The 144,179-nt window shown below is 37.2% G+C and overlaps 1 protein-coding gene across 1 annotated transcript in view; it reads right to left on the reverse strand.

Moving 5' to 3' along the window:
• Positions 1–143,841: 143,841 nt before the first annotated feature.
• DDX53 (DEAD-box helicase 53) overlaps positions 143,842–144,179 on the reverse strand; it is a 2,049-nt gene continuing 1,711 nt past the window's right edge. The window contains exon 2 of the mRNA XM_044235512.1: positions 143,842–144,179. This exon is cut by the window's right edge and continues 1,461 nt beyond it. Within this exon, the coding sequence (XP_044091447.1) occupies positions 143,842–144,179 (338 nt within the window).

Below are 144,179 nucleotides of genomic sequence, written 5' to 3' on the forward strand. Positions count from 1 at the left end.
ACAAAGATCAACTCAAAATGGATAAAAGACCTCAACGTGAGACAGGAATCTATCAGAATCTTAGAGGAGAACATAGGCAGTAATTTCTTTGATATCAGCCACAGCAACTTCTTTCAAGATACGTCTCCAAAGGCAAAGGAAACAAAAGCGAAAATCAACTTCTGGGACTTCATCAAAATCAAAAGCTTCTGCACAGCAAAGGAAACAGTCAAAAAAACAAAGAGGCAACCCACGGAATGGGAGAAGATATTTGCAAATGACAGTACAGACAAAAGGTTGATATCCAGGATCTATAATGAACTCCTCAAACTCAACCCACACGAAACAGACAAACACATCAAAAAATGGGCAGAAGATATGAACAGACACTTCTCCAATCAAGACATACAAATGGCTATCAGACACATGAAAAAATGCTCATCATCATTAGCCCTCAGGGAGATTCAAATTAAAACCACATTGAGATATCACCTTACACCAGTTAGAATGGCCAAAATTAACAAAACAGGAAACAACATGTGTTGGAGAGGATGTGGAGAAAGGGGAACCCTCTTACACTGTTGGTGGGAATGCAAGTTGGTGCAGCCTCTTTGGAGAACAGTGTGGAGATTCCTCAAGAAATTAAAAATAGAGCTTCCCTACGACCCTGCAATTGCACTCCTGGGTATTTACCCCAAAGATACAGATGTCGTGAAAAGAAGGGCCATCTGTACCCCAATGTTTATAGCAGCAATGGCCACAGTCGCCAAACTATGGAAAGAACCAAGATGCCCTTCAACGGATGAATGGATAAGGAAGATGTGGTCCATATACACTATGGAGTATTATGCCTCCATCAGAAAGGACGAATATCCAACTTTTGTAGCAACATGGACGGGACTGGAAGAGATTATGCTGAGTGAAATCAGTCAAGCAGAGAGAGTCAATTATCATATGGTTTCACTCATTTGTGGAGCATAACCAATAGCATGGAGGACAAGGGGCATTAGAGAGGAGTAGGGAATTTGGGTAAATTGGAAGGGGAGGTGAACCATGAGAGACTATGGACTCTGAAAAACAGTCTGAGGGGTATGAAGTGGCGGGGGGGTGGGAGGTTTGGGTACCAGGTGGTGGGTATTATAGAGGGCACAGCTTGCATGGAGCACTGGGTGTGGTGAAAAAATAATGAATACTGTTTTCTGAAAATAAATAAATTGGGAAAAAAATAGAAACCTATAGTAGGTGCTCTTTTGTGTCTGGCTTATTTTGTGCAATATGATGTATGTAAAATTCATCCATATGTTTGCATGTGTGGCTTGTGGCTTTACTCACTCTATTCTGAAATATCCCTGTCTTTTCTCTAGCTCTATGCAGGGAAAAACCAACTTGAACCACTCAACTGACAGCCAAAAGCCAAGGCATTAATAGTATTCTAGGAACCCCCCCCCCTTTTTAAGATCCATTTATATTAGAGCGGGGAGAGAAGGAGCACAAGCGGGAGGGTCAGAGGGAGAATGAGAGAGAATCTCAACAGACTCTGTGCTGAGCGTGGAGTCCAATGTAGGGCTCCATTTCATGACCCTGAAATCATGACCCGAACTGAAACCAGGAGTTGAACGCTTAACTGACTGAGCCACAGATGCCCCCTTCAGGAAACTTTTATGCAGGGAGTTGTGGGTAGAGGGAAGGAGATTAGAGAGTAGGGACTCCAGGCTACCTCCATTAAGATGGGCTGTGTGTGTGCTGATAGCTAAATAAATGGGAAAATTGAGAACTGTCTTGTGTTATCATCTCCAGTTGTATGAATGACTATATAGTATGGTTTTACTTCTGATGATGGGCAACGCCTCATTCCCACCCTTTGTGCCAAATGTAATAGACATAGGAAAAAGAAAATATGTTTGTGTTGCATTTGTCAATGAGGGAGGAAAGGTAAGTAAGGAGCATGGACAGAAGTAGAAAGGCATTCCTCTTGCTGTGGATTACCTTTTGGACCTTAGACAAGAACTGCTTGGAGACATTGCACTAATCTCTCAGGGATTCCAGAGATACTGCTCCCTTGTGAATTCCTTGTACTATCCATGGCTTTATTTTCTTTCATTCTCCTAAAGATGGGTACCCAAGAGTTTAGCACGTTGTTAGTCTTGAAGGAAGATAGTATAACTTTCAGAATAATTCCTGTGGTATTATCATTTTTTTCCTTCGTGTAATTCTGCCCCATTGTTCTCTTTCCATCTTCTCTTGGGACCAAAAACAAAACAAAACCAAAAAAAGAAAAAAAAAACCCAAAACTCAACCACATTCCTAGAAGAATTTGCCTCAAATTTGTCTCAATTGCATTTTAGTTAAATGGAAGTAAAACCAATTTATTCAGCTAGTTCCTTCCCTGTGCTCTAGCTTTGCCCCATTATTCAACAGGAAGGAGTGTTACTTAAATTGTGACAGGAATGAATTTTTCTGAAAAGTCAACGTTGGGTTCCCATGTTCATTTTTGAACTCTCAGTTGCCTTTAAGATCTTTGTGTTTTAGCCATTGTCTCCTCTTAAAGTGGTTCCTGATCTTAACATATGAAGGTACATTTGGAGGGCTGTGAAGACCTTCAATTTACCTACTGAACGTTCACAATATATTGAGCACCTATTATGTAAGAGGACCTATGCTGAATGATAGAAAAACTATTATTCCTGATACTCATATTAAGACTATCTTTGAGGGTAAAGCTGGAAGGGCAAGAAAAATGGGTCAAGAGTTTTTGTTAGCTTTGCCTATTGCTTCTTGCTTCAACCAGACAAAAGGTTGGGAAGGTCTCTTCCTCACTTATAGTGAATGACCACCAATACCTCAGGGTCTGCAGGCCCAGAAATTACAGGCTTTTCACAGCAGGAATTTCCTTCTTATTGGGACTGATGTAAGAGGGAGATTCTGATACTGAGTGAGAAAAAGAGTTATAAGACCCAAACGTCCCCCCAAATTTAGAATATAGTGATACTGTACATGCCAGTTGTCCAAGGGGACAGGCAGCTAATTATAAGCTGGGTAGAGTTGTGTAGTAATTCATTACGTACACAGAACTCCTATCAACATTTGGTCCTTCAGGAAATCTAGGAGAAGCACATAAAATGATCTCCTTTTTTACAACTGACAGAAGGTAAGTCTGCCATGTATTCATTAACTGCAGGTCTTAGGATTTTAACCACCACTAGTATGCCTGTAATTCCCAGGTGCTGTTTCTTACTACTCAGCTGCCATGGCCCAGAGAAGAAATTAAAACACCATAAGTCTCATAACAGTCCTTTATGTTAAAGTACTAGAGGAAGCCGGCAAAGTAGTAGTGTAAAAAGTTGCTGAGGGTTTTTTAAAATTTATTTTCGAAGGATTTTTAAAATTTTTTGTTTATTTTTTTTAAAAAAGTGGAATCCCTGCCCAATATGGGGCTTGAACTCAAGACCCTGAAATCGAGAGTCACATGCTCTACTAACAGAGCCAGCCAAGCGCTCCAAGTTTCTGTGTTTGTAGATAAAAAATAAGCTCTATCCTATGGGAGAATTCCTTGTACCTCAGAGGTCTTAGGAACAGTTCTGGATCATGTGCATCTGAAAGAGATTTTAGTACTTTTGATTCTGCCTCGTATGACACTGAACAGTATCTGTGGCCCAGTAGAGAGCAAGTTCTTAGATTGACAAAGGATTCATTTTGTATACCTCCAATGTTCTAGGAGGTTCAATGCTCAATTAACAGTTCTTGAAATTACTTGGATATGTAGAAGTACTGTTTTTTTATCACTGCTATTACACAGTTAAGTGGACCAGAATTCACCTAGTGAAATCTCTTCTCTAAAACTCAACCTGTAACTAGATTTTGCTGAAATCCATTGGCATTTTCAAATGATAAATTTTATTGATTGATACTTTGTCTCAAAATGGAAAAGTGAGCCAGAAACCAGTTTTAAGGCACATTTTATTAAGCAAATATATTTAAGAAAAATACCAGCTGGGTCTTAAATTAATCATGGGTGAAATAGACAAATGTCAAAGGTTGAAAGATGGAGTTGAAGCAGAGATCTTACTTCAGTAAATAAATTTTATCAAAGGAAATCCAATTAGGTTAAGTATATACACTAAGACAGATGCAATGGCATGTTTTACAAAGAAAATCACATTGACAGATTGAAGGGTTTGGTAGAGTTGGTGTTTCATACCTTTAGAGCTGATGGTCTTACAGTTACTCTTTGATAACAACAGTACTGGGTTCATAACGTAACAGAACTTTAGGGAAGTAGAGATTGATTTTTAACATGTGCCAATTACTTTAGCAGATCTTCATATGAATGTGCTGCCATGGATTTAATGTTATGGGTAATATTTTTAGGACATAACAATTTTGAAATAGCCTTTCCATTTTATTTTAGTAGTGAGGATTATATTTTGGATAAGATTCTGTGTTTCATCTTTATAGACGAATTTTTAGTAATTTTCTCTGAAGATAAGTGTATTGAGTGGAAATTCCTAAAGAAAATACATTGTTTCCATGTCTATACCTGTATGTTAACAACATTAATTCTGAACTCTGCACTGGACGGAAATTTAGATGAATCACTATTTGCTTTTTTATTTTTTTATCTGCAATTTGTTGAAAATGTGCCTAGTTTTTACGGCTCAGCTGAGAATACTCTGATGAAAAGCAAAACATTAAAGCCTATAATTAGCTATTTATATTTTTCTCCTCCTTAGCAGTAATGTCCTTTAAGTTTTCTCCTGGTTTGAAACTGGCAAAAGTACCCCCAAATAATGGGTAAGACTTCGAATGTGAAGTTAAGAACAGTGGAAGTAATTGAAGCACAATCACTTGGGATTGTTTCATATTTATGCTTAGTATCTATTACAGAACAAGAACTGAGCGGGAATGTGATGCCTTCTTGGATCCTCTTTCAGACACATTGGGGCCCCTTTATTTAAGAGACCAAACAGTAACCTGACTGAATCTGTAGGTAATGGACTATAGTGGACATGGCATGGGCAGTTTGAGTCCACATTTACTGTCTGCCGTTGACTAGTTGAATGACTTGGAAACTTTCTTAGTTTGGTTTGCTCCCAAAGCCGACCCTGACACAGAAGTTAGAGTATGTTCTAGTTCTCTATTACTGAATAACAAACCACTACAAGACTCAGTGTCTTAAAACAATGACAACATTTATTGTGATCACAAGCCTGTAATTTAGGCATGACTCATGGGAACATCCCCTCTTTGCTCCCCTTGGCTTCTAGCTCAGCGCCACAATCACTTGAAGACTCAGTCATATGTCTGGAATGGATGTTGGCTGCTGGCTGGGAACTTAACTGGTGCTGTTGACTGGGGCACCTAATAGGGCCTTTGAACATTGCTTGTTGGCTTCCTCACAGCTCAGTGGCTGCCTCCCAAGAGCGAGCCTTTCAAAAAGGCCAGGTAGAAGCTGCATTGCCTTTCATGACCTGGTTTCCGTGGTTGTATTGGGTCTCCTGCGCCATAATCACAGGCCCTTCCGGACTGGAAAGGAAGGGACATATATTCTGCTTCTTGATGGAGGAGTGTCAGTGTTACCTTTTGAGAAAAGTGTGTAGCAGGGGATATACTGAAGTAGCTGTCTTGGGAAAATACACTCTCCTCCAGGGTACAGGGCATTTATCTGGGAGATGGTCCCAGGAAGGCGCTGCAAGGCGTGGGGAAGTGAGATAGGGAGGGAGAAAAGCCACGATATATGGGCGAGCAGGCAGGACTGCAGCTCAGTCCCCAATCAGAACCTTAAAAAGACCATGGAACACACACTGGAATTGTCTTGCTTATTAATGGTAAGAAGGGGGGTTATTTATCCACCAACTTCTGTCCCTCATTGGTGAGGGGTTGTTCTTGGGGTATGAACTCCTTAGGTCTTCAAGTCCACCTTGCAGCGTGTTAAGCATACTCCTGTAGCCAGAAAAATTCCTTGGATTGAGTGACACAAGTGCTCATTGTAAGAATATCCACAGAACTCTAGGTGATTTCTGCTAGCAGGCCCAAGGGTGGTAGGTGAGGCATGAACAGCTTCACCTACTGAAACCCTCCCTGATCCCCTGGAAAATAGCATTGCACTGTGAAGGTTATATTGTGACATGCATCATAAAATAGATGATAAACTATTGCTTTTTCTACTGAAAAATTCCCATAGTGAGCTTTATAGTTCACTATGGTGTTATCAGACCATATCAGACCATACTAACACTATGAGAGGCCCTATGGTAAGTAGTGGGTCTTCTTTATGGTCATAAAATTATCTAAATTTGTTAAAAACTGTTTTTCCCTGTTCTGTGAATAATAGGAATCTTTGGTAGTTATGAGGAATAAATCCCTAACTAGAACTGAGCTGAAGTTGGGCACATTAAAAAGACAGTAAGTGCGAGATAGCCCCACACTACTGGTTACTACTTGAGAATACGTGTATAACTTTCTATAAGTTCTTTATTCTCTTGGAGCTTGTGTTTCCTCGTCTGGCAAATGGATAAAATGATGCCTACCTAATTCATAGGGCTGTTGTGAGCAATGCATCAGGTGGAATGGTATTGCCCCTGTTAGGGTACGGAGTCGACCACCCCTCAGTTAGACAGAGAACACTCTCGATAATGCAAGTCACACAGCGGAGGTTTATTTCCAGCTAACTGGGGTCCAAGTATCCGCCTGGCGCAGCGGGTTTCAGCAAGGACCCTGAGCACTCAAAGCCAAGTGTTTATATAGCATTTTCAAGGCACTTTCCCATAGCTACATACATATCTTGCGGCCCACTTTGACAGTTTAACTTTGCTTAACCTTTTGCCACCCCGGCGTCACCGTGGTGCCATCCTGGCGGTTAAGTGAGATTTAGGTTTAGAAGAAATTTAACTTTATTTACATTTCGTTCTGCCTCAGCCTCCCTCAGTTTTACGGTGGGGAGGGCGACCTTCGGCCTTGCGGAACTGAGCCCTTTGTCTCTGGAAATTGGGCCATTGAAGAGATAGCCCTTTTTGTTGTAAATCACCAGGACATTTGCAAACCAAGTGAGTCTCCAGTCTTGCAGGATTGTGATCTCTGCAAGTTAACTATTTGTTTTCTTTAACATCTGGTCCCTGTGGCGCCATCCCCTAACCGGGGTATATGATTAAGTGGTTTCTTAAGTTTTAGCTACTTTCTCTTATCTCAAGTTACCTGGGCCGTGTGGGCTGGTTAGGGACGCTCAGTAAAATGGCTTCCCGGCCTTCAGGATGGCCATTCTTATGCTAACCCACTCTTAACAGTGCAAGGTGCCAGCTTTTGCTTTGCCAAGATGGCTGCACTTATGTCAGGGCTAGACTCGAGGTGGGTACAGCCTTTTTCTTGGCCTCCACACCTGGAGCTGGTTTCTGGGACTTGTTTTTAAGTTTCCTGGGGGAGGAGAGCAGGGACAGTAAAATAGGTCCTTACACCCCCGTAGGGCAACATGAAAATATACACTCAGTAAATGTCAGATGGATAAATAACTAGATAATTTATCTAGTGAGTAACATTTATAGAATGTGGTCTGTTGTGTTCATGTTCAATTTCATGGTTGCTGTCCTTGATTTTCATATTTCAGTGGGCCACAGTTGTCTTAAATGCATGTGACATCTTACAGCTAACGGCTTTATTTAAGAGACTTGGCCTTTAATAATCTAAATGCTTAGTGGTTTAAGATTTTGATGGAGTGTCTGATGGTTTTAACAGTAGAAGCAGGTCTGAAAGGATGATCCTGCCTCTTTTGCTGCTGTAGTTACTGCTTTGCACACCTGTGTCTTTGTGTGTGTGGCGGGAAGGGGAGTATAGAGACGTGCACACATGTGTGATATCTATACTACTGTGTATTAGAGGAAGAGAGGATAAGATCAGGCAGAGGAAGAAAAAAGATCTTGGAGGTAGAATAGGGGTGAGATATGTGCTATTGGGACATAGAACGTCAGGACTGATGTCAAATTCTTTGTCCATAATTGAAGAAGTTCATGGGGGGTTAGGCATGATAGAGACATAGAGGCTTATTAGCCCCAGGCAGTACCCACAACTCCTATTCAGTGAGATAGAGACACATTTTCATTTTGAGAAACTTAGCAGTGTAGATGCGGTTAATATTAACATAGCTGTACCAATGTAAATGTGTTTTGGTGTAATTTAAACCACCCACATGGTTTTCTCTTGAAAACAAAAACATGTGACCCTCTCAAAATTCTCACCCACGATCATTGCTTGTGCTTTGGACTCTTGTAAATTTATTTTGCAATCTGTGAAGTAACCTCTCTGAACTCTTGGCCCTTTGAATGCCCTTAACTTTTAAGTCAAGATCACATCATTTATTGAACACAGTTTTTCACTTTCACTCGTTATTAAAAAACATACACACACAAAATTTAACCCCCTGTTTGCTTTATTTTCTCATTTTTCCTGGTAGCATAATATTTACACCAGGGATTCCCTTTGCTTGACTCAGGTACACTGTGGGGGAATGGGAGGTATTCTCTCTTTTTTCATGATTTTGTAGGTCAGGAATTTAAGCAGTTTTCTACTTGATTATTCTTCTCAATGTGTTGTTGATGGAGGTCAGCTAAGGGTATTCAGCTGGTAGCTAGTCTGGTCTGGAGGGCTCAAGACAATTCTCACTTGCCTGTCATCTTGGCAAGGAAATCTGGAAACATGGGCTCAGCTGGATCACTTTGCCTTTCCATACTAAGTGCCTTTTCCAATGGTCTCTCCATCACTGTAGTTCAGCTTCTTCCAAGGTGGCTCAGAGCACCATAAGACACAAGTGGGAGCTGCCAGGCCTCTTGAAGGCTAGGCCAAGAAGTAGCACAGTGTTATGTCCACCTCATTTGTTATTTGAGAAATAGAAAGAGGCCTGCTCAGAATCAAAATTTGGGGAAGTGGCTCCCATCTCTCAATGGGAGAAATGTAAAACACGATTTTCATCCATCTTGAATCCGCTAGTTGAGGATTTTAGCAAACCTCACTTCCAGAATCTTTGTCCTTAATTCTAAGTGTATAGTGTAAGTCTCAAAGATCCTGGAGAGATAGAGAATTACAGAAGTGAACCATATCATGCCTTAGGAAACAGAATCTGAAGCCACTGTGTTAGGTCTTAAATCTTGGTTCTGCCACATGTTAGCTGTGGAACTTGGAGCAAGTTGCATAATCTTCTCATTCCTGAATTTCTTCATTTGGAAAATGGAACGGTAGTACTGACTTTATAGAGTTGAGAGAATTACATAAAGTAACACATGGCAAGAAATGAGGGATCGTACCTAGAACATGAGGGCAAGGAACGGGTTCAGGAACTAGTCTGCAATTCACTTCTCTTGTTACCAGGGAAACATTCAAAGGAAAGCAAGGAGGCAAGTGACCTGGCTTAATCTCCTTATAAACTTGCTAATAAATGATCTGGCAAATAGAGTAATGGTGTTTGCAAGGAGGAGTTGTGTCTATGGACTGCTTTTGGCAGGGTGTCTCTGGTTTAGGATTCCTTGTGGTAAACACATCTAGGATCTGTGGATTTATGGGGCATGGCTCTCTGGAAAATGTCATGGGAGCAATGTAACAATCTGGCTGTAAATGGAGATGTTTCATAACCCAAAATATTCCCTGCTGTGTGAGGTGACTGCGTACCCAACTTGGAGAACTCATCTTTGAACGCAGGTCAGAGAGTGCATCTCTTATGGGGGAAGGAAGTGTCTGGGAAGCCTGTGTTCCCTATCCTGAACATTTCCCTGCTTAACCTATGCCTCTAGGTGCTTGTATCCTGGAAATTATTATGAATCATGTTATGGATAGTATCTCTGACTCATAGGAGTCTGAATTGGTTATCTGATTCTTTGTTTTTAACTCATGTTCTATAGATGTTTAGTAAAATAATTATTAAAATGACATACAATTTTAATTTTTGTTTTTTTTTCCCCCATGGAAAATGAGGGAGGAGGAGTAGTCTTAAATATTTTCTGCTTTTACTAATTTTATTTTAATGAAGTTATTGGAGGCCCCACTAGAATGTATTTACTTGAGGGCAGAGTATGTTATTTGGTGGGTACCCATGGTGTGGTGGACCATACAGTCATTGTTTGGCTGATGTGCTTTCATTTGATCTGGGGTCTGGTTGGCATATTTCAAATGACTCAGACCAGTTGTGGTATTAAGGGATTCATCGTTGTAATTTTCTCCATCATATTATTGTCAATTACTTCAGTTAAAATTATGAACTAAGGCTTTTAATGTAGAATATGCATAAATACAACTCCTGTGTTTGCCACCTTGTTGATAATTCCAAATGGTTTTTAATCCAGAAACAAGTTTTTGTTTGGTTTAGGAACTGGCATTAACATTTGCATATGGCTATGCTAGGGTTCCAAAACCCTCCACATGTCAAAGACCTATCGATTAAATGCAACCCAAGAAGAAATACCCAGCTGGTCTAGATATGCAGTTTATAATTTTATAGTCATTTATAAAAAGAGTCTTGTGTGGGAACGAGGGAACCCACCTAGGTTCTCTGCCCCATTTCTCCCCTTTCTTGCTGATGATCTTGAATTACTGATGCTGAGGGCCTCTGCAGAAGATGTATGGGATGTCTTTACTTTGTCTCTGAGCTTATGTGGTACCTAAGTAAGAGATAATGATATAAGAAGGAAGCCTATATTCCTTTCTTCCATTGGAAGGCCAGTACTGGGCAAGTGACCATGGCTTAGCCTGCGTGGAAGTGACAGAGTGGCAGTGCTGCCAAGTAGTACTGTGTTGGATGGTATAATTTCCCAGAGTCACTGGGGCCAATAAAAGGGAAAGCTAATACTGTCACAGAGGCATACATAACAAGAATATCTTACAAAAGGTATTTTAGAGATTTACCTCATTTGACCCACCAGTGACACCAAGAGATGGCTTGGACAAAAAAAAAAAAAAAAGTTGAGGTTTTTTTTGATGAGAAAGCAAGGCTTAGAGAGATTCATAAATCCCAGGTCTCATGGTAGTGAGTGGCAGAATTGAGGTTTTTTAATACCCTGAAACCATGTCAGTCTCTCACATAAAATTCAGCTCATAAATTTGCTGAATGAGTGAATAAAAATGAACCAACTTTGACTGAACGTATGTACAAGACAGAGTGGTAGATGCTTTGGGGGATGAACAGATGATTACCATGCTCTTTCTGTATTTAAAGATCTTGTAAACTTGAAGAGAAAGAAGGGGATTTAGTTAGAGAAAGAAGGGGATTTAGATTTAGATAATCTCAACCAAAGGCAGAATAGAGAGACATTATGCAAGTGACTTGATTTGTCTAATTTTTAAATGATATAAATTAGAAACTCTATGTATGTAATGCTATCCCTTTGGATATGGGGGGGGGAGGAATAATTTGTATTCTGTTTGCACGGATGCCGGCTCATCATCATAGCAATGATGCTCTTATGTCTGAAAATGAGTGGGACCATCGCTTAGTTCCCTGGTGCGTTTAAACTCATTCTAGTCCAGTATGATGAGTAGCTTCCCATTGAAATCTGGCATAAATATTTAGAGAAGGAATTGGACTAGCTGCTACTAGATATTGTTATCACTGTATGAAGACTGGGTGCTTGAACTAAGTGTGGCTTTGAAATGCGAGTTTGTCCTTATTATGTAAATCAGGACTCTGAGTTCTCAGCTCTTTCTCCTGAGTACACATAAAGCTTGACTGCAAGCTCCAACGAGCTTTCACAGTCTTCTCCAGCTGTCTTGGCAACATGAATTCCTGTAGAAGCCAATAGACTGTATTCTGACTTTGCCCAGAATATTAAAGAAAAAAATAGAAAAACAAAATTGCACTTAGCGATGTTGATTAAGATAATGGGACAGAATTTGATGTGAAGCAGAGTTGGTTGTGAAGATGTTCTTTCTTATTAGACCCCAATTTAGTTTTATAGAGTAGAACCTTATTAGTGAACTTTAAACCTTTATTATATATCCAAGCTTGGATAGTATAGTATCAATATAATAAGAGAGAAAATGGAATCTTGGAGGTTGCAGTCCAGGACAGGCGTACTTGTGGTCCCATGACATATCCTGTCATGTGCCTTGACACTTTAGTGTTTGGCTTCCATCTGCAGAAGATGACTGCCGCAAGTTTGGTCTTCACAGCCACATTTCAGACAGCTTAAAGAAGAAAGGTATGTGACATCACTTGAATCATTCCCTTCTAAAGAGATCTTAGAAGCCACACCTAAAGACTTCTGTCGTATCTCATTGACTACTACTCTCTTTCCGAGGCTGAGAATTGAAGCCGCCTTCTTTTTTTTTTTTTTTTTAAGTTCCACTGTGATTTATTCAGGACACATTGCAGGTCTTAAAAAGTTAAGAGCTTTAACCTTAACATATTTTCCATTTATTTATTTATTTATTTGACAGAGAGAGAAATCACAAGTAGGCAGAGAGGCAGGCAGAGAGAGAGAGAGGGAAGGAAGCAGGCTCCCTGCTGATCAGAGAGCCCGATGTGGGGCTAGATCCAGGACCCTGAGATCATGACCTGAGCCGAAGGCAGAGGTTTTAACCCACTGAGTCACCCAGGGGCCCCAAGCCTTAACATATTTTCAACAAACAATTTTTACCTCATAGATAAAATCTTTTTAATTTAATTTTTATTGTGTTGTGTTAGTCACCATACAGTACATCATTAGTTTTTGATGCAGTGTTCCAATGTTCATTGTTTATGCACCACACCCAGTGCTCGATGTCATATGTGCCCTCCTTAATACCCACCACCAGGATCACCCAACCTCCCACCCCCCTTCTCTCCAAAGCCATCAGTTCCTCAGAGTCCATAGTCTCTCATGGTTCCTCTCCCCCTCCAATTTCCCCCAATTCACTTTTCCTCTCCTTTTCCTAATGTCCACTGTGCTATTCTTTATGTTCCACAAGTAAGTGAAGCCTTCTTCATTCTGTTATTTTTCCCTCCCTCCATCTCTCCATACCTTTCTCTCTTTCTTCCTTCCTGTGTTGCTGCCATCCATAATACAAGGTTATGTGGTAGGACAACAGTATATAGGCAGTAGGCAGTGACATTCTTTGCTACAGATAGACTTACGTTGAATAAACCATAGCTTTTTATAAACATTAGTGGGTTAAAAAAAAGCTTACAAGTGATAAGAGAAAATGATTTCATATATATATGCTTGCCATACATCTTGGGGTGAAGGTGATTAGGAATCTTGTTTTTCTCTTTTTAAAGTCTATCTTTCTTTCCCCTACCAGTATGGTCACATGTTCTTACTACTACACCTCAGGGATTTTTTTTTTGCTGTTCTATGACCAATGTCCTCCAGGAAATGAATTGCTTAGTATTACAGAGTTGTTAGTCACAAAGTACGTTCACATTTATGGTCTAATTTTTCCTACAGCAACCCTGTTATTGTGAATCTAGCTGGACAGAATTTACCCCAATTTTACATCTGAGGAAACTGACTCTCGCAGTTTTTGTGGTCTGCTCAAGAGAAATGTAGCAGACCTGGGGTTTGGAATGAGTTACTCCATCTTTAAGACCACCCTTCTTTCCATGACCTCAATTTATTTTATATTTGACAGGGTTTCTAGGTGGCCTGTTCCAACTGCTTTCTTTGAACTTCCTTGGTTGTACCTATTAATTACTAAGGTCCCTCTTCTTCCCAAGAGTCTACGTTGTCTCCTAGACTATTTCATATCCTTCTGTGACTCAACTAAAGAGTGTGGTCAGCTATCACTGAACATGGATTTTTGAGGTAGACTTGGAGGGTTGGTATTCCCTTAAGAACTCTAATCTTTCAACTATTTATATATTTTGAGACATTATAGGAACAGAACCAAATAACAAGTCATGACTAAAAATTTTACTTGGACAAAAATGCCTGAAATTTGGGTGGACTGATGACCTATGTCAATTTCCCTTGGCATGTACTGTGAAGATGACCATGTTTCAGAGGCTTTTAGTAGGTTAATAGAATATGTTTCTTGCTGAGAAGAATAGGAAACTACTGGATTGATATCCTACCAGAGGGTAGAAATAAATCTTGCCAAGACTACTTGGAACTATCTTCCAGCTTTTTGACTCTTGCTTGTGATTAAAATACTGGCTTTAAATGACGATTCAGAATCTAGAAGGAATACGTGGGTTGAACGTTGTTTTTCATCTGTGCCTATGTTCCTCTCACTATCACTCAGAAGTTGACTTTCACAAGGGGGCAGGGACTGAGAGATTAGAGAACACTATTCGTCATGGAAAAAGCTAATAAAAAAATAATCTTCCTGAAACTCACTTGAAGTATGTTTATAGCATACTTTATATCCTTTTCCTAGGAGTTGATGGCGCATACTCATTTGTTTTCCTGGAATATGAATGTATGACGGACATCTTCCTCTTCATCATACTGCACATTGGGTTGTTATCTTCCCTCCAAGCTTGAAGTAGAATATGGCTATAAATACAGCTGTCTGTTTTAATGGAACAGTAATAGATCCAACGTCTCAAATCATACTAAAGTTAAACAAGGCATACCATTTGAGTCACATGCCTCTTTTCACACCCTGCTTTTTATGATGTAATGGCTGGAGGGTAGGAAAGAGAAGTACTGAGAGGTTTCAAGTAAGGGACTGCCATTTGAAGAGCAGCAGGTTATGGTGGTAGTACTCAACAAAATGAAAATAATGCCATTTAATGATGCTCTTTTAGACATATGCATACAAATAATACAGTGGTCAAGCATTCTGTTAGACAACCTATTCCTGTTTGAGTCCAAGTTACCTCTGTGAAGTTGAGCAGCTTTCAGGAGTGCAGAAATACATGATTCCGAATGCTTCCCATTCATACTGTAGACTATGTGGGTGCTGTTCTCTACATTGGTGTATGTCATGACCCTGTATACTCATGTTTTATAAGTCCTTTAAAATACTCTGTAACTTTAGGGATTGAAGATCCTTTACACTGTTGTAAGGGCAATGATTAACTATGCTTTTTTCTTGGAAATGTAACAAAAAATAGTGTCGTTTTTTTCCCTTTTGTTTGTTTTATTAGAAGTAGAATTGACTTATAACATTAGTTTCAGGTGTACAGCATAGTGATTTGACAATTATATACATTACTCCCTGCTCACCATGGTAAATGTAGTCACCATCTGTCACCATACGAAGTTAATACAGCATTATTGACTATATTCCCTATGTTGCTGTTTTCATCCTCATGAGTTCATTATTTTATAACTGACAGTGTGTACCTCCTTAAATCCTTTCACCTTCACTTTGTATATACAAAACAATAGGAATAGGAAAAAAGAGAAAGATCTATAGTAATTTGAAGTTTTTTTTTCCTCTTCATGTTTTTGCAGAGAAGATTTTAAATGGAAATCATTTAAGTATTAGCTGTACGGTTAGATGGGAGGCACTGAAAAGCAGGTAATACCACATTCAGCACAGTTTATAAAACACAGCCAGGAGCCAAATGCTTTTTAATATTGCTCTTCAGTGTGTTCTTAAATATTTTTCATCAGCAATAGTTCAATAATCTCATTCAAGATAAAAATACTCATTTTTGTAACTCCCCCATGCCTAGCACAATGCCTCTTAAGGTTAAACACTAAATAAATTATTTTTTTTGTTTAAGCAGTAAGTGAAAATATATAAATCCACATACTGGAATTCTCTAGGTCATGTCACATTGCCAAAAATTCATCAAACTGTAGGGTATACTATTACTCCCACTCATACTATTTTTTTCCCTGGCACCTTACTATATTATTGATAAAATTGGATGTTGTAGAATAGCTTGATAGTGTGCGTTCTTAAAAATATATGTATAATTTCATTTGGAAATTTCATTTGTAATAACATTCTTTCAGTTGTGTGTCCATCACTTCACTGAAAAAATAACACAAAATCTGAATCAAGAAGGATTTTATTCCCTAGTGTTCATTATACTATTGATTGAGAAAAGAGGGCCTTAGTTATTATTTTCAATCTCTCTTTTTTTAAAAAGGTTATTTATTTATTTATTTGACAGAGAGAGAGAGATCACAAGTAGGCAGAGAGAGAGGGAGAGAGAGAGGAGGAGGAAGCAGGCTCTCAGAGAGCCCGATGCGGGACTCAGTCCCAGGACTCTGAGATCATGACGAGCCGAGGCTTAACCCACTGAGCCATCCAGGCGCCCTATTTTCAATCTCTTAATGGCTCCATTGAATTATTTTTGTTAAGGTGCTAAGGACCTCTTTATTCTTTAGATTGCATGCCCTAGAATCAGAAATTCCTGTTATTTGTTCATTCTATAAATATGATTAAGAATAAAACATGAATTGAAGAAGACACCTCTGCAGTTTTGGAATCTGAGGCAGGAGGGAAAGTGGACTGAAACAAACTTGCGGATTGTGGTTTAGTCAGTTGTAGGAAGCTTGCAAATTGTCCTCTAAGTTTCCTTTCCTCTTCTCCCAAACTCTTTGTCATTGGTAGTCTAGAGTGTGATAATAGCTCATTTCTGTTGGCTGTGCTCTATGGATCACTGCTGAGATCACTAATGATGGAGAAGGATGGCCTCCATCAAAGCAAGTCAAAGGAACTCCCACGAGAAAAGTCTAGGTGTCATTTCCTAGGACCAGATGGTCAGTATTGTCTTATTTACTCTTCCCCAGCAGACTGCTCTATAGGTCACCTGGCAAATGCACTTTCCTTTCTCAGGTCCTGTCTGAGTGTACTCACAACTGAGACTCTAAAAATGGCATGCCACACATAATTGCCTGTGTCAGTTGCCAATTGATTCTGTGGGTGACCAGTCAGTTTCTTTGATTAGGGTGCAGAGTAAATGTGACCAGGATTAGTGGTTGACTTCTTCTTTGTGGTTACAGATTGGCCATCAAGCCTGAATTGTCAGACCCAAGGAAAAGTGCCATTACAATACCATATTGCTGTGTTAAAAAACAAAATTCAACCAAGTAAAACTGAGGATCTGATTGGCTTTATTAAATGACTAAGAAATGGGGGCAGTATCCTGTCTAGTAAGTAGAGAGATGCTCTGAGGAGTTGTACAAAATCAAAGGTTTTTATAGATAGGGAGGTACGGCAGGGAAGTTATTACCAAAAGAAAAGAGGATTGTTTCTGGCCTGGACATCTTTTTTTGAGGGAAAGGAATGGCATGGTTGTTATTACGAAGATCACCTGACTAGTGCTGATCCGGAAATTTCATATTGATTATTAAGAGGTCACATTTCTGGTATAAGTTGAAGCTGTAACTAATCTTAGTTTGCTGTTGTGGGGGCAAATGATTCTACTTTGTGGTAGAGAATCTGAAAGACAGCTAAAACCAATCAGGGTACTGGTTTCTAATCAATGTGATGAATTTTGTGCCAGGAATAACCAAATCTAGTGGGATAGACACTAGTAACACAGCCTCTTGGAGGTCTTGGAGTATTTGTAGTATTATCAAAACAGAGATGAAGACAGATGTCCAGTTATCATACATGGAATAATAATATGGGGACTGAGACAAGGTGAATCTCTAAGAACTCTGGACTTGATTTCAATTTCACAGTTGAACTGTCTGCCATACTTTTTGAACCTAGGACCCGGGGGGGAGGGCTTGTTCTACAGATGGGAATCAGTGGCCCTTACCTGAAGGTGGTGGTGAAGGTGCTGGAGGGTTGCAGCTGTTGGGCTGTATGACCTGCATACCAGGACATATGACACTGAAAATTGGTGTCCTTGCCCAGGAGATGGATGTGCATGTGTTTACTTCAAAGATTCTCAAACATGAACAAGCAACAGGTCATCTAAAGGTCTTGTTAAAACTCAGAGTGCTGGGCCCAACCTTCATAGTTTTTGATTTAGTAGGCCTGGTGTCAGGTAATTTGCATTTCTAACCTGTTTCTAACAGGTGATGCTGATAACCATGTTCAAGGGATTGTACTTTAACAATCACTGGTGTAGATAAATGCTATTTCACTGGAAGAACAAGAGAACATTCCTTTCCATTTCTGCTTCATGAAGGCAGACTAGGCCCTTGTGTTTTTCTTTGCCTCTTCATGAGAGGGTAATGAAATGATGGTAAAGGAATAAACCCCAGATACAGAAGAGAATAAAGAAATGTATGCTGTATATAAAGAAATGTATGCTAAAATAAAGAAATGTATGCTGTCCAAGAAAGAATGAAATAGGATACAGCAGGCTAGGAAATGAGAAAGGATCTGTGTCATTTTTCTCAGATGATCTTTGGAGAGCTCCAGGCTTAAAGCCAACAGCAACAAAGGAAAGTGGAAGCTGGAAGGGTAATTTAAAAAGGGGGAGGAAAAAATAATGAAAAAAAAGGGGGAGAGGAGTGTGCAGGAGGTGATTACATGAAACATGACCTACAGAATGATTGTGCAAATTGGTTCCCCACAATCTAATATCTCATCCCCACAATGCTTAGCAGGCAGAAGGCAGGTCACCAAGCATTTCACTCTCAGACAGCAATGAAAATAAGCCACAAAGACTTGAAAGACTCTGAAGGAAAATGAACAAATTATCTGGGAAGTCATAGGACTATTGTGATGGATGTTGCTATCATCATTATTGAATCTGGGGACCTTCGCAAATGAAGTTTTCCAGTAAATAAGCTCCAACTATGTAAAGGCATTGTTGATCTATGGAGAAGTCTAACAGTGTAAGATTTCCATGTAGACCAGCAAGTGGTTTTAAATACGAAAGTATAACCAAAGACTACCAGGCATGTGGCTTCTAGGCTGTTGACCCTAGAAGAAACAGAGATAGTTGTAGAAACAGAGTACCAGGAATTTCTAGTTGGTATCTTCAGAGTGATGAAAAGATGCTGACTATAGCACAAGAGCAGAAAAATATGGAAAAGAAAATTAAAGAACAGGAAAGAGCTCTTGGGGCTTAAATATATGATTGCCAGCATGTAATTTTAAATAGAAGATTTAGAACATCAAGTTAAGGAGAGCTCTCAGAATAGAGAGAAAACACATAAAAAAAAATAAGAGCAAATAGATAAGCAACACAAAGGATCCATCTGGGAGGACTAACATCTGGCTCATAAGAGTTCTAGAAAGATAATGGAAAATAAAAGGTAAGAAATAATCCAAGACCTATAACAGGTACATTTCCTAAAGCTGAAAAAAATGCTTATCATATTGAAGGAATCCAATGAATATGGAGTAAAAGAATAGAGAAAGACAAAGATAGGCCTGTTATAAAATTTAAGGACACACCTGATAAAAGAAGATCCAAAAAGCTTTGGCAAGGAAGGACAAGAGTTTACCTGCAAAAAAGAGAATCAGGTTTGCATCTGATTTATTTTTAGTGATCCGGAAGATAAGAAACAATGGAGAGAGGGATAAAAGGGAAAAAAAAATTTAAACTTAGAATGGTATGCCTTGACAAGGTGACTAAAATTAATACTATCCAAAATTGGAAGAAGGTTAGAGCGAAATAAGTTCTATAAAGATTTGGGAAGATAACTACCAGAAAAAATTAAATTCTATCACAAATAGTTTGCTTCTGGAGAGGGGGACAGACATATGTGTGTGGCAGAGGGTAAGAGGGATTGTTGTTTTTCATAATAAATTCTTTAGATTGATTGATTGATTGATTGATTACCAAGTACATGTATCAGTTTTCCAAAACTATAAGGGAGTAACAAAATCCAAAAGGTCTTGGTCACTGAAAGGGGACTGCAGCTTTAAGATAACATGCATGATGTACACACGATTTTTATTATGAATTCTTCCATTAAGGAAACATTGGTTGAAATAGCTGCCTGTTGTAGAAAAATGTCTTAAGAATTACAGTGCATAACTAGCTGTTCATATCAGCACCAACAGTCCTTCCGCCACTTCTTTAAAGCATATCTGCTTAGCAATAAAGGAATCAAGGAGTCAAATAAAAAGGGATAATTTCTTTTCTTCCTATAATAAGTAGGCTGAAAACTTAGACTTTTGAGAACTCATGAAATGTGCAAATGTAGTTGAAAAATATTCCAGTGTAAAGTACTAGTAGTTAAAATGAAAGCGTGAATCAAATTAGCTTTTTTATATGCCAAACTCAGGGTGTGTCTCACCAAGCGATCAAATTGTATGTACCCTGATACAGAGTATATTGGTCAGTAACTAGTGTGGCTTCAGAAAAAGTAAGCACTCTTAGATCTTATTACTTTATGTGACAGGGAGATGGGCTTGGCAAATGAATGGCAAAACAGTGGTAACAACTGACTACAGGAAAACTCACAGATATGGAGGGGAATGCTGTGTATGCTAGATGTCTCTGAACTGGTACCCATGTTCCTAAAAAATGCAATTCAAATAGGGGCATATTAATGTACCACCATTCCCTAGAGGAATTGTTAAGTGGGATTTTTTCATTGTAAGTGTGGAGATAAGTTGTCTGATTTCTTCATCTGTGATTTATGACAGAGTAGGGGGACATTTCTTAAAGGGGTAATGAAAAATAAGCTGAGGAGGGTGAAAATGAGCAGAAACCTTTGACAAGTCTATAGGTAATTGTATACATTGGTCAGTTCTGTCCTGAACTAATTTTCACTAATTTGACTGTATTTATATATTTACACATTTTATGTAATAAAAGTTATTACACATTATATTAATATTTATATATATTAATATTTACATATTAAATAATTACTTAAATATTAAATGAATGGCCATAATACTGGTTGAGATGGCACATGTAGGCATAAAGGTCAAAATTTATAGTAAAATAGTTGGAGGGGAGGAAGACCACTGAAGAAATGAAATAGACCCAGAGTGAGAGAGCAGGGAACTTCCCTCTAGATACAAGGAAATCCAGAGTTGGCATCTGGGTTTTAACAACTAACAAACCGACCCCAATATTGGGAGACAGTCTTCAGTTTAAGTATAGTTACTTGAGTGCTATGCAGTTCATTACTTTTAAAACATAAATGGTGGGAGAACACAGGTGGGGTTCATATTTTAAAAAAATTAAGACCTATGAGGAAAGGATGAAGAAAGTGAAATTGATGAGAATAAAGGAACAAATACCTGAGGAAGATTTCATAATGGCCTTTGGAAATATGATGAAATTTCCATGGAGCATGGGCCTTATTTTATACTGAGGACAAAACAGTAGGAAATACTCAGGTGAGATTTAGGAAGAAGCTCTCTTATTAGTGCATAGATTGGAAGCAATTGAACTTTTGAGGTTTAAACAACATGGCAGACATCATTCCTCAGAGTAACTCAATTAATGTAGCATTGCTTGGGAGTAAATTGGTAATTTTTAGTTTATGATTGTATAAGCTTTCTCCAGAGAACAGAGTAAAATATATACATAGGAAGCAGGGAGGAAAGGATTGATTGATTGTAAGGAAGGAATTGAAGATATGGTTATGGAGGTTGACAAGTCCCAAGATGTGGTTTGGTAAACTGAAGACCCAGAAATGTTGATAATGTAGTTCATTCTGAATGCTGCCCCACTGAAAACCCACAAAGAGATGTCTCAATTTGAGTCTGTCTGGAAGGAAGAATTTCCTGTCCCCTTCATGGTCCTTCTAGCTGCACTAAGAATCAAAGAAATTGACATGAGATGGGTTAACAGAAGAAAGTCAAATTTAATAGCATACACATGGGAAATCCACACAGACATGGAAATTCCAAAGACAGGGGAAATGAGATATCCCTGTCAATTCTGAACTAAGTGTTCTGGGACCTCAGAAGGAAGGAATTCAATTCACAGGAAGATGAAAAAGGATAAATGTTTGATAAATAAATGGACCATTTAGAAAGAATGGGTCACAAAACAGGTCTTTCTAGGTTCTTCCTTGTCTACTATACCTAATTCATAGTATAATTTAGTTTTATCTATGGTGCTTGCTTTCTTCCTGGAGCAGTCCTTTAAATTCATTTTAGGCAGTTGAAGACAGAGGTAAAGAGCTTGTCTTAAATCTGTTGGGTTTTGATTGCTTGTAACTCAAAATAATAATCATGCCAAAGTGGCCCATCTTAGGGCAGCCTGTCTCTGGCCCTTACAAATTCAAAGGCAAGAGAGGAGCACTGTTTAGCTCCAGGCAATCAAGCAGGAGCTCCCTCTAACTCAGTGTTTTTGTTCTATTCAGGTCTCCAATTGACTAGAAGAAGACCCATCCACATTATTGATATTTCCTGGTTACTCAGATGCAAAGTTAAGACAAGAATAGCAATTGATATTTCTATTAGGGAATATTGGAAATAATTGAATTAACATGCTCATAATGCTCCATAAAAAACATTTTATGAAATATAAAGCTTCAGACAAATGTTAGTGGATATTATGATGGAAAACTAGATCAAATTATCTTTTGGCTCAGCCTAAAGATTTTGAAGTCCTTTACAGAAACAGATTAATACAAAGAGCAAGTCAATTAAAACATTAAAAATGAGCACAGAGTGATAGAGAATGATATAAAGATCGTAACATTAAATGTGAACAAGAAAGGTCAATAGCTATATTAAAATAGCAAATCAAAACAAGACATAGAAAAGTAATGCGTGTTTATAGATAAAAATAATTGGATCATGTAAGGTCTATTTTGGTAATGCAAAATATGAGATGAGTTGTTGTTCTGGTATCAGAGAAAGTAAATTCTAAAAGCAGATTATCAAAAGAAAGGACAAATTAAGGAACCCAAACCCAAATGTCAAATTCATGTACAACAACTATGATAACACAAATATCTAAAGCAATCAAAACCCAACAGATTTAAGACAAAAAGAAAACCTGGCTCTTACAGGGACAGAATTCGGGTTGTCATCAGAGAGTTAGATCCTGTTCACGTTTCATTTTCCTCTTTGACTTTTTATTTGTTGGACACTGTCCTGTCACTTGACACTATATCCACCAGTCCACCTCAGTGTGATATTATACCTTCAGTCTAATCCTGGGCCTCAGGAACACAGCCCACAGTAGTTTCTAAGTTGATTATCAGAGCAGGACTAAGAAAATCAAGATTGAAACTAGAAATTACATGATTGAAAAACTCAAAAAAGAAAAGTTGATCTTAGGAATGGAAACATGTATTTTAAGTTTACCTTTTTTTGTGGAAAATAATCACACATGGACACAAAGATGTTGAGATAATCTACCACATTTTAAGACAAGGAAAATTTTTAAAAATTTATAAAATAGTGCATGGCACCCACATAGAAATAGAGTATTCTGTAAATAATTCCTGAATCAGGAAGGAAATGTAGTACAATAACAGCATTAAAAAAGTGAAAGTGTAACAACAATATTAATGTTTCTGCCAAAACAGTAAATAAATTCCTTACTCACAATATGCTTATTAATAAAAAAAATAGAAAAACTAAGACTTAAAAAGAAAGATAAACATGAGTACAAGGGACAGTTATGCTGAAATAAAAGAGGAGAAAGCAACAACATGATTGACAAGCAGGAATTTATGATGAAAATTGACAATTTTTTAATCATTAGCTCAATTAATTGAAAATAGAAACTAATGGAGTGCCTGGGTAGCTCAGTTGGTTAGGCATCTGCCTTTGGCTCAGGTCATGATCCCAGGATCCTGGGATCGAGAGTCCTGCATTGGTCTCCCTGCTTAGTGGGAAGCCTACTTCTCTCTCTCCTCCCCACTCTTATTCTGTCTCACCATCTCTGTCTGTCTCTCATAAATAAAATAAAAATCTAAAAAAAAGAAACTAATAAAATCACAAAAAGTTGAAAAGTAGTATACTAGTTTAATGCCATGGAAAATAACTGAAGAATTTCTCGAATATTGACCCTTAAGATAGCCACTAACTCCATAGGGTTTACATATAAACTCTACCAAATTATTGAGGATTAATTTCCCTATTGTAGCAACTGTTTCAGCATACATCAATTAAGATAAAAGTAGTAACACCATTCTCTGAGATTTGAAGTAAAACTAAAGAGCAGAGAGTTGGGAGTGCAAGATGATGAATTCAGTTTTTAATTCACTGAGCTTGCCAAGCTTGATGGCCTTTTATTTGGTAAAGTATGGTGGGATATTGGCTACTGACACATTCATTTATACATGAACTTCATTTTGAAAGCTTATTTGTTTCAAGGAATGAATATAAAATGGCTTGTATCCTCAAAATTATTATAGTATAATAAAGGAGACAAAAAATTAACAGATAAAAACAATGCAAGGCTAAAAATGCTGCTGGGTTATACTGGTCTGCAACTCATAGTGAGTACTGGGGGAACCTTGCAGAGTGGAATCAGGCAGGTAAGAATTCTTCTAGTTTCCGAAACTGGATTCATCTCTTGGTGGGTATCAAGCCAAAAGACAAAACCATGCTGAAGAAAAGGAAAAGTAAATGTTTTACCTGCAACAAGTAAAGGAGAATACCAGGAATATTTCCCAAAGCAGTGTCTCCTTAAAAAACAAACCTGGGGAAGTTTTCAGCAAAGGGTACATGCATACTGATAAAGGGGTTTGTAGAATGGGAGATTCAGCATGGAATTGGGACGAAAGTCATCCCAAGGTGATAGAGTCCACATCTTGATCTAAGTCATGAGGGCTGGCAAGGGTCAGCATTATTAATTCTCTGGCTTTAGTTGGTCCAGCATTTGAGTGCCCAAAGAGGTTTAAATCCTGCAGTGATAACTCAAGAAGGTTTAGCAGGTCATTGTACTTTTGAACAAGCACTAGGGGGTTACACCACTGATTTATGGTCCCTGATATGTTTAAGCTGTCTCCTGGATTGACAATGGCTATATGTTCTTAGGTTTCTTTTATTCCTTTGAAATTGTCATACTCTGATATCTGTTCTTTTGCATTTTCAGCATATCCCAGGAAGTTCTGCAAGAAATGTGCTTTGGGCAAGTTGTGCCTGGCAGGCATAGGTGGTTGGGGGGCCTGCAAAGATTTTTTTTTTATGTCAAGAAAGCTATGTCTTGCCTTTTTCTGGGGACCCATAATTCTTTCTGCTTACAATCTGGCTTTAGAAATGGTTTTGACATCAGTTAATTGTGAGTCTAATGTAAGTGCATGACAAAGCTATCGAACACAAGTCTGATCTAAATATTCCAGTTAGACAGTCTACTGAGGACAACATGGGAGATTACATCTGGTCTCTTTGTCCTCACTTGAGCAAATCTGGCTGTTGGAAAAGAAGTGTGGGATAGGGTTTCACCCTGGAGAGAAATGATGGTCATAGCTAACAAAATTGCCAAAATTCCCATTGTCTTAGCTTAGATTCTTCCAGAACAGACCCTTAGACAAGGCTACATGTGCAAGCAGTTTGCATGTGAGGAGAACCTAAGAAATATGGTGAGAGAACTAGGATATGGAGGGCAGCGCATAAAATAAAAGCTTGTGATCATCTGGGCTCAGACTCTGGGGTGGGGTTTGTTGAAAGACTAGGCAGGGGAAACATGCTTGGGAGTTGTTGGTTCCCATGAGGGGTAGGGAAGGCTGGAGTAGTTATGCAGGGACTCTCAGCTCTCATTGGTTGAGGTTGATGGCGTGCTCTTCATTATGCCACACTTCGGGGTTGCCCTGAGGGGGAGCAGTCCCAGCAGGCTCATCCAGCTAGAAAATGCCCACAGGCAGCAGTTTGTAGGGGAAGTCCCTGTCGGAGAACTCGAGGCCAGACCCTGGGGCTATCGGTTGGGCCCTGACAGCTTCTGTGAGAAGTTTAAAATATCTTCAGTTATGGGTAAGGCTATTGTTCCATTTAAGAAGAGATTCCAGAAACAGGAATCATGGCAGAATCTCTGTTCTTTGAATGGTAAAGATGGTGGTGGTGGTGGGATTGATTTGGGCCACAGGCATTCATTTTAGGAACACCTCATCCCAGACTTGTGTCAGCAAGACCACTTTCATTCTGCAGATTTCAAGGGCCTGAGTCTTCTGACACTGTGGACCAAGGACAGAAACATTGATTTGCTTTTGTTTTCAGTGCCAAGCCAGTGCCTGACACTGGCCCAGACACTTAGATGTTAGTTGAACTGAATTAGTTACCGTTGTCTGGGTTAGGAGCCAGGTGGGGCTAGATCCACACAGAGGAGTTGGAAAGACCCAGGATGACACGTTTTACTCCCCACTACAGGGCTAACTTGTCAACCAGATTCATAAAAGATAGAAATCTTACTTGGCACTGTGTCTTGCCAGCAATTAGCAAAATGCGTGAAAGGAGCCTTAGCAAACACCACGTGGATATCTGGAACGCTCACATCCACCAACTGCAGCTTCCTAATCCCTTCTCCACATCAGCATGTTTTCCTGGTAGGACTAAGAAGGACTAACTGGGAGTGGTAAAAGCCCAAGAAATCCACTGAGTTTGGAAGTCTCTCATTTTCAGACCTCACTAGCCCTATTGCCAGAAGGCCTAGGTAACACACTTCCCTTTCTCCAATCAGCTCACTTATCTTTAAACTGCAGAGTTGCTTAAAATAAGCAACATCTGTACAAACAGATCAGGTATACACTGAGAAAAGGACTCCTTAGAAAAGTCCTAGAAGAGTTTAGTTTAAGTTCTAGCTAGGAACTTGCATCGGTATGTTTATACAGAGGTCTGACTGAGATTAAAATGGATTCAGGTATCCCCAAAGGAGGAAGGAATCAAATTATAGACCCGTTGTCAACCCTCATCTTCCCTACCATCCAAAATTCTTCAATACAATGTTAACAGACAGAATATATGTTACTACATTAGTATAGTCTTACATTTGGATGAAGAAGTTACCATCCCAGTGAAAATTAAGCTTGGCCAGAACAAAGACTTCATTTACTGGGTTCAGCAGGGCACATCTACCAGTGTTGACAACAGAACTGAACAAATAGTTATTGAATGAGTACATAAACGAACCCAGGAATTTCTGTGGCTGATAGTCCTACTTGAGGATGTACTAAAAGGTTAAAAAAAAAAAAAAGGTCCCATTTCAGTTGACACTTAAAGACGGGTTTGAACTTCACAGGTCCATTTACAGATTTATTATTTCTTTAAAATAGACCCAGTGTAGTACCATAAATGTATCTCTGTGATTTTCTTAACATTTTCTTGAGCTTGCATTATTGTAAGAATACAGTAAAACATATAACATGAATTATGTGTTAATCAACTATTATTAGTAAGACCTCTAGTCAGTAGTATGCAATTAGTAGTGAGGTTTTTTTTTAGGGATTTTGCAGATTTTGGACTGCGGGGTCAGTGTCCCAACCCCCTCATTGTTCAAGTGTCACCTGTATTTCAGTAGATCCCCATAGAAGAAAATACTAATTTAAACTTAAAAATATGCACAGATCATACTTAAAACTAACAACATAGAAAACAAGGGACTTACCACTTGTAGAGAAAATTGCAGGGTTGCTACTTGAAAGAACCCGCAGAGTTGATTAGATTATTACAGTGTTAGAAATGCTGGCCATAGCTCCTTTTAAGCAAAAGAAGAGTTAAAGGTATACATATAGGAGGGATGACAACTCACTTTTTAAAAAAAGCCAGTTGTCTGCTAACACTGCTCTAGGGTATTAACCAAAGGAATCGTGAGGAATAAACTGGTAGAGGAAAGTTGCAGGCCATAAAATGAATTCACAAGAACTTGCTTCACATTCATATATTAATGAAAGACAGCCTGAAGATGCAGAGAATAAAGAATCTTTTCACAATATCTTCAAAATGATCTGGTATTAATCTAATTCAGGACACATGGAATTTATTACAGAATAGAAGAAATTATGGGAGAATGAAAAAAAATGTACAAATAAGGTGATACATCTTAACTACAGTAGAGTGTTGCATGGCTGATTATGTTAATACACAGTAATAACTACATGGCTAATAATACTAATATACATTAAAAAAATAAAAATGTAATGATGTATGGTCTCCATCAGATTTAACAACATATCCAAACTTCAAAATGTATTCTAAATAGGTAAAACAACTGTCTGTTTCTGAGTTAGAAAACCGCTGAAGAACAGCATGGACTAGAGCTTCCTGAAACATACTCAAATCACTATGTTTATCAGGGTGGGGTAATGGAAAGATTGTGAATCAGGACAGGAATCATAATTCTTAATATATCTCTGTCATAGGTTGATGGTATAACTTCGGGCATTTGAAGTAATCTTTCTGAATTATTTCGGTTTCTTCATTTGCAGAATGGGGTATTTTTGCCTTATCACAAAGAGATACTGATAATATTGAGATTATGACATATGAGTAGAGCATATCACAGAAAAATACTGGTTTGGGAACAATAAAATCTGGGGTATATTAACACAAAGAATGATGCAAAAACATTGAAATGACGAACATATAGATAATGTTGATCCATGGAAATGTGTTCATTAATCATACAGACTAAAAAAGCATCAAAAGTTACATAAACATCAGTTAAAACTAGTAAAAGTAATTTATGTGTATATCCTAGGAAGTAACTTAGAAATTGTAGGAATAAAATGTAATCATCATAAGACTTTTTTTCTGTTAAGTCAATTGAGTTTATAAAAATGCATTTTTACCAGATAGCTCGAGGGAAACAAGGCTATTTCTTTTAATATATCCATGAAGCAATTTAAATACATATTTTTTTTAATCTAGAGAAAAGCAGTACTTAAATTTTCCTGTATTTCTCTGGAGGCCAACTATTCAATTTAGAAACTCTAATATAGAAACAAATTTGAAAACTTTAAAGGTTTTGCAAAATGCTGTGTTCTAGTGGTAAAACTTGTCTTTTTTCCTTTGCTTCAGATAAGGAAGAAATCTTAATATTGCTTTGATTAAACAGTTAAAGTGAACGTTTTCTTTTCCCTCCCACAACATAGGCAGGGCTAAAAAAAAAAAACCTGCTTAAAATGTCCCTAAACTATTTTTAGATGTGAGGCAAATGGCAGAATTTACCTTTTTTTTTTTTTTCTTCTCGGTACCATGATAACTACTTCAGAGCCCTAATGGATTCTCCACAATCATCTCAGTGATCATTTCCATGTCTGAAGTACCATGTGTCAAAGATAATTTGGCTGGAGCTAGTCTGAAAAATTTTGATAACAAACACTATTTACTACAATAATATAATTTATTTAGTAGCCTATTGTTGACTTGGGCCTATTATCTGTAGATCATGTAATGTGAATTTTGTACCCACATGAGGTACATAGTTCTCAGAAGTTAGATTTTCAAATAATAGTGTCATTAAAACAAGAGAGCCCTAATGGATATAATTATGTTTTGCTTAACAATGCTCATTTGCTTCTAATGCATTTGTGTATGTGTATGTGTATCTGTATATAGAGAAGCACCTCAGAGAACTTGGGAATACTCATTATGGGTAAAAAGGCATGTAGGTCTGGCTCTCTGATGGAATCAGAGCTCTCTGAAATTCGGAATGTACTAACGGTGTAGCCATCCCTGTGGCAGGGTTAGAACACGCTGAAGAATTTTTTGTGTTTACTTGGTGCCTTGTACTGCTCTGACTTGAGGGAGGAAAATGCCTTTGGCTGGCTACGAATGTTTGCCATCCATCTATCTGTTCCTTCCCATCAAGGAACATTTGCTGAGTCTTTTCTTTTTCTGGGCACTGAGCAAAGTACCAGGGATAACTCTAAGTATGAACGAGGAAGTAGTCCCTGCCATTGAGGAATTCCCAGGTAAGTGGTGGGGCAAACCGATGATGTAAGCGTAGGATGATAGGAAGTGTTCGTGGAGGCAAGAACCAAGGGTAGAGGATACACAGAGGAGGGAGCAAGGATGTACTGTCTCTAATTGGATCCCCTTGTACATACACACTTGGGGACAACACCATTTTTTGTGGAGATGTGCTCTCCTTGTTCTTCGACCGATTTCACCTCCTGGGACTTCCTTGTCCCTTTGAAATACTGTCCTCACTTTGCCGTCTACCTAGACTCAGAGTTCAAAGCCCAGGTTTGATTAGATCTCTTCCTGAAGTTTCCTGTGTGCGTGAGGCTCTTGCGGTTGCGTTGCCCCTGTCAGAGAGGGCCAGGATTCTCTGTTGGTATTTCCTGTGCTGGAAACTTAACTGACAAAACTAATATTCACTGATTATTGAAGTCCGGTGGGGCCCAGATATCTATTTCTACCGGAAATGAGATACTTTATTTCCATATTGCATGCATTTGGTATTGTGTGGGGATCATGAATACTGTCAATATATTTTCTCATTTGAAAACAGAAATATTATTTGACACAGTCTGTCTTTGAGTCAGAATATCAACAGTATGATCTGCTTTGTAAAATTTAGTTTTTGCCTAGGGTTCACTCCCAAGAATTTTGTAGCTCTCATCTTTTCTCAGTAAATTGGCTGAACAGCTGGAGGCAACGGTTTACATGTCACTTCTGATGAAGTATTTTCTAGTTCCTAATTGCTTAATGAATATTTTGTGGACTGAGTGGCTGAGTTTTATACCACGTGAGAGGAAGAAATGAAAATATCGTAAGGAATATGTATTCGCTTCCCAGTGAATCTGTTACCTTAGCCATCCGTACTCATTTCAGGAAGTTAGTACAGCATTTATTCTCTCCTGAAGCACGGACCTGCTGGTGTGTCTGACGTGGAGGACAAATGACCCACACTGAGTATCCTTCTTTGGTGCAGAATTCCCTTTACTCCTTGGAAGCCAGCCCAAGAAAAGCTTTCTGTTGCTCTGGCATTGCCCAACAATGTGAGTCTCCGGCAGTTTCATTCTTGGGAAGACTGTGACCCTGGCCACTCAGTAATGAGAGATGCCTCTGCCTTCAAATAATGATGCCAAGTGTGGTGTATTAAGGTGATGCCAGCTGCTGGAAGAGAAACCTCCAACTCTCAGCCCCTTCACACAGTCAAAATGTATTTCACATTCACAGTAGTCCTGCTCATTAGCAGGCGCTTGAACTGTGATGACTTGGATACCTGCAGTCCTTCCATCTTGGGGTTCCATCGTCTTCTGTTCTTAACTTCCAAGACCACATAGGGAAGGGGACAGGACATGGAGCATCGTGCGGGATGCTTTTGATGGGCCAAGCTTGGAAGTGGCATGTGTCTCTCGTCACATTTTATTGGGTATAAATTATAGGATGGCTGTACCTACCTGCCTGTAAATAGGTAAAAGAACTAGGCAAATATAGTCTAGTCGGGTGTCTAGGAAGAAGAAATAAGTGGTCAGCTAACAGCTCCTTTTAGACATAGAGACAGTTTTCTAATTCAAGCCCAGGAAAAATCATAGACACTTTAGCTTTTACCAAGAAAACCCAAATTTAGATCTGGAGTTCTCAATCAAACAGATTGCGTTCTCATGATCTCATGACAAAGATTAAAGTTTGTCACCTGCTGGAAAGTAGCAGAAGAGGCAATCCAAACTATTTTGAAAGTCAGGCTTCCAGGAAACAGACCTTGGTTGAAAGATGCAAAAGGATATCCCTATCTCAGAACAGCAGTCTTGACAATCGATTCTTCACATCTTGGATCAAAAGGGAGGCTCTCAGTTAATCAGTATTCAGTCAGAGCCTCTTTTGTACTGTGGTTACTTTTAGCTTACTGCCTCACTATCTTTGAATCATGTCGTTGCCCTCTGAGACCCTTGTAAATTTTAGTATACTGTGGTAAGTTTTTTAATTGACTATTACCAATTTGTATTTTCTTAGTCTTGTAAACATGGTTGCTTAGTTCTGTGCATCACATATATGGAAAAAAATCAACAGAGCATATGTTAGGCAAAGAAGAAGCCATCAGTAGATTTTTTAAAGGCTCTAAAGTAAATACAAATGCATTTTAAAGTTGGAGGATGTTAAATGAGGGGGAAATTGCTTTATAGGCCATTGGCCAGAGCTTTCCAATTTGATTAATACCTCACATTATTATTGTAGAACAATCATTACATGGAGGCTTGATATAATGGAATTTCACTTTCTAGAAGAATGACCATGTAATTCCTGTGTTCAACACAAAGTTTTATGAAACCAGGATCATTGTGTAATGTCTGGTATCAAAGCCTCTTTTCATTTTTGCTTTTAGCATTTGGAATTTGTTTTACTTTCTCAGTACTAAGATAGAAATGATTCTTCTTTGATATAAAACAAAGTCAATGTAGAAGGCACACAGGAGTTGAAGTATTTTTTTAACAAAACAGAACAAATTAAAATTTTAGATAACCAGATTGCAAGTTCCCCACTTAAGTCCCTAAACTCTGATGAAAACATAACTAGGAAGAAATGGTATATAGAAAGAATATGAATAAATTATATATACATATAGACATGCCCACACATATATATGCATTCATGTGTGCATGCGTGTGTGTGTGTGTGCATGTGTGTGTGTGTATGAAGAGGGAGAACACTTAAGACTAGTCATGGCTTCATTTCTTCTTCCCAAATGTCTTGGAAAAAGTGACTATTTCTTCAGAACCTGGGGCCAAGAAAGAAGGGGACATAATGGCCCTAACCATTTTCCTTACTGAGAATATTTTTTTAGAGTAAACAAGAAGTTTCAGAAAACCCCCTGCTCAAAAATAGCCCAAGCCCTTTGGTTGGAAGATCTAGTGGATAGGCTACTTAATCACAATGTCTCTGATTCAAGCATATCTCTGATTTTAGACTTCCTAAATCACATGATCTGTGGGAATTTTGATATGCTGGTTTCTTTCTTTTAGGATGGCACATATCTCACCAGTGATATTGGTCTAAAATTCTCCTTTTTGGTAGGGTCTTTGCCTGGTTTGGGGATCAGGGTAATGCTGGCTTCATAGAAAGGGTCTGGAAGTTTTCCTTCTGCTTCAGTTTTTTGAAACAGCTTCAGGAGAACAGGTGTTATTTCTTCTTTGAAGGTTTGGTAAAATTCCCCGGGGAATCTGTCAGGTCCTGGGCTCTTGTTTTTTGGGAGGTTTTTGATCACAGCTTCAATCTCGTTATTAGATAGCGGTCTATTCAGGTTGTCGATTTCTTCCTCATTCAATTTTGGTACTTTATATTTTTCCAGGAATGCATCCATTTCATATAGGTTGCTAAGCTTATTGACATATAACTGTTGATAATAACTTCTGATGATTGTTTCTACTTCCTTGGTGTTAGTTGTGATCTCTCCCTTTTCATTCATAATTTTATGAATTTGGGCTTTCTCTCTTTTCTTTTGGATTAGTGTGGCCAATGGTTTATCGATCTTATTGATTCTTTCAAAAAACCAGCTTCTAGTTTCATTGATACGTTCTACTGTATCTCTGGTTTCTACCTCATTGATCTCAGCTCTAATCTTGATGATGGAAAGTCCTAGGTAGGAGGGAGGAAAACACAGTAAAATGTAAGGATAAAAGGAGAAAGTCAAAGCACAGAATATCTGAAAATTATTTTGCTATCTCTCCTGATAATTACCTTTCCTGTGGGTTGGGAAGACAAGGGGGAGCTGCCAAGTTGCATTTGTTTGTAACTAACTAATAGCCAAGAGATGGTTGCTAGTATGTAGGGAATGGGGAATTCGAGGGAACTGATTTGAACATGGTATCTAGAAAACTATCAGCACGGTTGGACAAGGAAAGGTGATTCCCAAAAAGCAAAGAAGAAACACATGCAACTCATAAAGAAACTTGAAGAAAGAATATTGACAGAGGGGTTGGGAAACACTGAAAAATGATTTTCCAATTTTGTGATTGTGAGTAATTCCTTCAGGGAGGAAAAGGGGGGGCATTTTCAGACGCTCACGTGGATTCCCTTAAATTTTGTCTGAGTACACTTTAAAAAATTGGGGTCATTAATACATTTTCATTCTGAAATGATCCCAAACTTTTGGAGATTTTGTGAGCTTCATGCATAGAACCTTCTCTCCGGAACCCATCAGGAGTACATTGCCAGTGTGATGCTCCATATTTCTAAACACTTACTGTGTATTCCCTAAAAACAAGGACATTCTATGTATCTCCTATCAACCATCAAAATGATTAGATTAACACTACTAACACTGAGAGGTTACTGCCATCTAATCCTAAGATCCCATTCAAGTTTCACCAATTGTCCCAGCAGTATCTTTATATCCAAAAGATCCAGTTGAGAAACATGGAGTACATTTAATGGTCTCATTTCTCTCTTTAGTCTAATGAGCTTGGATTTAAAAGGACATTTTCTAAAAGGTAAAAGACTACATGAGCAAGGACAAATTCGTAAGATTGATTTACTCTCAAAAGGATTGTGTCAGTGCAAATAATAATCCAGATATGCAAGTACCAAAATGATTTTTAAAAACACTTTCTTTTTAAAGCAGTTTTATGTTTACAGAAAATTGTGAAGAAGACACCGTGATTTCCGATAAATACCCTATCCCCACATATGCATATCCTCTGCCATTATTGACTTCTTAATCAGCAGGGTGATACATATTTTTACCAAGGATGGACCTACATTGACACATCATAATTATCTCACGTCCATAGTTTACCTAATAGCTCGCTCTTGGTGTTGAATATTCAGTGGATTTTTGCAAACAAAATGACATGTATTTATCATTGTAATATACAGAGTATTTTCACTGCCCTCAAAGACCTTTGTGTTCTGCTTATTCATCTCTTTCCCTACCACCCACAGACTTTTTTTAAAAAATAGTTTTGCCTTTTTTAGAATGCTACATAGTTGGAATCATGCAGCATATAGTCTTCTCAGATGGCTTCTTTCAATTACTAAATATGCATTGAAAATACCTTCATGTCTTTTAATAACTTGATAGTTCATTTATTTTTAGTACTGAATAGTATTCCATTGTCTAGATGTACCATGCTTTGTCCATTCACCTACTAAAAGACCTCTTGGTTGCTTTAAAGATTTGGCAATTATGAATAAAGCTGCTGTAAACATTTGGGTGCAGGTTTCTATGTGGACATAAATTTTCAGCTCCTTTGGATAAATACCAAATGTTGGGTTATATAAGAATATGTTTAGGTTTGTAAGAGCCATCTTCCAGATTGGCTGTACCATTTTGCTTTCCTACCAGCAATGTATGACAGTTCCTATTGTTCCACACCCTTGCCAGCATTTGGTGGTGAGGGTGTTCCAAATTTTGGCCATTCTCATAGGTCTGTAGTAGTATCTCTTTGTTGTTCTATTTTGTGTTTCCCTTAGAGTCCTTTATAAGATGTGTCTTTGGAAGATATTTTCTCCCAGCCTGTGGCTTGTCTTCTACTTCTCTAAATACTGTTTTTTTCACAGAGCACAAGTTTTTAATATTAATGAAGTCTGTGCTTATCAGTTATTTCTTTCATTAGTTGTGCCTTTGGTGTTATATCTGAAAACTGATGGCCATACTCAATGTAATTTAGGTTTCTTTCTCTCTCATCTTTTAGGAATTTTATAGTTTAACATTTTATATTTAAGTCTATGATACGTTTTGAATTTTTGTGAAGATTGAAAGGTCTGGTCAAGATTGATGTTTTTGCATGGGGATGTCCAGTTGTTCCACCACCATTTGTTGAAGAGACCATCTTTGCTCCATTGTATTGCCTCTTGCCTTTTGTCAAAGATCAGTTGATCATATTTATGTGAGTTTTTTGCAGACTCTTTATTCTTTGCCATTGATCTATTTGTCCACAAAATACTTTTAGTTATCTTCTGTGCAACATGAAACAAAAAAGGACTTTGGGAAGATGATATAATGATAATCCATGATATGAAGGAAAAAGAGCTACATATCATTGCAAATTAGGGTAACATAAACTCCATTGAGGGCATACTGAAACCTCAGATACAGGAGAAGATAATTGAAGAGTATTTGCCAATTCCAAATGAATTCATCCTGATGAATTACCTCTGGGAAACTGTCAAAATCTGCATATGCATGTATACCATTACTGTTTGCATATTTTAAGGAATTATGGAGAATAGTAGAAAAGCCAAATAAAAGTCGCAATGCTTTTTTTAGGGGGTCTGGATGTTTTAATTTTTTATGCAGTTATAACTGGCATACAGTATTCTATTAGTTGGAGATGTAAAATCATATTGATTTGATATTTTTATATGTTTTGAAATGATTCCCATGATAAGGCAGGTTACCATTTGTTACCATGTAAAGTTATTAAAATACTGCTGACTATAATCCCTGTGATGTACATTACATCCCTGTGACTTACTAGGTTTGTAACTGGAAGCTCGTACCTCTTAATCTCATTCACCTATTTTGTCCCTAACCTTTCCCCTCTCTGGTAGCTAGTAGCTTGTTTCCTGTATCTTTAAGTCAGTTTCTGTTTTGTTTGTTTATTCATTTGTTTTGGTTTTTTTTTGGAATTTACATATAAGTAAAATTATATGGTATTTATCTTTCTAATTGTTTCACTTAACACAATACCTCTACTCTAACAATTCATACTCTAACCAATGGCAAGATTTCATTTTGGGGGGGCTGAGTAATATTCTGTTATGTACATATGTACCACATTTTTATTCACTTACCTATTGATGGACACTTGGGTTGCTTCCATATCTTGGCTATTATAAATAATGCTGTAGTGAATAAAGGGGTATATATACTCATTCAGTTGAGTGTGGAGTTTTTGGGGGGAGGGTATACATTATAAATGCTTGATCATATGGTATTTCTATTTTTAATTTTTGAGAAATCTCCATACTATTTTCAGTAGTAACACCAATTTACAGTCCCACCATCAGTGCACAAGGGTTCCCTTCTCTCCATATCCTCACAGACACTTGTTATTTTTTCTCCTTTTGATAGCAGCCAATCTGACAAGTTTGAGGTGATGTCTTATTGCGGTTTTGGTATGTTTCCCTCATATTTAGTGATGTCGAGCATCATCCCATGTGCCTATTGGCCATCTGTATGTTTTCTTGGGAAAAATTTCTATTCAGGTCTACTCTTGATCTTTGGTTGTTTGTTTTTGATAGTGAGTTGTATGAGTTCTTTATATATTTTGGTTATTAACCCCTTACTAAATGTATGATGTGCAAGTATCTTCTCCCATTCATAGGTTTCCTTTTTGTTTTGTTGATGGTTTTCTTTGCTATGCAAAAGTTATTAGCTTGATGTAATCTCATCTGTTTATTTTAGCTTTTGTTGCACTTGACTAAGGGGGCTTGTCTAAAAAACTATTTCCAAGATCAGTGTGAAAGAGCTTACTGTCTATGTTTTCTCCTAAGAGTTTTACAGTTTTGGTTTTACATTTAAGTCTTCAATCCATTTTGGGGGGTATAGCTCAGTGGTAGAGCATTTGACTGCAATCCATTTTGAATGTATTTTTGTGTATAGAGTATGATAGTGATCCAGTTTCATTCTTTGGCATAGAGCTGTCCAGTTTCGTCAGCACCATTTACTAAAGAGACTGTCTTACCCATTGAATGTTGTTGCTTCCTTTGTCATACATTAATTTATCATATATGTGTGGATTTATTTCTGAACTCTCTATTCCATTGACTGTGTCAGTATCATACTGTTGTGATTATTGTAGTTTTGAGTATGGTTTAAAATCAGGAACCATGATACCTTTAGCTTTGTTCTTTGTCAGGGTTGCTTTGGCTATTCAGGGTCTTTTACAGTTCCATACAAATTCTAGGATTCACTGTTGCAGTTTTGTGAAAAATGCCATTGGTATTTTCATGGGGACTGCATTGACTCTGCAGATGGCTTTGGGCAGGATGAACATTTTAGCAATATTCTTGCAATCCATGACTGTTTTTTATCTTTCCATTTATTTGCATTGTCTTCAATTTCTTTGATCTGTGTCTTAGCGTTTACAGAGCATAGGTCTTTTACGTCTTTGGGTAAGTGTATTCCTGGAATTTAATTCTTTTGATGCAGTCACAAATGGGATTATTTTCCTAATTTTTCATTCTGACAGCTAGTTTTTGGTGTATAGAAACACAGCTGATTTCTGTGTACTTTTTATCCTATGACTTTACTGAATTCTTTATTCTAATAGTTTCTTGGTAGTCTTTTGGGGGTTTTCTATAGATAGTAACACATCATGTGCAAATAGCGATTGTTTTACTTCTTCTGTTCCAATTTGAATTACTTTATTTCTTTTACTTGAGTAATTGCTGAAGATAGGACTTCCAAAACTATGTTAAGTGAAAGTGGTGAGAGTGTGCATGCTTGTCTTATTCTTGATAATAGAAGAAGAAAAGCTTTCAGCTTTTTGCCATTGAGTATGATGTTAGCTGTGGGCTTGTTACATATGGTCTTGATTGTGTTGAGGTGTGTCCCTTTTATACCCACTTTGTTGAAGGTTTTTATCATTAATGGATGTTGAATTTTGTCAAATGCGTTTTCTGCATCTGTTGAAGTGATCATATGATCTTTATGCTTCATTTTGTTAATGTGGTATGTCATGTTGATTAATTTGTGGATGTTGACCATCCTAGCAATCCTGGAATAAATCCCAGTTGATCATAATGCATGATCCTTCTAATGGATTGTTGAATTCAGTTTGCTAATATCTTCTTGAGAACTTCTGCATCTATGTTCATCAGAGGTAATGACCTGTAGTTCTCTTTTTTTTGAAGTGTCTTTATCTAGTTTTGGTATCAGGGTAACGTGGGCCTCGTAAAAGGATTTTGGAACTATTTCTTCTTTTCAATTTTTTTTGGAATAATTTGAGAAGGATAAGTATTAATTCTTTACATGTTGGTTAGAATTCACCTGTGAAGCTGTCTGGTACAGGACTTCTGGTTTTCTGAGAGTTTTTTTTTTAATTACTAATTCAGTTTCATTGTTTGTAATCTGTCTCTTCAGATTATCCATTTCTCCAAGATTCAGTCTTGTAAGTTTGTGTGTTTCCGGGACTTTATCCATTTCTTATAGATTTTGCAATTTGTTGGCATCTCTTATTCCTGGTGCTGTTCTATGATCCTTTGTATTTCTGTAATGTCAGTTGTAACTTCTTTTTCATTTATGATTTTATTTGGGCCCTCTCTCTTTTTTACTTGATGTGTCTTGCTAGAAGTTTATTGACGTTTATCTTTCCACAGAACCAGTTTTTAGTTTCCTTAATCTTTTATATTTTTTAGGTTCTATTTTATTTATTTCCACTCTGATCTTTAGTATTTTATTCCTTCTACCACCTTCAGGCTTTCCCCCCTCTTTTTCTAGTTATTTTAGGAGTATAAAACTAGATTGTTTATTGGGGATTTTTCTTGTTCCTTGAGATAGGCCTGTTTTGCTCTGAACTTCCCTCTTTGAAATGCTGTTCCTGATCCCATTGATTTTGAAAAGTTGTGTTTCCGTTTTCATTTATCTCAGGGTATTTTTTTATTTCCTCTTTTATCACTGAGCTATTTGTTGTTCAGTAACATGTTGCTTAGTCTCCACCTGTTGGATTTTTTTTAAGTTTTCATCTTGTAATTTAATTGTTTCATTATATTGTGGTCAGAAAAGTTGCTTGATATGATTTCAGTCTTCCTTAATTTATTGAAACTTGTTTTGTGGCTTAACATGCCATCTGTTGTGGAAAATGTTCCATGTGTGCTTGAGAAGAATGTTTATTCTGCAGTGTGGGGGTGAAATGTTCTGCATTTATCTGTTAAGTCCCTCTGGTCTAATGTGTCATTTAGCCAATGTTTCCTGATTTTCTGTATGGATGATCTATCCAGTATGAAAGTGGGTGAAAGCCTCAATTCTTGAATCAGCATTTACCTGAAGGAAGTTTCTGATGGAATGCTTCAGGGCTCTGTCCACATAACTCAGCTGTTTAACATGCTTGTCAAGTGTTTGTTGGACAATACACTGATTAAACTATTGTTGATTCTGGGATAAAAGATACAGTGGCTGACAAAACAAAGAACTAAAACTATTTTGACCAGATGAAATGATGGGTCAAAATAAAAAAAAAATAAAAGGCATAGTCGTCTGGTTTTTTTTTTTACTGAAGTGCAAATGTTACTGACACACAAGTGGTGAAAACTGAAATGATCTACAATGGTAATGGATCACATTTGGAGACATCAGTGTGAACTCACATTTAGATTAATATGGATACAAAGAGATGTATTTGAAATATCTATAGATATGTATATCCACCCAGGTTATTATACACACAAAACAGTTGGCCTTTCTATTAGCTGAGCTGGCATAGAAGCTTTAATATTCTGATAGAAATGAGCATATGTGATGCCCAACTCTTGGTTGTTTAAAGTAACATTTTCCAGGACACATGGGTGGCTTAGTTGGTTAAGCAACTGCTTTTGGCTCAGGTCATGATCCTGGAGTCCCAGGATCAAGTCCCACATCGGGCCCTCTGCTCAGCAGGGAGCTGGCTTCTCCCTCTGCCCCTCGCCCCTCTCATGCTCTCTCTCTCTCAAATAAATACAATCTTTTTTTTAAAAAATAAAATAAAATAACATTTTCCAGTAAAAGGAACTCTGGCTTTTTGGGGGAAGTGACTGATTTTAGGGCTGGAGTATGGAATATAAAGATGAACCTAGAGTATCTTATAGTACTAGAAAGTAAAGAAGAACTAGAAAAATACCTCCCGAAAAGCACAAACAAATAAAAACAACAATAGCAGCAAGAGTGATGGAGGATATGTCAGAAAGACACAGGGGTCACCTGAAAGAGCTCCCAATGGCCAAAGCCAAAACAATTTGAGCAACAAAATAAAAAACATTATGTTGCATTATAACCCAAACTATAAAATAAATATCCTTGAGTCCAAACTGATAGAAATAAGTGGTTGAATGAATAAATGAAGGAGGAGAGACAAATTTCAGGCATAAGAATTCCAAATTTTTGTGACAGTATTACCCTGTCAAGGAGATAGAGTTTAAATCTCTACCCCTTAAGTGTGGTTTGTACATTATGACTACTTTCCAAAGAAGAATGTATGAGAAGTGGGGAGAAGATCAACTTTATAATGGGTGATCCTGACAAACAGTACCTCAGCCAGCTAATCAAGGTTAACATCCCAACTGATAAGTCATATTGAAAACATGTACTCTTGACACGCCAGAATGAGAATAGCACTTTACTTCTGTGGTCCTCCTCCCAAAAACCCATCACTCAAGTTTAATCATGAGTAGAACATCAGATAAGTAAAACTGCAGATTTTCAATTGAGGGAATCATACAAAAGACCTGAATAGTATTCTTGAAAACTATAAAAATGATTTTAAAAAAGAGAGAGAATGGGGAAATTTTGTGAAACTGTCACAGTCTAGAGGAACCTAAGGAGACATGACAGCTAAATGTAAATTACTCCCCTGGATGGAATTATGGAACAGAAAAAGATAGTAAGGAAAAACTAAAGAAATTTGAAGGGAGTATGAACTTCAGTTAATACTTATGTACCGATATTGTTTCATTAGTTGTAACAAAAGTACCCTGCAAATGTAAGTTGTTAATTGGGGGAACTGGGTTTAGGGTATATGAGATCTCTCTTTATTATCTTTGCAACTTGAAATCTGGATCCATTTTAAAATAAATAACTTTAATTAAAACTCAGCTGGTTAAGCTGGTTAAGCATCTGACTCTTGATTTTGGCTCAGGTCAGGATCTCACGGTTGAGAGATTGAGCCCCATCTGGGGCTCTGCGCTGAGCTCGTAGACTGCTTAAAATTCTTTCTCTCCCTCTCCCCCCGCTCCATTTTTGCAGGTGCATGCTCTATTTCTCTGAAAAAATGATAAACGAAGCAATAAAACTTAAATTGAGATGAATGAAAAACCTGTATACTTGGGCTAAGACCCTATCAAAATGTTCATCCTTTCTCCCTGGTCTACTGTGGAAGTCTTCCTCTTCCCACTCTTATCTCCTTTACAAGGAGTAACCAGAGAAATTTTTTTGTCTAAATGTAAATCAGAAATCACATCATTCTGGGAAAAACCCTACAGTGGTTTTCCATAATAACTGGGATAAAAATGAAATTGATAATAGTGTTATACAAAACCTTACAGGATCTGGTTGCTCATTTTGTACCACTCATCTCCTACCATCCTTTCCCTAAGACTCTCTTTGCTGGCTACATTGGCCTCTTGATTTTCAAATATTCCAGTTTTTCATCATAGCAGGTTTTTTTTTTTTGTTGTTGTTGTTGTTGCCTATGAAGCTCTTTCTCAGATTTTTGCATGGCTTGTCACTTTATATATGTCATATGTTTGTTCACATACCATCTCCTGAGAGAGGTCTTCCTGGACACCTTGATTTATCTTGCCCTCTTTCTCATCCCCAACCCCCTTTTATTTCTGAAGTAAACTCTGCACCCAGCAAGGGACTTGAACCCACAATCCTGAGATCAAGGGTTACCTGTTATGCAAAACCTTACGGGATCTGGTTGCTCATTTCATACCACTCATCTCCTACCATCCTTCCCCTAAATCTCTCTTTGTGGCTACAGTGGCTTCTTGTTTTTCAACTGACTGAGCCAGCCAGGCACCTCATTTCTCATCCTTTTTTAACTCTTTACCTTACTTTATTTCTTGATAGTTCTTATTACTGATCATTATAATATTTATGTAATACTTATGTACTTATTCATTGTCCTCTTTTCTTCATTAGTATGGTCTTCTTTTAAGCATTCTGATTTTTTTTTTTTAAGATTTTATTTATTTGACAGACAGAGACCACAAGTAGGCAGAGAGGCAGGCAGAGAGAGAGGAAGGGAAGCAGGCTCGGTGCTGAGCAGAGAGCCCAATGGGGCAGCAGGGGTCGATCCCAGGACCCTGGGGTCATGACCTGCGCTGAAGGCAGAGGCTTTAACCCACTGAGCCATCCAGGTGCTCTATGGTTTCCTTTTAAAATAGGATCAACCCTTCAATAAAACTTGTATATTCATAATGTCAGGTCTTTGGCTTGTCTCCTTTGTTCTATACCTCCACTGTCTACAATAGTCTGGGTAATAAGTTAGTGAATGAATAGATTAAAAATCTTCCTTTAATTAAGTGCAAGTTCTGTGAGAGACGGTGGTGAGGTTGTCAGACATACTAACACACACTTAAATTCCATTAATACAAGAAGAATACCTAAAAAAAAAAAAGAAAGAACAGACCCATTTTGCCATTGTTTTATCAACCTATTTCTGGGGCTATTTGTTCAACCCCGATGATCACATTTTTAGATGGTCATGTATAAATTGAATTTGTCCAAATGAGTTCCATCAATTACAATGTGTTTAGAAACCATCAATTAAAGGTTAAGAGAATTGGGCATAATTGCCCTAAGGACCTAGAGACATACTGATATACTATAGGTGTCTCAAAATGTTTTATTCATTGAAATCCTTTGGTAACTTTGATAGCCTGTTCTGTGCCAGGTGCTGTGTTCAGTCCTGGAAATGAAATGAGTAAACACATGGAGGAGAGAAAGATTGCTTAGATACACACCACACCTTTTGCTTCCTAAGAGGGTTATTGACTCCAGCTGCTGGATGTTTTATGAGAAGATTTTGATGGAAGCAATTTTTAAATAATAAATGCACTGTTAATTGAATATTTAAAAGCTCATGTGAAGTTCCCTGACACACTAGAAATACCTAAGCGGTGACTGCCTGGTTATCTTTTCTGGATCTTAGAGGGAAAATTCTTCATTAGAAAAAGGAAATACTGAACAAGTTGGGATTGTTGGTTTCATGCATGTGATAACAAACTACAAAGTAGAGTAATCCTGAGATCTTACTTAGAAAATGCCCCATTTTTCCTACTTCCGCAGTCAAATGCTTAAACAGTATTTTCTCTGTGTAGCCTTCTGACTGCCTCAGATGCATGCAGTATTTCAGGAGAGAAAAGATTTAGATGAACTAATGTTAAAATTCTTTATAAGGAGGTGGAGGAGGGCTGAGACTTGATATATAGTCTGGGCCCCTTGGTATGGAAATAATGAAAGATGGGGAAGAAAAAGAAAGGCCTTAAAAATACTCTGTTCCTGGTCCAATTAGAGCTACAATCTCTCCTTCAAGTGGGAAAGATAACTGAAAAAGATAAAAATTAAAATAAAAAAAATTAAAAATAAGTATCCAGTCCCTTCAAACTCCACTCTCATAAAAGATGCCCCTTAGTAGAAAATACTAAGTTATTTTTAAAAACTATTTTACAGAGTTACTTCTGAAAGATTTTTTGGGTAGTCAGGGAAGGAGATAGGGTGCACAGCTGAGCGATCTCTATGGTTAGGGGAATATGGGAGTGGAAAGAGTGCTTTTGGTGCTTTTTGTCACTATATCATTCAGGATCTCAGTGGGGGAACAGGTGACCTGTCCCAAAGAGTATCTGAAGAGTTTGGATGGCTGGGTGGGTGTGGTTCTGTTTGAAATGAAGTGACTGCGTACGGAGCAGGGTGGGCAGAGTTCAGGGAAACAACAGGAGATGGTTAAGTACTTAGTGTTGGTTAAGAGCAATGATCACTTTGGACCACTAGGCCTGAAGGGGAAAGGTGGGGAAGTTGTTAGAACCAAGTGAAAAGTGTGCCTCCAACCCGTGGGCCCCACTGAAAGGGTCTGTGCTCATGGGTAGATGAATTTAGCTCCTACTGCACTACAACTAAGCAGGCAGAAAGTTGGGGAATAATGATTCCACATTCTCTCTTCTCTTCTTTGCTTGCTTGTTAGTGCTTCCCACTGGCCAAACTTAGCAGGAAGCCAGAGGGCAAGGGGGCCTGGTTGATACACTCCACAAAGGTCAGCATCCTGGGACACAAAGCGGTGGGAAGATGGACAGAGTGTGGATTTAGAGGGTCAAATGGAAAAGAATGAGCACGCCATTTGTCACCCTGAGAATGGCCCCCATGGAAATCATAAAGCAAATCCTAGCACCTTTGTAGACAAATGAAGGTTCTAGTCATTGTACTGTGTCATCATTTCCTAGAGTGCTGTTCTTATTTGGATATATATAAGGGTCTTACCAGTCCTAGGTCCTTGTTTCAGCCCATCAGAAGGGTAAAGAGAGACAAGGCAAATGGTTTGTGTATAACGGAATGATCAGCATGTTTTACACATCATTTCTGTTCATTCTTTTGCCATGAAATTGTTCACATTCATTTAACACATATTTATTGCATGCCAGGATTTCTAGGCACTTGAGATATTAGGGAACAAAACAAAGATCTCTGTCTTTGTGGAGTGTGCCTTTTAGTGGAGGCAGACAAACACTAAAAAATAATAAATCATTAATTATAGACTATGCAAGGAGGTGTGATAAATGATATGAAAAGAATTACAACTTGAACAGGGGAAGGCATAGTGGGAATGCTTGGGGAGGAAGGGTTACAATTTTAGATAAGGTTCTCAGGCCTTGTTGAGATAATGACTTTTGAGCAAAGCCTTGGTAGAGGCGGCAGGGTGTTAGCCATGCAGTTACGTGGGAGCTGGGCAATCTAGGCAAAGGGAAGACCTATGACACAGGACAGAAGGGCATGCCCTCAGCACACTCAAGGAACAGGAAGGAGGTACGTGTGACCGGAATGCAGTGAGTGCACAGAGGTAAGGGGAGCCCAGATCAAATGAGATTTTGTAGGGCATGGTGAGCATTTTACCTCTTACTATGAAATTTTTTTAAAGATTTTATTTATTTATTTGATAGACAGAGATTACAAGTAGGCAGAGAGGCAGGCAGAGAGATAGAGGAAGAAGCAGGCTCCCTGAGGAGCAGAGAGCCCGATGCGGAACTTGATCCCAGGACCCTGAGATCATGACCTGAGCTAAAGGCAGAGGCTTAACCCACTGAGCCACCCAGGTGCCCCTGAAATGTTTCAATTACATGTTTTGATCAAGGGAGTGAATGATTGGACCTGTTCTTATAAAATTTTGTGAGCTACTCTATTGAGAATAGACTAGGGGAGTCAAGGAGAAGCAGAGAGTCATGTTAGAGGCTTCCGAAGTAATCCAAGTGAGAGATGATGGTAGCTGGAACCATACCTCTTGGGGTCTCATACCACTTTCAGAAGCCCACACTGGCTTTGCATTTCACTCAAAGTAAAAAGTAACATATGGAGCAGTCTGGTATGATTCTAGTTAGTGGAATCAGAGTCCAAGTAGAATTATAATGTTGTAAAATAGTAATGTTTTGGAGGAGTGTGTTTGGAGTTGGAGCACTTAGAGTCTTTGTAGTGCATAGAGGGAAGGTAAGAGATTATAGTAATCATTTCACAGTGTATATGTATATAAAATCATCACATTGTATCCCAGAACCAATTTTTGTCAATGTCTCAATAAAGCCGGAAAGTAGTTTTAAAAAGATTAAACTTTTGAAGAATTCATGTTTGCTCTATTTTCCAGAAAGACCACTGAATGGACAGAGACCCTATTTTTTGAAGAAGTAGAAAGAAAAAAATAATTGAAGAAAAATACCCCACCATAATCAGTTTTTCAGAAAAGGGGTAAAGGAGGTAGGGTGGGGAGGAATTAAGCCAAAAGCAGGAAAAATAGTAAGGGCAACAGAAAGTTGTGAAATCCAAATGTGTCTCTATGTGTGTATCACCTTTTATGTAAAATGGACTACGCCTTCCAGTTAAAAGTCAGAGTAAGATCGAATTTAACAAAAAAGAACCAGATAGATTATTTTAAGAGAATCCTGTCTAACTGAAAATCCAAAACCAAACCAAAGCAAAGCAAAATCTGAAACACCTAATCTTGAAAGTAAAACGATGGAAAACCATAGACCATCCAACCACAAGGAAACCTATACCTTTATAAATATGGGCCAAACTAGATTTTTAAGGTAAAAAGTATTACTAAATAAGCATAAGTTCCTGATATAGTAATAGAATGGTAGGCTCAACAGGAAAATAGAGCTTATTTTTACTTGTATGTTGCTAATAGCATAGCTTCAAAAATATACAGTTATGGGTCAACAATTAACGTTCTTTTAAAGGTTTATCAATTAAGCAAAAATGGTCTACTCCAAACTGAAGAATGTATGTTGCTTTCTCCAAAACCATATGTGTATTGGCCTCCTATTAGATTATTAAAAACATATCACCAAATATCATGAATTGATATCTTGTAGACCACCTTCTCCTATCACAGTGCAATTAAGTTGCAAAACAGATTTTTATATTAAAAGCATCTCAAATTGCTTGTGCATTAAAATAAATAATGGACATAAAATAGTACTAAATATATCAAAATTTGTGTTATGCAGCTAAAGCAGTGAGAGGGACACTTACAATCTTAAATGGGTATAATACATGTGAAAAAGTGAAATAAATAACTTAATCATCTAATTTAAGATGTTAGTGGAAGAATAGATTAAGCTCAAAGAAGGAAGAAAATAAATATAAAAACAAAATTAAATAGAAAGATACAGTGGCCAAAACCACTTACTGTGCCTTTGAAAAGAATAATAAAATTTACAAACCTCTGGCAAGACTGATGAAGAAAGAGAAGACGGTACAAATAACCATTAAATCAGAGATATAGAACTGCAAAAGCCAGCAAGTTCGAAAACTCAGTTGAAATGGACACACTGCTAGAAAAATACTACCAAAAGTGGGTCAAGAAACACAATGGTCCTCTAACTGCTTAAAAAAAAAAAGTTGATTCATTAAATGTAAAAACTCTTCCTGCAAAAAAACCCACAAGGCCGAGATGATTTCCACACACTGCAGGAACTGATTAATCTTTCACAAATTCCGCCTGAGTTCCCCGACTCATTTAGTGTGGCAGAACTAGCTAGGATCCCTGAACTAAATAAGGACTATATAAGGGGAGGATTGCAGGGCAGTGTCATTCATGAATATGGACGTGAAAACCATAAGCAAGTTATTAGCAAACGAAGCCAATAATGTATAATACTCATAATACGTCATGACTAAGTTGGGTTATTTTAGGAACACCAGGTTTTTCCAACATTAGAAACATCTAATAATGTAATTCACTGCATTAACACATAAAAGATATAAAACGTAATCATCTCAGTACATGCAGAAGGAGATTTAATAAAATTCAATTCAGGATAGAAATCTCTGAGCAAAATAAGTATCAAAGGGAATTTCCCAACCCCATAAACGGTGCTACAAAGTGTCCGGGGCTTACTTAGTCATGATGTGTAGTCGGTACAAGACTCCCTACTCACATTCCAGGTAGTGGTGGGGTGGGGGGCAGGTCTTAGGCAATCCATTTCAGGCAGGAGGTAAAAGATAGTAGAAAGATTGTAACTGGACAAGCACAGTTACCATTCTCAGGTGATTTGATTTCTGCATAGAGCATAAAAGAAACTACAGATGTATTTCAAAGTAAACAAGGCCATTTAGCAGGGTGACAACTGCACATAAATATACAGCAACAATAAGAAAATAAAGTAGGGACGCCTGGGTGGCGCAGTTGGTTGGACGACTGCCTTCGGCTCAGGGCGTGATCCTGGAGTCCCGGGATCGAGTCCCGCATCGGGCTCCCAGCTCCATGGGGAGTCTGCTTCGCTCTCTGACCTTCTCCTCGCTCATGCTCTCTCTCACTGTCTCTCTCTCTCAAATAAATAAATAAAATCTTTAAAAAAAAAAAAAAGATTAAAAAAAAAAAAAGAAAATAAAGTAATGTGAAAGAAATATAGCAAATTTGAAGTTTCCAGACTTCGTGAAGGAGCACAGGTGGTTACCCTTCCCCCACACTCCCCAAATTCAGTTCTGTAGAAATCACGGAAGAGGGAGCAAGCATGGGGTAGAGTTAACTAACATAAAATCCACGGGCAAATCGTGGTGAGACTGAAGGCTGTTGGTTAGGTGACGGTAGGCTGGAGTCAGGGTCAGTAGGTGCAGTAGTGGAATGAAGGTTTGGAAAGAAAGCTTTGAGGTGGCTTTACTGTCTCTCCCCTCCTTTGCCTAGAGAAGCCAGTGGCTTGTCCCATCTCCCCCCACCAGCAGTCATGCATCAGGCTTGGCCTTTGTACAGAAGTATTATGGTAACATCGTAGCAGTGCTAGGGGGTAAAGAACTAGTGAAAATAATTGTAACTCCCCCAGCATCTCTTGGGGGAACATCTCCACTGCTCCCTTGCCAACCCACAGGACTATAGGATTGTTCCTTCAATGTGCTGGTAGGAGAATCCTTAAGCCTGATGGAGATGCAGCTGGAGGTAGGCAGAGGGAGTATGGGGGCTGGGAGGCAGTCAGTTAACTCCCTCTCCCTTGGAATCACTTTTATTGGACATATGTTAGATCTTTAAATTATAATTTGCCTGTCTTTTAATCCCTAATAGTGTCCATTCTATCACCTTGTCCCTTATTTTTTCTATTTTCTCTTTTAATTTTTAATGTTTATTTAAAAATTCTTCAGTTTTAATATTCTGTATGCCTGCTACCTCTCACCTGCGGTGATTGTTTGCTATTATGTTTTATAATTTTGGATTATAAACTAATAATTAGTGGACTTGGTCTCCCCATTTCCCCCATGAGAGTCTGTGATGGGTCATGGAAGCATTCTTCCAAAATAGTTTTAATAGTTTTGCCTTTGCCTTTTCTCGGAATCCTGGAATATCACCATCCTAGGACCAATGTTTATTGCTGATTTCTCACTTTGAAGATTTCTAGCTTCTGTGGGCTGCGAAGACTTGAACTTAAACCTTCATGAGATTTGCAGAGCAGGAGGAACATCCTTCTTAATCTTTAGTACTGGTGGTCAGACTTTTCCTTGGAGATCCTTTCAGTGATGGTGTAGTTCTTCCAGGTTCCTGGATTTCTGAGAGTCCTTTTCTTTTCTCTTTTCTATTCTTTTCTTTTCTTTCCTTTCCTTTCCTCTCCTTTCCTTTTCTTTTTTTTTTTTTTAAAGATTTTATTTATTTGACAGACAGAGATCACAAGTAGGCAGAGAGGCAGGCAGAGAGAGAGGGGGAAGCAGGCTCCCCGCTGAGCAGAGAGCCCGATGCAGGGCTCAATCCCAGGACCCCGGGACCACGACCTGAGCTGAAGGCAGAGGCTTCAACCCACTGAGCCACCCAGGCACCCCTCTGAATCTCCTTTTCATCTTGCTCTTCATAAATAACGTCTTACTTCCTTTTTTTTTTTTAACAAGGACATTATAATTTAATCCCGTTAATTACTAGAGCTAGCAACTACCACTACTTCTCTTTGTTTCTGTTTTTGATACTCAGCAAATATTTATCAAATGGTGAGTGAATTACAGTTGATACAGGTCAGGATGGGAGGCAAATGAAGCTATTTTGGGAATAAAAGTTCTCTTGGGAATAAAAATTCAACCAAGTGTTCAATGTTAGTTTCTCATTCACTAAACATACGATTATCTCTGCAGTGCATTTCTTTTTGGGAGGGAGAGGTCTTGAGACAGTATCCTCAACTATATACTGGGAGTTTGAGTACCACATAGGCGTACTAAATAGAATACTCACTATGAGTTCACTAAGCAGGAAAATGGATTTTTTTCTTGATAAATTCGGGGCACCTAAGCTCTTCTCAAAGAGAAAAAAATTTTTGAGTAATGAGAGATGACATATTTGAATTTGTCCAAGGTATAATTCAAATATAATCAACAACAATGACAGTTAAATCCAAGCGGGGTGTGTGTATGCAGGTGATGCAGCCCAGCTTTGAATACCTTAGAATTTTGAATGCCCACCTGATAAACACACAGCTTTATACAATTTAATACAAATAATACAGGTGAAATTTTTAATTGGTGCATTTTATTTTTCAGATATAATCTACACATTTAATAGTATCATTATGATTAAAACTCATAGTATTTTATTCTTACTAAATATTGTATATATGTTACTTAAATGATGTTTCTCTAGACCAACATTGCATATTATTTTAGAACTAAAGTCTCTGTACTACATTTTAATGGTAAAAAATGTGGGCTTAATCTCGATCTAAGCAGTTCTTTTCTTTTCAGCTGTTTTTTTTTTTTTACTGTTTTTCTTGAGTCCCTGTCTTTATATTATGATTCTGTTTATAAACAAATTTTACGTCACCTAAAGTTAGACCATGGAACATAGATTGTGATGCTGCAGTTACACTAAGATTAGGACTACACATGAAAAAAGTATTTATATCAATTTAAAATGGCATTTATTTGTAAAATTTTGTGCTTTATTAAATCACTAAAATTTTCAAATTTGTTTTAATTGCTAGTAACACTCACAGGCATATCACAGTCTTCATGATTTATAAGGTATTTATGTCTCTAGGAAAGCAACCGTGCTAAAGTAATGTAACTCCAGCTTGTGGTGAGTCATAGATTAAATGATGTCTGGATTGGTGCCAATATATAGATTTTATCAAATTTATATCCTCCTTTCTGTTCATTTCTCAGATGAGATGGTATTAAGTCAGTAAGCAGGCTTTGCATGGCTCTAGTTGTGATTCTAAATCCTATCACTAAAACTGTCCAGAATTGGTTGGAATTAACTAAACAGGGCTAGGGTAAGAACATGACTACCTAGCTACCATGGACATAGATACCTGGGTTTCATTAGTGTTCAATGAAAGGGATAAAGCTCTAGAAACCAGAAAAAATATTTAAGATGGCCTCTGGGGGGGGCGGTGAATGCAAATGGGAGGTGGAGCTGAGTGTGGGGGCAGGGAGTATGCCCAATGGCTGGGAATCATTTATTTAGTAGATCAGTGGTGTGATGACTTCAAGACTATGTATTTGCAATGTCAGAATTGGAATGGCTTGTTGATAAAGTTATTTTAGCACTTGAAACTTCTTCATGGGCTTTGCTCATGAGTCTCTAAGTGATGTAAGATCTTTAAATTAGGTGGCTAGTTGTAATGGCAACTGCTGACTTTCTTCCTAAATGGTGAATAATTTTATGGGGGAGTAGTTTGCTGAGAATGTTGGTCAAGTGACATGGACTTTACTCTGTTTTCCAAGTGAGACCCCCCCCCCACCTTTTTTGCCACCACTAAAAAAGAAAAAAAAAATCTTAAAAAATGGCTGCCTTAATAATGGCTTCAGTTTGTTTCTCTGTGAACTGACGATTTTGTGTTGGATGTTAGTTGGTTGGTTGTTGGAGAAAAGAGCAGGACGAGCATTCCCTGCTCTTTGCTGATAGTGTGACCCTAAAAGCGAGCACAAGTAGGCCATCACCCTCACAGTAAGCGTATTTATACCCTGTTAAAGAACTATTATAGACCACAAACTAGGAGTCGGATAACAACTTGTTGCTAAGGATCCTGGGTGCATTTCTTTCCTTTTACTGAATCAAACCTTTGGTGCTCATGAGTGAAAGGCATAATGTAGGGATAACTACTTTGAAGTAGTTAAGTCCTGCATTTCAGGGAAGGGGTCCACAATTATCTAGCTTATTCAACCACTGGTGCCTATAAACAGGATTTATTTAACCCATTTGATGTCACTGACCTATGATAGAGTCTTTCACACCTGCCAGTATTTGTGACTTCTATAGATGGTCTTGCATCTCATATTCATTCTCTAAGGAAGCAAATTAGAACTTCTTTTTTTTTTTGAAATTCTTAAGAATTACCTAGACAATATAGAAGCGAAGGTAAGAAAAAGTTAAGAAAAACTTAAGATAATCCTATAGAATAAGAACCAGAAGTCATGTGATTCTTGTTTGCAATAAGCTGCTTATAACAATGCAGTTTTTTGTAAAATTTCACACGGAGTAGATTATTTCCCTCATGAAAAATGCACTATACTTTAAAAGAGACTTTAGACAAATTTGGTATATTTTTAAAAATCTAGATGCTGACTCATTTTCTTTTAAAACTTCAAACGTTTCATCTTAGAAAACATGCTGCTCAAAGGAAATTTCGTATTTGCTCTAGCAGTTTCATAGCAGCTTTGTGTAGGTAAGAGACAAAATTGAACTGCAATAAACATATGGCATTTAGCAGGTAATTGGCTTTTTACCTTTAACTGTGGCACTCTCTTCCGTATATGGTATTATATGTTATTAACCTAATTTAAAGTAGGGGTGTTCTGGGTTATCATTTACATGGATTAAAGTCCCATCTAATGTACAAGTAACTAAGAGCACATTGACTTACAGGATAGCTATTAGTCACAGTCTTTCTGGTGGTCTTTCAGCCAGAAAATAACGCTGCAGCTCTTAAAAGAAAACACACATATGGGTATTACTTGAGGAATCACTGGGCTGGTATTTAGATTTCCGTTCACTCAGTGTGTGTGTGGGGGGGAGCAGGGTCGGGGGGTCTAGATTCTCTGCTCACAGAGCCTTGAAGGTGGGTTGCCCTTCTCCCAGGGACCATCAGCAGCCTGCCCTTGCCCCCAGTCAGCTCCTTCAGATCGCAAGCAATTGATAGTTTGTTTTCAGAGAGGAAAGTGTTTTAACAGAAAAATTTGCAATCAAAACTGTTCCTCATGTTGAGCAAAAACAGCATTTTAAGAGTGCACAGTCATTCAAATTGAGGACTACATCCTGTAACCTTTTTCTGCTGGACTAAATTAAATATGTAACATCCCCAGGAGCAATTTCTGAGAACAGCATTCGACTTTACCTTGACTACTGAATCATTAAAACACATGTGGAAACATTCCATATTACTTTGATCTGACCCTTTGGCAGTAAATGGCCACCTCCTTGCAACTTATATTGAAGTCTATTTCTGAAAAATAATTTACTGCCACCTGGTCTGCCTTGAGGCATTTTCTTATGTGTTCAAAAACATTGACACGTGTCCCTGGATTAACATAAGATCCGTAGTTTCTTCTTTTGAATCTGCGGCTGCCAATTTCTTATTCTTTTATCTGCATGTTATTTAAGTGCTAGTGACTTAAAAATTTGAGTCTGTGGGTTTAAAGAGGGGAATATAGGCTGTTTGCCCTTTAATTAGTGAACTTTTAAATATCCCTCCTTTATCTGCTTCCTAAATCAGCAGAGTATAAAAATGGCACAGTTTTCATCAGTCCTGGCTTAAAAGAAAACTAATTGCTGATATTCTTTTCTTCCTGGAAATCTTCCTTATTGCTTAGAGACTAGTCTAAATTCCATAATTAATAAGTATTTCTAAATACACACTCCTCAAAATGAACAAAACATTCACGGATGAACTAGATCAATTATTAGAGCAATGTAATGCCATGAATGAAGTACATCTAGATTTCAGCAGAGCCTTTGGTAGAGCCTCTGATTATATCCAATATGGCCCCTCACCAAGGATTACAAAATGCTTTGGACTTCTTGTTGTCAGTGAACAATCTCTTGTGCCCCATCTGCATTATTGAGAGTTTCATCCTCTAAGAATCTCTTGTCTCCTCCCCAATTCCTCCTTGTTCTTCTTTTCACTAGATTCTTACTGTTGTCAATTATTACAAATAAAAATAAAAACATGTATTACAAAATAAAATAAGGAGTGGTGTTGAACTATTGGATGGCTCAGGAGAAGACAGGCAGACTAAAGTACAGAGGGCAAAAAAAGGAAGATGAAGATAAAAGTATAAGAGATATATAGGACATGGTGAAAACTTCTCACGGAGATAGATTTGGAGTCAGAAGAGGTACAATTTTATGTATTTAAAAAAATATGTTATTAAAAATACATTACATGAAACAAAAGCAGCTCTTTTAATATACTATTTATATTTTTAATACTTTAAGATTTTAATTTCATTTAAGAAGTGAAATTTAATTTCATTAAATTTCATTTAAGAATGAAATTTAATTTCACTAAATTTCATTTAAGAATGAAATTTAATTTCATTTAAGGGATTTTTAAAAAAATCTTTAATCAGTTTTCTAAACATCACTTATTATATATTATTCCCACAAAATATGAAATGCTACCTTTATCATATATAAAATACTATATGTTTTGGTGTTTCTGCATCTTCCGTTTCCTTGATCCTTGGGTATAATACAGCAATGGTTGGATTTTTAGTGGGGTTTTATGTTATAATCATTGTAATAGGACAAGTCCATCCTTGTTCTTCCCTATCAAGAAATTCTTGACTTTTACTGTGCATTTCTTCTCTGAACTGATTTTTTTTTTCTTGAAAGAGAGTACACAAGACCAGGGTAGAGGGAGGGACAGAGAGAGAGGGAGTGGGGAGAGAGAGAATCTTAAGCAGGCTCCACACTCAGCATGGAGCCTGATGCAGGGCTCGATATCATGACCCCGAGATCATGACCTGAGCTGCAATCAGAAGTTGGACACTTAACTGACTGAGCCACCCTGGCATCCCTGAACTGATGTTCAAAGTCATACAGTCAGTGTAAACATACTCTGTTGAAAATTTTATTGTAGTTGACCTTACAATTTGAGGAAAAGTGCAATTTTGAAACTGAATATTCCCATAGAGAAACATGGTGTAACTTGCTATTTACTCAATATACATTTGTATTCCTAAGTAAACTGTTATCATTCATTTCTTACCTCTTTTACGTGTTTTTGTTACGTCTCTTCCTAAGTATTGTATGTATTTTATTTGTAGGTAGAATTTAATATTCATTATATTTTTAACTGGTTATTTCTGGTATATAGGAGAGGTTGTTTTTAATAACTTGTAACTTGCCACCTTACTGAATCTCTTATTTTAATTGTTTTTAGATGATTCTTTTGGAATATCTAGAAAGATAATATCATTTACAACTAATTACTATTTTGTCGTTTTGCAGTATTTAAATCTCTTTGTCCTTTTACTTATCATATGTCATTTTCTAGAACATATGAGACAATGTTGAATAGAAATGGGAATTGCTAGCCCTGAATTTTTCATAAATTCTGTCATTCATTTATTCAAAATATGTATTAAGTGCCTACTATATTCTAGTCTATAAGGTTAATGCAATGCCAGTAAAAACTCCTACAATAGTTTTCATATTGACCAAATGACTTTAGAGGTCATTTCAAAGAATAAATGCACAGGCCATGAGGGAAACTCACTGATCAAAACACAGAAAAATCTTTACATTTACACATGCATTACCTTAAGAGAAACTTAGATTCTAGCAAAGGGAGACAGACAACAGAATTGAAAACAATGAATATAGTTTTATATATTAATAAGTGACAAGGTTATGATGAAAACAGAATTGACTAATGCAGTAGAGTGTGGGGGCTGAAGGTTCTATTTTATACCGGGAAAAGACCTTTTGGAGGAGGTGTCATTTGAGATAACATTTATGAAATGAAGAGGCAATCGTATGAATATCTGGCGGAAGAGCACTGTTGGAATGAGACAGAACAAGTATTTCATGTTGAGGAAGGTTCATGTACCCAGAGTGTGGTTGGTGGGTATAAAAAAGGCAGACTTTGAGGTCAAAGGGTTAGAGTACAGGTACTTGGTGCTCTTTTATCTACAAAGGGAAGCCACTGGAGAAATTTAAGCAAGGGAAAGGTACAATTTGGTCTCTGACACTGCATCAAAAACTAATGATGTATTTTATGGTGACTAACATAACATAATAAATTAAAAAAAAGAATGCTCTGGCTGCTGGATGGAATAGACAATAGAGGACTGAGACCGGAAACAGGGAGGCTAATGGGAAGGGTTTGTAATGATCCCACTGAGAAGAGTGGATCTTTTGAGTCAGGTTGTAAGCAGTGCTCATAGGGAAAAGTGGTCGGTCTCAGTGTACATTTTGGCATTAATGCCAATGGGACTTTCTGGTAGATGGCTAGTTACAATTAATAGGTTGCAAGAAGATGCTGAAAGCCAACAGCAACTGAGAGTATCAGGCACTGTTACTAGGCACTAGGAATACAGTGCTGGACAAAACCAGCATGGCTTCTATTGTCATAGTGTTTATGGTCTAGTTTAGTCTAATTCTGTTTCCAGGGATGCTGTTGCTGCTGCTAATTTTTTACCATTTAACATAGTGATGGGGGTGGCTGTTGGTTTTGAGAGAGAGATTTTTAATGTTAAGCAAGTACTCTCCAATTCCTAATGTACAGTTTTATTTTGAAATCAGGAATGCTTGTTGAATTTTATTAGATGCCTTGTCAGCTTCTATCAGGCTGATCATAAATTAATAGACTTCCAAAAGTTAAACCAGTTTTGCATTTCTGAAGTAAACCAGTTTTGGTCATGGTGAATTACTTTAAAATCCTCTGATGGGTTGACTTTGTTATTAGTTGATTGAAGGTTTTGCTTCCATGCTTCCATCCTCCCATTCTCTCCGAGGATATCTGGATCCCAAGTCTTCTTGCATGAATACTATTTTACTTAAAATTTGGACCTTTCCTTGGTCAGTTTAGCCAGTTTAAAATTGTACTTGAAAAATCACCTATTTCATGAAGATTTTAAAATTATTAGAATAAATGTAGTATTCATATAATATTGAAAATCTCCATTCTTGTGGTTAAATCATGTTTCTGACTTCTAAAGTTGCATATTTGCAGTTTCTCTTTTCTCTGTCAGATTTCCCAGATGTTGACAATTTTATTGGTTCTTTAAAAGCATTAGCTCTTGGTTTTCTTTATCAGTTCTCATCCTTTTGATTTTATTTTGCTTTCTAATTAAAAAAAATTCCTTCTTTGGTCTATTTTGCTGTGATTTTTCTGAATTTTTAAATTGACTTAATTTGTTTATTTTCTCATTTTTATGTAAAAGTAAAAGACTTAAGACTTTAGTTATTGAGTGAGCTTTGCCTACATTACATATATATATATATATATATATATATGCTTCTCAGTGTCATTAAATTGTAAACAGTTTACACATGAAGTTTGCATTCTCTTTTAGTTTCAGTCTTGAGAATATTTACTTTGTCAAGTGGTTAGAATTCCTTGTTAATAATGCCCACTTTTTCTTTTAAGATTTTATTTATTTATTTGTCTGAGATAGAGAGATCTAGAGCACAAGCAGGGGGAGTGGCAGGCAGAGGGAGAAGCAGTCTCCCTGCTGAGCAAGGAGCCTGATGCAGGGGTTAATCTCAGGAGCCTGGGATCACTACCTGAGCCAAGGGCACACACTTAATGGACTGAGCCATCCAGGCATCCCACTAATGCCCACTTCTATAAAAAGTTCTATAAATAAATGTATTAAGGTCCTATATGTTCTTCTTTTGGTAAATATTCCATATTGAAAAAGAGAAAAGATGACTATTCCTTGTTTGTAGAATCTAACATTTTTGACACTGATACTTGAGGTGAATTTCATTATTTATAGTATTTAGGGTCACTGTTCTTAATTTTTTTGCTTATTTGATTAGCCAATTTATTAGGTATATTGAAATCTTGCATATGATGATTTATTTTTAAGGATTCCTCTTCTTTCTAATATTTTCACTTTCTTTATCTTGAAATACTTATTTCTCTTTTTTTATTGGTTGACTACTAATGTTTATTTCTGGTTGTCACTTTTAAGAAAAACAATCCTAAAAAACTCATAGTTAAAAATGACTCATAGTTAAAAATGAGTAATCAGGGGTGCCTGGGTGCCTCAGTGGGTTAAAGCCTCTGCCTTGGGCTCAGGTCATGATCTCAGGGTCCTGGGATGGAGCCCCACATAGGGCTCTCTGCTCAGCAGGGAGCCTGCTTCCCCCTTCCTGCCTGCCTCTCTGCCTACTTGTGATCTCTGTCAAATAAATAAATAAATAAATCTTTTTTAAAAAACGAGTAATCAGAGTAGTCACAGAACTCAAGCCATGTTGCTCAGTGACTAGTAAAAGGAAATGGATGGATTTCATTTGGATGTCAAATGGGAATGACTATTTTTCATATGCTGTTTTGGAGCAAGGTTAAGGTTGATCTGAATAACTTCAAACACCAGAACTGCAAGATGTTTGGAGAGATAATAAGGAAGCTGATTTTGTTACTGTATAAGGACCCTCTTCTGGTAAAGCAGGTACAAATGGGATTAAAAGCTGCTGGAGACAGTAAAATTCCTGTCGCTGAACTGAACCAGCAGATGCTAATGCTTACTTGCCAGGTTATTAGGGAAGAATTCAAGCTTTGGCTCAAAAGTTAAGATTAGAAGGTTGTTATCACTCTGTTTTTGAAGAGGCTTGTTATTCATCATTATGGGTCTCTCATTTCCGCCTTCTCATATGTAAATGATTAGATATTTTAAAAGGCTCAATTTAGTGTTGCTGGTCAAATCCCTTTTGTGTCCTGTCTGTGACCTCCTGGGACAGTAAACAAGGACAGAGGGTATACAGAGCTTTTCCATCCACCTGGTGTGATTGGCAGAATCTGAAAATGGCAGTTGCTCTGATTATAGAATCAAAGAATGACAGCAATAAATGGGATTTTAAAGACCATTTAAACTCACCTCTCAGTCACACAGATCAAAGGGCTCAAAGCCATATTTCTCATTATAAAAGTCATACTCAGTTTATTTTTAAATCTGCCATTTTTTTCATAAAATATTGTTCTTAGTGTCTAATATATATTTTAATCCTTTAAAAACGTTTTTTGATTAACTCAAGGATATTATGATCTATTCATATTTTTTGATACTATATTTCTTGCTTATTTTTCTCCTATGAAGTTGTTTATGATGAATCATGTCATTTAAAAAGTTTTCTCAATATGTTCAGAATTTTTTTCAATGTGAATTAATATTTCTGGGCTATTGGAACAGATGCACAGTGGTTTTGTGGTTGCATCTGCTAGTCACCCCAGAGGTATTATCAGATCAAGACTAATTTTTATGTTAATATCTCAGTTTAGAAAATCCAGCATCGCTAGGGAGAGCATATTTAAAGACTCTGAATCCATGGTGTGACATCATCTTGAAATCTCAGTATTTTCATGTGACCTTTTTTCTTTTTTAAGATTTAGAGTCAAAGGCTAAGGCCATTTTTCTTGCCGTTTTCCTGAGATGGTAGAGTGGGTCATTCCCTGGATATGCAACCCTTTTTCTGAGGGTTTTGGTTTTGTTTTAAAAAAAAAAAGGTGCCAACACCCAATTCCTGCCTTGTACCCACCTAAGCCTTTATTTATTGTCCTATTCATGGATTAAAACTGAAATGCCATATCAAGAATATATGGAAAAAAATCTTACAAATCAATAATAAAAGCTAACCAACCCAATATAAAAAAAATAGACAAAATACAGTGGACCCTTGAACAACATAGGGGTTTGGGGTACCAACCCCTTTCCCCACTGCAGTAAAAGATCCATGCATAACTTTTTGATTTCCCCAAAACTTAACTAACAGCTGACTGTTGACTGGAAACCATGCTGACTAGCACATATTTTTGTATGTTATGTGTATTATATTGTATAGTCCAAAGAAAGATAAGAGAAAATGTTAAGAAAATCATAGGAACAAGAAAATACATTTGCAAAAAAAATAAAAAAAGAAAAAAAGAAAAAAAAAAGAAAATACATTTGCAATAATGTACAAAAAAAATCTGCATATAGGTGAAACTGTGCTGTTAATATCTGTGCTGTTCGAGAGTCACCTGTATTTGAACAGACACTTGCCCAAAGGAGATGTACAAATGGCTCAAAAATTTGGGCAAATATATGCTCAAATCAGTATTTATCACAGAGGTGCAGTTTAAAGCCACACCTACTAAAATGGGTAAAATTCAAAGGCTAATGATACCAACCATCAGTAACTGTGGAAGAACTGGAGGTCTCACCTATTCCTGGTAAAATGTGAACTGGTATACAGCACCTTTAGGAAATAATTCAGCACTTGTTAAAAATATAAATATACACTTGATCATATAACTCAGCTGTTCTGTTCCTTTATATTTTCCCAGGAAAGATGAAAATATATTTCCACAAAGACTTTATGAGGCTTCATAGCGTATTTATACAGAATAGCTAAAAACTGGAAACAACCCAGAGGTCTATCACCTGGCAAATGGATAGCCAAGTATTGCATATTTATTGAATGAAATATTTTAAAAAAGAGTTAACTACTGAAGGATTCTTGATTAATCAATCTAAAACATTCTAGGGCCTCTGAAAAATGATGCTGGAATTTTGATAGGGGTTGCATTAAATGTACAGAATGCTTTGGGTAGTATAGCCATTTGAACAATATTTGTTCTTCCTTTTTTAAAAAGATTTTATTTATTTATTTGACAGAGAGAGACACAGTGAGAGAGGGAATAGAAGCAGGGGGAATGGGAGAGGGAGAAGCAAGGCTTCCTGCTGAGCAGGGAGCCCCACGCAGGGCTTCCAGGACCCAGGGATCGTAACCTGAGCTGAAGGCAGATGCTTAACCAACTGAGCTACCCAGGCATCTCCCTCCCCGGCTTTTTTAAAATAAGTGTTTGTTCTTCCAATCCATTATCATGGAATGTCTTGCCATTTCTTTGTGTCGTCTTCAGTTTCTTTCACCAATATTTTATATTTTTAGAGTATAGGTCTTTCACCTCTTTGGTTAAGTTTATTCCGAGGTATCTTGTTGTTTTGCATTCAGTTGTAAATAGGATTGTTGGGTAATTTCTCTTTCTGCTCCTTCATTACTGGTGTATACAATGGAACATTTGGCTCCTGAATGGCTCAGTGAGGTGCGGTTAAGCACCTCTCTCTCTCTCTTTTAAATTTCTTTTCAGTGTAACAGTATTCATTGGTTTTGTACCATACCCAGTGCTCCATGCAATATGTTCCCTCCCCACCCCTCTCTTGAATTCAGCTCAGGTGGTGATCCCAGGATTGTGAGATCGAGGCCTGCATTGGGCTCTGTGCATGGAGCCTACTTATGATTTTATCTCTCCTTTTGTCTTTGCTTCTCCCCAGCTCTCTAATCCTCTCTAGGAAAAAAAAGAAAGAAAGAAATGCAACAGACCTCTGTACATCAATATTTGTATCCTGCAACTTCACTGAATTTATTAGTTCTAGTAGTTTTTTGGTAGAGTCGTTCAGGTTTTCTTTATATGGTATTATGTCATCTGCAAATAGTGAACATTTTACTTCTTCCATGCTGATTTGGATGCCTTTGTTTTAAATTTCTTATATTTATTTATTTTAATTTTTATTAACATAATGTATTATTTCTTTCAGGGGTACAGGTCTGTGATTCATCAGTCTTACACAATTCACAGCACTCATCATAGCACATACCCTCCTCAATGTCCATCACACAGCCTCCCCATTCCTCCCACCCCTCTCCCCTTCAGTAAACCTTAGTTTGAATATTGAGATTAGCCTTTTATTTATTTTTGTTGTCTGATTGCTATGGCTGGGACTTTTAATACGATGTTGAATAAAAGTGGTGAGTGGACATCCTTGTCTTGCTTCTGACCTTAGGGGAAAAGCTCTTAGTTATTTCCCATTAAGGATGATGGTAGCTGGGGTTTTTTCACATATGGCCCTTATTATGTTGAGGTATATTCCCTCTAAACCTATTTTGTTGACAGTTTTTATCATGAATGGATTTTGTGCATTGTTAAATGCTTTTTCCACATCTCGAAATGATTATATGTTCTTATCCTTTCTCTTACTACTATGACGTATCACATTGATTGATTTGCAAATATTGAACCACTCTTGTACCCCAGGAATAAATCTCACTTTTTCATGGTGAATGATATTTTTAGTGTATTATAGGATTTGGTTTGCTAGTATTTTTTCGAGAATTTTTGCCTCTCTCTTCATCTGGGATATTGGCCTGTAGTTCTCCTTTTTAGTGGTGTCTTTATGTAGTTTTGGTATCAGGGTAATGCTGGCCTGTTAGAATGAATTTGGAAGTGCACTTTTGGTGGGAAAGCAAGCAGGTGCAGCCTCTGTGGAAAACGGTGTAGAGGTTTCTCAAAAAGTTAAAGATAGCAATCACACTACTGGGTATTTACCCAAAGAATACAAGAACACTAATTCAAAGGGATACATGCACTCCTATGTTTATAGCAACATTATTTATAATAGCTGAGATATGGAAGCAGCTCTAGTGTCCATCAGTTGAAGAATGGTTTAACCAGATGCGGTGTGTATATATACAATCGAATATTATTGAGCCTTAAAAAGAATGAAATCTTGTCATTTGCCATGACAATGGATGGACCTAGAGAGTAAAAAGCTAAGCAAAGTAAGTCAGTCAAAGAATGACAAGTAACATGTGATTTCACTCATATATGGAATTTATGAAACAAAACAAGCAAAGGGAAAAATAGGGACAAAGCAAGAAAGAGAATCTTATTTAAAAAGAACAATCTGGGTGAGCCTGGTGGTGGGTATTATGGAGGGCACTTACTGCATGGAGCACCGGATGTGGGGCATAAACAATGAATTCTGGAACACTGAAAATAAATAAATAAATAAAAAGAAACAACCTGATGGTTATTAGAGGTCAGAGGAATGGGGGGCATGGGTGAAATAGGTGATGGGGCTTAAGGAGTGCCCTTGTCATGATGAGCACTGGGTGATTTATGTAATTCTTGAATCTTTGTATGGTACACCTGAAACTAATAGAACACTGTATGTTAACTGTAATTAAAATATAAACTTGAAAAAAATAAAACACAAGCTAAGTGAAAGAAGTCAAACACAAAAGAGTACATACTATGTGACTCCATTTATATAATCAAGAAAAGTCAGAGTTAGGCTGTAGTGAAATAAGCCACTTGTGGTTGTCTAGACTGGGAAAAGGAGGGGTAATTGATTAGGGAAAGATACACAGGTACTTTTGGGGCATTGGAAATGTTCTATACCTTGAGAGTGATGGTGGCTACATGGTATGTACATTTCCCAAAATGTATTGAAGTGTATCAGAATATATACATTTTTGTTATATGGAAATTACATTTTAATAGATTACATTAAAACAAAAGAGACAATATCTACTTTTCTTCTCCAATATCAACAAACTCCTGGGGTGGCTGCCATTTTAACTAGTGTAGTACTTTGACTTTGAAATCCTTCTACATTTCTAGCATATAAAATTATCTTTTTTTTTTTTTGCACTGGCTATGTCATTTTAGTTTTTTCAGTTTCATTGTCATATAATTAACATATCATGGTGCAGAAGTTTAAGGTGTGTATAGTATGCTGATTTGGTAAACTTAATATTGTAAAATGATTACCACTGCTGAATTATCCATGGATGTGTGACACATCCATCGTGTCACATAATGACTTTTTTTTTTGTGGTGAGAACATTGAAGAACTACTCTCAGATATGATAGTGTTGTTAATTATAATCACCTTCCTATACATTAGATCATCAGAACTTATTCATCTTATAAATGGAAGTTTATACACTTTTTAAAAAAGATTTTATTTGTTGGGGAGAGAGAGAGAACACAGTAGTGTACAAGCAGGGGAGAGCAGCAGGCAGAGGGAGAAGTAGGCTTCCCACTGAGCAAGGAGCCAAACTCCGAACTCGATCTCAGGACTCTGGGATCATGACTGAGCTGAAGGCAGATGCTTAACCAACTGAGCCACCCAGGTGTCCTTGGAAGTTTGTACACTTTGTTCAACATCTGTCATTTCCCCCCTGCCTTCAACCCCCAACCCCTGCTAAGCAAGGTTCTACTCTCTGTTTCTCTGAATTCAGATCTTTTAGATTCCACATAAGTGAATATATTTGTCTTTCTTGTCAGACATTTTTCACTTGGCTTGATGCCCTCATGGTCCATGCAGGGTTGCAAATAGCAAGATAAGATTTCCTTCTTTTTCATAGCTGAATAACATCCCACTGTATATATATACCACATTTTATTTCTTTCTTTTTTTTCATTTTATCTGTTAATAGAAACTGAGATTATATCCATGTCTTGGCTATTGTGTATAACGCTATGAAGAATGTGGGAGTGGAGATAAATCTTTCAAATCCTTTTTCCATTTCCAATGGGTATATACCTAGGAGTGACATTGCTAGATCATATGGTAGTCCTCTTTACCTTTAGGAGGAATCTTCATGCTGTTTTTCATACAAGCTCTACCAATTTTCATTCCCACCGATGGTGGTGTTTTCTACATGCTCACCAAAACTTGTTACCTTTTTTTGATGGTAGCCATTCTAACATGTATAAGGTGATTTCTCACTCTGGTTTTGATTTGAATTTCCCTGATGGTTAGTGATCTTGAATATCTTTTCATATACATGTTAATCAGTTATATCTTGTTTGAAAGAAAAGTCTGTTTAGTTTTTTTCATTCTTAAATTAGAATATTTTGATATTAATTTTTGAGTTCTTAACTGTTTTGATGATAATTCTATATGAGTTATCATTTGCAAATATTTTCTCCCATTCCATAAGTTGCCTTTTCATTTTGTTGATTGTTTCTTTTGATGTGCAGAAGCTTTTTAGTTTGATGTTCAACTCATTGACTTTTGTTTTTGTTGCTTGTGCTTTTGGTGACATACTAAAAAAAAAAAAAAAATCACTGCCAAGACTGATAGGAAGGAGCTTTCCCTCCATGTTTTATTTTAGGAGTTTTTTGGTTCCAAGTTATATGTGTAGTTCTTGATTCCATTTCAGATTAATTTTTGTAAGTGAGAGAAAATAGGAATCTGGGGCACCTGGGTGGCTCATTGGGTTAATCCTCTGCCTTAAACTCAGGTTATGATCTCAGAGTCCTGGGATTGAGCCCCGCATCAGGCTCTGCTCAGTGGGGAGACTGCTTCCCCTGCCCCCTTGCCTCTCTGCCTACTTGTGATCTCTCTCTGTGTCAAATAAATAAATGAAATCTTAAAAAAAGAAGAAAATAGGAATCCAATCTCATTATTCTATATGTCATTACCCAGTTTTCCCACAACCATTTATTGAAGAGACTGTCATTTCCCCATTGTTACTCTTTGCTCCCTTATCAAATATTAGTTGACCATGAGAGGGTTTATTTCTAGGCTCTTCATTCTGTTCCATTGGCGTGTCCATTTTCATGCCAATACCATACTGTTTGATCACTATAACTTTGTAGTATAGTTTGAAATCAGGAGTTGTGATGGTTCCAGTTTTTTTCCTCAGTTTTGCACTATTTGCAGTCTTTTGTGGTGCCATATGAATTTCAGGATTATTTTTTCCTGTTTTTGTAAAAAAAAAAAGTTGGAATTTTGATGGGCTTTACACTGAATCTACAGATGGCTTTGGGTAGTATGGACACTCCACAGTATTATTCTAATCCATGGACACAGGATATCTTTCTATTTGTACCTTCTTTAGTTTCTTTTCTCAGAGCCTTGTAGTTTTCCTTGTGCAGATCTTTTGCCTGCTTGGTTAAATTTATTCTTAAATGTTTATGATATTTTGAATGGGAGTTTTAAAAAATTCTTTTTAAGAAGTTTTGTTGTTAATTTCTATAAATGTTTCATTTTTTGATGAGCATTTCTAGGTGTTAATGCAGGAGTAATTTCACATTATCTGCACAGCTAGTTCCAGAAATTTCAGATTCCTGTGATTTTTGTCTTTGTTAGTTTTGCTAAATGTTGAGGTTATCATGGGAATCAACTTTTATCCCAGCAAAATATCCTAGCTGATGGATATTTTATGTTGGAGGAGCACAAAGAGACCACTAATACTTTGTGCTTATTTTTTGTTGGACACTGTTCTAGATGCTTTCACATCTGATGGCTAATTCTATTCTCATACCAACATTTAGACTAAGTATTATTATCTACATTTGTATGTGAGGAAATGGATTTAAATAGACTGACTTGCATTGATTCTTCCTAGCAACAAATGCAATCTGGAATGCAAACAAAAGCCTTCTAATTCTAAGCCCAGTTGGTTTTGTTTGAGATTGCAAATGTATCATATCCTTAATATTTATCATCCATAAAATTAAAGTATGAACATACTTATTATTGCAAAATATTCTTAAAAACATTGTCAATAATGTTGAAAAATAAAACATTGTTCATAATATTTTACTCCCTTTATATTATGGCCCTGGTAAAAAAGTCATTCAAATTGAATAGCAGTAATATGTTTATCCCTTTATAAAACCTAGAATAAAATGATGGTTATATAACTTGCTCTCATATTTGGAAAGGATTCTATGACTCCTGTCTGAGATGAGGTTTCCCTAGCTGGGATTATGTGTGATAGGCAACAAGACAGATTTATGACCTCAGTGTGAATATAAGAAAAAGGGCAGCTGTTGTCTGTGTCCCAGGAAAAGGGTATTTGGACATCCAGGAAAAGTCTTGAACATAACACTTTGAGTATTCAACAGCAGAGTACAATGCTTAAAGTAGGTTATAAAATATAGCCTGGAAATAACCCATGAGTCATCATACTTGGAGGGAGGGGACGTTTTATGGAACACCTGCTATTAAATCCGGGGATGAGAGGGAAATTTTACAAGTTCCAAACTTTTAAAGGTAAAGATTGTGTAACCTTCATGTCCTTCCATGGCTTGATTAACAAAAAGTTTAGCACTAAATTTAGTGCTTGTACTAAGGTAACTATACCAGGCCAGTATATTTGCAAGGAGGTAAGTAGCAGATCATGGAGAATCTCATGGTAACAGACTAAGACATTAGGATTTTGTCCTGAAGTTGATGGTCAATCATTGTATTAATTGAAGGAATGGTATGGTAATTTGTGCTTTGACAATCATTCTTTGCCATTTTGAAGGATAAATTGGAGCAGGAAGACCCAGAAAGCAGTAAGACCAATAAAAAAGGTATTGCAATTATATTTTCAAAATGATACAGACTTGACCTGTGGTGTTGGTAGAGGTCATAAAGGTAATCAATGGAGGATAAAAGAGAGCTAAGACTCAGGGTTTTAGACTGTGTAGACTGTTTAGTAGATCTAGGCAGTATTTAAAAGTATTAAGGAATGCAGGAAATAGAGTATGGATGCTCACCCAAATATAACCTAGGAGTGCATTTAAAAAGCCTTCATTTTGGTGATCCAAGCTCTCTTTCAGGAGGAGAGGAAAGCATTTCTCAAATGTTAACATGTGTGTATAATAACTGAGGATCTTGATACTGTGGATTGTAACTCATTTGGTCTGCATTTCTGACATTTTCTCGAGATGGTATGCTATTGGTCCTCAGAACTCACTTTGAGTAGAAGGTTCTAGTCATCTACTGAGCTCTGAGTGCTTAACCTTTGTTTTCATCTTCTTTGATTTTCTATTTGTTTCCTACCAGACATTGACTCTTTTCTTCTCTGGGTCCCTTTGATCAATAGCTGATTTTAAATGCCAGTTTATGGCTTCAAAATGTAATTCAACTTTTCACTGTTATCTTTGGCATAAGTTAGAGATCTGGTAATTGTCACACATGTTGTAGTAGATTCTGTAATTGTGCTGTCCATGTGTCCCTGGGCCTTGACATTGCACTGCAGACTTCTGCTTGTATTTTTATGGCTAAGGATTTTTCACACCGTCTAGAGCCTATTCTATCCAACTATGTTCCTAGTAAGGTAGTGTAGGTAGACCAGGAGCCCTTGACCAATGACTGATGAGAACTGATCTTTAACTACCTAAGCTCCCTCACCTCTCAAGTTGGATATCTCTAAGGTGTGCCCTCTTCATAGTTTCTAGAGTTCCCCTGTGGGCTTTGGATCAGTTATCCCAGTAATGATAAGCTTGTAAACTCACTCTCTATTGGCTATTTTCCATTCCCATCTCACTTTTCTCCTCTTCTATTGATGTTTCCCAGGGTCACCTCCCAAATAATATTGCATCTTTGGAAAATATAAAGACACAGCTGGTAGTTAAAGCTGAGTACATAAATGCAGTCATCAGGAGAGAGTGTCTCGTGTGAAAGACACAGCATCTGAAGGTGGAGGCATAGGAAATATGATATGTAGCCGTGTGTTAAATAAAATAATCTCAGAAAAGCAGCAGCCAGAAAGGTAATGAAACTTAGAGTAGTCCTACTTTGCAACCCGATTCTTTCTCCTAAGCTACAAAAATATACCCCACCACTGTTTGGCTAACTCAGCTTGAACATAAAAGGTTTCCATGAAGAAACTTGAGGGTTATTCTTGACTTCTTCCTCTCTATTACTGCTCATATTCAACACACCACTAAAACTGAAAATGGAAAGATAGTTTCTGCACCTAAGAGGTTATCAATGTCTTCAGCCAGAGCAGCTGTATTTCCTTATGTGGCATACTATTTATCAGGCTTTTGTGAAAAGCTTTGAACTGTAGAATGAAGATAACAGAAAACACGGAATTTAAAAAAATATTTTTATAACCTTTTTATTTTAGAGTTTTATATTTACATGAAAATTGTGAAGATATTACAGAAAATCCCCAGATGAAAACATGAAATTTTGGAAAAATCATTAGGCATGGAGGAGTTGTTTAAGAAATATTCCATGTATGAATTTTGACCCAATGAACATTCATTTTGAAATGACCAACATTGTGCTTTTTTTCCACATTAAAAAATAGATTTCCTAGAATGATAATTTACTTAGCAAATCTCTTTCTCTTATTTAGCAGATGATCAAAAACTAGGAATAACTTAAGCCAGGCAGTTCTCCCTTGGGCACTGCTAGTTATGTGACTGAGGGATATCTGTGTATATACACAGTGTGGCAAATCTTAGGCAGTGTCACAGCACCACTAAAGAACAGCACATTTTTACTTGAGGGGCCATTTGTCGATTTGAGCTATTAAAAGTGTCTTATGTGGGGAGGGATTATCCGTAGTCCAGGTCTCTCATAAACAGGGCACACAGGCTTGGGAAATTGATGCATCCTTTCTGCAGAGGTTTTTCTAGCTTTCTGATATTGAAGAGTTTGGAAAGAGATCTCCCAAGTATATATTATTAGTAGTGTGAAGTGTCAAAAGTGTTCTCTTTTTCATGTATGCCTGAGGTATACATCTTAGACATTTTATAGACACCGCTACATTTTATTCAAACTCTTTGGAGCACGTGAGTGATTAAAATGTTAGAAATAAAATGAAAAGATTGTACATCATATAAAGGAAGGAAGCAACATCTTTTGAACAGTTGGCAATCTATATCTATTATGTCTAAAGTTATTTTTTTAAAGACAAAACTAACATAAAATAAAAACTACAATGTTCATTGAACATTTGTCTCTGTCATTTAGGTAATCTTGCCAATGAGCTCTGTAAAAGAACAACTCATGCTCTAGAGTCAGAGTTAGAGTAGATTGTTTCTTAGGGATATAATTATATCAGAGTGAGACAATTACAGATGGACTCAAAGTAATAATACCTTTTAAAGCCAATTATAAGGAAAAAAATTATTGTAGTTGACATACAATGTTACATTCGTTTTAGATGTACAACATAGTGATTTGACAATTCTGAACATTCTTCAGTGCTCACCACAGTAGTGTAGTCATCAGAGAACATTAATACAATATTATGGACTATACTCTACATGTTTCTCATCTCTGTAACTTATTTTATAACTGGTAGTTTGCACTTCCTAGACCCCTTAGCTATTTCACCCATCCCTGCACCCCTTTCTTCTCTGGCAACCACCCGTTTTCTGTATTTATAAGTCTGTTTCTATTCATGTATATGTTTGCTCATTTTTTTTAACATCCACAGTTAAGTGAAATCATATGGTATTTGTTTTCCTCTGCCCAAATTCTTTCACTTAGCATAATACCCTTTAGGTCCATTGGTGGTATCACAAATAACAAGTTTTCATTCTTTTTTTAATGACTGAGTAATATTCCATTGTATATACACTATATGTTTTTTATCCATTCATCTATTGATGGAGACTTAGGTTGCTTCCATATCTTGGCTCTGTAAATAATGCTGCAGTGAACATCAAAGTCCAAGTATCTTTGTGAATTAGTGTTTTTGTTTTCTTTTGGCAAATATTTAATAGTAGAATTACTGGGTTGTATAATATTTTATTTTTAATTTAAGGAACCCCCATACTGCTTTCTAGAGTGGCTATACCAATTTATGTTCCTACCAACAGAGCACAAGTGTTACCTTTTCTCCACATTCTTGCCAACACAGAAGATTCTTGTCTTTTGGACACTAGCCATTTTGACAAGTATGAGGTGATACCTCATTGTGGTCTTGATTTACCTTGCCCTGATTAGTAATGTTCAACATCTTTTCATGTGTTTGTTCATTATCTGTATTTCTTCTTTAGAAAAATGTCCATTCAGGTCCTCTGCCATTTTTTATTTGGATTATTTTGGGGGATATTTGGTGTTGTCTTCTCCAATCTTTATTATTTTCTTCTGCTAATTTTGGGCTTTGTTCTTTTTCTAGTTAACTTAGGTTTAAGTTTTGATGGCTTATTTGAGATTTTTCTTGTTTTTTTTTTTTTGAGGTAGGCCTTTATAGCTATAAACATCCCTCTTAGAGCTGCTTTTGTTGGATTTTTAAAATGATTGTGGAGTCTTGTGTTTCTGTTTTCATTTGCCTCCATGTATTTTTTTAAATTTCTTCTTTGATTTCTTTGTTGACCCATTGGTTTTTTAATAGAACGTTATTTAACTTACATGTACTTGTGTTTTTTTTCCAGTTTTTCAATTAGCAATAATCGCACCTCAGATAAACCTCATTGGCTACAATACCAGCACTATGCAAAGCTTTTTTTCCCCCAGTTTTTTAAAAAATGGATTTCTAGTGTCATACTGGTATGGCCAGAAAAGATGCTTGATATGTTTTCAATCTTATTAAGTTTACTGAGACTTTTTTTAAATTAGTTTCAGAGGCAGTTTAGTGATTCATCAGTTGGATATAATACCCACTGCTCATTATATCAGTGATATAATGCCCATCTTAATGCCCATTCTTTTTTTTTTTCTAAGATTTTATTTATTTGACACACAGAGAGAGATCACTAGTAGGCAGAGAGGTGGGCAGAGAGAGTTGGGGGAAGCAGGCTCCCTGCTGAGCAGAGAGTCTGATGCAGGGCTTGATCCCAGGACCCTGAGATCATGACCTTAGCCGAAGGCAGAGGCTTAGCCCACTGAGGAGCCCAGACGCCCCCTTAATGCCCATTCTTAATACCCATCACCTAGTTACCTCATCCCCCCATGTACTGCCCCTCCAGAAACCCTCATTTGTTTCCTATACTTAAGAGTTTCTTAGGGTTTGTCTCCCTCCTTGTTTTCACGTTATTTTTCCTTTCCTTCACCTGTGTTCATGAGTTTTGTTTCTTAAATTCCACATATGAGTGAAATCATATGATAATTGTCTTTCTCTGACTGACTAACTTAGCGTAATACCCTCTATTTCTATCCACATCCTTCTGAATGGCATGATTTCATTCTTTTTGATAGCTGAGTAATATTCCATTGTGGATATATACCACATCTTCTTTATTGATTCTTCAGCTGATACCACACCATCTTTATTCATCTGTTGATGGACATCTGGACTCTTCACATATTTTGGCTATTGTAGATATTGCTGATATACACATTGGAGTGCATGTGTCCCCTTGAAGCATTGTGTTTGTATCCTTTGAATAAATACCTAAAAGTACAATTGCTGGATTATAGGGTAGTTCTATTTTTCACTTTTTGAGGAACTTCCTTACTGCCTTCCAGAGTGGCTACACCAGTTTGCATGGCACCAACAGTGTAAGAGGTTTCCCTTTTCTCCATACCCTTGTCAACACATATTGTTTCCTAACTTGTTCATTTTAACCATTCTGAATGATGAGAGGTGGTATCTCTTTGTGGTTTTGATTTATTTTTCCAAGATTCCCAGTGATGTTGAGCACTTTTTCACGTGTCTGTTGGCCATTTGTATGTCGTCTTTGGAGAAATGTCTGTTCATGTCTTTTACCCATTTTTTGACTGGGTGATTTGGTTTTTTCTTTGGGGGGTGTGAGTTTGGTAAGTTCTTTATAGATTTTGGATACTAGCCCTTTATCTGATAAGTGATTTGCAAATATCTTTCCCCATTCTCTAGTTGCCTTTTAGTTTGTTTGACAGTTTCTTTGGCTATTAAAAAGCTTTTTATGTTGATGAGGTCCCAATAGTGCATTTTTGCTTTTGTTTCCCTTGCCTTAGAAGACATCTAGGTCACAGAGGTTGCTGCTTCTGTTCTTCTCTAGGATTTTGATCAATTCCTGTCTCACATTTGGATCTTTCATCCACTTTGAGCTTGTCTTTGTGTATGGTGTAAGGAAGTGGTCCAGTTTCATTTTTCTACATGAACCTATCCAGTTTTCCCAGCACCATTTGTTGAAGAGACTTTTTTTACATTAAATATTCTTCTGCTTTGTTGAAGATTAGTTGACCATAGAGCTGAGGGTCCATTCCTGGGTTCTCTATTCTGTTCCATTGATCTATGTGTCTGTGTTTGTGCTAGTACCATACTGTCTTGATGACTATAGCTTTGTAATAGAGCTCAAAGTCTGGATTGTGATGCTACCAACTCTGGTTGTTTTTTTTTTCAACTTTCCTCTGGCTATTTGGCATTTTTTCTGGTACATCACAAATTTTAGGATTGTTTGCTCCAGCTCTGTGAAAAATGTTATGGTATTTTGATAGGAATTGCATTGAATGTGCAGATTGCTCTAGGTAGCATAAACACTTTAACAATATTTGTTCTTTCAATCCATGAGCATGGAATGTTTTTCCTTTTCTTAGTGTCTTCCTCAGTTTATTTCATACAGGAATTCAGCAAACTCACAGGATCTAAAATCAGTGCACAGAAATCAGTTGCATTTCTATACACTAACAATGAGGCAGAAGAAAGAGAAATCAAAGAATTGATCTCATTTACAATTGCAACAAAACCCAGAAGATACCTAGGAATAAACCTAGCCAAAGAGGTAAAAGACCTATACTCTGAAAAATATAGAACACTTATAAAAGAAATTGAAGAAGAGACTTGTTTTGTGGCCTCATATGTGATCTATCCTGGAGAATATTCCATGTGCACTTAAAAGTGTATCTTCTATTTTTGGACAGAATGTTCTATATATACCTGTTAAGTTCATCTGGTCTAATGTATCACTGAAAGTCACTGTTCTCTTACTGATTTTCAGGGTGGGTGATCTATTCATTGATGTACACGGGATGTTAAAGTTTCCAACTATTATTGTACTATTGTCAGTTTACCCCTTTATGTCTGTCAATATTTCCTTATGTGTTTTAGTGCTCTTATGTTTGGTCCATAGATATTTACAACTGTTATATCCTCTTGTTGGGTTGGGCCTTTGTAAATTATGAAATATCCTTCTTTGCATCTTGCTATAGCCTTTGAAAATTAGTTTTGGTTAATGTATTGTTACCTTGGCTTTTTTTTTTTTGCTTCCATTTGCATGGAATATCTTTTTCCATTTCTTCACTTTCAGTTATGAAGACTTCAGAATACAGATCATATTACAGATCATCAGGAAGTTAATTATATACCATATATAATGCATATGTAATATATGTATTATAATGGCATGACATTTAGAGTTTCTGTCTCTATGGAGTTTATGGTATCTCTCTACAAGTAAGAAAGGTTTGTTCTTTCTTAAATTACTTTGACTTTTAGGGTATTTTGTGATGCCACACAAATTTTAAGATTTTTTTTTCTAGTCTTGTGAAAAATGCCACTGTAATTTTGACAGGAATTACATTGAATTTGTAGATCTGTTTTGGTAGAATGAACATTTTTTTATTAACATATAATGTATTATTTACCCCAGGGTTACAGGTCTGTGAATCGTTAGGCTTACACACTTCACAGCACTCACCATAGCACATACCCTCCCCAGTGTCCATAACCCAGCCATCTTATCCCTACCCCCTACCCTCCAACAACCCTCAGTTTATTTCCTGAGATTAAGAGTCTCATGGTTTGTCTCCCTCTCCAGTCCCATTTGTTTCATTTTTTCCTTCCCTACCCCCACAACCCCCCGCCCTGCCTCTCAAATCCCTCATATTAAAGAGATCATATGATAATTGTCTTTCTCTGATTGACTTATTTAGCTTAGCATAACACCCTCTAGTTCTATCCATGTCATTGCAAATGGCAAGATTTAATTTCTCTTGATGGCTGCATAGTATTTCATTGTATATATATATAAACCACATCTTCTTTCCATTCATCTGTTGATGGACATCTAGGTTCTTTCCATAGTCTGGCCATTGAGGACAATGCTGCTATAAACATTCAGGTGCATGTGCCCCTTCAGATCACTACATTTGTATCTTTAAAGTAAATAGCCAGTAATGCGTTTGCTGGGTTGTAGGGTAGCTCTATTTTCAACTTTCTAAGGAACCCCCATACTGTTTTCCAGAGTGGCTACACTAGCTTGCATTCCCACCAAGAGTATAGGAGGGGTCCCCTTTCTCTGCATCCTTGCCAACATCTGTCATTTCCTAACTTGTTAATTTTAGCCATTCTGACTGGTGTGAGGTGGTATCTCACTGTAGTTTTATTTGTATTTCCCTGATGGTCAGTGATTTTGAGCACTTTTTCATGTGTCTATTGGCCATTAGGATGTCTTCTTTGCTGAAATGTCTATTCATATCTTCTGCCCATTTCTTGATTGGATTATTTGTTGTTTGGGTGTTGAGTTTTATAATTTCTTCATAGATTTTGGATACTAGCCCTTTATCTGATATGTCATTTGCAAATATCTTCTCCCATTCTGTCAGTTGTCTTTTGGTTTTGTTAACTATTTCCTTTGCTGTGCAGAAGCTTTTTATTTTGATGATGTCCCAATAGTTCATTTTTACCCTTGCTTCCTTTGCTTTGTTTCTAGGAAGAAGTTGCTGGAACTGAGGTCAAAGACATTGCTGCCTGTGTTCTTCTCAAAGATTTTGACGGATACCTTTCTCACATTGAGGTCTTCCATCCATTTCGAGTCTATTTTTGTGTGTGGTGTAAGGAAATGGTCCAGTCTAATTCTTCTGCATGTGGCTGTCCAATTTTCTCAACACCATTTGTTGAAGAGACTGTCTTTTTTCCATTGGACAGTCTTTCCTGCTTTGTTGAAGATTAGTTAACCATAGAGTTGAGGGTCCATTTCTGAGCTCTCTATTCTGTTCCCTTGATCTATATGTCTGTTTTCGTGCCAGTACCACACCATCTTGATGATTACAGCTTTGTAAAAGAGCTTGAAGTCTGGAATTGTGATGCCACCAACTTTGGTTTTCTTTTGCAATATTCCTCTGGCTATTTGGGGTCTCTTCGGATTCCAGGTCCCATTTAGGATTATTTGTTTTGTTTCTTTGAAAAAAAATCGATGATATTTTTTTTCTTTTTTTTTCCAATTTATTTATTTTCAGAAAAACAGTATTCATTATTTTTTCACCACACCCAGTGCTCCATGCAAGCCGTGCCCTCTATAATACCCACCACCTGGTACCCCAACCTCCCACCCCCCCGCCACTTCAAACCCGGAATTGCATTAAATGTGTAGACTGCTTTATGTAGTATAGACATTTTCACAGTATTTGTTCTTCCTATCCATGAGCATGGAATGTTTTCCACTTCTTTGTGTCTTCCTCAATTTCTTTCATGAGTATTTGAACGTTTTCTGAGTACAGATTCTTTGCTTCTTTGGTTAGGTTTATTCCTAGGTATCTTATGGTTTTGGGTTCAGTTGTAAATGGGATTGACACCTTAATTTCTATTTCTTCTTTCTTGCTGTCAGTGTATAGAAATGCTACTGATTTCTGTGCATTGATTTTATATCCTGCCACTTTACTGAATTCCTGTGTGAGTTCTAATACTTTTGGAGTGGAGTCTTTTGGGTTTTCCACATAAAGTATCATATCATCTGCAAAGAGTGAGAGTTTGAGTTCTTCTTTGCTCATTTGGATGTCTTTTATTTTTGTTGGGTTATTGCTGATGCTAGGACTTCTAGTATTATGGTAAATAGCAGTGGTGATAGTGGAGAGCACTGCCATGTCCTGACCTTAGGGGAAAAATTCTCAGTTTTTCCTTATTGAGAATTATATTTGCTGTGGGTTTTTTTTATAGATGTCTTTGATGATATTGAGGTAAATACCCTCTATCCCTACACTGTGAAGAGTTTTGGTGAAGAAAGGGTGCTGTACTTTGTCAAATGTTTTTGTAGCATCTACTGGAAGTATCATATGGTTCTTGTTCTTTCTTTTATTAATGTATTGTATCACAATGATTGATTTGTGGATGTTAAACAAACCTTGCAGCCCAGGAATAAATCTGCTTGGTTGTGGTAAATAATCCTTTTAATGTACTGTTGGATCCTATTGGCTAGTATTTTGGTGAGAAATTTTGTATCCGTGTTTATCAAGGATATTGGTTTGTAATTCTTTTTGATGGGGCTTCTCTTTGGTTTTGGGATCAAGGTTTATGTTGGCCTCAATGAATGAGTTTGGAAGTTTTCCTTCGATTTCTATTTTTTGGAACAGTTTTAGGAGAATAGATATTAATTCTTCTTTAAATGTTTGATAGAATTCCCCTGAGAAGCCATCTGGCCCTGGGCTCCTGTTTGTTGGGAGATTTTTGATGACTGCTTCAATCTCTTCACTGGTTATGGATCTATTCAGGTTTTCTATTTCTTCCTGGTTCAGTTGTGGTAGTTTATATGTCTCTAGGAATGGACCGATTTCTTCCAGATTGTTAAATTTGCTGGTGTATAGTTGCTTATAATATGTACTTATAATTGTCTGTATTTCTTTGGTGTTGATTGTGATCTCTCCTCTTTCATTCATGATTTTATTAATTTGGGTGCTTTCACTTTTCTTTTTGATAAATCTGGCCAGGTGTTTATCAATCTTATTAATTCTTTCAAAGAATCATCTCCTAGTTTCGTTGATGTTTTCTATGGTTCTTTTGGCTTCTATTTCTTTGATTTCTGCTCTGATCTTTATTACTTCTCTTCTCCTGCTGGGTTTAGGCTTCCTTTGTTGTTCTTTCTCCAGTTCCTTTAGATGTAGGGTTGGGCTGTGTACTTGAGACCTTTCTAGTTTCTTGAGAAAGGCTTGTATTGCTATATACTTTCCTTTCAGGACCACCTTTGCTATGTCCCACAGATTTTGAACTGTTGTGTTTTCATTTTCATTTGTTTCTATGAGTTTTTTTTTCCAATTTATTTATTTTCAAATTTCCCTGTTGACCCATTCGTTTTTTATTAGGATGAGCTTTAGCCTCCATGTATTTGAATTCTTTCCAACTTTCCTCTTGTGGTTGAAGTCTAGTTTCAAAGCATTTTGGTCTGAAAATATGCAGGGAATGATCCCAGTGTTTTGGTACCGGTTGAGACCTGTTTTGTGACCTAGGATATGATCTATTCTGGAGAATGTTCCATGGGCACTAGAGAAGAATGTGTATTCTGTTGCTTTGGGATGGAATGTTCTGAATATATCTGTGATGTCTATATGGCCCAGTGTGTCATTTAAAGCCTTTATTTCCTTGTTGATCTTTTGCTTACATGATCTGTCCATTTCAGTGAGGTTGGGATTAAAGTTCCCTACCATTATTGTGTTATTGCTGATGTGTTTCTTTGATTTTATTATTAATTTGTTTATATAATTGGCTGCTCCCATGTTAGAGGCATAGATATTTATTTCACACCCGCTAAGTGTGATATAGTGTCAGTCCTCATCTCTTATTGTAGTCTTTGGCGTAAAATCTAATTTATCTGATATAAGGATTGCCACCCAGCTTTCCTTTGATGTCCATTAGCATGGTAAATTGTTTTCTACCACCTTACTTTAAATCTGTAGGTGTCTTTGGGTCTAAAATGAGTTTCTTGTAGACAGCATATCAATGGGTCTTATTTTTTTTAAGCATTCTGATACCCTTTGTCTTTTGATTGGGGCATTTGGCCCATTTACATTCAGGGTAACTTTTATTTTTTTTAAAAGATTTTATTTATTTATTTGACAGACAGTGATCACAAGTAGGCAGAGAGGCAGGCACAGAGATAGAGGGGAAAGCAGGCTCCCCATTGAGCAGAGAGCCCAATGCGGGGCTCGATCCCAGGACCCTGGGATCATGACCTGAGCCGAAGGCAGAGGCATTAACCCACTGAGCCACCCAGGCGCCCCCATTCAGGGTAACTTTTAAAAGATATGAATTTAGTGACATTGTATTGCCTGTAATGGCACTGTTAGTGTACATTGTCTCTGTTCCTTTCTGGTCTGTTACTTTTAGGCTCTCTCTTTGCTTAGAGGACCCCTTTCAATATTTCCAATATTTGCTTAGAGGAGCCCTTTCAATAGAACTGGTTTGGTGATTGCAAATTCTTTTAATTTTTGTTGGTCGTAGAAGTGTTTTAATCTCTCCTTCTGTTTTCAATGACAGTCTAGCTGGTGTATTATTCTTGGCTGAATATTTTTCTTGCTTTTTGCTCTGGGTATTTCCTGCCAGTTCTTTCTGGCCTGTCAGGTCTCTGTGGATAGATCTGCTGCCAATCTTATATTTCTACAGTCCTATGTTACAGACCTCTTGTCCTGCGCTACTTTCAGGAATTTCCCTTTGTCACTGAGACTTTTAAGTTCTACTATTAGAAGATGGTGTGTGGACCTATTTTTATTGATTTTGAAGGGGGCTCCCTGTGCCTCCTGGATTTTGATGCTTGTTCCCTTTGCCATATTAGGGAAATTCTGTACCGTATTTTTCTCCAATGTACCTTCTGCCCTTCTTTCTCTTTCTTCTTCTGGGATCCCAGTTATTCTAATATTGTTTCATCTTGTGGTATCACTTTTCTCTCCATTTCTCCCCTTGTGGTCCAGTAGTTGTTTGTCTCTCTTTTGCTCAGCTTCTTTATTCTCCATCAGTTGTTCTTCTATATCACGAATTCTCTCTTTTGCCTTATTTATCCTAGCAATAAGAGACTTCATTTTTGATTGCACCTCATTAATAGCTTTTTTTATTTCAACTTGGTTAGATTTTAGTTCTTTTATTTTCCCAGAAAGGAGTTCTTTAATATATTCCCTGCTTTTTTTCAGCCCAGCTAGCACCTTGATAATTATCATCCTGAACTCTAGTTCTGAGATATTACTAATGTCTGTATGGGTTAGGTCCCCAGCTGTCGGTACAGCCTCTTGTTCTTTTTTTTGTGGTGAGTTTTTCCACCTTGTCATTTTATCCAGATAAAAATAGATGAATGAGAGAACAAAATACTAAAAGGGTAGCAACAACCCCAGAAAAATTTACACTAATGAAATCAGAAGAGACCCAAAACTGGGAAGAGAAGAAATGAGGGAAAATATCTAGATAGATAGATAGATAGATTGATTGATTGATTTAGAAATAAAAACTGGTGAAGAGAACTGAGCCATGCACTTGATTTTGGGTGTATTTTGGTCTGTTAGAAGAAACTACCTTCCAGTATTTTAAAGAAAGAAAAAAATATATATACAAAAATAAGAAACATAATGAAGGGATGGGTTATGAATGTAAAGATAAAAATTAAAAATTCTAAAAAAGGAATTGATCAGAATTTGGTTGAAAAAGGAAAGAATGTGATCAGGTTGGAAACTAGAACAAAGCCATGTGCTAGATTAAGGGTATATTTTGATCTGTTAGAAGAAGTTGTATCCCAAAATTTTAAAGAAAAACAAAATCCTACATGTACATAAAATATAAGGTTAAATACAATGAAGGGATAAAATATAACAATGAAAATTAAAAAGGATTTTTAAAAAGGTATTGATAAGATAAAATAGTTAACAAATGTCAAAATAGGAAAGAGGAAAATTATTTTAAAAATAGAATAAGAAAAAAATAAAATTAAGAAATTTAAACTTTGAAAGACCATCAGGACATGGGAAAAAAGCCATGAATTCTATGTGTTGCTTTCCCTTGCTCTGGAGTTCTGCAGTTCTCACTGATTGGTGAATTTGGTCTTGGCTGGATGTTCTTATTGATCTTCTAGGGGAGGGGCCTGGTGCAGTGATTCTCAAATATCTTTCTTTGCCTGAGGCAGAATTATATCGCCCTTGCCAGAGACTGGGCTAAGCAATCCTTTCCAGTTTGTTCTTGGAGCTTTTATTCCCTGAATGCTTTCTGTACAGCTTTGGAGGATGGGAATGAAGATGGCAGCCTCCCAGTCTCCAGCCCATAGGAGCTGAGAACTCGGGGCCCCACTCTTCATGCGCCCTTAGAGAAAAGCAGTCAATCCCTCCTGTCTCCCTGATCTCCGGCCACACTCCATGCTCACCCAGCTTGTGACTGAGCATTTCTATCTCTGGCGCATGGCCCCATTTGGAGTCTCCAGATCAGTAGATTTCCTTCTGCATGCTCCCATGCTGCTTCTTCCAGAGGAGGGAGGAGAGAGTCTCTCTGGATCTGCCATTTGTGGCATCCCTGCTCGAAAAGCAGTGGCCCGACTATGCCTTGGATCTTGGTTTAAGGTAATCCTGTGCTGAAAGCCCAGTCCTTTGCTCCGTCTCTGTAGCCAGCTTCCCCACTCTGATACCTGGGAGCTCTGCCACACTCAGACACCCCTGGTCTTTTTGTGTCACTGCAGGTCCTGAGACCACACTGTCCCCGTGAAGGCTCCACACCCGGCTTAGCCTCTGGAGCAATGTCCCTCAGTGGAGCAGGCTTGTAAAAGTCTGATTTTGTTCTCCACTGCTCTCTCACTTACTGGGAGCCAGCTTAACCCTGTGGTCTATCTTCCTGTATGTTGCCTTGAATTCACTTCTCTGAACGTCCTACCTTCCAGAAAGTGACCAATATTCTGTTCCTAGAATTTCTCCTCATCTTCTCTTCTATCTCCTGTTGAGTTTGTAGGTGTTCAGCATGGTTTGATAACTATCTAGCTGAAGTCTTGGGACCTGATGATATTTTGGTCTCCTCCTTCTCCCCCATCTTTCTCCTCCTTCCCCCTACCCAGAATGAACATTTTAACAATATTTTTTCAATTCATGAACACAGGATGTGTTTGTGTAAGTATTTTATTATTTTTGAGGCTTTTATAAATGGGACTTTTTTTTCTGAACGACTTTTTGGATAGTTAATTATATATAGAAACACAATGGATTCTTGTTTGTTAATGTTGTATTCTACAACATTACTAAGTTTATTATTTTTTTCAGAGTTTAGCTAGTCTTTGGAGTTTTCTTTATAATCACATCATCTGCAAACAGAAAATTTTACTACTGCCTTTCTGATTTGGATGCCTATTATTATTGCATAATTCCCCTGACTAGGACTTCCAGTACTATGTTGAATAGAAGTAGCAAGAGTGGACACTTGTCTTATTTTTTATTTTTGAGTAAAAGCTTTTGGTTTTTTATCACTCAGTATGATGTTGATTGTGGGTTTTTCTTATATGGCCTTTATTATGTTGAACTGCCTTATTTCTTTACGTAACTTAAGAGTTTTTTTCATGAAAGGATGTTCACTTTTTTTGCATCATGAAAGGATGATACAGTTTTTTTTGCATCTTTTGACATGTGATTTTTATCTTTCATTTTGCTAATGGGGTATATATTACATTGATTGATTTGCATGTGTTGAATCATCCTCAGATATGAAAGAGAAATTCCACTTGACTATGGTGGATGATCATTTACTATACTGTTAAACTCAGATTTTTAATATTTTGTTGAGGATTTTTGCACATATGTTCATCAGGGATATTGGCTTATAAATTTCTTTCCTTCTAGTGTCCTTGTCTGGCTTTGGTAACATTGTTATAGTGGCCTCATAAAATAAGTTTGGAAGGTTTCTGTTCTCTTCGGTTTTTGGAAGAATTTAAAGATTGTTATTGATTCACCTTTAAATATTTGGTAGAATTCATCAGTCAAGCCATATGTGCCTGGACTTTCATTTGTTGGGATATTTTTGATCACTGATTCCATCTCATTTTTTTTCTTAAGAAAACCAGATTAAATTGGACCTGAAAACTTGGAAATAATTAATTGAAATTGAAAATAAGTGAGAAACAAGTTCAACTGATATAAAATTTCCAATACAAAAAAGTATCTTTGACTATCATTATTAGCTACAACTTTAATATGGCATGTTTTAGGATAATGAATGAAAGGATAGCTCAAAGATACTTGGGTTCATATTCTATATCTCTAAGTTCTGAGTGGGGCAAATTTCTGTACTTTGCCATGTTTGGTACATTATAAAGTAGGTATTATAGTAACTGCCTATTTTGCAAGCTTTTTTTCAAGATTAAATGCATCGGAAAACCTGATATTGGTATTTTTTATTGGAAAAATACTAATTTATAATGATGATTTACCACTTTGGTTCTCCCATTCACTTTGCATATTCTAAGCAGTCATTGGACATAGATTATTTTCAAATTACTGTGCAAGTGAATTATAGGTAAATCTTTATATTTCTCAACATACTTCTCATTTTACATCCACTCACTAAAAACAATATGCAGCAATTATCCACCTCTTTTTTTCCTAGTTAGGAGAATGTTCAAATGGGCAAGGTAAATTTTTTCTACCGTAAATTTTAGGAGGCATTATACAAAGTGGAAGGGAAAAATTACATTGTTGATGTGCTATAGTGTTCGCATGTTGAAGCAACAGAATTTAATTTATTAGCATTCTAAAGTACAATCTTCATGCTGTCATGGAAAAATGTCATCATTAGAATGTGGTCATTAAAGTCTTGATAAAGTACAGTAGTCTTAGAAAATAAGGTTTATAATTTTCATCTATTATATACCAAAAAGTTTCAGTTATTTCAAAATTTCACTACTTCAGTACAGGTAATAACTGGTTTTTGTTTCTACTTACCTATTTATTTTTGAACACTTAACTACATTTACTTTCTTATTTCTTTAATTTTGTTAATTGTTTCCCTTGCTGTACAGAGATTTTTATTTTGATATATTCCCAATAGTTTGTTTTTGCTTTTTCCCCCTTACCTCAGGAAAATATCTAGAAGGAAGTTGCCACATCCTTTGTCAGAAAAATTATTGCCTGTGCTCTCTTCTAGGATTTTATCATTTCACATTAGGTCTTTAATCCATTTTGAGTTGATTTTTTTGAATGGTATGAAAAAGTGGTCCAGTTTCATTCTTTTGCATGTATCTGTCCACTTTTCCCAATACCATTTGTTGGGGACATTTTTTCCCATTTCATATTCTTGCCTCTTTTGTTGAAGATTAATTGACCATATGTATATATGTGGGTTAATTTCTGGGCCCTATTCTGTTACATTGATCTATGTGTCTATTTTTTGTGCCAGTACTATACTGTTTGATTATAGCTTTGCTGTATATCTTGAAATTTGGGATGGTAAAACCTCTAGTTTTGTTTTTTCTTAAGATCATTTTGTCTCTTCAGGGTCTTTTTTGATTCCATACAAATTTTAATAAATTCTAGTTCTTTGAAAAATGCTGTTGGAATTTTCATAGGGATTTCAGTAAATCTGTATGCTGCTTTGGTAGTATGGACATTTTAACAATATTTTTTCCTCCAGTCTATGAACATGAAATATCTTTCTATTTGTGTTGTTCTCAATTTCTTTCATCATTGTTCTATAGTTCTGGAGGGCTTTCATCTATTTGGTTAAGTGTGTTCTTAGGTCTTTTATTCCTTTTGGTAGAATTGTAAATGAGATTGTTTTCTTAATTTCTCTTTCTGTTGCTTCATTATTGGTATATACTCATGCAACAGATTTCTGTACATTGATTTTTGTGTACTGCAACTGTACTAAATTTGTTTATCAGTTCTAGTAGTTTTTTTGTGGAATCTTTTGGGTTTTCTATAGTATCATGTCATCTGAAAATAATGAAAGTTTTTACTTCTTCCTCGCTCATTTCGATCCCTTTTATTTCTTTTTGTTGTCTAATTGCTGTGGCTAGGACTTCCAGTACTATGTTGAGTAGAGGTGATGAGAGTGGACATCCTCGTCTTGTTCCTAACCCTACAGGTAAAATTCTCAGTGTTTCCCGATTTAGTATGATGTTTGCAGTGAGTTTTCCATTTGTGGCCTTTATTATGTTGAGGTATGTTCCCTCTAAACCTACTTTGTTGACATTTTTATTATGAATACATGTTGTAATTTGTCAAATGCTTTCCTTCATCTGTTGAAAGGATCTTATGGTGTTTATCATTTCTCCTGTTGATGTGCTGTATCATGTTGATTGATTTTCAAATATTGCACCGGTCTTGCACCCTAGGAATAAACCCTACCTGATCATGGTGAATGTTTTTTTAAATATATTGTTAGATTTGGTTAGCTAATATTTTGTTGAGGATTTTTGTATCTATGTTCATCAGGGATATTGGCCTGTAGTTCTCTCTCTCTCTTTTTTAATGGTGTCTTTATTTGGTTTTGATATCAGGGTAATGCTAGCCTCATAGAACAAATGTGGAAGTTTTCTTTAATCTTCTAATTTCTGGAATAGTTTGAGAAGAATAGGTATTAACTCTTCTTTAAATATTTGGTAGAATTCACCTGTGACACCACCTGGTCCTGGACTTTTTGTTGGGTGTCTTTTGATTACTGATTCAGTTTCACTGGTGTTGATCAGTCTACTGAAATTTTCTATTTCTTCCTGTTCATTTTTGGAAGGCTATATGTTTCTAGTAATTTATCGATTTCTTCTAGGTTGTCCTATTTATTGGCATGTAATTTTTTATAATACTATCATATTTCTTTGTATTTCTGTGGTGTTAGTTGTTGTTTCTGCTCTTTCATTTCTGATTTTGTTTATTTGTGTGTTCTCTATATATCTTTTTTATGAGTCTGGATAAAAGTTTATTAGTTTTGTTGATTTTTTTCCCCCCAGAGAACCAGCTTCTGATTTCATTGGTCTTTTCTACTTTTTTAAGTTTCTATTTTATTTCTCTTCTAATCTGTATTATTTCCTTCCTTCTACTAGTTTTGGGTTTTGTTTGTTCTTTTTCTAAGTACTTCAGGTATAAGATTATGTTGTATATTTGAGGTTTCTTTTTCTTTTTTTTTTTTTTTTGCTTCTTGAGGTAGGTCCGTATTGCTATAAACTTCCCTCTTAGAATCACTTTTGCTATGTCCCAAAGATTATGTACCATTGTATTTTCATTAATCTCCATGTATTTTTTATTTCTTTTTTGCTTTCTTGGCTGACCCATTCATTGGTTACTAGAATTATATTTAACCTTCATGTATTTGGGGCCTTTCCAAATTTTGTTGCTGTTGTTGTTATTGTTATTTATTTATTTTTATTTTTTTATTTTTTTTTTCAATTTATTTATTTTCAGAAAAACATTATTCATTATTTTTTCACCACACCCAGTGCTCCATGCAAGCCGTGCCCTCTATAATACCCACCACCTGGTACCCCAACCTCTCCCCCCCCGCCACTTCAAACCCCTCAGATTGTTTTTCAGAGTCCATAGTCTCTCATGGTTCACCTCCCCTTCCAATTTACCCAAATTCCCTACTCCTCTCTAACTCCCCATGTCCTCCATGCTATTTGTTATGCTCCACAAATAAGTGAAACCATATGATAATTGACTCTCTCTGCTTGACTTATTTCACTCAGCATAATCTCTTCCAGTCCTGTCCATGTTGCTACAAAAGTTGGGTATTCATCCTTTCTGATGGAGGCATAATACTCCATAGTGTATATGGACCACATCTTCCTTATCCATTCATCCGTTGAAGGGCATCTTGGTTCTTTCCATAGTTTGGCGACTGTGGCCATTGCTGCTATAAACATTGGGGTACAGATGGCCCTTCTTTTCACGACATCTGTGTCTTTGGGATAAATCCCCAGTAGTGCAATTGCAGGGTCATAGGGAAGCTCTATTTTTAATTTCTTGAGGAATCTCCACACTGTTCTCCAAAAAGGCTGCACCAACTTGCATTCCCACCAACAGTGTAAGAGGGTTCCCCTTTCTCCACATCCTCTCCAACACATGTTGTTTCCTGTTTTGTTATTTTTTTTTAATTTCTTGCAGTTGCTTTCTAGTTTCATAGTGTTGTGGTTGGAAAAGATGTATGGCATGACTTTGATCTTTATGAATTTGTTGACATTTTTTCTGTAGGCTACTATGTTATCCTCTCTGGAGAATGTTCCTTGTGTACTTGAAAAGAATGTGTATTCTGTTGTTTTAGGATGGAATGCTCTGAAAAATTCTGTTACATACATCTCTTCCTGTATGTCATTCAAAGCCACTGTTCCATTTTTAATTTTCTGTTTGGATAATATCTCCATTGTTGTAAGTGTGGTGTTTAAGTCCCCTACAATTTTTATATAGTGTCCTTCTTTGTCTCTTACCACAGTTTTTGATTTAAAGTCTGTTTTCTCTGATATAAATATTGCTACCTCAGCTTTGTTTTTGCTTCCATTTTCATGATAGTTGTTTCTCCATCCCCTCATTTTCAATCTGTAGGTGACTTTTTTAGGTCTGAAATGAATCTCTTGTAGGCAGTGTATGGATAAGTCATGCTTTTTTATTCATTCTTTCATTATATGTCCTTTAATTGGAGTATTTAGTCCATTTACTTTCAAAGTGATTATTGGTTGGTATGTACTTATTGCCATTTTGTTACTTATTTTTTGGTTGTGTTTGTAGTTCTCTATTTCTTGTTCTCTTCTATCACACTTTGCTGGCTTTAGTAATGTACTTGGATTTCTTTCTCTTTATTTTTTATATATTTATTATCAGTTTTTAATTTGAGATTACCATTCACTTTCTATATAACATCTTCTACATATAACAGTCAATGTTAACTTGGTGGACAGTTTAGTTTAAATATTTTTTTTTAACTTTTTATTTTTTACTTTTATGTTTATGATGTCATACCTTATGTACTTTTATTTTGTGGATCCCTTGGCTGATTTTTATACTTAATTTTGTTGCTTTTGTGTTTCCTACTTTTTTTTTTTTTACTTCTGCCAAGGGTCTTTCCTTTACACACAAAGAGTCCCTTTTAATATTTCTTATAGGGCTGGTTTAGTGGTGTTGAATTCCTTTAACCTTTTTTCATCCAGAAAACTCTTCTCTCCCCTCTCTTCTTAATGATAGCCTTGCTGTATAAGGTATTCTTGGACATGTTTTTTTTTTTCTACTCTGAATTTATCATGATACTTACATATTTTTTAGCCTACAATTTTTTTTTCTGGAAACTTAGCCAATGGCCTTAGGGGGTTTCCCATTTATATAACTATTTTGTTTTCTTTGGCTGCTTTTGAAATTCTTGATCACTCCTTTCTGCCATGTTTCTTGATGTGGACTTTTTTGGGTTGATTTTGTTGGGGGATCTCTGTGCCTCCTGGATCTGGACTTCTGTTTCCTTCCTCAGATTCAGGAATTTTCAGCTATAATTTCTTCAAATACATTTTTTGCTTCTTTACTTTCTTTTCTTTCTTTGATCTCTATAATATGAATGTTGTGATACCTGACGGTATTGCTGTGTTCCCTAAGTCTCTTTTCATTTTTTTATTGTGTTTTTTTTTCTTTTTAGCTTGGTTGCTTTCTATTATTCTGTCCTCCAGGTCACCAATCCTTTCTTCTGCTTCTTAAAGTCTACTATTCATTCCATCTCGTATATTTTAAATTTCAGTTACTGAGCTCTTCATCTCTGATTGGTTCTTATGTTTTTGGTCTCTGTATTGAGGGTCTCACTGAGGTCTTTCTCTCCTCAAGTCCAGTGATTATCTTTATTACTATTTTTTAAAATTATCTATGAAGCGTATTATTTGTCTCCGTTTTGTTTAGCTCTCTTGTGGTGATTTTGTCCTGTACTTATATTTGGGACATACTCATCTGTCTCCTCATTTTGTTTAACTCACCGTGTGTTTTTGTTTTAGGAAAATGACCTGGGTCTCCTGCTCTTGAAAGTAGTGGCCTTAAGAAGAAGTGCCCTGCTTTGCTGTGATCCCTATTCATCAGGGCCTGGTGCTTCAGAGTTGTCTCCTTTGTGTGTTGTGTGTTTTCTACTATTGTGGCTGTGGTTTCCTTCAGTCCAGTTGTCTGCAAGGCTTTCTTTACTTGTTACAGGCAGAGTTTGGTCCCTGTGTTGTTACTGGGCCAATCTGGGGCTGCCTTTAGCTTGAGTTGAGTCAGACCAGGTATTTGCCAGAGATGCAGTAGCATCAAACTGTAGGGTGCTTCTCCTATATTGTCCCTTGAGAAGCTTTCAGTGGACCAGATGTCTGCCCTAAGATCACTGCTGGTGCCATGGTTGGACTGGTGTTTGTGGTTTTCTTCCCTTCTTCTTAGGGCAGGAGTCCCTTTGGAGTGGTGCTGTCCCCTGTCATGGCTGCTTGCCCAGTGCCAGGCTTGTGGCACTGCTTTGAATGGGCTCTGGCTGAGGGGATGTTAGAGAGGGTGTATCTGCAAGGGAATTCAGGGGGCAGGGACATTGACTGTTAGCAAGTGAGGTGAAGAGTGTTCCTGCTGTGCTGGTTCCCACAGATGTCTATGTATTTAGGCTGGGAGGTGGGTATAGGAAATGGTGCCTGCCAGCTCTTTTGTTCTTGTAGAAGTACGCCTGCCCCAGACATCCCTGCATCTCCAGCACATGCTCTGAAATTAAAAAATAAATCTCCCTTCCACCCAGGCATTTTTCAAATTGCTGTTGCTGTGCTGTATCTCAGCAGGGCTGTTTTTTGTGCTGTCTCTTTAAGGGCTATGGTTTTGCCCTCCAGGCTCTCTCAAAGCCCAGCCAGCTCATATTTGAAGTTCTAGTTGTTAAGCCCTACTTTGATTTTCAAAGCCAGATCTTATGGGAATTCATCTTCCCTATGTGGGTCCTCTGTGTCTGAGATGCCTGGCATGTGATCTCGTCCTCTCCCCTCTTTGCACCTGCATCATCCCTCCCTGCCACAATCTCATGGGTCCATTTATCTCCCCACCACATCACTGGCCTTCCTAACCTCTATGATGTACCTCTTCTCTACATTTAGCTGTGGGGAGTCCATTCTTCCAGTATCCATTGCATATTCTAGACTATATACACTTACGTGGGTGTTACCTGGTTGTATCAGTGGGATGAGGTGAGCTTAGGGCCTTCCTACTCTGCTGTCTTCCCTGGAAGTCTCTGGAGTGATACCTATTTTTAAAAGTAGTTTCAGTCTTTGAAAAAAAAAGTAGCTTCAACCTTGATAATATAGCCCTGGTACAGAGATTAATCAATATGCTATTAAGTGTAGAAATTCTCAAAGATGCATCTAGGTTCTTCATTAATGTTTTATTAAACAAAATAACAGAATCATTTCCTGTAACATATAATCATTTTTATGAAACTATAGCAAACATTTCCCTTTGTAGGTAAACAAATTTAAAAATAATCATGAAAAGAAAGAAAAAAAATGGCATGTTGCAGTTTGTGAGGTGTCATACCTGAACATTACAGAAACACATTTTTCAGAGCATTTAACTTTCAAATTTTGGAAAATTACTTTGATAATTCAAATTCATTTTAAAAAGTTCATTAAAGTATTTAATGTAGAAAGCTATTTCCATGTATTCTATATAAATTATTACATAAAAACACAATTACCTTTCAGATGTTTCCTTTGAACATTCATCTGCATTTCTCTAAATAACATATTATTTTTATTTTCGCTTGTTGATTTCCCAGATTTGAATATTATTGGTTGACATCCCAGAAAGGAAAATGAAGATTTAGTTTCCTTTTCTTTCTATCCATACACATTCAGACTTGTAGTCTGTTTTCCTATTACAGTTATACCATGGTATAAATTAACACAGCTTTCATTGTTTATGTTGAACTATATAAACATTGTCCATACCTGAATTGTATAATATATTGTGAGTCTTCTTTTAAAAAGATTTTATTTATTTATTTGACAGACAGAGATCACAAGTAGGCAGAGAGGGAGGCAGAGAGGGAGGAGGGAAGCAGGATCCCCGTCGAGCAGAGAGCCCGATGCGGGGCTCAATCCCAGGACCCTGGGATCATGACCCAAGCCGAAGGCAGAGGCTTTAACCCACTGAGCCACCCAGGTGCCCCTTTTGTGAGTCTTTTTTTCCATTTCTTGCAATATATTTTCTCTTGAAGCTAATAATTACCTTGTATTATAATTAGTTTATTTTTTTGTGTACTTGTCAGTAGTTGAGCTCCTTTCCCCAGTTATCTAAATCTTGCTTTAATGCATTCAAACATATCAGGTATTTAGTTCAGTTCCAAACTGGACTAGTTACTTCCCATGACTGTGTTTCTGAGATCCAGATTTTCTGAATTGTATTTCCTCCTCTATTCTGATTTACACCCTTCATTTTGGTACAACACATGTTTTAGTTGCTAAATGAGAAAGGGAAGCCAGGAGATAACATTTGGAGATATTGCATATTTGAGAAAGGTTTTGATAGTTTGGCTGAATATAGAAATAAAAGTTGGATATAATATTCCCCCCAAAATTTGGAGGTGTTTCTACATTGTGTTCTAGTCTCTTGTGTTGTTGTAAAAAAAAAAATATGTAAAGTCATTAGACTAGTCCCTGGCATGGGATTATTTCTGAATAAACATTAAGAATCATTATCTTGGAAAAAAAAAAAAAAAAAAAAGTCAGAAATTTTCAGAGTCCATAGTCTGAAAAACAACCTGAGGGTTTTGAAGCGGCGGGGGGTGGGAGGTTGGGGGAGCTGGGGGTGGGTATTGGAGAGGGCACGGATTGCATGGAGCCCTGGGTGTGGTACAAAAACAATGAATACTGTTATGCTGAAAATAAATTTAAAAAATTAATTATTATTTAAAAAATATTTGATGCAATAAGCAATAAAACAACAGACTTTTTAAAAAGTCAGAAATTGTCTGATATCTTTTTCCTTTTTTTCTTTTTTTTAAATTTTATTTATTTATTTATTTATTTGACAGAGAGAGAGAGAGAGCTCACAAGCCAGCAGAGAGAGAGGGGAAACAGGCTCCCTGCTGAGCAGAGAGCCTGATGTTGGGTTTGATCCCAGGACCCCGGGATCATGATCTGAGCTGAAGGCAGAGGCTTAACCCACTGAGCCACCCAGGCGCCCCGGATATCTTTTTTCTAAAGATTTATTTATTTGAGAGAGAGTGCAGGGGGGAGGAGTAGAGGGAAAGGAAGAGAAAGAATATCAAGCAGACTCCTTGCTGAGTGCAGAGCCTCATTCAGGGCTCAGTCTTATGACCCTGAAATGATGACCTGATCCAAAATGAAGAGTTGACTGCTTACCTGACTGAGCCACCTGGACACCCCAGTAGTCCAGTTTCTGATACCTTGTATGTAACCTGCTTTCCTTCCCCCACCCTCCTAAAGTTTGTAATATATTCACTTTGTCCCAGTGTTGTTAAATTCCATGACAGTGCTTCTTTGGTGAGGGCCTGCTTTAATGTATTCTTCTGGGTAGTTGGTGAGTCCTTTCAATCTGGAAATGCATCTGGAAAATGCTGAATTTTATTTTTTGTTAGTTTTTTTCTCATCTATCTTTCTGGGACTCTTACTATTAGCCATGTTAAAGGTTGGAACTTAGGGCTTTATCCTTTACTTTCTTTTTTCTTTCATTTTTCATTTCTGTCTTTTGCTTTACATTTTGGAAATTTTTCTTCATTTGATATTCTAAATTTTTAATCTAGCCTTTCATTTTATGTTTATTCTCCAGAGATGAACCATCCAGTCTCTTGCTTAGAGCATCCAAGCTTGGCTACTCATATTCTGGAGCTAATGGCAGAGAGATTAGCAGTTTCAACATTCTGTAAGTGAATTTTCCTTTTGCCTAAATTTCCACTATGCCTAGTGTTCCTTTAGGGCCCTGTAAGTTCCATCTCCAGCTCCCCCACCCTGCTCTTTTAGGAGTCTGACATCTGTGGAAATTACCACTTGGGATTTTGTTTGGCCAGTGGGAGGGAAGTGACTCTACACCCGTATTACAGAAACCAGGATGGTCCTTCTGTACAAATGTTTTTCTTCCTGGAGGCTGATCTCTCCCCCTGCCCTTCCAGTCCTGCTTTTGGTAACCACTTTCTTCTCTTGGTAGCCCCAGGTACTTTCCCATACCATGAACATTAGTTTTCCTTTGCCAAATTAAAATAGATATTTGAGACATGTGTGAAGTGAAAGTACAGGTATATTCTGCATTAAAATAATGAGATATATGTGTATGGAACTTGTAAAATGTATGTTAATAGGTATTTGGGGACGATTTAATTCTTGACATAAAATTCCTCACAGAAAGCAGTAACTTCCTTGAAATGGATTTAAAATAAGATTTCTGTAATTGACATTTATTGTATGCACAACTTTATACAGTATGTCAACTGATTAAGGCAGACATGAAACGGAGAACAAAGAGGATTAGTGATAGTGGGAAGTTTTTCAAATTGAGTGTGAGGGCTGACAGATTTTGAATATTCCCATGGAAAAATTTATACTGTCTGACGATTGTAGTTTTACCATTTTGGTTTAAAAATTATACTCTTGAATCCTTAGGCAAATTCAGTGATTTTGGTTCCATGGACTGATGAGGGTGTAGTTTTATAACTGTAGGGCCTGGCTAAAATCTAATATGGGAAGCACTGGAAAAACAGAGCATCTTTTACTTTTAAGGCTCTTCAATTTGTCATTACTGATTAAGGGCTATCTGGATTGGCTCTTCTGGTCATTCAAATTATCCCAAGAGCTATCTCATTACTAGGAGATTCTCCCATGAGAGGACCATCTGTTTTATTCCTATGCATTATAGACATTTCAGTTTTGTTTTTGGGTGGGACTCTTGGTGTCTATAGTGCATCACTATCAGACTGTATCTTTAGTAAAGTATCTCACAAGCCACATGTGATTTGAAACACAGAGAAAGGAATTCAAAGGAAAATTTTAGCTTAAACTTATCTGCCAAGGACATTATCATTTCTTAATCATTGCATGAGCCACATTTCATATAGTGATTAAATTCAAGTTAACTAAAATGTTCAGTCTGTTTCAGGGCTATTTACTAAAGCAATTATTTTCTTAAGTAAAAGGTGTTAATAAGGAAAATCTTCATACCTACTGGCATAGAAGAAATACAGTGGCCGTTTACCTTGGAAATTTCAATGATGGTGAATTTTTTTTTGAAGATTTTATTTATTCATGAGAGACAGAGAGTCAGTGGGAGAAGTAGGCTCCCCACTGAGAAGGGAGTCCAATGCAGGACTTGATCCTAGGACCCCAGGATCATGACCTGAGCCAAGGACAGACCCTTAACCATCTGAGCCATCCAGGTGTCCATGATGGTAAATCATTAAATTCGTAGTGTCTACTGGAACCTTGTTACTCAAGATACGGTAAGCAGATCAGTAGCTTGGACATCACCTGGGAAATTGTTAGAATTGCAGACTCTCAGGATTTGTCCCAGACCTTCTAAATGAGAATCTACATTTGAATGAGACCCTTAGGACATTTGTGTACATGTTAAAATTTGAGAAGTGTGGCAATAAAGTATAGTTTGGTGGTCATTGGAAGCCTGAAGGTGCAATTACATCTAGCTCAGGAGAATCTTATTTTCCACCAGTAATAGTGCCTTGAAAAATAGCAACCTGCAGCACAGATTTTTTTTTTGCATTTTATGTGGGGTTACATGGCTTAGTTTTAACTAAAATATTAAGATGAACTAAGAAGGTATTATATGATAACATGTTAGATGATATTACAATTTTGAAAATGTGTAATTAAAATTCTGCTAAGAGCAATTTTCTAAATGGGAAAAACTTCTCCCTGTCTGATCTTCCTCACATCAACACATCCATGTTCTATTTGTATTACTGAATTTCTTCTCTGAATAAAGCCCATGCTATCCCCTTCTCCAGAAGGCACACAACATTACACTTAGGGGTGAGAGAATAAAACTGGTTCTTTCACATGTCTCTAATATGAAGTGTTTGGAAGAATTAATCTAATTTGCATTGTACTTACAAACAACAAATAACACCTTTTAAACATGCTATAGAAAGATTACTTGAAAATTTTTGGAAAGAATTGTTTTTCATTACTTTGTTTCTCCTTTATTTGAAATTTCTGAACACCTAAAGTATGCTAGAGTAATGCAGCTCTATAAGGGGCAAAGTCCCCTATAGCCTGGCTGTCATATACTTCTTCCTTTACTTCAATAAACATGTATTGGTTATCTACTGTGTACCATAATTGAGAATACAATGACTAAATCTCCATTCTAGAGTTGCTTGCAATCTCACAGGAAGAAGGTCAAAGACACCAGTAAAATGCCATATTATAAATGCTATAATAGTGTTGGCAACACATGATAGAAAATAGAGAAAGAAGTGGCTAATTCGTTCCTGAGAATCAGAGACTGATTCATAAAAGAGGTGACTGCCATTGGCATCTTGTTAGTGTATGATTTATGATACAAATATGCACAAATGTTGGCTTGTTCTCTTGGAGAAGGTAGTTGAATGAATCTTTAAGTGGAACCAAGCCCACTACTGGCAGGTTCGATTACACTGAACATTGTCCAAAATGTAACTTGATGGACAAGATTAGAATGAAATGATGTCTGCTAACATAGTAAAACAAAAGTAAATGGTCTCATGAATGAGTCTGAATGATTAGTATTAAAATATTCCCCCCATGCTCTGAACAGTTGTAATATTTGCTGCAGTAGAGATAATAGGACGTTGGTAGGATAATTATAAAGATAACAGCTGATATCTGCAGTTTATAAAGTACCTTCATACTCACTATCTCATTTAATTTTCACAATAACCACATGAGGTAGGTGTTATTTGCATTTCTTAGTTGAAAAAAATTTGTCAAAGCAAGTAGCATATCCTGGATAGGAAATCAGATATTTAAGACTCCAAGGTTAATATTCTTTCTTCTAGAACTAGAACTCTCAAATCTCAATAGAAGTCCTTATTAGGGACACCTGGGTGGCTCGGTGGGTTGAAGCCTCTGCCTTCAGCTCAGGTCGTGCTCCCAGGATCCTGGGATTGAGCCCCAAATCGGGCGCTCTGCTCAGCAGGGAGCCTGCTTCTTCCTCTCTCTCTGCCTGCTTCTTTTCCTACTTGTGATCTCTGTCTGTCAAATAAATAGATAAAATCTTAAAGAAGTCCCTATTAATTCCAGATATTATAAAGAAATTTCTTCCCTGAACTGGGGCACCTTCATTGGGAGCATTTCGGGAAGGCTGGTATTGAATGTTGGGCTTTTCCTCTGCAACAGAAGCTCTTATTTCCCCTGCCAAATCCAGCACTCCTTCTTTACCCTTTGCCTTAGGATAACCAGCACACTCTGGTGATTGAAAGTGGGAGATAAAGGCATAATGGAATTGAAAATTACTCTTAAGTTTTATTTTTAAAGATTTTATTTATTTATTTGACAGACAGAGATCACAAGTAGGCAGAGAGGCAGGCAGAGAGAGACAGAGAAGCAGGCTCCCTGCTGAGCAGAGAGCATGATGTGGGGTTCGATCCCAGGACTCTGGGATCATGACCTGAAGCAAAGGCAGAGGCTTTAGCCCACTGAGCCACCCAGGTGCCCTACTCTTAAGTTTTTAACTTGAGCATGGAATGGTGGAGCCTTAAAGGAAGATGAAGAATGAACGTATACTTGGGTTTTTGGAGCAGACTGAGTCATAGTACTATGAAATTTGGGAATTTGGGCCAATTTAGGTCTTGTCTGTCATCACTAAGTGGTTGGGCATGGCACCAACTGTCTTGAGTAAGTGGCCCTCCTGGAGCTGAGAGTCCTGGGTTATGGTTGGACATTGTCCATCTCAGTTGAAGGGGGACTTGACCACTGCTTAGAACATAAGCGCAGTTGGAGGAGTTGGCACCAGTCAGAGAGGATGTCTCAGCCAACAGGCTGATCAAAGCAAGGATATTGAGACAAATCAGAAAAACAAGGCTTAGAGCTAAGTCAAATGGTCTGGGCTAACATGGGAAGGTCAGGGAAAAAGAGGTCAATAATATACAGGAATCCTATTTTTTAGGCAGAACCCAGTAAAAAGTGTGTGTTGAAAATAGAAAGTTCCTCCCAGATATGTCCAGCTTATGATAAAAATCACTTGCTTTTAATTTTTCTTTTTTGATGTTAGGTAAGATATTTTGAAACACTCCGGCATTTATTTAGGGCTGGGTCAGGAATCATCAGGTTTAAGTCCACACATTTGGGCAAAGCTGAGGAAAATGTAATTTGTTCTGTTCAATGGGAATGGATTATTACACATATTAAAACATAATTTATGTCACATATTAGCTTACTTGAAATACAGCCCAGTGGCAAAATTCCAATCCATCAGATTTAATAAAAAAATTCTTTGATGGTATTTGTGGTCCCTCAAAGATGTCCAGGTCCTAATCTCTAGAACCCATGAATATGTTACCTTACATGGCAGATGGGACTTTGAGGATAGGATTAAGGCCAAGGGTTTGGGGATAAGCAGATTATCCTGGATTATCCTGGATTATCCAGGTGGTCCCAATCTGATCTCATGAGTCCTTAGTATCTCTTGGCAGCAGGAGACTCACTCACTGAGCCATTGCTAGTTCTGAGATACAGGGATCCGTTTAAGGAACTGAATTCTGCCAAGAACCAAGATGACCTAAGAAACAGAAAGGAACATAGCCCAGTCAATGCCCTCATTTTAGTCTGATGAGACTGGCTTGCTATGTCTTTTGGATAAAATGTATAACCTCTTCACACTTTCTTTTCCTCTTCAGTAGAATTGAGATGGTAGTACTTTTCTCATAGGGTGGCTGTGAGAATTAAATGTTGAATGAGAATTAAATGATGGCTTCCAGTGGTTAATATAGAGGAAGAATTCAATAAATGGTGGTTATGATTTTTGTATTCTATAATTGCTCCTGCTGCTATCCCTATTGCTACCATAACCAAATTGAGGAAAGCAGGTGTTTTGGAAAAACATACGTAACACAATCAAGTTAAAAATCAGACCCGCCTTACTATTTTGAATTTATTATGGTCTAGTATCTACTGTTTATCAGTTAACTTTGCAGCTGGTTCTGTCTCATATCTCATCCTAATGCACTTATTCAGTCTGAGCTAATTTTTAATTTCTCATTAGTCTTTAAGACAACCTATAAATGTTGTCACATCATTTTGCACAAGTTTTTAATCATGTTGACTTCTGAGTCTTGAAGTCTGTGTGGCTTAGTGCATAGACTCATGTGTATAAGTGTGATAGATGGTGCTTCCAAAGATGGCCTCAGTGGCATCTCCCATCTCTTACACTCTTTTGCACTGTGATCTGCCATGCTCCCATCAAAAGGTAGAGTCTGTTTTCCCTCCAGTTGAGTTCTGTCTCCATGATTTGTTAGGAATAAAATACTGCTCCAGTGATGCTGTATAACATGTAAGGACGGAATTTATGAGACCTGCAGCTTCCTCATTTGCCATTTTGGAATGGACCTTTTTAGAATCCACATATCCCATGTTGTGAAAAAGCTCAAGTAGTTATGTGGTGAGTCCTATCCAGAGGAGAACTAAATCCTTGAGCTGAAACCCTTGGCTGAGCAACCATTTGGCAGCCAGCTGTGTGCGTGTAGCCATTTTGAACTTTCCAGATATCCCTATGTCTTAGCCAATGTCACATGAACTAGAAAAAAATGCCTGGTCTGTTTACAGAACTATGGAAGATAATAAATGGTTAGGAAGCTTACTATACATGAGTAGATAAATGAAGTACTAAGTTCATGTGACAAATAATTTCCTTTAGAATCTCTAAATGCTCATGGCAATCTGTGGCTATAGAATTGCATAATTTTGATAGTGAGAATTAACAACACAGGTATTAAGTCACCATTTGGAATCATCTTTGTAAGTTTCAAGATCCCCTTTGAGGAAGTGGAGGCTGAAGAGAAGTGAAGAACTATGAATACGTTTCCGATACTCATCATTGAATGTGAATTAAAGTAAAATTTCCTTCTACTGATGTCAAAGATTCTGTAATTTAGTGCAGTGTATTACTTTTTCAGCTTCATGTCCTCACAACTCACCTTTTGTTTTCTTACTACCATTCCTTCATGCCTGTGGTTTTCTCTGCTTAAAAGGCCTTTCTAATGTTGAATTTCTTGATGAATACCTACTTATCGTATGAAGGCTAGCTCAAATGCCACCTCCCTCAGAAATAATGATTCTCTCGGTCAAAAATTCTGTGTATGTCAGGGCACCTGGGTGGCTCAGTGGGTTAAGCCTCTGCCTTCGGTTCGGGTCATGATCTCAGGGTCCTGGGATCGGGCCCCACATTGGGCTCTCTACTCAGCGGGGAGCCTGATTCCCCCTCTCTCTCTGCCTGCCTCTCTGCCTACTTGTGATCTCTCTCTCTGTGTCAAATAAATAAATAAAATAAAAAAAAATTCTGTGTATTCCAAAATATGGCAGAGTATCCAAATTAGTATGCAAAATTTAAAAATGGTGCCTAACTTATATTCATGAACTATAGGGATATAGATTGTTTAGCTGTCTACTGAAAATAACAAATGTATCAGTGGAGTTACACATGTACATTTCAAATTATATTATATAAGATACCAATTATTTTTTTTTAACTGCTATGTTCTGGTCTCACAGGTTTTGAACATTTTTATTCAGTCTCTACACCTTTGACATCATTGTCTGCATGATCATGAAAGTCATTACTTTTGTTCTTCGTACATGGTTTTCCAGATACCCTTTTCTCCTCCACTGATATTGTTCAGGATATTCCAGTCCCTGTGATACTGCTAATAGAAACTTTAACCCACACTGCAAAAATCCCATTCATTCCTGTGTGATAAGAGCAGTTTTACTTCTTTATTTTCTAGTCTTTCCTTTAGGCATATATTAATGATTTTCACAAATTAATCATGTATCATCATTTGCAAATGTAAGGTCACATGCCCCAGGAGTAATTACTCAATCAAGGTCAAATGTATTCACCTCTTTAAAAAACTCATTATTTTAGTTGAAATTGATTGACATTTAAAACCCGTGTTTTCAACCCTGGCTTCACCCTAGAGTTACCAGAAAAATATTAACTGTGAGTAGGGCACCCTGGTGGACCCTTCTGCAGTAGTATAATCTAATTTATCTGGGATGTAACCTCAGAATTTTAGTTTTTGAAATGTCTCCCAAAGATTCCAATGTGCAACCAGAGTTGAGAATCATTAATCTAAAACTAGCCTGGAAGAATATTGGTTCTCAAAATAAGGTTCACAGACCAGCAGCAATAGCATCAACTGTGTATTTGTTAGAAATTCAAATGCATGAGGTCTACCCTAGGATTAAACAGAAACTAAGGGTGAGGCTCAGCAGTCTGGGCTTTGACAAGCCCTCCAGGTGATTTTGATGTACACTAGAGCTAGAAACCCCATGACTTAGGCTAATGTTGGAATAGTAATTTGTTCTCCAAACTAAGTTAATTCGTAGGACAATATGTAGCATGAAAAATTTATATGGAATCTAATATAAGGAAGGTAATTTTGGGGGAAATGGCTTGCCTAATATGCAGACATATATAGTAACTTCTTATATAGTGCTTTAACTTCTACAGTGCTTTATCTATATATCTTTTAAGCACTGGGCAGTGGGTAGACCAAATAATTCTCGTATGAGGGATGACTAACTCTTTGTATCTTGAAAGGACAAGCAAGTGTTCTCTACCCAGAGGTACCCACTAACTTGGGGGCTACAGAATAGGTGCATATACAGTACAGGTGTTTTGGCCCTAAAATCCTACATGTCTCATTTTAAAAAATATATTTTAGGATGATGTCATTCACTGAGATATCTTAGGACCCAAGTAGAGGCAGGTAAGACGCAAAAAGCACAAACCTCCTTTGTAGTGCTAATTTTAAGATTTGGCCACACATGGCTTATTCAGTTATATGGATATAAGAATGCAGCGTTTTAACCCACTGAGCCACCCAGGCTCCCCCCAGAATGCAACGTTTTAGTGTTAATCTCAAGGCCTTAATTTAGGAATTATAAACCTTTGGTTTCCACTCTGGAAAAGGAATCAGTAATATCTTTAATATACCCTTGAGTTTCCTTCTGCTCATTTATCTCCCCGATCTATACTTCATGTTTACTCTCAGTGATACCCTTTTTCTTCTAATAATTGACTGAGATTCATAAATTCTTGAAAGCATGGAGAAAAACGAAACTTTGTCTCTTTGAGAACAGGGGCAAATAATTTTTTAAGAGAGAGAAATGAAAAATGCACCAGCATTTTTTTTAAACATGAAAAACACAACAAAAAGCCTCAAACCTTTTATTGCTCTTGAAACATGCTTTTGGAAAAATACAAGGCTGATGATGTGTACACCGAACATTCATTGCTTGTAGCACTATTAGAAGAAAACAAACACCTTGAGATGGCACCAGTTTTGATTCCATCTTTCCTTAAGGAGTGCAGGCAGGAGCAAACCCATGAGTTTGCATGAGATGTGAAGCCAATCTCTTAAAAAGGGTAAGGGGGACATAGACAGTTGTCTCCTGGGGCCCCTGGGTGGCTCAGTGAGTTAAGCGTCTGCCTTTGGCTGAGGTCATGATCCCACGTCCTGAGATTGAGCTCCAAGCCCCACACTGGGCTCCCTTGAGAGGGAACCTGCTTCTCCCTCTCCTTCTGCCCCCATCCAGCCTGTGTTCATGTGCTCACTCTCTCTCTCTCTTCTCTCATAGAATCTTCTTTTAAAAAGAGAAAAAAAGTTGTCTGCTATGTATCACACAACAGACTTGGTTGCGCAACACCACCCCAGTCTGCTGCTAGTTGCCTTCCTGTAATATTCCAATGAAGGGAATATTACAGATCACATGACCCAGATTCCCTTGAAGCTGGCATTTCTCATGTGATCCAGCGTTCTCTCAAAGAGTATATGCACACTGGAGGTTAGGAAGTCAGAATCAAACACTACATGGCATGGCCCAACAGTTCTTTTGATATGCATGGTGGAGAAATAACTTGATTCTTAGGAGGCATGTGTGGAGAGGTTGGTATCATTGGTGGAAAGTGAGGGCAGTGACAAAAACAACCTCTGGGTGTTTTCTTGGGACACTTCTATGATGTGATTGAAATTTCTCTTGGCTACATGGCTGTTGGCTATGTATCATCCAAACTTATTTGTTTGAGTGCTTTCCAAACTACTTCAAATATCTGGCCTCTACAGGTTTGAAGGAAAATTTAGCACCCAGGACAACTTCAAGTTTTTTTTAAGAGGGGAAGGGATATTATAAACAAGGTTAAGTACTTTGAAAAGAATAATGTGCATTTTCTATCTGATTCTCTAGATCACCCTAGACTCCCATGCTCCCTTCCAACTTCTGTGGTTCTTTACATATCCATTGCCAGTTCTTGTGTCTTATATCGAAATGAGTTTTAGAGTCTCATAAGCTGAAGTGACACCTGTGTTCCATCTCTTACTAGGTATGTGACCTTTGGTGAGTCACTGTTCCTCTCTGAGCCTACACTGTAAAACAACACCTTCCTTATTCTTATCTGTGTACCATCATGTTGGTTCTTTTAAATGACTTATTTAAAATAGATAGAAATCTTAATTTGTTACTTTACATCAAAACAAAGCTAATGGAACCAACTCACACATACGTATGCATGTACATACACTCACCTAACTATGTCAGTTTCCTTGGTTCTCTTTTGAGGCTTCTATGTGTTGTGTTTGGAATCTTTAAGTCATGGCTCTTTAAAGTAGACCTGACTCTACTCCCTTTATAATCTCTATCCCTGGTTTTAGGAGAATCCTATGTTCACATAGTGCATTTATATTTAACCTGTAAGCTATTAAAAGGAGGTTTATGAAGGAACGGTCACAAGATCAGTGGAGAACAAAGGAATCTGATAGAGCTAGGGTGTGTGTGTGTGTGTGTATTCACATGTGCTTGAGTCTGGTTTTATTTGGTGACGTAGCAGGGCAACTGAAGCTAAGATTACCATTTGTTTTATGTAAATTGTATATGAATATGAATGGTAAATGTAGGATTTTTTACAATATCAAAATAAGAAGGACTGTTTTAAAAACATAATTTTTAAAAATTTCTTAATTTTATTGCTGATGTGTAGTTGACATACAGTGTTCAATTAATTTCAGGTATATGATTCAACAATTCTGTACATTACTTGGTGCTCACCAAGATAGGTGTGGTTACCATCTATCACTGTAGAATGTTATTAAATATTACTGAATATATTCCCTATGCTGTACTTTTTATCCTGTGACTTACATATTTTATAACTGGAAGTTTGTACTTCTTTTTTTTTTAAGATTTTTTTTATTCGACAGACAAATAGGCAGAGAGGCAGGCAGAGAGAGAGGAAGGGAAGCAGGCTCCCTGCTGAGCAGAAAGCCCAATATGGGGCTCGATCCCAGGACCCCGAAATCATGACCTGAGCTGAAGGCAAAGGCTTTAACCCACTGAGCCACCCAGGCGCCTCGGAAGTTTGTACTTCTTAACCTCCTTCACCCATCCCCTTATTCCCTTTCCTTCTGGGAACTACTAGTTTGTTCTCTGTATTTGTGAGTTTGTTTCTATTTTTTTTGTCTGTTTTTTAGATTCCATATAGGAGTTAAATCATATGGTATTTGTTTTCCTCTGATTATTTCACTAGTATTCTATTCTGTATATGTATATACCATATCTTCTTTATCCATTCACCTATTGACAGATATGTGGGTTGCTACCATATCTTGGCTATTGCAAATAGTCCTACAGTTAACATAGGGGTTCATATATATTTTCAAAATAGTATTTTTGTCTTCTTTGGGTAAATACCCATTCGTGGAATTGCTAGATTTTCTGGGGGCCCTCCATACTATTTTCCCAGCAGTCCATGGGGGCTACCTTTTCTTCATATCCTCACCAACACTTGTTATTTTTTATAAAAAGATCATTATTTATTCCAAAAGTGTTTTCAGATAACAAAAGAAAGATTTTATTTTTATTTTATTTTTATTTATTTGAGAGTGAATGCAAGCAGCAATTGGGAATGGCAAAGGGAGAGAGAATCTTAAGCACATGATATATATATATATATATATATATATATATATAGTCTTCTTTATCCATATTATTCAGCCATGAAAAGAATGAGATCTTGTCATTTGCAACACCATGGATGGACCTAGAGGGTATAATGCTAAGTGAAATAAGTCAGAGAAAGAAAAATACCATATGATTCCACTCATGTGTGCAATTCAAGAAAGAATATAAATGAAAAAAGAAAAAGACAAACAAAAATATAGGCTTTTAAATATAGAGAAAAAGCAGATGGTTGCGGGGGGGGCGGTGGGTGAAAGAGATAAAGGGGATTAAGAGGGCACTTACTTTAATGAGTGTGGAGTAATGTATAGAGTTGTTGAATCATTATATTGTACACCTGAAACTAATATAATACTGTTTGTTATTTATACTTCAATAAAAAAAGATTTAAAATATTCCTGGAAGAAAGATGGATCATAGAAGAAACAAGAATTGGAATTACTCATTTCTTAGGTGTTTTCATTTTGAGGGGAATGGTACTAAAAGCATAACAAATAGAATGAAAATGGTGAAGAAGGAAGTAACCCAGTCTTTGTAAGGAATAAGACACACCTAACTGCTTTAAATCAGTCTGTCTTCAGAACTAGGTAGATATAGGATCCATCCTACAAGGATATGCGAAAATGTGTTTGTACATGATAAAGAACATATAAAATATTCTTGAGAATTTTGGGGGAAAGATGTCTGCAGTTAGAGAATACAATATTACTAGTAAGTAAACAGTAACTTTTTTTTAAGACTTTATTTACTTATTTGACAGAGAGATCACAAGTAGGCAGAAAGAGAGGGAGAAGCAGGCTCCCTGCTGAACAGAGAGCCCGATGTGGGGCTCGATCCCAGGACCCTGAGATCATGATCTGAGCCGAAGGCAGAGGCTTAACCCACTGGGCCACCCAGGCGCCCCAGTAAACAGTAACTTTTGTCTGTTGAAATTACGAAACCACTTGTAAATACATTGTGGTTGAGCATTTAGTGAAGAAAACCATGATTAGCAGAAAATAGCATAGGTTCACTAATAATAAGCCATGTCAGACTAATTTGGTTTCACATTTTTTAATTGTAGATGGAAAGATGAGAGAAAATTTCATAGATATAATGTATTTTGATTTAATTAATATATTTTATAAAACCATTTTATAGAATCAATTAGAGAAAACAATGGAGAAATGTATGCTGGATGATACTCTGTTAAATGGATTTATAGTTTGTCAAACAATTTGAGCTTCTTATTCCACCCCATGTATAGTCCTTCCTTCAAAACAAATAAGATGTATAATATCTTTGCCCTTGGTCTTGTCCTACTCAACATTGTAATGATATGTATAATGACATAGAAGGCATACTTATCAAATTTGCAGATGACATAAAGCTTGGAGCAATAGCTAATACGCTGAGTAACTGAATCTTAATTCAAAACAATCTTGACAGGCTGGAACTCTGGCCAGAGCTAACAAGATGAAATTTAATGGTTATAAATGTTAAGTCCTGTATTTAGGTTCAAAAAATATCAACTGTACAAATGCTGGATGAGAGGAAATTTGGCTTAGAAGCTGTTTCTTTGGGGAGAGAAAGTTTATTTTTTCTGCCTATAAACGCCGTTTGAGCCTCCAATCTCTATTGGTAGAAGTTCATTCATCGAAAAAATCTCTGTTACATCCCCACTATGTGCTAATTACATTATTTGTCTTATTCAATTCTTGTAGTATCTTGCCAAAACAGTTATATTTATCCTTACTTTATGGGTCAGAAAACTAATGAGTTTGTCCATCTGTATGCTGCTGTTAAATGTTAGAATTGCTGTTCAAATTTAGCTTTCTCTGTACAGGCTCAGCATTTCAGTATAGCTTTGCTATTCAACGTATGGCCCATAGATCAGTACCTTGTTAGACATGGAGAATCTCAGGCTTCTACCCCAGACAAACTGAATCAAAATTTGCATTTTAACTAGATCCTGAGGGGAAATGTCTGCATGGCAAAACTTAAGGAGCACTGCATTGTATCATACTTGCCTCAGGTTACCATTATAGAGGCAGGATGTTACTCAACATTTTCGGAAGCTGGCTTGTTGACCATGGCTTGAGCAAGCCTCAGGGAGTAGTAGTATTTTTTCTCTCCTGTCAGTAATGACACCTGTACAGGTTAGAAAACACCTGAAAATTCTTACTCATTTCTGGATGCCAGATATTAAAATGGAGTATTAATAAACTTGCAGGTCCAAAAGACAATTAAGTGATGGGAAATGTTAAAAACAGTTCCTCAGAAGAATTAAAGAAATAATGAATGTATAGCATTGAGAAGAGTCTCAAATAAGTCAAGGTAGTTTTTTTTTCCAAGTATTTTGCAGGGTGTCCTTAGGAAAAGGACTTAAAATGTCATTGGTTTGTCTCTTGTCCATTCTTTTTTTCTTATCAGATATTTATTGCACACCTATCGTGTACATGTTATTGAACCATACGTATCATTAAATAAAAGTAGAAAAAGAGCACAGACATATTTTACCTTTATATTTTTGGTGAGCCAAGACTACACACAGGGTTGGGTAAGGAGCTTGGCATTATGATAACTGTTGTGAACAAAACAGCTGTCCTAAAGGAGGTGGCAACCCACTGGTTATGTAGTAAACATTTCGCTATTTGTATAGGTGATATGCACTTTAATAAACATGCCAGTATTTCAGAAAATTGTCGGTGTCTCCAAGTAATAAATACTGGGACAAAGCTAGTTTAGTTTGAGGGATCAAGTGGTTAAGGAAGGCCTCTCCGAGGAGGTGATATTTGAGCTAAATCCTGAGTGACAAAATGGAGGCAGCCATGTGAAGAGCCAGTAGAAGAACATTACAGATGGAAGGAAGCATAAATGCAGAAGCTGAGTAAGAGTAAATGCAAATGAGGAAGGAGCAAGCTTGGCATGGTTTAGGTTAGGCCCAAACTTAGCAATATGTGGTTGAAAGGGCCAGATGTCCAAAGGTAGATTTTGATTCATGGAGTTTGGAGGACCTTTCTACCAATGTCACCATTTAGCAATGAAATGATTAGTGAGCTCCCTGTCACTTTATGTCACATAGCCAGTGGAGGCTAGATGATTCATCAGGGAAGAGTCAGAGCAGAATCACAAGGAAGAGATTGGAGGCCGTGTTCTCTAAGTCTTATCCACTCCAAAAGTTAAGACCCTGGTTAACTATTACTTTAAGGGTTTCTAAGAAAATGTGTTTGCTCCTTATTGTTCTAGTTCTACCTCTAAAAACAAGTTGTTATTCCAAAAAGCCTATATTACTCCTTTTCTCCTTCTGCCTACCTCCAGCCCCACTGTGTTCATTTCCCCTCTCTTATTCCCTCCTTCTACTTACCCCCTTTCATAATTGGATGCATAAATCAATCCCAGGGGAAATTATGGCTATAATTAAAACATTATATTAGCTTAATTATGAATAAATAGCTCCTCTGCAGTTATCTCAAGATTGAATGTATGCAGTGATGGCTAGAGTACCTTATTTCGCCTCTGTGTCACTCTCCGCTATGGTGGCAGACTGAAACAGTAACTGATCAGTTACCATGGTTTCCAATGGAGGCAATGTAGCATGTAATTATTGCATACAGCTATCATTACTAAATTCTGTATGGCATTTTGATGTAATTCAATAAATAATTTGAGTCATAACCCTAGAAAAAGAACTGCTTGCAGGGTAATATTTTAAGAAAAAAATTACATAAAATATTTTTTTCCATACAGCTTGCCTATCAGGGCAGTGATGTATAAAACTTGGTAGTGGGTTCTAATTGCTTTTGTCTTATCTCAAGAAAAATTGGTAAAAGGAAGTTTCAGGTGTCTTGATGGGCAAGGTACTGTTGATTTGGGTACTAAATGAAGCAAGACCCTTCATTTGGTTTTTAGCATGTATTTAGCGAATCTTATTTCTTTGGGTTTGTACATCTTTAACAATGAAATAAAAACGCATGCTTTGTGAAACATGTGATGGAGGAGAAGGAGAGACTTTTAAACCAATCTACCATCTCCTCCCTCCCTACAGATTCCAGAGCAAGTTTCCCCAATTTGTCACTGAGCGCTAACTAATTAAGGAGTTGTCACTTTTCTGGCTTCTTCTCAGTGCTATGCACACTACAGGATATAAATGTGGGTGTGAGGGTAATTCTTCATTATGTATTCGAGGGAACTGCCAAGTGTTTGCATTTGTATTGTTATCATTTGAAGATAAATCATTTCAATTTATTTTAATAAAAGGCAATCGGACATGTATCTACTTTAAGCTTCCTCATGCCAATGATAACCCCCACTCTACTGACTTTCCCAATCACTTGCTTTCTGTATTACTGTGTGAGAAAGCCAAAGTCTTAACTAAGTCACAAACTGGCACCAACACATGGAAACAGAGAAAGACTGTTGCAAATGTGTTCTTAATCTTTTTAGGAACTATGTATTCTTCTGAGGTTTTTAATTCATCAGGAATAATCTGGAATACTTGTAGGGATCTACTCATTGACTTCTTTATCTCATATGTTCTTTTCCTTGTCTTTCTCAGCCACATGCATGATGTCATATGCTTTTTGCCATTCAACATGATGTGGGTCGATAGAGAGAAGTAGAAGAAAGCTGATATTATGCACAGTTGCTTCTCTCACGAAGTATATGGTCTACCTGAGGGAAATGAGAAGCACACACGACATATCATGACAGCAAAAAAAGAGACACTATAGTGTATCTGAACTATGTTTAATACATTCTGCCATTTTACCTGCCATGCTAATTCACCTCTCTGGGCCTCTGTTCTCTAATATATCAAATGAGGATACTCAAAACTGGCTAATAGTGTACATACAAGGATTTAATCTGACAAAATATGTGAAGTTTATACTATGCTTGGTACATGGTGGATAGTTAATAGAAATAGAACCAAAAATAATGATGAAGCTCAAATATTTCACAGATATACTGTGCATTACTTGGGTAGGAAAAGGAATTGGAGTGATTTTGGGAAGACATCACAAAGTAGGGTTTAAAATTAGACCTGAAGGGGTAGACATGTCTCAAAGTATGAAGCAAGGCAAGTCTTTCTGTTGAAGACAGTACTATATAGAAATATGTGGGTATCTTCACAACTGATTTTTTTCTGTCAATGTGATATTCCTTAAAAGATCATTTTAGCATTGAAGTGTGTTTTGTTTTTTTATTTATTATTTTTATTTTTTTAAGATTTTATTTATTTATTTATTTAATTTATTTTTTATTTATTTTCAGCATAACAGTATTCATTATTTTTGCACCACAACCAGTGCTCCATGCAATCTGTGCCCTCTCCAATACCTACCACCTGGATCCCCCAACCTCCCACCCCCCACCCCTTCAAAACCCTCAGATTGTTTTTCAGAGTCCATAGTCTCTCATGGTTCACCTCCCCTTCCCATTTCCCCCAACTCCCTTCTCCTCTCTAACTCCCCATGTCCTCCATGCTATTTGTTATGCTCCATAAATAAGTGAAACCATATGATAATTGACTCTCTCTGCTTGATTTATTTCACTCAGCATAATCTCATCCACTCCCATCCATGTTGCTACAAAAGTTGGGTATTCATCCTTTCTGATGGAGGCATAATACTCCATAGTGTATATGGACCACATCTTCCTTATCCATTCGTCCACTGAAGGGCATCTTGGTTCTTTCCAGTTTGGCGACCATGGCCATTGCTGCTGTAAACATTGGGGTACAGATGGCCCTTCTTTTCACTACATCTGTATCTTTGGGGTAAATACCCAAGAGTACAATGGCAGGGTCATAGGAAAGTTCTATTTTTAATTTTTTGAGGAATCTCCACATTTCCTGTCTTGCTAATTTTGGCCATTCTAACTGGTGTAAGGTGATATCTCAATGTAGTTTTAATTGGAATCTCCCTGAGGGCTAGTGATGATGAACATTTTTTCATGTGTCTGGTGGCCATTTGTAGGTGTTCATTGGGGAAGTATCTGTTCATGTCTTCTGCCAATTTTTTTATATGATTGTCTGTTTTGTGTGTGTTGAGTTTGAGGAGTTCTTTATAGATCCTGAATATCAAACTTTTGTCTGTACTGTCATTTGAAAATATCTTCTCCCATTCTGTGGATTGCCTCTTTGTTTTCTTGACTGTTTCCTTTGCTGTGCAGAAGCTTTTGATTTTGATGAAGTCCCAAAAGTTCATCTTCGCTTTTGTTTCCTTTGCTTTGGACACATATCTTGAAAGAATTTGCTGTGGTTGATATCGAAGAGATTACTGATAGGGAGATCACAAGTAGGCAGAGAAGCAGGCAGAGAGAGAGGGGAAGCAGGCTCCCTGCTGAGCAGAGAGCCTTATGCGGGGCTGAATCCCAGGATGCTGGGATCATGACCTGAGCCAAAGGCAGAGGCTTTAACCCACTGAGCCACCCAGGTGCCCCTGTTTTGTTTTTTAAACTATATTTGCATTTTTAGTTCTGTGAGTTTGTGTTGAAATTGTATTAGGTTGTTGTCTTGTTATTTTAAGAATCAGTGAACACATTCTCTATTTCCCACCAAGTAGTAAGTGAAAATATCCTAAGGCACTAATCACAGGACTGCCAAGAAAGCAATACACAAAGGGCCAAATATATGCAAAATATAAACAGAATATGTAAAGTGGAAGTCTTCTGCAACAGTTTTGCTTTGGCTGAATGTGTTCTTACATTCATCCCTTCCCCATTCTGTATTTTATTCTGTTTTTCCAATAGCTTTATGTTGTGCCTTGCCTGTGCTCTCCAGTCCCAGTGCAGCAGTGGGATTAATGAGTATCATTAGGCCTAAATGATGACTGGCCACAAACATGCCACCACTCAGGAAGTATGGACATTTTCAGAGTCAGGCAAGAAAGAAAAAGCAAACCCTTTGTGGTAGGCCCTGTTTTAAGTGCTAACTCAGTATTACTTAAAGTGTAGAACATTAGTGAAAACTCCAACTTTAAATAAGGCAGTTAAGCTAGCCATCTGTATTTAAAGCGGGGGCAATGGTTAGGTCAAATAAAAATGAGTATCTAATTCAGTATGGTTTTAAGGAGCTGAGAAGGCAGTTGAATGGGCTCATCCTTTGGGAATGGACCTTCATGGATTTCATGTTGGTTGAGAGGCAGCTCTGTCTTCAAAGTCACGGAAGTGTCTCTTTTCCCGTCCCTCTCCCCATTATATCTGCTGAGGGATGCTCTGAACAAGAGTGTTTTGCAAGTGAATGCTGCTGGTATGGCAGACCAGTGTTGAAGAAATATAGTTTGGAGAGCTGCAGTAGACACTGTGATATACATCCCGTATCTCCTTTCACTGAAGATTTGTTCTCTCAGTTGCTAGAAAGACTGCCAACAGATAGCCTCCAATTTTCAACCACTTCAAGGATTGTCACAGTTTGAGATGGCATCTTGTCTAACATCTTGGCCCTTCCTGAGGTGGCTTACATTCTTTGACTAGCAGATTTGGAAGTAAAAAGACATGGTTCGGGACGCCTGGGTGGCGCAGTTGGTTAAACGACTGCCTCCGGCTCAGGGCGTGATCCTGGAGTCTCGGGATCGAGTCCCACATCAGGCTCCCAGCTCCATGGGGAGTCTGCTTCTCCCTCTGACCTTCTCCTCGCTCATGCTCTCTCTCACTGTCTCTCTCTCTCAAATAAATAAAATAAAATCTTAAAAAAAAATAAAAAGACATGGTTCTCTTGATCTACCTCAGGACCACTTTGTTGGGGTCATTCTAGCTCCAGAGCTCAATAGGGGTTTGGCTGAAGCTGCCGCTGGCTATAGGTTTTGGCTGAACCTCTCTGCATATTTCTGCTTCCTTCCCTCCCCTTCACAAGTGTTGGTAAGAAGTGCACTCCTTAATAAATGCCCTGCATGTTAAACTTTAGCCTAGAAGGTGATTACCAGGGCACCCAGTCTGAAGTAAGATCTTTCTTTTAGGTAAAGTCAGTTTCGTGCTCTGTGTAATGTGGAACACTGGTAGGAAACACAGGAGGTCGTTGTACTAAGATATTTGTTCTCTCAACCTTTGGCATGACTGGGTCTGGCCTAGAGAAAATGGAAGCTGAGATGGTCCTTCAGAGTTGCTAGATGCCTTGACCACTTATCCAAGGTGCTTTACAAGAGGTTTGATTTTCTAAAGGAGCCATGCCATTTAAAGGTTGGTGAAGGCACCGTGTTTTCAGAAATCCTCCAAAGACACCCTGTTATTTCTAGGAGGTATAGTTAATTTTTGCTATTAGACATTATTGTCTCAAGGTTGACTAATTTTTCAGTTAAACAGTTGGAAACTGAAAAGAAGATCCTAAAATTCTGATCATAAAATATGGTAGTTAAGTTTGTCTGAAGAATAAAAGATGGGAGTTTATGCTGAACCTGGAAAAGTGTCTACTTAAGGAGACTTTACAGATGTTTTACAAATAAATCAAAATAGCTGAAGTTTATTCTTTTACACTGTGATCTGCTATTGCTTTCTTTTTCTCTACCACCCACTCAGATTTGTTGATCTCTAAGAGCTGCACATAGCATTTTAAAAATAATACATTATATTAGTTTCACAGCTATACTTTAAATAGTGGCACAGCTGCAGTTGTCATTGAACAGTGTATGAAGTCACCTTGGAGTAGTAACTTATTTATTCTTACAGTGGTTGGGTTTAATTGTATGTAGGCTTTGCCTTAACTTATAAAAGGTATTTTTATAATTCTCATTAATAACTGTAATTCTAGAAGTTAAGAGTTATAATAGTTCACATTTTGATAATACCATTCATACATGTTCCTGAAGCACATTGTGAACAAGGAATTCTATAGGGAAGAACTGCCATTATTTGGGTTTTAAATATTTGCCGACTTTGGATAGAAGGACTCGTTCTAAAGTCACTTGGCTGTAGGAAAGTGTTTCCCTTTGTTTACTTTAGTTTCTAACAATCTTGCCGCCTTTAGAACATAAAAAAATATTTCTTGGCAGTGTTGACAGGAGTTGGGTAATCTTGTATATGTTTAAAGTATTCTTGAGGTTCCTGCAATATTAATATTTAAAATCATTTAATAATATTTAAAACTGCCATTGGTGTGCGGGAGCTGGTTCCCACCACCTTGATTGAGCTGATTGTGGCACATCTCTCTTAGCACTGTGTACAGTTACATCATGATAGTAGCTTGAAATTAGCTATGGTGGGACTATTTACACTACTCTGTAAGTTAGAAATCAGCACCCCATCCTAACAGAGGCAGTCATTAAACATTTACCAGTATAGGGACGCCTGGGTGGCTCAGTTGGTTGGACGACTGCCTTCGGCTCAGGGCGTGATCCTGGAGTCCCGGGATCGAGTCCCACATCAGGCTCCCAGCTCCATGGGGAGTCTGCTTCGCTCTCTGACCTTCTCCCCTCTCATGCTCTCTCTCACTGTCTCTCTCTCTCAAATAAATAAATAAAATCTTTAAAAAAAATTTACCAGTATATCACTGTTAGCTACTTGTACCCATTGCATTTCTCCAGAGAAGACATACAGATGGATGACATGTGAAAACATGCTCAACCTGACTCATCATCAGAGAAATACAAATCAAAACTACAGTGACATGTCACCTCACACCTGTCAAAACGACTAAAATCAATGTTAAAGGAAACAATACCTGTTGGCAAGGATGTGGAGAAAGGGGAGCCCTCTTATACTGTTGGTGGGAATGCAAACTGGTGCAACCACTCTGGAAAATGGTATGGAGGTTCCTCAGAAAGTTTAAAATAGAACTACCCCACGATCCAACAGTTGGACTACTGGGAATTTACCCAAAGGTTAGAAAAATACTGATTTGAAGGGGCACGTGCCCCCTGATGTTTATAGCAGCATTATCAACAACAACCAAATTATGGAAAGAGCCCAAATGTGCATTGACTAATGAATGGATAAAGAAGTGGTATATATACACAGTGGGATATTACTCAGACACCAGAAAGAATGAAATCTTGCCATTTGCAATGATATGGATAGAGCTAAAAAGTATTATGGTAAGCAAAATAAGTCAGAAAGACAGATACCACATGATTTCAGTCATATGTGGAATTTAAGAAGCAAATCAGATGAACATGTGGGGATAAAAGAAAGACAACCCATAAAAGAAACTCTTAACTACAGAGCACAAACTGAGGGTTGCTGGAGAAGAGCTGGGTGGAGGATGGTGAAATAGGTGATGGGGATTAAGACAGCACTTATTGTGATGAACACTGGGTATTATACGTAAGTGATAAATCACTAAATTCTACATGAAACTAATTCTACACTATATGTTAAATAGCTGGAATTTAAATAAAAACTTAAAAAGAATGAGTAATAATAACATCATTTCTAAAGTTCGAAAGAGTCTGGAATCTGGAACCTTGATGAAGGCTGGATGAACTCACAAGTCTAGGTAACTTTGGAAAAGTAACTCCCTGCATCTTATCCTATGCCTCAGGCTAAACATTCTCCAACATGAATGCTACTTGGTAAGTGTTTTCTATGGCCAAGTTCATACTTCCTCTGAAGAAGAAAGCAGAAGTACTTTCCTCCGGTGATTGAAGTAACCTGCCTTCTGTGTTTGAAGGTATTGTACCTGAGGTAAATGAGTTAATTAATATGTGATGACTCTCACTAGAATCTTGATATAAATAATTTACTTAGCTTTAAGCATGTTGCTTCAAGGTGGAGCTAGAGGGCGATGAAGGAGGAGATAGCATTTGCAGAACTGAGAAAGACCGTCATCTGTCCATTCAGAAAGGTGGCCCACAGTTTGAAAGTCTTGCCTGTGAAGCCAACTTCTTTGCCTCCCTCAGGGTGTGTGAAGTCTGGCATTGTCACAAGACAAATCTAAACACGTTAAACTTTGTAGGTGATAAAGCCATAGTTCAAATATAAAATAAGCTTTCCATGTATTTATGCTTGGACTTTTATACCTAGGAGGTTTATGGTAAGTGTATACTCTCTTACTGCTCCTCACTGAGCCCTTAATAGTTATTTACCTTAAAATATGTGATTACCTCTAAATAGTCCCTAAGTATTACACAGAAATTATAAATTAGGCAGTGTATTTGGTTGTAATAAGTATTCTACACAAAACAGATGAAAGCTTGGAGTAATAGAAACTAAATGGACTAATGATACACATAGAAGACTGTGAAATAATGAATAAAGGGAGAAAGATCACAGAAAAGTCCTCTGCTGAAGCCTAATTAGCTAAACAGAAAAAGTAGTTTGTCAAAGGCTAAAAATAAGCAGAAATCAGACAATTAAAAGTCAGAGAAGTTTATACTATCAGCTTGAAAGTGACAGAAAAACAATTCTGTGTTCTAGTGCTGCAGAAAATACACTTAGCCAAGGAGGAGTCAGTAAAATCCTGACAAATCTGTTTTACTACCACTCAATTTGGGGTAAAAAGCTAATAAAGGGATAAAAAAGCAACACTGGGGGGCGCCTGGGTGGCTCAGTGGGTTAAGCCTCTGTCTTTGGCTCAGGTCATGATCTCAGGGTCCTGGGATCAAGCCCCTCATTGGACTCTCTGCTCAGCAGAAAGCCTGCTTCCCTCTCTCTCTCTCTTCATGCCTCTCTGCCTACTTGTGATCTTTCTCTCTCTCTCTCTCTCTCTCTCTGTATGTATCAAACAAATTAAAAAAATTAAAAAAAAACACTGGGAAAAATCCAGAAAAAAATCTTTGTGACCATATGTGCTTAAATTCAAGGACAATAAGAATGCAAGTCTTATTTTCTAAGGAAAGCAAAGTTCAGAAAACAGTCAGAATAAACTGGGCATTGGTATAGGATTACAGAAGGGGAGAAGCTCAAATTCCCTGACAAGTGTTTCATACCACTCAAACCAAATGGTTATTCTTTCTCAATTTCTAAAAACTGGGGCAAGGATGGAAGGGACTCAAACTGAAGCTTAGAGGAGCAGAAAAAGTCTTAAATAAGGGGTGAATGCTGTCAAGGGAAATTCACTCAAACATGTATCTAAACCAAAAGTTAAGAATGAAATACATTAAGTATGAGAGAGATGAAAGTAAGTGAAATAACTATTACAATATAGTGCAACAAAAACAGAAAACAAAAATAGATAAATGAAAGAAAGAAAGAATGAATGAACATAGTAAAAGCAAAACCTGAAGAACTCACTCTTGGGAAAAAAAAACTAAGATACGGAAGAAAATATTGTAACACTGTTTATGCTGAGGAATAATTTACAAAGAATATTAAGTAAAAGTAGAGAAATGGTAAGAATATAAAAGAGAATAAGATGTAAAAATTGTATAGTGAGCAGATTGAGAACTAAGATAACACATGTTATGAGGTTACAAATGAGAAAGCTTAAAATGAGATTTTAGTATAAAAGCTGGAAAACAAAAATGTTCAGATATGTGATAGAGGAACATGTTCCAGAAATAAGGGAAAAAACCTAAAACTTAAAGGACCACACCTCAGAGCAGGAAGAATTACTTGGAGTCAGCAATACTGAGACATATTCTGGTTAACTTATTATACTTAACAGCAAGAACCCATTCATAATTATTCACATATTTAGAAAGAAAAATTGATTTGCAAGATAAAAAAATTATGGCCTGCTCAGAATACTTCATGGTAACATTTAATGCCATGAGACAGCAGTGGGATTGCTACAGGTTCCGCTGGAGAAAAAAGTGGGACCCAAGAATAATACACAGAGCCAAGCAGTTACTAAAGCAAAAATCCATAGCAGCCACTCCTAGACTAAAAAGAACTCCAGTAAGTCTTAAAACTCAAAACAGAAACTCTCAGCAATAATAACAAAGAACTAGATTAAAAATTTGAGGGGTTGTGGCTACAGAAGGAATGCTTATGGGCATTGGCTATAAGGAAGTTTAAATGGGGTAACCACCTTATTTTCCATAATGTCTGGTCACATCTAAACTCAAAGCAGGTACATTAAAATAATAATTACTCGATTCTTTAAATATTTTCTAAGAATTTGTTCTTTAATATTCTTAAATTTAGCACCACTCAGTACCAGATGAATCTTTGTTGTAGGGGCTCTCATGTACATTCTAGGATTTAAGCAACATCCTTGGCCTTGACCCACTAGATACCTGTAACACGCAGTTGTAACATCCAAAAATGTCATCAGATAGTGCCAGGTGTCCCCTAGGCTACAATATTTCTCCTATTTGAGAACCACTGCCTTAGATGAGTCTCTCAGAAGCAAGTATTTTTGTGATTAAGGAACAGTTATTATACTCAGCATTTCCTTGAGTTTCACCTTTGTTCTGTTATATATTACTGGAATTAAGTTTAGTATTTCAGTAGCTTATATGTTTTGCAAATCCATTATTAAAGTTATTTTGGCTTTTTTTCTGTCTGTGCCTATCAATTGATCCATCATCTACCTGTTATTTATCTCTCTTTGTATCTGTTTATGAGTGCAGGAAAATAGTCTAGATATCTGGTTGATACGTTTTAGGTTAATTGCTTTTTATACTATTGCTTAATTTTTTAAGTAATGAAAGATATTTTTCAGTAAAAAAGCTGTTACTTTAAAAACAATGTACTTAACTTTGCTTGATTCATTTATTTATGACAAAACTATGTTAAATACGAAAAATACACATAGACTTTAATATGTTTTACTTCATGTAATGCAACTGAATGGAATTATAGAAAAATGTGTTAAAAGTTGGTAATACTGAAAACCTAAAAACCACAAAATGCTTTGTAGTAGGTCAGCTTAACAAATAAAAATATATATACCTATCACTGGAATTATAGTCATACATTGATAACAAGATTGTAGAAAAATACTTTTTTTAAAATTTTTATTTATTTGACAGACAGAGATTACAAGTAGACAGAGAGGCAGACAGAGAGGAAGGGAAGCAGGCTCCCCACTGAGCAGAGAGCCGGATGTGGGGCTCGATCCCAGGACCCTGGGATCATGACCTGAGCTGAAGGCAGAGGCTTTAACCCACTGAGCCACCCAGGTGCACCAGATAAATACTTTTTGTGGATAAATATTTATTACGTGGAAAGTTATAAATGCTATATTGAATAAAAAAGTAGATGTTTAAATGTCCCTACTATATCATGCCTAGTTTATATAAATAAAGTGTTATATAGGTATAGAAAAAGATAAATTATCCACATAAAGGTTTTTATCTCCAGGTGATAGGGATTAGGTGGCTTTTATTTCTTTCTCCATAATATTTCTATTTTCTATATCAGAAACTTTATTACAGTAGTTTTATAAATCTATTTTTCATAATAAATATTATAAGACATTTTTAATTTCAAAATGAAGATAGTGTTGTGGGTATTCTTGACTCTTAGTATTGAATAGTTACACTAAATTTCCCCTTAACTTTCTTTGCTCAAAATTGCAAGATGGGATAGGGAGGGAGACAAACCATAAGTGACTCTTAATCTCACGAAACAAACTGTGGGTTGCTGGGGGGAGGGGGGTTGGGAGAAGGGGGGTAGGGTTATGGACATTGGGGAGGGTATGTGCTTTTGGGTAAATTGGAAGGGGTGGTGAACCATGAGAGACTATGGACTCTGAAAAACAATCTGAGGGGTTTGAAGTGGCAGAGGGGTGGGAGGTTGGGGTACCAGGTGGTGGGTATTATAGAGGCACGGCTTGCATGGAGCACTGGGTGTGGTGAAAAAATAATGAATACTGTTTTTCTGAAAATAAATAAATTGGAAAAAGAAAAAAAAATGCATGATGAAAATGGACACTAGGGGGGCACCAGGGTGGCTCAGTGGGTTAAAGCCTCTGCGTTCCGCTCAGGTCATGATCGCAGGGTCCTGGGATCGAGCCCCGCATCTGGCTTTCTGCTCAGCAGGAAGCCTGCTTCTCTTCCTCTCTCTCTGCCTGCTTGTGATCTCTGTCTTCAAATAAATAAATAAAATCTTAAAAAAAAGAAGAAAATGGACATTCATTAGGTAAGAGAGGATTTTATACTAAAGAATTTTGGTGATTTCAGCGTTGGGCCCAAATATTGTATGAAAATCGAGTAAAACAGAACAGACCATGTGAATAACTTCTCAGGAGAAGAAGTACTATCAGAGTTGCAAGGAAGAGAAAATCAGGAAAAGATTTTCAAAACCTATATTACTGTATTACCGTTATAGAAGGGGGACAAAGACAGCATTAACCAGAAGAGGAAGGATGGGATTGAACATGAATCACCTGTGTATTGGGCAACTATATGTAACCATTTTTCTGTTTCTTACCTTGTGGATATGTTAATGCATGTACAAAACTACTGGTGTGCAAAATCCTTCAAAGAATGCAATAAAACATTTATTATTAACAACCACAGAACCAAACCTGTGCACATCAGAGATGCATCATAGGATTTCTGGAGCATTTTTAAAACATTTATCATAAAACACTTACTTTACTAATGAATATCATTTTTCCTTATTCCATATCCATATGTATTCCTCATACACATATATGTAGAACCAAATATATACAATCATATGTGTATGATCACTTGTGTAGTAATGAATGCTTTGACGTTCATAAACCATCACTCTTCAATTTAATATAAAATAGAAAATAGAAAATAGAAAAGATATTATAACTTTGATTATTACAAAGTGTATGTCCTTAAATCAGGATTTATGAACCTTACATAACTAAACTGAAGAACGTGGAAACAAAGAAACCTGAATTCTATACTTTATTTTATTTTTTTAAAGATTTTATTTATTTATTTGACAGACAAAGATCACAAGTAGGCAGAGAGGCAGGCAGAGAGAGAGGGGGGGGGAGGCAGGCTCCCCGCTGAGCAGAGAGCCCGACGTGGGGTTTGATCCCAGGACTCTGGGATCATGACCTGAGCCGAAGGCAAAGGCTTTAACCCACTGAGCCACCAGGCGCCCCTGAATTCTATACTTTAAATTGATACTTTTATTCATGAAGTAATGAATTTCTTAATCAAAAATATTAGCATAGTTTCCAAAAAATGGCCTAAGAAAAATGAATGACAAAAGTAAATAGCAGATTTTATACTAGGATGCACATATTCTGATTTGTGGTCAAGTATGTTAACCATCAAATATATGGTCTCTTTCTCAAATGCAAAGTACCATGACATTTTTAAAAAAAAATTTATTTTTTCAACGTTACAGTATTCATTATTTTTGCACCACACCCAGTGCTCCATGCAATCCGTGCCCTCTCCAATACCTACCACCTGGATCCCCCAACCTCCCACCCCCCCACCCCTTCAAAACCCTCAGATTGTTTTTCAGAGTCCATAGTCTCTCATGGTTCACCTCCCCTTCCCATTTCCCTCAACTCCCTTCTCCTCTCCATCTTCCCTTGTCTTCCATGCTATTTGTTATGCTCCACAAATAAGTGAAACCATATGATAATTGACTCTCTCTGCTTGACCTATTTCACTCTGCATAATCTCTTCCAGTCCTGTCCATGTTGCTACAAAAGTTGGCTATTCATCCCTTCTGATGGAGGCATAATACTCCATAGTGTATATGGACCACATCTTCCTTAGCCATTCGTCCGTTGAAGGGCATCTTGGTTCTTTCCACAGTTTGGTGACCGTGGCCATTGCTGCTATAAACATTGGGGTACAGATGGCCCTTCTTTTCACTACATCTGTATTCTTGGGGTAAATACCCAGTAGTGCAATGGCAGGGTCATAGGGAAGCTCTATTTTTAATTTCTGAGGAATCTCCACACTGTTCTCCAAAGTGGCTGCACCAACTTGCATTCCCACCAACAGTGTAAGAGGGTTCCCCTTTCTCCACATCCTCTCCAACACATGTTGTTTCCTGTCTTGGTAATTTTGGCCATTGTAACTGGTGTAAGGTGGTATCTCAAAGTGGTTTTAATTTGAATCTCCCTGATGGCTAGTGATGATGAACATTTTTTCATGTGTCTCATAGCCATTTGTATGTCTTCATTGGAGAAGTGTCTGTTCATATCTTCTGCCCATTTTTTGATATGATTGTCTGTTTTGTGTGACAGTTTTTTAAAGATGTGTGACATTTTTAATTCTGTATCTTAATTCAGTATTGATCACTTTTGCCTTGTAACAAAAACTTTTTAAAAAGTTTTTTAGTTTTTAAAAATTTTACTGCTACAGTAAGTAGAGATGAATACACTTAAAACATCAGAAAGACAGAGGCATCAGCAAAGAAATAGAAAATATGAAGAAGAATTGAAAGGAAATTTTAGAATTGAAATAAAAAATAATTGGTTTAATAGCAACATGAAGGTGAAAGAAGAAAGAATCCATGAATCTGTAGGTAGATGAGTAAAAGTCACCCAATTTTTGAACAGCTGAGTAAAAAAAAAAAAATGAACAGAGCCAGTGGACCTGTGAGATAGTAACAAAAAAGTCTATTATTTGGACCCAGAAAAAGAAGAGGAGTGACTTGCAGAAAAATGGCCAGAAACTTCATAGATTTGTAAAAGACATGAACCTACTACAGATTCAAGAAGTTCAGCAAACTCAGAACAAGAAAAACCCAAAGAAATCCAAACCCAGACACATCATAATCAAACTGCTGAAAATTAAAGTCAAAAAAGGAATCATGAAAACAACCAGAGAAAAACATCACATTGTTTATTGGGGAACAGTGATTCAATTGAGAGCTGATTTCTCATCAGAGACAGTAGATGAAAGGAGGAATTAATACATTTTTCAAGTGATAAAATAGTTGTTCAGTCCAGAATTCTTTATCTAGCAAAAATAATTCTTTAGCTATAAAGGTGAAAAAAGATAATTCCAGATACAGGAAAACAGAGAATTTTCTACCAGCAGACCTGCTGTGAAAGAATTTCTAAGGGAAGATGATCAGAAAGGAGGGAGATGATACCAGAAGGAAAGCTGAAATATCAGTAATAAAAAGAAACCTAAATAGTGAATATAATAGATAATAGATTCCAGAAAAGAAACACAAGCAGATAAATTTTAAAAGAAGATAGAAAAATTTAAATGCAACACGAAAAAATGTTCAAATAATCTGAAAGAGGGCAAAAAAGAGAGGACAGAGGAATGAAACAGAGTGGGAAAAGCTAAAAACCAACTGCATTTGTATGTGGGGACCTTAATACTCTTCTCTCAGTAATTGATAGAACTGATAAACAGAAAATCAGAAAAAAATACAGAAGAATGTACAGTATCCTCAATAAACTGGATATTAACATTTACAGAATATTCTACCTACCAACAGCTAAATACATATTCTCCTCAAATGCACATGAAACATTCACCAAGATAGACTGTACCATGGGGCATATAAAACAAAACTTAACAAAGTTAAAAGAATTGAAACCATAAGAAGTATGTTAGTATGTTCTATGACAATTAAAGAATTTAATTAGAAATAAATAACAGGAAAATCTTTGATCGTTTGGAATTAAAACAATGCATTTCTAAGTGATCTGCAAGTCAAAAGTAAGTCTCTAGAGAAGTTAGAAAATACTTGGATTGATAATACAACCTATCTTATTTATGAACTGCAGCTGAAGCAGGACTTTGGTGGAAATTTACAGCATTTAAATACTTATAAGGGGTGCCTGGGTGGCTCGTTCGGTTAGGTCTCTGCCTTTGGCTCAGGTCATGGTCTCAGGGTCCTGGGATCGAGCCCTGCATCAGGCTCTCTGCTCAGCGGGAAGCCTGTTTCTCTCCCTCTCTCTCTGCCTGTTTCTCTGCCTGCTTGTGATCTCTGTCTGTCAAATAAATAAATAAAATCTTAAAAAAATTAATAAATACTTATAAAAAAGGAAAGATCTGAAATCAGTGACCTAAGGATTTCAGTCTTATGAAACTGGACAAAGAGAGCAAAAAAACCCCAAAGCACTGAGAAGGAAGGAAATAATAGAGCTAAGGGGAAGGATCAATAAAATTAAAAACAGTAGAATCAAATAAATGATACTGTAAAAAATCAATTAAATTGTTAAACTGCACTAAGACTCACTAAAAGTAAAAGACACATATTACCAATACCAGAAATGGAAAAGTAGTTCTAATTATAGACTTGACGTACATTAAAGGATAATATACACGTGATCAAGTGGTATTTATTCTGTTTATGCAATGATAGTTCAGCATCTGCAAATCAGTAAGTTTGATACTGTATATTAGCATAAGATAAAAATCCTACATTCATCCCTATCGAAAAAGCATTTAACAGAGTTTAACATCATTTCATAATACAAAGCTCTAAACAAAATGTATATAGAAGTAACATTTCAACATAATAAAGGTCATATATAAGAAGCCACAGTTAACACCATACTTAACAGTGAAAAGCAGAGAGATTTTCCTCTAAGATGAGGAACAAGACTGTGACATCCACTGTTACTACTTTTGTTTACTAAAAGCCCTAGCCAGGGAAATTAGGCAAGAAAATGAAAAAGCCATCCAATTTCTAAAATAAGTTTTAAATTGTCTGTGTTTGGAGATGAAATGGTATTATTTATAAAACACCCAAGACTCTACCAAAAGATTGTTAGAACTAATAAACTAATTCAGTAAAGTTTCAGGATACATGATACAAAATTGATACAAAACATCAGTTGTGTTTTTATACACCAACAATGAATTATTAAAATGAGAAATTACCAGTCCCATTTACAATAGCATCAAAAAGAATAAAATAGGTATAAATTTAACCAGGGATGTGATCAAAAGATCTGTACACTGAAAACTAGAAGACAATGATGAAGGAGACTGAAGAAGAAATAAATAAATAAAAAGATATTCCATGGTCACAGATTGGAAGAGTTAACATTGTTAAAATTTCTATGTTACCCAAAGGAATCACCAATACCTTTTTTTAAAAAAAAAAGATTTTATTTATTATATTATTTGAGAGAGAGAATGAGAAGGGAAGGGTCAGGGGGAGAAGCAGACTCCACGCTGAGCAGGGAGCCTGATGCAGGACTCAAACCTGGGACTCTAGGATCCTGACCTGGGACAAAGACCGTCGCCCAACCAACTGAGCCACACAGCTGCCCTCAAATGCAATTCCTGTTCACATTCCAAAGACTTTTTTTCACAGGGATAGAAAAAATAATCTTCAGATTTGTGTGGAACCACGAAAGACTTTGAATAGCCAAAGCAATCTTGACAAAGAACAAAGCTGGAGATACCATCCATTCTGATTTCAAACTATCTTATAAAGCAATAGTAATAAAAAATGGATGCTATGTCCTAAAAACAGGCATAGATCAGTGGAACAGAATTGAAAGTGGAGAAATAAACCCATGCTTATGTAGTTAATTAATTTAGAACAAAAGAGCCAAGAGTATACAGTGGGAGAAAAGATAGGGTATTCAGTAAATGGTGTTGGGAAAACAGGATGCCCACATGCAAAAGAATCAAACTGGACCCCTATCTTACACCATACACAAAAATCAACTCAGAATGGATTAAAGAACAAAAGACCTAAAACCATAAATCTCTTAGTAGAAAAAGGTAAGCTCTTAGACATTGCTCTATTTTTTTAAAAGATTTTATTTATTTATTTGACAGACAGAGATCACATGTAGGCAGAGAGGCAGGCAGAGAGAGAGAAAGGAGGAAGCAGGCTCCCAGCTGAGCAGAGAGCTGGATGTGGGGACCCTGGGATCATGACCGGAGCTAAAGGCAGAGGCTTTAACCACTGAGCCACCCAGGAGCCCCAGACATTGCTCTTAATAATGTTTTTTTTTTAAATTTGGTACCAGAGTATAAGCAGTCAAAGCAAAACTAAAGAATTGGGACTATATCACACTAAAGATCTTTTGTACAGCAGAGCAAATCAAAAACAAAATGAAAAGGCTACCTATAAAATATTTGTAAGTCACGTATCTGATGAAGAGTCAATATCCAAAATCTCAACTGAACTACAACTCAGTAGCAAAAAACAAAGTAACTCAATTTTTAAAATGGGTAAAAGACCTGAATAGGTCTTTTTTTTTAAAAAGATTTTATCTTTTTGCCAGACAGAGAAAGTGACATAGCACAAGAGTACAAGGAAGGGGAGTGGCAGGCAGAGGGAGAAACAGGCTCCCTGCAAAGGAAGGAGCCCAATGCAGAGCCTGATGTGGGAGTCGATCCCAGGACCCTGGAATCATGATCTGAGCTGAAGATAGATGCTTAACCAATGAAGCTACCGAGGCATCCCAACCTGAACAGATATTTTTCTAAAGAAGACATACAAATGGACAACAGGTTCAAAAAAATGTCTTCAACATTACTAGTCTCCAGGGAAATGCAAATCAAAACCACCGTGAGACATTGCCTTCACTTGTTAGCATGGCTATTATAGCGTTGGTGGTATAGTGGTGAGCATAGCTGCCTTCCACTTGTTAGCATGGCTATTATAAAAAAGACGAGACAACAGATGCTGCTTTAGGATATGGTATAAAAAGGAACACTTGGGTACTTCTGGTGGTAGTGTAAATTGGTGCATTCACTATGGAAAACAGTATGGAGGTTCCTGAAGAAGTTAAGACTACCATATGACCCAACAATCCCACTTCTGGGCATATATCTGAAGAAAATAAAATCATTATGCTAAGTGAAATAAGCCAGACAGAAAAAAAAGACAAATACTGCATAATAGCCTTTAGATACAGAATCTTTAAAAAAAAAGTTGAAACTCATTGAAACAGAGAGTAGAAAGCTATTACTAGGGGCTGGGGAAAAAATAGGGAGAGGTTAGTAGAAGGGTACAAACTTTTAGGTATAAGATGAGTAAGTTCTGAGTATCTAATTTATACCATGGTGACTATAATTGGTAACACTGTTTTGTATAATTGAAATTTTCTAAAAATTTTTTTTTAAGATTTTATTTATTTATTTGACAGAGAGAAATCACAAGTAGGCAGAGAGGCAGGCAGAGAGAGAGAGAGGGAAGCAGGCTCCCTGCTGAGCAGAGAGCCCAATGCGGGACTCGATCCCAGGACCCTGAGATCATGACCGGAGCCGAAGGCAGCGGCTTAACCCACTGAGCCACCCAGGCGCCCCTAAGACGGTGGAACTTAAATGTTCCCACCCCCCAAAAAAGTAAATTAAAAAATAAAGTACATAAAGTGATGGATGTGTTAACCTGATTATGGGAATCCTTTCAAACATATTATATATATATCAAGTTATTATGTTGTGTGCTTTACATTATCTTAGAATTTTGTCAACTACAGTAAAGCTGAAAAACAAGCAAAAGCATAACAATACTATGAACAGTTCTCCAGACTTTTCCAAAAATTTAAATTAGAGAATTCTCAGACTCTCAAACTATCAACATTTGCTGAAGAAGAAGTAGATTATTTGAATAATTTCATAACTATTGAAGAGATTGAAGTTATAGTTAAATTCTTCAAAATATACATGCCCCAATGGTTCTGTTGTCAAACTCTACCAAACATTTAAGGAAGAAATAACACTAACTCTACATAATGTTCTTCAGAAAACTGAAGAGGAGAGAACATTCCCAAATTCATTTTATAAGACTAGCAAGACCGTGATATCAAAACCATACAAAGAAAACACAAAAAAATAAAATTGCAAAGCAATATCCATCATGACCAGAGAACTAAAACTCCACGACAAAATATTAGCAGAAAAATCCACCAACATATAAAAAGAATAATAGAGTACAATAAAGTGGGGGTGAATTTTAAGTGTGCAAGTCTGCTTTAATATTTGAAAATCAATCAAATTCCACCATATTAACAATCTAAATTTAAAAAAAAAACATTATATCAACTGACAAAATTCAACAACTCTCATGAGAAAACTCCCCAGCAAATTAGAAATAGAGGGAAATGTCCTGGTAAGGGGCAGCTGCAAAACATTCAGAGATAACATTACTTGCTGATGAAAGGCTGAGCCCTTTTCCCCAAAGATCAGAAAAAAGGCAAAGATGTCCATCCTCACTGCTGTTTAACACTGTACTGGAAGTTCTGGATAGTTCCCAAACAGCATGATTGTTCATGGAAAATATCCTACTATCTACAAAACTTCCTGGAACTAGTAAATGGGTTTGAGGTCACAGGATACCAGGTAAAAACACAAAAATCAATTACAGTTCTATGTACTACCAATGAACAATGGGAAACTGAAACAATAATTTTAATAGTTGCAAAAAATGAAATGCACAAGCATTAATCTAATGAAACATGTAAAGGAAATGTCTGATGAAAACAACGAAATGTTGATCAGGGAAATCAAAGACCTAAATAACTGGAGAGATACACTGTGTTCATAGATTAGAAGATTCAATATAGCAGCAATTGCGATTTTCCCTATATTGGTCTATATATTTACCACAACCCCGTCAAAAATTCCAACAGGAATTTTTTGTATATGTATTGGTTAACTGTTGCTGTATACCAAATTATCTCAAAATGTAGTAACTTAGAGCAGTGTATGTTTATTATCTCCCAATTTGTACAAGTCAAGAATCTGGACATGGGTTATACAGCTTATCTTTTTTAAAAAAATTTATTTTTTCAGTGTTCTAAGATTCATTGTTTATGTACCACACCCAGTGCTCCATGCAATATATGGCTTCTCTTTAACTGGTCTGCCAGAGGCTGCAATTGAGGTATAGGCCTGGCTTCTTGTCATCTGAAGTCTTGACTAGGGAAGGATCCACTTCCAAGTTCATGTAATGATTAGCAAGATTCTGTTCCTTATGGACTCACAGACTAAAGGCCTCAGCTCCCTTGCAGTTTTTGCTTGGAGGCTATCTTCTGTTCTTTATCATGTGGGCGTCTCCAACAAGACAACTTGTTTCTTCAACCCTGGAAAGAGTGAGTCACTTCACTAAGGCAGGTAAATGATTTCAGGGAAGGGTGATAGAAGGTCTTGAAAGGTAGGGTGGCCAGGTAAGGATCCCCTGAGTGAGTGGTTTTAGAGTAATGGTCTGAGGTTGCAAAAGAAGTGACCCAAGTGTCTCCTTGCAGGAAGAAGTTTTCAGGTGCAGGGAATGGCAGGTGCAGAGGTCTGAAGTGGAAGTATGTCTGAAGGTTTAGGGCAGAGCAGGCTGATATGACAGGAGCAGAGTAAGTAACAGGGAGGGAGGAGATGTGTAGAGAGGAGCAGGTAGTGATGGCAAATTTGCTGGATGAATGGGGTCAACAAATCAATAGAAAAACTTTGATCATCTTTTATGGTGTATGTTAATGGTTTTTAATTTTTTTTAAGATTTTATTTATTTATTTGACAGAGAGATCACAAGTAGGCAGAGAGGCAGGCAGAGAGAGAGGAGGAAGCAGGCTCCCCGCTGAGCAGAGAGCCCGATGTGGGACTCAATCCCAGGACCTTGGGATCATGGTCTGAGCTGAAGGCAGGGGCTTAACCCACTGAGCTACCCAGGCGCCCAATGGTTTTTAATTTTTCACAGAGTAAATTATTTTTGTGTCTACCTTGATTTGTGTGCAGTTTTACTCTGTTAGTTGAGCTTGGTTCATATTGCAAATGGTGTCATTATTCCTTAGTTGCTCATCATCATTTTTAGCAACTCAAGTTAGTTGTTAAATTGTTTATTAGTTTTTCACTGTGGAAAAACCTTATTTTGCATCCGTGTTTCCAACACTGCCATTCTAGTTTCTGAACTGTTTGATGATTCCCCAGTTTGCTCTTCCATTGTACAGTCCTGGGCAGGACTTGAAACTGTATTAGAAATCTCGACTTGAGATTATACATAATGACCAAGGTATTCTATTGGAAGTTTGAGGAACACAAAATTAAAGCCCATGTATTTCCAGTTATAAACAAAAGCCTCAGGACTCTTGGGTAGCTCAGTCTGTTAAGCATCTGCCTTCAGCTCGGTCATGATCTTAGGGTCCTGGGATTGGGCCCCACATTTGAGGTAGGGGGTTCCGGCTCAGCAAGGAGCCTGCTTCTCCCTCTGCCTGTCACTACCCTTGCTTGTGCTCTCGCTTGCTCTCTATCTCTGACAAATAAATAAAATCTTTAAAAAAAAGCCTGAATGTTTCTAACAAAGAGGACATTTGACCAGTTTGGAGGATAGTTAATTCTTGAATTTTTATTATCGAAATATGGTTGAAGGACAGTTAATTTTTAATTGATACTCATCTCTTGAAATTGCTACCTGGGGTAAAAGCAGCACACTGATTCTCTCATTTGAACTTCTCAGGGACAGAATATTAGTTTTTTCTCTGCTCTCCTTGCAGACTTAATGCTGAATATTTATGATTTTTTTAATACATGGAACTCCCTAAACATAGCTGAAGAAAAATCAGAATGTTAAGAAATGATCCAAATTGCAAATCTTTTTCAGATGTTTCCCAAAAAAGTTTTAGTATATGAATAATGATGTGCAATATAGAAACCATTTATTTCACTAAGCACTAAAACAACACATGTCATGAAGATAAAGTTATACTTTCCCATCTTCCGTAGCTGGAACAAAGTCTTGAATGAACTTATGGGCATGTCTTTCATTGCCAAGGAAGAAGGGGGACCTTATTCTTTGCAGCTGTACATACTAGACCACAAAATTGAGTAACACCACACTGGAGGGGAGAGGAAATCCTTACAGATCTATTTAGTGTATTCATCTTCCTCTCTTTAGACTGTCCCATGCTGAGTCTATGCTAGACAGATAAGAGCGTATCTTATTTTCAAATGCCTACTTCTTTTCCTAGGAAAAATTTCTCCATGGGCAGAGCATTGCCCCTGTATCAGTGAATAAGCCTACCTTGGTGGCTGCTTGAGAGAGAATGTTTTCTCCTTGGGAATTCAGATTGATAAAATCAATGTGTCAAGTAGATTTTCACTAAATGACAAAAGAAAATACAGGGTTGTACATATAATATCATATATGCTAATATCATATATGTATATACGTGTACAACATTGATTTTATACATAGAGAGATGGGTGGATTGATTTCAAGATACTGCCTCATGGAACTGTAGAGGCTTGGCAAATCTGAAGTCTGATGAGATAGGCCAGTAGGCTAGAGACCCAGGAAATAGTTGCAGTTGAGTCCAAAGGAATTGGGTTGGCAGAATTCCTTCTTGTTTGAGGGTCATCGGGTCTTTGTTCTCTTAAGCCCCTCACTTAGTGGATGAGGCCCACTCACCTTTTTATTTTTTCAGAGTCTATTGATTTAAAGAGTCAATCTGATTTAAAAGAAACACAGAAATAAGCAGAATAATGTTTGACCAAGTATTTGGGCACTGTGGCCTAGCCAAGTTGACAAACACACAAAATTAACCATCAAAGGTTATTAATAATTTTCCTTAAATTTTTCATTAACATTACTTATATTCTCATAAAAGGTATTAGATTAATTTTTCCCTCTTGTTAGTTTACTTAATAAGTCCTCAAGAGTTTTAAAAATGTTTTTTAAATAAGAGCATATTGGTTAAACATTGAAAACATATAATATAAAAGTGAGCAAAAAGAACGTCTCCAAAAATCCAGATGAGAATGCAGTAAAGAGATATTTGTGATTTACAAAGTACATTTTTTGTTGATATGCTACAGATTCTAGTCCTAAATGATGCCATGAAACTATTTCTAGCCCTTTCCAAGGCTGCTGCCAGCGCTAAATGTGATGATGGACACTCAAGGGAACTCTCTTGGTTGGAAATTTATTAGAATTTAACAATTACTTCCGAGGGGTACTTTTTTTTTTGTGGGACCCAGGACTGAAGTGGACCCATGTGTGATACCTGATGATAGTTTTTCAGAGAAGCCTTGAGAAAAACCGGTCTGAAGATGTTCCATAGTTAGATTCTCATCTCCTTGTGACATTTCATCATAAAAGTATCCTAGAATCAGGCCCAGGCATGGTTAGTGGCCGGTAATAGCTGCATATAAATAGTCAATTATATAGACGGGATGATTCAAATGGCTTCTCCCCAGGAGGAATAAATTTGGAGATGAGAAAAGAACAATGCCTAGATATTCTTTGTGTAAGAAATTGAGAAGTGACCCACAAAGCAATATCAAGCTGGCCTCCAGAGAGCTTACTGCTTGCTATAAATTGCCTAAAATTTAAAATGTTAATGTCTATGTTACTTTTTGGGTTTCCTCCTTCCTGCAACGAATAGCTAATAGTTGCATTAATAAAGAAGGAAAGAATATTATACATTGTGGGCAAAATTGTACTGGTTTTCCCTCTTATGCCAGGTTTGTATTTACTAATTCATTTATATGTGCAGACACTATTAAGATGAAATTTATGGGGGGGTTGCATTTTTTTTTCTTACTGGTCCTGTGCATTTAAGAAAATCATATGAATGTAATTTATGTACAAATGGAAATAATGCAACTCGTCCTGTAGAGCAGTAGTTCTCAAAATTCAAAGTCATGTGCAGGGTTTGTTCCAACACAGATAGCTGGACCTATGAACAACAGTTCTCATCCAGGAGGTTTGGGGGTGGAGTCTAAAATTCGGAATCTTAAACAGTTTCCTTGTGATTCTGGTGCTGCTGTTTCTAGGAGTATAGTTGGAGAACCAGAGCGGGGGGTTTTACACATTGAGATTTGCAAGCTTTTGACCTTGAAGGAATTCTACCAGTGAAGAATAATGAGTTCTCCTTTTTTGAAAAAGATCTTATTGGTAGGGGAAGCAGATTTTTAGGTTATTAATGCAAGGTGGTAAATTATTATTATGCATATCATATTTAGATATGTTTTCAGATTTTCAGCTTGAAAGTTTAGATTTGATCCTTTCCTGTCACCAAACAATGTTCTTAAAAAAAAACTTGTACTACCTTCCACCCAAGACATTAGACACTTATTATCCACAAGTAGTAACTGTTGTAAATATACCCCAACTATCTATACATATATTTTCATATCTTTTATATATAAGAAAATATATACCAAAAATATATACATATATATTTTAATAACATGTGAAGCTGTGGTTGCCTTCCCTATAGCTCCTTGTTAATAAATTATCCGCATCCCCTGGGAAATGAATAGTCCTGGGCTCTGCCTAAATTCAAATCTGCATTTTAACAAGATTTTTAGATTCTTCATTTCCACATCAAAGTTTGGGAAGTGAAGCTCTAGGAATAATTTCTTAACAAATAAAACTGGTTCTTTCAATTTAAAAGCAGAAACTTTTTGAAGCACACAATATTAGGCAACTGTGGGTTGACAGGCAAGCTGGAGGTACCAGACCTAATAAGGGTTATAGCTGGGAGGCAGGAAAGCTCTGAGCTGTTGACCACTCTGACTTTGTTCATGCTGAGTTTTTCTATTTGTGTAAAAGAAACCCATTAATTAAATAGCCTTGGATTCTAAACAACAGGGAGAAAAATCAATTAGAACACCTTGGAGAGTGAGATAGTATTGGAAAAATTTATTATCAGATTTGAAGCATATCTTGAGATGGAAAGTTAGATATGACCTCTCCATGTCACCAAGTAATAATACTCAAAAAATACTCATGGGGAAACTACAGCTTTTACCCAAGCCCCTTGACACTTTTTAATGATAGTAGCTGTCCTAAATAGGCCTTGATTTCTTTGAGCCAAAGAAAAATGCACAAACTGGCCAGGGCAAATGAGAGGTAAACAAGTTCAGCACTGTTTTTCCATCATTTGTTTTTGCCACTCTTTCTTATGTTCTGTTGGGCTCTGGATTAAATGTGGATCGTGCAATAATAGTTAATAGAAATCACACCATTTGCCTCATTGGAAATTTCATTTCAGAGTAGCTTATTTTCAAGTCCTGAGAGATTATCAAGAGTAGCTTCATAAAGCTTCTGTGCAATAAAGACATCCTCTTACTATCTCCTGACTTCTCCTGCACTCCAATAACCCTTTCTTCATCCTGTAGTTAGATGGATCCTCTCAAAACATAAGTTATAACGTGTCTTTCCTCTGCTCAATACCCTCCATGGACTTTCCATCCCACTTAGAACAAGATTCAGAATCTTTACAGTGACCTCCAAGGTTATTACCCAGGCGCTGGTCACTTCTATCACTCTTGCTCTTTTTTCTTCCCTCACATGGACCTTGTTCTGCTCAGCTCATAGTGTGCTAGAGCCTCAGGGTCTTTGCACATACTTCCTTCAATGTGGCTCTCTTCCTCAATTCTTCTATATTTCTGCTCCAGTTGCTTACCTGATGGGATTTTTATGGCCTCACAGTGGGAAATTGTGCCCTCTATTTTTGTAATCCCCTTAAACTTTGTTTTATTAAACCTGACACAGTAGTAAATAACATTTGCTTGCTGTTTCTCTCTGCCATCACTGGAAAAGCTGTGTCTGTTTTGCTTCTCATTTTAATTCTATGCCTGGCACATAGAAAGGGTTCAGTAAATATTTATTGACTCAGTTACATAACTCAGTCAACTCATTGTTCTGTTTAAGTACTCAAGTGATTTCTTTTTGACAGATCATAGTTCAATGAAGAATATTTGCATCGTAGTGGGCTCTTGTTTCCCCTGGGCTCTTGTTTCCCCTTCTGTTTGAGGGCAGGGCCACAGGAAGACACCTACTCTTTCTTGAGTATTGTTTCTTACATTTATTACCTCATTATTTTTATTCACAGCAATCTTGTGAAGAAGGCATTTTTGTCTTCATTTCATAAATGAGTTAATGGAGTGGAGACTTAGAGTTTAAATTGTTTATCCAAACACATAGAGCACACACATAAAGTGTTACTCTATAGAGTAAATGACACCACAGAGAAAATGAAACATAAGGCATAGATGGCAAGAAGATGCTCGCAACCTTTATAAGGGACAAAGGATTAATATGCAGAATCAATACACAACACTTACAAACCAACTAGCAAAAGATAGATGGCCCCATGGAAAATGGAGTAAGGGCTATGAACAGGCAATTTCCAAGAGTGCTAAATGGCTGATAAAAGATGATGTTTTGGGCACCTGGGTGGCTCAGTTGGTTCAGTGACTGCTTTCAGCTCAGGTCGTGATCCTGGAGTCCTGGGATGGAGTCCCACATCAGGCTCCCTGGTCGGCAGGGAGTCTGCTTCTCCCACTCACCTCTCTCCTTTCATTTTCTCTCTGTCTAAAATAAATAAGTAAAATCTTTAAAAAAAGATGATGTTTCACCTGACAAATAATTAGGAAATTTCAAATTAAAAGAAAATATATTTCACACTCATCAGACCAGTGAAAGTTAGAAAGTGTAACAATATCAATGGTGGGGAAACAGGAATGCACTTATTAAACTGCTGGTGGGAGTATAAATTGGTTTAACCACTTTGAAGACTTATTTGGTAATACCTAGTAATGGTGAAACTGTGCATACTTGATGACCCAGTGATTGCTTCTCTAGGTATGTATCCAGGGTGATACTCAAAATATTTAATAACCGCTATCATGGGTAGCAGCCAAAGAAACTCCTACACACATGAACAGAGACATGTGTAAGAATATTCATTACAGCATTTTTTGTGATACAAAAAAAATCCTGAAAATAACTTTTCACATAATCATAGAATGGTATGCTATTCAGCAATTTAAATGAATGAACCATATCTACATAAATCGGCTTTGTTAAATTTCACTACATAATGAGAAAATTCAAAAGAATTCCTATGGTATGATACCATTTCTGTAAAATTTAAAGCACTTGAAATAATACTATATATATGTTTATGGACACATATATAAGTAGTAAACATATAAAATACACATGGGAAAGATATGCTCCAAATTCAAGAGCCTATCCCTGGAGTGCAATGAAGGGAAATAGGTTAAGGTAGGAGAAGTTAAGCCTTCCCTATCATCTTTCATTTCCTAACAAAATTAGTATGGCCGAATATTAACATTTGCTAAATTTAGGTATAGATGTCTGTTTTTTTAAAAAAAATTTGCATGTATGCTTCATTACTTTTTAAAAAGGAAGAGGAACATAAGGAATAACATGGAGGACATTAGCAGAAGAAAAGGAAAAATGAAGTGGGGTAAATTGTAGGGGGAGATGAACCATGAGAGACTGTGGACTCTGAGAAACAAACTGAGGGTTGTAGAGGGGAGGAGGTGTGAGGATGGGTAAGCCTGGTTGTGGGTATTAAGGAGGGCATGATTGTATGGAGCGCTGGGTGTGGTACATAAACAATGAATCTTGGAACACAGAAAAAATTAAATAAAATTTAAAAACAGGAATTTAACATGGCAGCACTTATATTCGATCCATATCTCTTTGTTTTCAAAGCCAAAGAGTTTTTCATTACCAAAGTTCCAGAATAGAGACCCTTGCCCTACCTCACAGATGGAGCTTTTTCTTACCAGTACTGTCAGCAGCATGGTTAGACTCCAGTGTCATGATGGTTATTTGTTTAGTGATCATATCCCTGGAAGCCCCTGATCTATCTTAGGCCACATGATGTGATGCTCGAGGAGTACGATGGTCAAATGGTGGGATTTCTGGCAGAATAATGAATGTTTTCTTTGCACACTCCTGAGATTAATTAGGGCACAGGTGTTGACTGAGCTGTGTATACTTGTCAGAGATCCCTATTTGAGAAGTGCTGGCATCGCTATGAGCCCAGAGCATTGTGCATGCACATTTTTCTCCTCACTGTGCCAGTGAGGATGGAGGATGGCAATATGATGGAGGACTTCAGGCATTTTGTGAGGTCCAGCTAGTTGCTCTTTCCCTGCCTCTTAGATTTTGCCCAGGAGCACAAGAATTTTATTTTGGTCTGGGATTTCTCCACCAGCTCATGGCTGTGGGGCTCAAGAGGCACCATTGTTTGCCATGAAAACCTGCAGATGAAGGTTTCTGAATAAAAAACAGGCCCAGATGCCAGTGAGAGAGACCATTTGCATTGGCAATCAAAGCATGTAAAACCAGTGGCCTGGGCCATTTCTTCTTTACTTGACACAAAATTATGGTGGAGTTAGGGACTTCTGGGGTTTAGAGTAGGAATTGACAGGATGTGTATAAACCTTTGTGTGGGGTTGGGTGGGAGAAATGAGATGTTGGTCAAAGGGTACAACTTCACAGTTAAAAGATAAATTATGAGGATCTAATGCATGGCATGGTAATTACAGTTAATAATGTATTATATACTTTAAAGTTACTAAGAAAACGAATCTTAAATGTTCTCACCACAAAAAGAAATGGTAGTTGTGTGACATGAAGGAAGTGTGAGCTATCTTATGGTGCTGATCGTTTTGCAGCATATACATGTATCAGGTCATCATGTTGTCCACCTTAAAATTATACGATGGTGTGTGTCAATTAAATCTCAATAAAGTTAGGGAAGAAACGCTTAAATCCTGGCTCTGCCATAATATCTGGTATGATTGAATATTTCAAAGACATAAAGGAGCTATGTTTTGCTATATTTTTGTGATAGCAAAAAAAATACTTGGCAAAAAAAATTCCATGAAACCATTCCTCTGAACCCACCAATTTTGCCTTTGAATCATCATTCCTTCAGTAGTTTAGTCCATATTTAACCACATAGTTTATTTTCTTTCTTTTCAAGTTTCTTTGACCTCAAGGGATACTATGTACAATCTTAAGATTTATTTTTTCTGGCACATCCAATGTTGTACTCTAAGGTATTTTCTGAAGGAGCTGATGTGATTAATATTTATTCAGTTTCCTATGTGGATTACTTAAATCTCAGCATAGCAAACTGATACACTGAGATAACACATAAATAATAAATGAATGAGATATGATAATGAGTTAGATCTGTGGTAAATAAGAAAAAAAAATCTGTATTGTATATCAGAGTTACCCTAAATCAGTTTCTTTGTGGTTTAGGATGATATGAAAAGTAGACAGTGCCAAGAAATACTTTGTCTTACCTAAATCACAAGTGTAACACTGAACAGATATTTTTAGTGCTAACTGTTAATATCTAAATATGATAATGAAACTAAGTTTCATGTGAAAGTGTTTGGGGGCAGATAAACTTAAATGATAAAGGTTGTCTTATTTTAGACATGAACGTCTATTAATTGAACCATTTCAGATTTTGCAAAGAATAGGTTTGGGAAATTATGATATAAATATTAGTGTGAATACTGCCCTTGGAAAATGGTTATTAAAATTCATCAGAAGTAGATATTGCTCATCAGATGATCTTATCAAAGTTTGCAGAAATGGAATGGGTAATATAAGTGATAAATAACAATGGATATATGAATATCCATTGTATATTCTAGGTAGGATGAAATTTCTCCCATTTTAAAGAAATGCCTAAAATGAACTTTGGTGGTCTCTGCATGAAAACTAAAGCTGCTAGCTGGATCTGTAAAATGCTAGAAACACTGAAGTTTCTTTATAAGAAAACAGCTTAATGCTGTAGTCACTAAGATCCCTTTTCTGTGAAGTTTGCCTCCCCTCTAATACAGGGATGAGGTCCTAGCAACTATGTTTTTGTTAGAGGACCCTATTACTACCAGTCCTCCCACCCACACCTTTTGACTGGGCCATCAATGAACACGTGATCCAAATTGCACCAATCACATCTTCTTCTACAGAGAGATAAGCCTGGAGTCTAGCTCAGTCTAGAATATCGTTATGAACAGATGTCATGTAAATGAATCGTTGTCCCTCATCTATGGGAACAGTAAATCAAGCTTACTCTGCATATTATGTATGATGTTCGGAGTTCTAAATGACAGAGTGAGGTCTTAAGGATGTGGTGGTCTGGTGCAAGGCTGTGTGTTCTCAGCAAAACTGGCCACACACACATATGCACACGTAAGCACGTACTACAGAAGTTAGGGGACAGGTAAGGAAGGGACTCTTTCCCAGAAGCTGAAAGCTTCCTTTTATACTCTGATCCGTGAGAGTCATGTTGAAATAGTTTGTTATATGGCCCCTCATGGGAAGGCACTGTAATGAACAAGGGTGTGTGTCATAGGAAAGGCCTACACACAGAACAAAAACAGAAATACATACAGACATATGACAAGGGCACATTTATTGATCCAAGAGAAAATTAAAACACTCATGTAGAACAGCATATGGGTCCTCATAGAACACAATCCTAAAAAGCAATTAGTTCAGGCTTCAAAGAGATTTTGCTGAATATGAAAAATGGGTTCCAATTGAAATTTTAATTAGGACCCCAAAACACATCAGTACACTAACTGCTGAAAGTTCACCACAAATTGCAAGCTTTGGATGATGGGTTGGACTTTATTTAAGCTGAGTAAACATCATTGCAGGCATTTTACCCAATTGGAAGGGCTTGTAGAAAACAGAAGTTTGCAGCTAGAGATGGGACCAAAAGAATGACATTTACATGTGGTGGTAAGCAGTATTGGGCTTTTACTATTGTGTGTGGGTTAGGTGTGAGGACATTTCAAAGACTATGGTAGTTTCGTGGACTTGAATGACACTGAATAGCTTCAGCAGAATTTGGGAAGCAAAATGGATGAGTCAGCATAAAGAGAGAGGACCAGTTCTTCCATCTTTCCACTAAATTATAGATTTTTTCCAATCAATACACTAAGAAATCCTGAATTACCATTTTTTTTATTAAGGGAAGTGCACTTGGGTTACAGGAAGGGAGGGGAGAGGGAGAGAACTGTTTTGCTGACTTTCTCAATATTCTGTTAGAAAATATTTGCTCTTGGCTTTTTAAAAATTGGGTTTTCAAGCTCAGGTCCAAAAACCAAGATGGCCCATCAGTTCCTGTCTCCTTTTTCCCCTTCTGTCTGGAAAAAAAAAAAATTTAAATTCCTTGTGTCCGAGAGAAGATTGCTATTGCTTTTGACTATGTATCTCAATTAGGTAGAGTTATTCACCCTGAGCCCCTTTGTGTTGTTGATTGCAAGGAATTTTGTGGTTGACTACATTTCAGATCTGTCAGAGCCAATGATGTACTCCAGGTGCAGCCAAGTGTGAATGCTGTTGAAGCTATTGGTTCAGATGACCTTGATATTGGGTCTTTTCATGACTGCTGCTCAGGTTTTCTCCCCTGCTGGTTTCTCACCTCTTTCTCTAATTGATGCTGACTGTTCAAAACCTGGGCTTGTTTGATGTGTTTCCCATTTTTCATAACATTATATCAGTTCCTGTAGAATCCCATGTTTGTAATGTCCCCATTAAATAACCATCCAGAGGAGGGGTTTAAGTTGCTTGTCATAGTCAACTCTCATCCTAGTAAAGTATCCCTCATTGGAGCCTTTTGGAAATAATGGAAAATTTACTGCCTCAACACAAGGTGTGTTATGACCATTTTCCCAGTGTATCAGTTAAGATGATTTGGACTGCTGGTAATATAATTAATGACTTAAATAATAGAGACATTTATTTCATATATGAAGTTCAGAGGTAGGGGATTCCTGAGTGTATTTGCTGATCCATTGTTTATTGGCTGATAGCACCTATGAAAGGTACAGAGAAAACAGTTCAGGAGCAGTAGAGACATCCTTGTGACCACAGCTCACATCTGATACCTGTGAAAGGAGGGGCAAGGGAAGAAGAATTAGGTAGCAAGAGCATTAGAATATACTGAGGCTCTGAGAAACCCAGAAGCAGCCTAACAGGGAGTTCTACTAGAAATAGTGTCCACAGAATAGTCCCATGTTGGGCAGAAATGACTGAGTCCCCGTGTCCCACTCTGCTCAGTGAGTGAATGGCTGTTGAAGAGCTTGACCTCACCTCAGTTGCTGCCATGGATTGTTTACAGCCAGGGGCTGGTCAGCTTCCTGTGCTCCATGCAACTGACCAGTAAGCTCTTTCTGTAACAGAGATCTGAGGGCCATCTCTCGAAGGCTGCCACGCCGACTTTAATTCTGCAGCACAGTGATGCCATACAGGATTCAGGTGCTTTCCATATCTATGTTCTGTCATGCCTAGCATATTGGTGGTCTTCAGATTTACTTCATCATTGTCTAAAATGACTGTTAAAACCTCATGTCTTCACACAGGTACATAAGCAGTAAGGAGAGCTTATCCTTGCATACCTGTGTTCTTAGGGAAGGAAAATCTTTCTTTAAAGCAGCCAAGCCCATTTTCCTGTCAGTCCCATAGGCCAGGTTTGAGTCTCATGCCTATGCTGAAGCTACAAGGGAGAGTAGGCTGTTCTTTTCTTTTTTTCCTAGCTTTTGAACCGAACCAGGGGGAGCTGGTTATGCCAACAAATAGGAGGACGGTGGTGGGGGTGGCTGTTCAGTAGATAACCCACCAGTGTCTGCCACCCTCAATATTGCTAAGGTGGCACTTCATAATTTTATTCCCAGAAATTCAGACAATAGAGGTTATAAGTTGATTACTGAATTTATGACTTGTTACACTGGCAGGTTATTTTGTTTATTTTGCATTCCCATCCCACCCACCAGCCAGAAAGAGGAAAGTTTTATTACAGTCTTTCATATATATGTCTTAAATATATATTTTTATGTATGTGTGGAACATAGTAGGTGCATGCAACTTTTCTTTTATTGTTGCTGCGGTCCATGGTTTACTAAATGTCTAAGTGAACAGATCTCCCACCATATTGTTGAGACTGATCTTTCAAAAGGACTTCTGAAAAGTCTGATTGCATTGACCGATGTTTGTAGTTCTGTCATTGTTTTTTTTTTAATTTTTAATTTTTTTTATAAACATATAATGCATTTTTATCCCGAGGGGTACAGGTCTGTGAATCGCCAGGTTTACACACTTCACAGCACTCAACATAGCACATACCCTCCCCAATGTCCATTGTAAACTTTGAATTTACTACCCACCAGTTTCTCTAGTGCTAGAAAACTACAGGCATACTTTCCTACTCTTCTCCCTAGGCCTAGGGAATTTAATGAATAATTAAATGACTAAAGAAATTAATCAAGAGGCATTGTAGTTGAAAGTATTCAAAGTACAAGTGTCTTTACTGTTTCACCATTAAAATGAAAATATCATTGATGGCAAACTTCTCTCCTTTCCACCACTGCACTTTTAAGTGATGAAAACAATGCCTATGGAACACAGTAGAAGCACAGTAAATATCCAAGCAATAGCATGGAGGACCATAGGGGAAGGGAGGGGAAATGCAAAGGGGAGAAATCAGAGAGGGAGATGAACCATGAGATACTATGGACCCCAAGAAACAATCTGGGGGTTTGAGAGGGGATGGGGGGGGTAACCAGGTGATGAGTATTGAGGAGGACATGTGCTATGATGGAGCACTGGGTGTTATACTTAACTAATGAATCGTTAAACACTGCATCAAGGACTAAGTATGTACTATACAGTGGCTAACTGAACAAAAATTTAAAAAAAGAACTGTAGAAGTTTTTAAATGGAGGACAGCAGATAGGATCTTGGGAAAGCTGTAGCACTTGGACTGGACACAGAATGATGAGTCTCATTTGACCTGGCAGAGAGGAAGGAGAAAGAGTTTGCCCAATGGGGGAACCAGTACCCAACAATGTGAGTAACAGCATCAGGATTGTGGTGAATTAGCATCATATAATGGGTGATGGGAGAAACAGGGCAGAAGAGGATGCAGTATTTTTTGAGCACCTATTGAAAAGGAATCACTATACTAAGGATTGTACAGGCATAACTGAGGTTAGCTGAAGCCTCCTCATACTGTCTCCTGTGTCATTCATTACATGCTCAGTGATCTGCCTTCACTCTATTCTAGTTTGGATGCAGAAATCAGTATTTCTTTGAGTTTCTAAACAACCAAGAAAACCCAATTCACTCACAAAAGTTTTGCCAATTGGCGTAAATCACAGTTTCTTGACATCAATACCGTAGACATTTTGGGCTGACAAGTCCATCATTTTGGTGTTGCCCTGTGCATTACAGGATGTTTATCCCTGACTTCTACCCACTAGATGCCAGCAAGAGTCTTGCCGCCTAGGAAGGACAACCAAAAATGTCTCCAGACATTGCCAAATGTCCCCTAGGGGGCAAGTCAACTCTGAGAATCACTAATGTAGGTAATACCAAAGACAGGAAGGTTGGTGGGGGTTTTATGTTGAACAGTGCACAAGAAAAAATATCTTTTTTTCATCTTGCTGAACTCCCCCTTCTTGGTTTTTCTGCAGTTGAGTGTAAGGTGGTGTTTCGCCTCATCTATTGCAAGGTTTCTCAACTATGGCACTACTGACATTTGGGCTGCATGATTCTTTGTTTTGGGGGGCCATCCTGTGCATTGTGGGATGTTTAGGAGCACCACTGGGCTCAACCCAGAAGATGCAAATAACCCTCCCCTGAGTTGTGAAAACCAGATCTGTCTCTAGACATTGTCAAACTGACCCTGATGGAGAACACTGATGCAGATTATACTGACAACAGGAAAGTTGTGGGGGTTTATTTTGCACAACCTGTAAGATATCATTTATAAATCCTCTTTTTTGGGGGCATCTGAGTGGCTCAGTTGGTTAAGTGTCTGCCCTCTGCTCAGGTCTTGATTCCAGGGTCTTAGGACTGAGGCCCATGTTAGATTCCACGCTCTGTGGGGAGTCTGCTTCTCCCTCTTCCTCTGCCCCTACCCCCACCTCACTCTCAAATAAGTAAATAAAATCTTTTTTTTTAAAACCCTCTTTTCTCCTCTGAAGTCCTTTCTTCATTACTAGGCAACTGGTTTTTGTTGTTTTGTTTTTGTTCTTTCAGGAATTATCCATCTCAGCACTAGCAGTTTTGTGGCAAAAAATACTGTGTTGCATGGGGTGGTCCTATAGATTGTAAAGGTGTTCAGCAGTATCCCTGACCTCTGCCCTCTAGCTGCCAGTAGCATCTTCCCACCCTCTCCCCCAATAATAGACCAGTGCTATCTCTGCATAATGGTTCAATGTCTGCTGGAGGGAGGGCCAGAAATGCCCCAGTTGAGAACACTTGTTGTATCTCTGCTTACATTTCTCCATACAGTGGCTCTTCTTTTCAGTTTCTTCTTTGAGAAAAAATGCATGGTTCTCTCCTCTCTTTATACATTGGTGTTGTATTACATATTAGCCACTCAAAAATGCTAATGATTGTTGTGAATTTTATCAAGAGATATTGAGGCCTGTATTAAGGGCCTAGGAGCCAGACTTTAACCTCAAACACCTATACCTAGAGTATTTGCCTCTTTGTTTCACTTAATTTAACTGACTTTTGTAGTCATAGCTGGGAATGCTGGGAAAAAAGATGGTTGCATTAATATTTTCAGTTTGCCCAAGATTGCAAGGCTTGACTAATTCTATTTTCACAAACATTGAATTTAAGATTTAGCATCATTTGGAGGACTTCTTATAGTGTGATAAAGTTCAGATTGCCTCTAAATAAAACATGCAAGATAGAATTAGAAATTAGAGGAGTTAACTAAAATTGGTTCCTCTGGCAAAAGTGTCATTTAGTTGAGTTTTTAATGTTTTTCCCAGTTTGTAAGATATATTTTAATTTCACGTTGATTTTTCTCATTATGTATACATGAAGTTTTGGCTTTTTATAGACAAATTGAAAAATAAAATGTGACAAAAGAATATAAAGACACCCCATGAGTGACATTTCAAAAATCAATAAATATGCAGAGAGCACTATTCTGGTCATTAAAAAGGGTTTCATCGCTCAATTTGTTACGTAACGATGTGATATTCTTCCTAGATCAGAAAATAAAGTGTTAAAAAAACAAAAAATTTTTAAAAAGGAAGTGTTAGTAAAGGCAGGGTTATACAATTTTGGTTATAATATAGAGTTTAGTGGTGAAGGGGACCCCAAAATTATTTAACCACCCCAATTTCTTAGTGAAGAAAGTGATCACACATACAGAAGGTAAGTGACCTCCCCAGAAGTTTTAACCAGTGGTAAATGATAAGAGTTTGTATGAGGATCTGATTTCTAGCAAGTCAGACACCATGCTCAATTAGTCACATCTATCTGAAAAAACAGAATTGTGGAATCTTTTAGAAAGTTGAGCATTTTTTTTCAAATGATTTTTTTTTTAATTAGGGAATGACAGTGGAGATTTCTTTACTGATCATTGTGGCACTAACTGCTGAGGGAAAATAGAGTATTTGACTAGGATAAATTTGATGAAAATTATGTTTCAAATTAATGTGACTTTTTAAAGCAAGAAAAGCACTATTGTTGTCTACAACCAGTCTTTCAGAGGAGATGTAGATGGACATGGCAGGCTATGAAAGAAACCATACTTTAACCAACATGTAAGTGGTGCCTGGGTGGCTCAGTCTCTTAAGTGACCGACCCTTGATTTTTGGCTCAAGTCATCTCAGGGTTGTGACACTGAACCCTACATTGGGCTCTTCACTGGGTGTGGAACCTGCTGGGGACCCTTCCCCTCTCCCCATTTGCCTCCCCCTTTCCCTTTGTCCCCACCCCGCTCTCCTCCCCCACACTCATGCACTCTTTCTGTCAAAAAAAAAAAATCACCCAACACATAACATTTAATTTTTTTTCCAAATAAGCTCTTACTCTCTCATTTTTCAAATACTTTTGACTTTATTAAGGAACATAAATGATACTGAAAGCTCAGTGTTTAAGAATTGGCTAGATGTCTTTAAACCGCCAGGTCTTCAACATATCTTCAGTTTTCCAGGAGCGTAACACAACTCTTCAATGTAGTTATCAGTAAAAGTCTCTGGGTTTTCCTTGAGATTTCAGTTTTTTTCCTGTGTCCTTTTTTTGTTTGTGCATTTTGAATCGCTCAGCCATTGTTAGGAGATCTTCAGGGACACTCTGATTTGCTCGTTTCAGAATTTTAATCAATTCAATGGCAATCTTCCAATCATTCTGAGTCATGAGGGTGACTGATACGCCTGTCTTCCCTGCTCTTCCAGTTCTTCCCACTCTGTGTACATATTCTTCAATATTGCGTGGGAAGTCATAATTATATACGTGTGTGACATCATTAACATCAAGACCTCTGGATGCTAAATCAGTAGCAATCAGTATTTTCACTTTTC

The sequence above is a fragment of the Neovison vison genome, chromosome X (assembly GCF_020171115.1).
Source record: "Neovison vison isolate M4711 chromosome X, ASM_NN_V1, whole genome shotgun sequence".
Classification (NCBI taxonomy): Eukaryota; Metazoa; Chordata; class Mammalia; order Carnivora; family Mustelidae; genus Neogale; species Neogale vison.